Source organism: Stenella coeruleoalba (genome assembly GCF_951394435.1).
Source record: "Stenella coeruleoalba genome assembly, chromosome: 3".
In the NCBI taxonomy this organism is placed as follows: Eukaryota; Metazoa; Chordata; class Mammalia; order Artiodactyla; family Delphinidae; genus Stenella; species Stenella coeruleoalba.
Window position 1 is genome coordinate 109,398,428 of NC_137148.1, and position 115,450 is coordinate 109,513,877.

A 115,450-nucleotide genomic window follows, 5' to 3' on the forward strand; every position below is an offset into this window, starting at 1 on the left:
TGAGAAGCCTTCTAGGACCCTGCCCCCCCACCCCTCCAGGGAGGTTCAAATCCTTCTCATAGAATAAAATGCCCTTTGTAACATTTAGGATGGTATTCTATAATTGACTGATTATTTGGTCGTCTGACTACATCACTAAAGTGTGATTCCTGAAGGCAGAGACTGTGTCTATTTTCACTCATTATTGAATCCCCAGGATTAGCAGAGCGGCTGCATTTTGCAGTTGCCACAAAATACTTGTTGAATGAATGAAGTACCTAAAAGAGTTTTTTTATTTTTTTCCTTTTTATTTGAATCACACCAGGTGTTTTCTTTTCTAACCATTTCTTTCCATTTATACTGTTCTCTAGCTGTGTTGCCTGATCTCCTCCACCCCAGCCCCATCCCCACTCTCTGCCCATGATAAAGTTTTTGAGTGCTGGCCTTGGACTTGGATTTTCAGGTCTTCATTGATGAGCACTACAGGCCTGGATAAAGTGCTTGCTGCAGAACTTGCTATTGCATAAGATTGTATTCTAGATTTAGAAGGTCAGGGAGGGTAAGAAAGAAAAGAAAGTGAGTTGCCCTCAAAGAATTGGGATACAAAATCAAGTCAATCAGAGCAAAGATATGCTTCCATAAAGAGAAATAAGGACTCCAGGACTTACAAGGCCTAACAGTACTGTTATTCAGTAAGGCCTTATTTTATCTAAAAAAGAAATGTGTCCATCTGAGAAGGAGCAACCCATGTAGCATAATAAAAAAGATGTGAGTGTTGATCAGGCACCATCCCGAGGAGAAGGGCCAGCCAGGCCAGCAGGAATGAGAGCCCAGTCCCCCCAGCAGGTCATCTGACCTTTGCTGTGGAAGATGACGCAGCAGGCTACCCAAGCCTGAGATCATTAAACATTTAAGGCAGATAATTCACTCTTCCGATTCTATTTCAAGCTCGTCAAGCCACTTTCTGAAAATTAGGCTCCAAACTGCACAGTTCAAAATGCACAGAACAGAGTGCATTCATCAGGCAAACTCTAGAGTCCGGTGTTCTGGGCGGTTTTGCTTCTAACAGGAATAGTTAAGCTCCAGGTTTTGGAATCAGCCTTTATTTGAACCCTGACTCTACCACTTATATACATATTAACTGTGTGACCTTGGGGATTTCCTTCATTTTTTCCCCCAACTGAAAAAACATGGCAAGGCACTACAGGACTGTAGAGAGAATTAAATGAGACAATGTATGTAATGCACTTAACATAGAGTCTAGCAAATAGTTAATGAAATCAATAAGTTTGCATCCTGATTTTACACTTCGCTGATTTTTAGTCAATGCTGGAACACTGAAAGATGAAATGTTTGACCCCACAAGGTTGAAGACCAAATCTAGACCTTGGGAAATCACCAAGACTCCAGGCTAGCCATCACCTCCTGGCACCTCTCTGTTCCCATGTGTAACATCTATAAAAGGCAACCAGGATTTGGCTTTATCTTCTTGTGACTTTTATTTTCTCTTTTTCTGCCCCTCATCTCCCAGACATACTTTTTTTTTTTTTTTTGCGGTATGCTGACCTGTCACTGTTGTGGCCTCTCCCGTTGCAGAGCACAGGCTCTGGACGTGCAGGCTCAGCGGCCATGGCTCACGGGCCCAGCTGCTCCGCGGCATGTGGGATCTTCCCGGACCAGGGCATGAACCCGTGTCCCCTGCATCAGCAGGCGGACTCTCAACCACTGTGCCACCAGGGAAGCCCCCCAGACATACTTTTGATGTAACTTTAGCTCTACTTTGCTCTCACAGAGTCAAGAATTATTGTCCTATAACAAGGAAGAGGCTCCAAGGCTTGCCTTGATGATTTTTTTTTTTTTTTTCCTTTTTGCTTCATACCACAGACCAAAAGCATCATCTTCTGGAGGGGAAAACGTGTTTTTCTAAGGTCATCCTTTGGCCTGCCCCACTGCCCCACCTGCTCTTGAGGGAAACACTGCAAGGACACATGAAAAGCCACAACATCAGTCACAGATCAAGGCCTCCATCATGCAGGGAATGTGCCCAAATTACAAACAGGCAAACCAAAGTGACTGGCAGATTAAGCAGTTTGTTTTGTTTTTCTGTTCCAGTTATCACACTGCTCTATGACAAAAAATAACAAAGAAACACATGGCAAATTGTTTTTTGGGTACAGAGTCTTGACAGTGTTTTTCGGTTTCTACGGAAGTGCTTACAAAAGTATTTTTCAGCTGTCAGTGGCTGATGCTGGACAGAGCTGTAGAGACTTCTGTCAAACTTTGTTAGCAGTGGCATAATTATAGGGGTTAATTGTCAGGCTAAGTGTGAGGTGCCTTCCAAAAAGACTGCAGTGCCCTCCCCATCCCCCCCTCCAGTTCTTCTAAGTGAAGATAACACAGTTCGAACTTTGAAAACTATCCTTTTATCAACTGACTATTAGACAAGGTTTATCAAGCATCCAGAAAAACAATGATTTGGTCGCTGCCCTCAAAGAACCCACCTACAGCCAATAGAAAATACCAAATATTTTCTCCCTTATATCGTTTCATTTAATTCCCACAACCCTGAGGTAGGTATGGTTATTATCCTCATCCTACAGGAGAAGAAACTAAAGCTAAGGGAGTAAATATTTTGCTCCAAATCACACAGCCAACAAGTGCCAGAGTCAGGGCTTTAACCTGGAATCTCTAAATCCTCGGGTATTGATAGGCACCACTCAGACCAGGATTCCAAACCTTAAACTTGCTGTTCCAGTTCTTCTTATCAAACGAAGCGCCCCTCATTTCACCGACATCATTGACTTTTAGTTCCCCGCTGACCCAGGATGAAGAGCCTGGTACCTCGTGGTCAGGAACGCGCTGTCGGCGGTGCCTGTGCCCCCAGCGGGGCAGAGGGACCAGTGCGCATGCCTGGGCTGGGGAGCGCCGGACCCCCGGGGTCTGCGAACGAAACCTGCAGCAGTTCCCTCAGCACCTCCCACCGGGACCCCTCAGAGGCTTGCCCCCGAACGCCCAGGCCAGCACCCGCCTGCTCAGGCCAGAAACCCACGAAGCGCCGCCGGCAGTCAGATCCCGGGCCCGCCTCCAGCTGCGAGGCCCCGGCGGGCGCTAAATGACGGGCAGATGAGAAAGCAGCCCGGGGGGATTGAGGCGCCGTGGGCCGCGTAGCCGGGCGAGGGCGCAATGCGCGGCCGCGACGTGCGCAACGGGCTGACTAGCGGTGTCTCGGGTGGACGTGGCTCCAACCGAACGCCGCCCGGACGGCCGCGTGCAGACCCGAGGCCCGGGCCCCCGCCTCTGGCTGACGGCCCCGCGCTCCGCGTTCACCGCGCGCTCGGGCTCAAGCCCGCCTCTCGGCCGCTTTCACTTTTGCTTTCGCTTTCCTGCCGAGAGTGTTGAGGAAAATGAAAGTGGCGGTGTCCAACAGCCGGCGTATCAGCCGTCGGGGCGAGGGGCGCAGGGTACAGGCGGTGGGCCTGGGGCTAGCGAGCTGAGGCCACAGCCCGCGCCCGGCGAGGTAAGCGCAGCCCTTTCGTGGTCGCCTCGCGGGCTCCTCCTTGCGGACCGCGCGGGCGGGACGCCAGGCAGACGTTGGGCGAGGGCCGGCCTGGCCGGGGGTTCCTGCGGCGGGGCTGGGAGGGCCTGAGATGCGGTACCGCTGGGCTCTTGTGGCTCTGATCCTCCAGGCAGGGCTGGAAGCCCAGGGCGGGGTGGCGGGGGGCTTGGACAAACGCGCCAAGGATCTGGCTGCGTGGGGTCGAGGTGGGGCGGGGGCTAGCCAGGCCACCGCTCCCATCACACGTTTTCTTTTTGTAGAAGGCCGACACCCACCCCACCCCACGCCTCCACCGAGTTTCTGTAAAAATCAAAGTGGAAGGATGTATGTAAAATGCTGAGCAGAATGTCTCACCTGAGCCCAGCAGGGAGGAATTCATAATTTACGCCTTCTTATCTCTATCAAACTCCTCTGCTTGGGCACGCAGCCCCATACCTGGCTTGTTCGGCTACGTTTTTCAGATTTGGTGTACTTGGGCGCACCTGGGGTGCCTTTCAGGTGTTCCCTGAGCTGGCAAGCTTGCAGCTCATCTCCCTTGGTCGTAGGCATGGAGAGTAACTAGGCCAGGATGCCGCTCCCTCCCCAAGGCTCTGCCCAGGTGAAAACAGGGGCTGACTCTGCAGGGGCCCCAACCCCAGGGCTGGCAGAAATGGTCAGGGGTGGATGCACTCGGGGACTCAGTCCATCCCAAACAGGACACTTTCTGTCCACTCTGTCCACCAGCAGAAGGGTGAAAGATGAATGCCCAGGTCTTTGCCCTTGGTCATGCCAGCTCAAAATTGGGCTCCACCTCAAGGCTATGGAGACAGCCGCTGCCCTTGGGTGTCCCCCATTCCCTGGCAAGAGAAAATATATATGCAAGGTGCCCACAAGACCAGTTGTGTAGATGGGAGAAGACCCTAAGTGTTAGGAGTAAAGTGACTAAATCTGCAGGCACTTGACTTACTTTGGAGTGATGATGGTTTTTGTAGGCAATACTAAGAGCACCCGCCTTTTACTCAACTTTTGTCTCAGCCTAATCACATGGATCTGAGCATAAGGCCCATTACTGAAAGAACACTTGAATAACCTTAACTTTGAAAACAGCCTTGACAAAACATCAAGGTCCTAATTTTTAAAACATGGAGTTCCCCCTCTGTACACCCCTTCAGGGTGGTGGTGAGTATTTATTGCTTTTAGAAAATACCACCTTTATCATGAGCCAGAAAATCGGATTCTTTGATTTTGTGATGTACTTTCAATGAGCTATTCCTTTTCTTTGGAATTCGTTAATGTCTCTTCTCTCTCCTATTAACTAAATTTAAGCTGAAATGCATGGTTCTCTCCCTTTCCTCTCTTCTGTCTGTGGGTGGAGAGGGAGAGGTTTGTAGTCGACACCATCCACAGCATTTTCACCACCCCAGGTTCTTGCTTCCATGTTCCTGAAAACCGAATGAATCCGCTAAAGACCGTGCAAGCCTCCCTACTACCTTCTTTTCTCGTGGCTTTATTATTCATTGGTTTAGCCACCAGCATGTGATGTACTTTATTACATTTTTCACAAGAAAATGATGCATGGAATTTTATTTTCCTTAGGATCTCAGGCCTTCAAAATTGAATTGCTCATACTCTTCAGTCATGGCACACTATAACCCTTGGTCCATTTAGAGTCTGTCATTTTGTTTCATTTCGTTATTTCCTTTTATCCTCCATTTCTCAACACGCTCCTTCCCGTGCACGCACACTTAGGCAGCCATGGTGACATATTTGTTTGTTTTACAAACTACCTTTCCTTATATCTTCTCAGAAAATGTTTATCTTTGAAATGTATGTCATGTTTTGCTTTTGTTGTACTTATCTAAATAAATACTGCTGTGCTATAAATCTCATACTGTTTCTTTGATTCCCTCAGCATTATGTTTTTAAGTCGAACCATATTGATATATGTAAGTCTGATTCATTAATCCTGGCTGTTGCATAATTTTCTATCAAGAGTGTACACCGCAAGTACTTAACTAGTCCCCTGGAAATAGACATTAAGTGGCCTCCAACTCCTTGCTTCCACAAACAGTGCTGCACCAGATATCCTTTCCAGTGTCTCTGTGTGTTCTCTGGCAAGAATGTCTCTGAGATAGATAGATCCATAGATAGGTATGAGATTGCTAATTCTGGGATACTTGTAGGATGTCTTTTACTAAAAACTGCTACTTTGTGCTGCTGAATGGCTTCATCAGTTTCCTCCCACCAGGAGTCCATGAAGAGTCCCTTTTCCAATGTCTGTCAGCGCTTATTATTATCTAATTTACTAATTTTTTGTCAAACTAGTGGGTTAAGCAGTACTCCATTTCTGTTTTAATTGAGCATCTCATCATATTGTTTTGCCATTTGTGAATTGCCTATTTGTCTCATTACTCTTCTTCTAGGTTTCTGATATTTTCTATCTGGTTTTCATTTTGATCCTTATATATTGGTATGCTCACTAAAATGTTAATCCTTCGTGAAATGTCAATGTTGTAAATCTTCCCGTAGTCTGGTCTCCTATCTGTTAGCTTCATTTATGGTCTCCTTTTTATTATTATTAACAACTTTATTAAGATATAATTTACATACCATAAAATTCACCCATTAAAAGGATACAATTCAGTGGTTTGTGGTATATTTACAGAGGGTGTAACCATCACCATAATCTAATTTTAGAACATCTTTATTACTCCATTAGCAGTCATTCTCCAGTATCCCTTAATATTCCCCTCCCCAGCCCTAGGCAAGCACTAATCTACTTTCAGTCTCTATATACTTGCCTATTTCTGGACATTTCATATAAATGGGATTGTAACAATATGTGGTTTGTTGTGACTGGCTTCATACACTTAGCATAATGTTTTGGAGGTTTATCCACACTACAGCATGTGTCAGTAGTTTGTTCCTTTTTAAAAAAAATTTTTGGCTGCATTGGGTCTTCGTTGCTGCACGCGGGCTTTCTCTAGTTGTGGCGAGTGGGGGCTACTCTTCGTTGCGGTGCGCGGGCTTGTCATTGCGGTGGCTTCTCATTGCAGAGCACAGGCTCTAGGCATGCGGGCTTCAGTAGTTGTAGCACGCAGGCTCAGTAGTTGTGGCTCCCAGGCTCTAGAGCATAGGCTTAGTAGTTGTGGCACATGTGCTTAGTTGCTCCGTGGCATGTGGGATCTTCCTGGAGCAGGGCTCGAATCCATGTCCCCTGCATTGGCAGGCGGATTCTTAACCACTGCACCACCTGGAAAGCCCCAGTTTGTTCCTTTTTATTGCCCAGTATATTCCATCATGTGGATAAACATTTTGTTTATCCATTCATCAGTTTAGGGACACTTAGATTGTTTCTGCTTTTTGGCTGTTACTAATAATGCTTCTATGAACATTCATATACAAATTTTTGTGTAAACATATATTTTCACGTCTCTTGGGTATATACCTAGAAGTGGAATTGCTGGATCATATGGTATGTCTTTGTTTAAACTTCCAAAGTAGCTGCAACATTTTACAGTCCCACTAGCAATGCATGAGTGTTTCAATTTGTCTACATCCTCACCAACACTTGTCTATATTTTTGATTATAGCCATCCTAACAGGTGTAAATTTCGAGCTCATTGTGGTTTTAATTTGCACTTCCCAGATGGTTACTGATATTGAGCATCTTTTAATATGCTTATTAGCCATTTGTATATCTTCTTTGGAATAATGTCTATTCAGATCTACTTGGAAAATTTGATTGTCTTTTGTTATTGAGTTGTGTTATTTATATATTCCTTTTTTTTTCTTATGACCTCTTCTGGAATCATCAAGGTGTCTTTGTCCCCATTCCTTCCTTCCTGCATTTCATTTAGTGACTTGGAATTCTGTATCCTATTAGGAGCCCTCATTAAGTTCTAAGCATAGGTAAACATATTTTCCTATAAATGCTAAAAATTAATCAGAATGTCCAACTTCATTTCAAACATAAGAAACTTTTTAGCATGTTTTTAATCCTCCTCTCCCACAGGCACATACACACGTGTCTGCCTAAGAATTATTGAAATAATCTGGAAGCTTCCTATTGTTATTAACTCTTCATGCTTCAAAATACGCTTTTATTTTTCTATTTTAGAAGTCTTAACAGTTGCATTAATCTGTAACCTATTTGTGCAGTTGCTCATTACACCAAGATAGGAAGGCTTAAACACATGTTTATTTTAGAGTTTTCATTGACTTACTGAAAAGTTTTAGTGTTTTGTGTCTCAGGAGTAATGCCTCTCTGGGTCTCTTATTTCTCAAAAGTATTCTTTGGAATCCATGCTATTCTGATCCTCATTTGACCTTTGCCTGCACAAAAGCATTCTAAAATATTTGCAAATGCTAAAGTCACTTCCTCATGTTTTACTGAGTTTACTTTAGCTTGGTTAAACCAAGTGCAATATCAGTTTGTGTAAATTTACCACTAGCTGAGGTTCATATAATTGCCCTCCCCAGGGTCAGAAACTGGCTGGAGGAGTATGAAAATAGCTTTGAAAATTCAGCTGCTGAATATCTTACACTAAAAAGCTTAACATTTTTGTTTATAACAGTATCTGAGGGTGAAGTAAAGTGGGCACCCTCATAGTAAAACTATGGTAAAACTAACTTGGATGGAGTTTATCAAAACCTTTTTAAAGTGTCCATACATTTTATCCCCGTAATTCTGATTTCAACATGTATCCTAAAACATGTTTGCCTTTGGGCTTATTTCAGGTGGTGCAGGGTAATTCGAGGTGGGATACATTTGCAGCATCATCTAACACTGACTCCCATGGTAAGAAAGTTATTCCTCTGGTCAATTCCTTTCCAATCTTCTGACCAAGGGGAGGAGAAAAATCTCATCTTGGAGCTAATATGTCTTTAACACCTTGTTAAGCCTTCCTAATCTCCCACTTCATATAAAAGGATGAGCAAAGGGATAGCAATATCAACTGTATTTTCGTGACACTGTTGTGTTTTCCATTGTATTTATTTATTGTGACTGCCTTCATTTATGACATTTGATGCTGGTTTTCCATTGACAATAGTAAATAAGGTTTGCTTTTAAAACACTTTTATTTAAGGGCAAAAATGAGTTGATTTAAAGAGAAATGTTAAGTACGGTACAGATGGCATTTAATTATGGCAAAATAATAATATTGATGTATGGATGACTGAAAGGTGTGAAACACAACCCTAAGAAATAATCTGAGCTTCAGACACAGATTTTAAGTGGGGAGGTGTTCTTATATATGGGGCTGTTCTTCCCAGTGTGACTTCCGTTATCATAAAGTTAGAAACCACTCCGTTGTCTAACAATAAGGGATTAGTTAAGTGATTTTGATACCCTGGAAAATAGTGATAGAATAGTGCCAAATCTTAAAGTATATCTACTGACATGGAAAAATTATATACTGTTAGATAAAACAAAGCTGGTTGCAAAAGAAAAATATGCACACTATCCTAATGTTGTTAAAAAGAAAGTGTGTATGTGTGTATGCCTGTGTGTTTGTGTGTGAAAAATTGGAAGAAATATTTACAGATAAGTTATCTCTGGACTGTTGGGAGTACAGGAAATTTTTGGGGTTTCCACTAATAAACATATGTCACTTTTGTCAACAGAAAAACAATTTAAACATATAACTATTTTTAAATTAATGTGTCCTAACCTTAACAGGACTGCCTGGTATTTTGCCATCTGCAGGCACTCCTGGGTCCTTATATGCTCCTAGAATCTAGTTAGGTCCCTGTGGCCTCCTGCAAAGCCATGGGAGGATGACAAGACTTTCTTGCCACCCTTCAGTATCCTCCAGGGTATTTGTCTTGGTAGGTATATATTTATACTTTTGGAGTAAAATAGAATATATCTAAAATCCTAATATCTAAAATAGAATATATCTAAAATAAATCTAAATCCAATAAAATAATTTTTATTGCCTCTTCTTCTCAATAGCCCTTTTAGGCTGGACCAGATTAGGATCCCACTTTTTCAGTAGATCTGAATCATTAAATAGCAATGGAGGAAATGCTGGGAGAGGGTCTCCTAGTTTCTCCTTTATTCTCTTTCTTTAACTTCTGCATTATGCTACTGACCGTGAAATTTCTATATGTTAGATATAATCATGGTTCTGTTTCACCTGGGTTGAAGATAGGTATATTTAAATTTAGATGCCTCCTTTCCAGGATTACAAAATCTCTCTTAGGAAGAAAAAAAGGTTCACTGCAAGGCCTAATGCTTGGCAGAAACAATTGCTGCTTTTTTCCTAGTCGAAATTCCGAGTGTTAGTTCTTAGAGTGTTCCTGGAAATCCCTGGACTCCTTTGTGGGAAAGGGGTTGGCAGGTCCCTGTTAAGTGAGCAGATGGTGTCTCTATCTGGAGGTGGTCTTACAGCCCTGATGCAAGCTTCCGCCTTCTACAAAGGGTGGTAAGCGCTGCCCAGGGTGAGCCAGGCAGGTCCTGAGCCTAAAGAAGGCCTGCTGCTGCATTCCAATAATGTCTGGAACTTGACTGGCCGACTCCTCCCCTCCTGGGGTCCTTCAGCTCCTCTCCACCTCACTGCCACCGCTGTGGTTCAAGCTCTTACATCTCTTGTCTGGATGACACAGTGACCTCCAGCTGGTCCCTGCCTCCCCTTCCCATAACCTCTAGCCTGTGTTTTACAAAAACCAGGGTGTATTAGTCTCCTGTTTTTGCTGTAACAAATGAACGCAAAATTAGTAGCTTGAAACAATCCAAATTTATTATTTTACAGCTCTGAAGGTTTCAGAAGGGCCCTTTTCCTTCTGAAGACTCTGGAGGAGAATCATTTTGCTGACTTTTCCAGCTTCTGGAGGCTTCCTGCATTCCTTGGCTCATGGACCCTTCCTCCACCTTTAAAACTAACAAGTCTTTCTCACACTGCATCGCTCTGACACTCATCTGTAGTTGAATCTCTCTTTGTGTTCCTCTTATAAGGACACTTGTGATTACATTGGGCCCACCTGGATAATCTCCCCATTTCGAGATCCTTAACCTAATCACATCTGCAATGTCCTTTTTGTCATGTAAGGAGATATATTCATAGCTTCCGGGGATTCAGACATCATCATCTTTGGGGGGGCCATTATTCAGCCTACCACATAGTGTAATCTTTTAAAAACACAGGCATCCAACCATCTTACTCCTCTGCCTAAGGCCCTTGTGTGGTGCTCCAGTTCTCAGAGGATAAGGACATCTTGTGGCTGGGAGTGCTGTGCAAGAGCCCACATCCCTTCTCCACCTCCATCTGCCTCCTCTCTCCCCACTCTGCCTCTGGCTTGCTGTCTGTGATCCAGCCTTTGCACATTGTCTGCTTTTTACCAAGGATGCTTGTCCTCCTCCCACTCCATCCCAGGCTTCTGAGCGTCCTAGGATGCCCTCACTGGGACCTGTGCCATTCTGCTATCACAGCTACCATGAGTTAACATCTTTGCATTTATTTGGGTGATCATATGCTTCTCCTGTGTGAGTAAGTAGCCCTTACAGGCAGGGGCCATGTCTATTTTTGGCCCATCATTGCATCCCAGCATAGTGCCTACTTGTGGTAGATGGTTAATAAGCACTTGGAAACGAATGAATAAATAATGAATATTAGCAGCATTGTCATCACTCTCTATCCCCTTTACCCTGCTTTTTCTTCTGTACAACATTTATCACCTCTTCTGTTGTGGCCGCCCTCCACCAGAATGGAAGCTCTGTGAGAGCAGGGACTTTGTCTTTTGTGTCTGTGTCGCTATTCCCAGGTTCTAGAGCAGTGTCTGGTCCATAACAGGCACTTGATAAATATTCAGGGAATGACTGATCTGGAGGATGCTCAGAATCTCTCACAGAGTTTTCATAGTTGACCCTTCTTTGAAATCAGGTTTTATGAAGGTTTTCATTTTAATTATTCAGCCTAACTCAATAATCAGGCAAATTGGCAGAGACCTCCTAAAACATTCACTATTTTTTAAAAAAAAATTTATTTATTTATTTATTTATGGTTGCACTGGGTTTTAGTTGAGGCAGGCGGGCTCCTTAGTTGCAGCTTGCTGGGTCCTTAGTTGCGGCTCCAGGGCTCCTTAGTTGTGGCTCACCAACTCCTTATTTGTGGCATATGAACTCTTAGTTGTGGCATGCATATGGGATCTAGTTCCCTGACCAGGGATTGAACCCGGGCCCCCTGCACTGGGAGCGAGGAGTCATCCACTGTGCCACCAGGGAAGTCCCTCACCTATTTCTATGAGGATTAAATGAGTTAATAAATGTAAGTCATTCAGAGCAATGTCTGGCATATGTGTAAGGGTTTGCTGCTGTTGTTAAGAAATACTTGAGGACTTCCCTGGTGGCGCAGTGGTTGAGAATCCACCTGCCAATGCAGGGGACACGGGTTAGAGCCCTGGTCTGGGAAGATCCCACATGCTGCGGAGCAACTAAGCCCGTGTGCCGCAACTACTGACCCTGCACTCTAGAGCCCGTGCTCTGTAGCAAGAGAAGCTGCCATAATGAGAAGCCTGTACTCCGCAATGAAGAGTAGCCCCTCCTTACCGCAGCTAGAGAAAGCCAGCATGCAGCAACAGAGACCCAATGCAGCCAAAAATAAATAAATAAATTTATTTAAAAAAAAAAAAAAATACTTGAGCCCTTGATCATTTAGAACTTTTACTATGTCTGTCACAACTCTGTGGTGGGGTCCCAAACACAGAACTGAGTGAGTTCTGTTTCTTACACCTGGACAGGCCCCAGGTCTTCCAGCTGCCTGGGGACAGGCCCAGGTTGGGGGCTTCAGGTGGATGATTTGAGCCATAACTTGTGTTTTTTCTGTTTTGCCTGCAGATGGCAGCAGGCCCTGGACTTCCCTGCACTTCAGGCAGTCGTGAGGCCGCAGAGAAACAAGAAAATGGACTCCCTCCTCCTGAGGACAAGAATGCCAGCCACCAGCCATGGGTGAGCTTAGAGGTTGACCAGAGTTTTTCTCTTATTTGTTCTACATTATTTGGGGTTTTTTTTGTGTGTGTGTGTGTAAGAATTGGTGCAAATCACACATGTTTGATGTTGAGGTAGTTTGTTGATTTTCACAGTTTGTTTATAAAAACAAAAAAACAATAGCAGTGAAACCAGAAGTATTACTAGAATGTTGTAGAGGGGATGCAGGGCAAGGGGGCCATCCTCTGCAGTGTGAGTGTGGTGTCCCTTCCCTTCTGCTCCTTGGGCCTGTCCCCTTTTGTCATCCTAGGAGGTGGTACCCACCCAGACAGTCCCTTTAATTCAACAAGTGTGTGGTAAGCCAGAAATATGAGGTGTTCTTTGCGTGGACTTCGTTGGCCTTCTTCCAGTTGCTCATAGGGTGGACTGTTCGTGTACTGCTGGAGAGCCATCCCTGGCCCAGCAGGGCCCAGGGTTTCTGTCTGCTTGCCCTGACTTTGCAGCCCCCTTGGAGGGCTTCTGCATCTGATCTTCCCTCTCATCCCGCAGCTGGTAATTTCACAGCTCTAGTTTATCGATCCTAAGACTCCCCATTAGTGTTGTAATCTGAGCAGTTTGAGTGGAGATTGTTTATATTCTGTTTCCACCCTATTTGTTAGCTTTACCCTCAATAGACACTAATTCTAAGTTTTATATTTGGGAATAAGAGTACTTTCTGTCCTTAACGCTAAGGGCAACTACCCCGCTTATTGGCATTCTAATGAGGGGTCTGGCAAAAGCCTTCCTTGATTATCAGCATCTTGTAGGTTTGGTGGTGTCCTTCCCTTACCTGCAACCCTTTAGGGCCCTGCCTGACAAAGTTTCTCTGACATCTTCCCTCAGTGTCGCAAGTCTTTCTTTGCGAGGAACTTGATGATCCCCACCTGCACCCAGCCTGTGCCAGCTTTGCCACAAGCCTCTGTGCATTAGGCACCACGCTCCACAGTTTACATCTTATTCAATCTCCACAAAAACTTGGTCAAATAATTCTTTTGTTACAAATATGGAAACCAAGACTCAGAGATTAGATTACTCACAGAGCTAAAATGTAGCAAGCCAGAGGGGCAGCCCAAGGTCTCTGTAGCTCTTGCCTCTTATCAGAAAATTAGGCTGACCACCTATGGGTAGAAGATGAATTATATTTGTTCTTATAGACTGAAAAAGGAACAAAGTGAAATTCATGGGAAACCACATTATAATTCCCAAACAACCCCCATCTCTAAATTTACTATCCTAATTTTACACAGTATTCTTTTTCTTTCTTATTGTATTTAACCTGAATTGTTGGCACACACTGGTAAAATTTGCCTTGATTACTGTTTGCCTTATGTGCATCATTATGTGTACCAACTGACGCAAGGTAGTTTAATTGTTCATTTGAAGAACCTGTAACCTCCATAAATTGGAAAAGTTTGATTTCAAAAATTTGAAAATTCTTCCTCTGTACCCAGGAGGTTCAGTGACTTGTTTGAGGATGAAGACACTGACAAACCCTAAACTCCCTGAGCATAACTCTGTCTCAGCCTAGTTCTAGTAACTGAGGCAACCCAAGTCTAAATTGTCAAAATCAACTGTTTTATAAACCAGGTCACTCATAAGTACCTGCTGATACCTGAATGTTTTAAAATCTTACAGTTAAAGCTGCGGTCAGTGAAAGAAAAGCTGTCCTTTGTTCTGTGGGACCTTTCTGAGCACTGCTTTGGGGCTCTTATTCTCAGGCCACTCAGGACAAATAGCCTCAAGGACACATTAACTCTGGATGTTTCAAACTAATAGACTTATACAATAGTCAGTCTCACAAACAACAGTCACTAATTTGAGATTGTGGGGTATTTTTTCCCTGTGTCCTCTTTTTAAAAAAATTTTATTGAAGTATAGTTGATTTAAAATGTTGTGTTAATTTCTGCTATACAGCAAAGTACAGCAATGTATTCAGTTATACATATATATATTCTTTTCCATTATGGTTTATCACAGGATATTGAATATAGTTCCCTGTGCTATACAGTAGGACCTTGTTGTTAGTACACTTTATATATAATAGTTTGCATCTGCTAATCCCAAACTGCCAGTCGTTCCCTCTCCCATCCCCCCTTCACCTTGGCAACCACAAGTCTGTTTTCTATGACTGTGAATCTGTTTCTGTTTCGTAGATATGTTCATTGGTGTCGTACTTCATTTTATTTTTTTAAATAAGGTTTATTTTATTTTATTTTTAATCAATTTATTTATTTTTGGCTGCATTAGGTCTTCATTGCTGCGTGCAGGTTTTCTCTAGTTGTGGCAAGCAGGGCTACTCTTCATTGTGGTGTGTGGGTTTCTCATTGTGGTAGCTTCTCTTGTTGTGGAGCACGGGCTCTAGGCGTGCGGGCTTCAGTAGTTGTGGCACATGGGCTCAGTGGTTGTGGCTCACGGGTTCTAGAACGCAGGATCAGTAGTTGTGGCACACGGGCTTAGTTGCTCTGTGGCATGTTGGATCTTCCTGGACTAGGGCTCAAACCCATGTCCCCTGCATTGGCAGGTGGATTCCTAACCACTGTGCCACCAGGGAAGCCCTGTGTCGTATTTTAGATTCCACATGTGGGTGATATCATATGGTATTTGTCTTTCTCTTTCTGACTTACTTCTCTTAGTATGATAATCTCTAGGTCCATCCATGTTGCAAATGGCATTATTTTATTCTTTATGGCTGAGTAATACTCCATTGAATATACATACTACATGTTCTTTATCCATTCATCTGTTGATGGACATTTAGGTTGCTTCCATGTCTTGGCTATTGTGAATAGTGCTGCTATGAATATATGGGTGCATATATTTTTCGAATTATAGTTTTGTCTGGGTATATGCCGAGGAATGGGATTGCTGGATCATATGCCAACTCTGTTTTAGTTTTTTGAGGAATCTCCATACTGCTTTCCATAGTGGCTGCACCAATTTACATTCCCACCAACTGTGTAGGAGGGTTCCCTTTTCTATGCCCCCATCTTCAACATTTGTTATTTGTAGACTTTTTAATGATGGCCATTCTGACCAGTGTGAGGTGGTACCTCATGGTAGTTTTGATTTACATTTCTCTAATAATTAGCGATGATGAGCATCTTCTCATGTGCCTATTGGTCATGTGTATGTCTTCTTTGGAGAAATATCTATTTAGGTCTTCTGCCCAGTTTTCAATTGTGTTGTTAATTTTTCTTTGTTATTGAGTTGTATGAGCTGTTTATATATTTTGGATATTAAGCTCTTGTCGGTCGCATCATTTGCGAATATTTTCTCCCAGTCCATAGGTCATCTTTTTGTTTTGCTTATGGTTTCCTTGCTGTGCAAAAGCTTATGTTTGATTAGGTCCCATTTGTTTATTTGTGCTTTTATTTCTGTTGCCTTGGGAGACGTATGAAAACATCAGTTCGATCTATGTCAGAGAATCTTTTGCCTGTGTTCTCTTCTAGGAGTTTTATGGTGTCATGTCTTATATTTAGGTCATGTCCTCTTTTTTTAAAAACAGCTTTATTGAGATATATTTCTCACACCATGCAATTCCATTTAAAATGTACAATTCGCTGGTTTTTAGGCTGTTCACAGGATTGTGCATTCATCACCAGAGTCAATTCAGAACATTTTCATTACCCCAAAAAGAAACTGTACCCCTAAATTATCACCTCCCCAATCTCCCCATTTCCCCAGCCCCTGGCAACCACTGATTTACTTTGTGTCCCTATAGATTTGCCTATCCTGGATCATATCAATAGAACCATACAATATGTGGCCTTTTGTGTCTAGCTTCTTGCACTTAGCATGATGTTTTCAAGGTACATCTATGTTGTAGCATGTGTCAGTACTCTATTCCTATTCTTTGCCAAATAATATTCCATTATATGGAAATACCACATTTTGTTTATTCATTCATCATTTGATGGACATTTGGGTTATTTCACTGTTTTGGCTATTACGAAAAATGCTGCAATGAGCATTTTTGTGTACAGGTTTTGTGTGGACTGTGTTTTATGACTTTGTAAGCTTTAGTGACCAAGTCCTGTTTTTAAAAATCTGAGAAAGGAAGAGAACTAAGCTGGTGTTTGAAATTTAAAGGGACAGTTTCTATGTGTAGATGTAGAACTGCATTCAAAAAGATTATCTATCTAATATGAGGTTAAAATCAAACGGTAGTAGATCTAATTCTTCTCCATATCACTTGAGTTTTCTAAGCTCTGTCTTTTAATATTCTTGCTTAAAAAAACACAAGAGGGCTTCCCTGGTGGCGCAGTGGTTGAGAGTCCGCCTGCCGATGCAGGGGACACGGGTTCGTGCCCCGGTCCAGGAAGATCCCAGGTGCCACGGAGCGGCTGGGCCCGTGAGCCATGGCCGCCGAGCTGCGCATCCAGAGCCTGTGCTCCGCAACGGGAGAGGCCACAACAGTGAGAGGCCCGCGTACCGCCAAAAAAAAAAAAAAAACACAAGAAAGAAATATGTATTGGTCCTTAGGTCTCACTTGAAATAATGTAGAATTCGTTTGGGTGGAGGGTTGTGCAAGTACCTTTTTCCAGATGTCTTTAGCAAGTGGGTGGGGGAAGTGGAGGCATGGATCAGAGAGAGGAACAAGGCAGGAGGAGAGTCTGGGGTGATGTTGGTTCAGCTTCGCCAGGGCCTACGCTCATGGTCACAGGGCACTGGGCAGTCATACTTAGTGTGGCTATTGCTTGTTATGTGGGTGATGTGCTTTATAGCTGAGTGCTTCTGTGTCCAGTTTCACTCTGCTTCTGACTCACAAAGCTCTGGTGTTGGGCTGTTGGTTTTTAGTAAAAGCAGGTGTTGGGAAGGATATGTTGAAGGGTGAATCAGCCCCTAAGGGACTCTGAGAGACATGGTCCTAAAAACATTTCCTGGCTGTTTGTTGTGTTTTTTTTTTTTAAACACCAGTTAACAGTTTTCAGTTTAACTGTGTTTTCCTTCCTGAAGTCTTTAAGTGAGACTAGTACTTGTGATTTATTCTATGCATTGTTTTCAGGGAGTTCCTTTACTTGTCAAGTCTGGGCTGGAGGTAGAGGTGGGTTTTTTTTCCACACCAAGTATGCAGAAATAGAAATGATTTGAATTTGTCTCCAATTTATTTTTATATCTTTATTTTCCTTCCCTTGGGTAATAGAGGTCATATTTGGGAGCATTTTAACTGAATTCTAACTTCAGGTGAGTCAGTCAGCAGGAATTTTTATGTATTATTTCATGCCTCGTTGGGGGGGGCATCATAAGAGAAGAGACCCTCAAGGATCTCTTGATCCTTGTGCCCTCAAGGATCCCACATTCTGGTTGGAGAGTCAAAACTTTATTGCTATCTGTTAACATGCAATACTTACACCAGTGAGTGCCCAGAAAAGCCCATGTCAGGGGAGACTTGGTGAAGCTTGCCCCTGGGCTTTGGTAGGCTCAGGTAGGAGAGAAGAAGAAGAAGGCTACAGGTACACAGACGTGAGACAGAGCAGCGGTTTGACAGGGGGTCGGAGGGACCATACCCGGTACACTGGGTTGACTGGATTTTGATGGTGGTGGGATTTGACTGTCAAGCCAAGGAGTTTCACTTTAAATATCATAAAGAATAGGAAGGGAAGACTTTTGAACAGGAGGACAAGCTTACCGTATAAAGTAGGGACGTTTATTTCCATTTTACACCTGAGGAAAGCAGTGTTTTTCAAATACTGTCTTTTCAAAAGATTCTCCAAAATCACATGGCTGGTGGAGGTTGGATCTGCCAGACCCCAGAGTCCACACACACGCCTGCCCCTGCACTGGCCTGCGTTATCTGCAGAGCACAGGCTGGTCTCCGGATCACCAAGGCTTCCCACAACTCCGACCTCATGTGACCCTCTGAATCTATACATGACTGCATTTTTTTGTTAGTGTCACTCCCTGGGCTGAACTCATCTAGGGGAGAAAGGGGACTTTGGGTAAGTCACTTCCCAGCCTATCTGAGGCCCTGGGAAAGCAGGGGCAGGAACCCAGCCAGGCCTTCATGGTCTGCACAGCAACAGTCTGGACAAGTTCCAAGAGCTGCAGAGATTGTCAGGGGAGTTTTGGAGCTACAGGTCCCCAGGCATGTCTTCCCTCCAAAGTGGGAGCTGCAGGGCAGATCGAGATCCGGGCAGGGTGACAGCACAGCTGCAGCCACAACACAAATTGACTCTTGCTGCTACCCCAATCCTCCAGCTCGGGCAGGAGAACGTGAGGACTTGGTTTGTATTGAAGTTTTCCATTCATTCCTTTGTTTATTCCTTTGTAAAGTATTCAGCAAATAGTTAAGCACCTAAAAGTTATCAGTCTGTGGGCTTAGAGCAGCAAACAAAGCAGCCTGCCCTCATGGAGTTTGCAGTCTGATTCCGGAGACAGGCAATACTTTATAGAGTATCTGGGAGCAGTAGGTGCTATGAGTAAGAGTCAAGCAGGGAAAGGGGTTAAAGTGACAGGCTAGTCCAGGAAGACTTCTCGAAGGAGGGGGTCTTTGAGCAGAAATCTGGGTGAAGCCAGGGAGCAAGCAATGTGATTGTCTGTGTTCCAGGAAGAGGGAACACCAAGTTCATAGCCCTGAGTTGGGATTGCTGGCAGAGCAGGAAGGAGGCGGGTGCACCAGGGAGCTAGGAGAAGAGTGGGAGGAGGGGCTGCCCTTGCAGGGCACTGTAGGAAGGTAGGATTTTGTTCTTGGCCCAGCTCTAAGGTGTGGTTGAGGCATTGTTCCTGGCTGGTTGGCCTCTAAATCTGCAGGCCTCGCAGATCCTGCACATCTCAGTATCCTTCTGTATAGACCCTCTTCTGGCAGTATTAACCACCATTTGTTCTGTTGTCTGCAATTGTGAGCCTTATCTGATACAGAGCTTTGCCAGGAGAGAGAGGACCAACTCCATTCAGAACTCAATATTGACCAGCTTTGTAGTGAAATAAAATTTGTTTTTAAGGTTAGAAAAGGTGTATTTGAATATTATGTTAAAATGTTTAAATTCTGGTTGGAGGGGCTCCACCTTGACAAAAAATGGGTCTTTTATCATCACTGTCTCCTCTTCTAGGAGCCAGGAATCCTGGTTCTGTCTCCCTCCTAACCTGCCAGCTGAGGGCCTAAGTTGGTCACCCTCGCTTGACCTTTCTGGTGCCACCTGTAGAATTTGGCTAGTCATGACATTCTTGCTCAAAGGGAAGGAGGGAGAAAAACAAATGGCTAATTGAAGGTCTTTCCCATTTTGGAGGTCTCTGATTCTGTGGACAGATTCCACAGAATGGGCTTCAGGGGGTTAGGATTATACCTTAAGTGATGTCCAGGGGGTTGTGATTTATATTTGTATTTTGCATCCACCCCCCCTCCCCTTTTTTTTTTTTTTTTTTTTTTTGCTTTCAAACATTTTTACAACTGTCTTTGATCTTTATGAAGTAACTCTGTATGTCACAGTGGTGAAAAGCTTAGAAAAACAGACATGGTCCTGAGAGCCAGATCCACCTTTACTAACTGTGTGACTGTGGGCATGTCCCCTAACTTTCCTGTTCCTCCACAGTTTCCTGAAAATGGGAATGAAAATAGTACCTACCTCAAAGGATACTCTGAGGATGAATGTGATGATGCATCCAGCATAGGGCCTGGCTCAGAGGAATACCTCAGTGAGTGGCAGCTACAATGATGATTATATGTAATCATTCCCATTTGACAGGAAGGAAACTCTAGACCAGGGAGGTCAAGTGACTTGCTTAAGGTCATGTGGAGAGTTAGAGGCAAAGCTGGAAATAGGAACCATGGCTCATGGAGTCCCAGGCCAGTGTTCCCTCCCCAGGATTCACTTTGGTCTCCAGGACAAAATGTTAATATACAGAAACAGTTCTGAGTCTAATCCTTTGGCAGCTGGTTCTGGCTATTGTAGGGGATTGGGGGACAGGGCTTCCTCAACACATAGGACCATCATTCTTGGGCATTAAGAGCCCCTCAGGGAGGGTCATCCATGGTAGCAGAGGCAGGGAGCCTCCTTCTTTGTTTTCTAAGAGGCGGAGTGGGGCTGGGGCTGGTGTGCTCCCAGTGCTCCTCTTCCCCATTCCCCACCCTCGCCTGGTGTTGGCCAGACCCTGCACCACCCCCTGCCCCCTCCCCGGGGCAACAGAGACTGAACATGGAGTGGGGAGGGGACAGGTACAGACATGCAGATGGCAGGTGGGTACTCTAGAACTCTCTGTCCCTGAGCAAAGCTGGGCCCTTACTCCTGCAGCAAGCTGATGTGGGAGGAGTCTCCCTAAGACCCTTTAGAAAAAGAAGCCTGACTTTTGCCCTATGGGTCAGGAGTGGCAGATGCCCTTTCCATCTGCCCTAGTCACACTGTCACCTGAGGACTGCTCCCATTGGTCTTAGATACACAGTTGTGGCCCTTGCTCCTAGAAAAGTAGACTTAAGGACTACCCAAGTGGGTTTTCCCAGGGTATGGACAACTCTTAGAATTTTGCTTCAGATGGTATAGCACAGTGGAGAAGTCCACAGTCAATTAGGCCTGGGTTTGAATCCCAGTTCTGCTTCTTTGTGTGTGTACACAGGTGAGTGGGGGGGTGTACTTGGGAAATTATTCAGCTTCTTCACCTCTAAGTTTCTGCATCTGTAAAATGGGAACAAGAACAACCTACCTCACAGATTTGCAGTTTGAATTAAATAAAATAACCTGTGTGAACTGTGCGTGGCCCATGGTAGCTATCTTTTATCATCCTTGTCATTCTTATTAAGCATATCAGTAGGCTCCACTAGTCTGTGGGTGGAAACAGCTTTCACGTGTGGCTCAGCTTCACGTAGGCTGTGCATCTGCCATGACTCAGGAGCCTAGAATGACTGAGCCAGAAAGCTCAAACCTGTCTTTGCTGTACTATTATTTGCAGTCATTTCTGGTAGCTGGGGTGGGTAATCAAGTTTCTGCTGATGTGTAATGCCACGCCATTCATTTCCCTGTTTCTTTTCTGTTTAGTTCAGTGTTCTTGAAAGAAAAAATAGTTATATAGTGAAAATGTATTGAGAGTTTATACTAAAAGTTTTATGTATATTATCTTCTTTAGTTCACATAATGACCAAATGAAGAAACAGAGGTTAGATGAAGCCTAAGCTACACTGCTTTCATGCAGCAGACCTGGGCTTCACAGGTCCAGTTCCATAGTCCACACTCAGCCCTGTACTGCTTCCCTAAACAGGACAGTGGTTGACTTTGGTGGCCTTGAGAGATCAGGTAATCTGGTCTATCCCCCAACCCCCTTTCTGTGTGTCACAGAGGGGAGAATCTGTCCCACTTTAGAAACTTTCCTGAGAACACTGTGGCTCTTCCTTTGGTAGCCATCTCAGGGTCTGTGGGGACAGTGGCTTCTCTCTTAGTTCCCTTGTAGTGTCCTCTTGAGGCCAGCTGTCCATCCTCGAGGGTTGTTCTGTCGAGAGTGTGCTCTTGTCCTCAGGTGGATAAGCAGACAGTGAGGGTGACATTCCACTGGCACGCAGGTGGGGGGGGGTCCTCTGCCGCTCTCGCTGTGGTGCATGGCATCCAGTGCAACTGTGGCCAGACATCGTCCCTGTTCGCCCTCCAGCCGAGTTGCCTGACCACAGCAGACTCCTTCCTCAAAGGTGTGTATCCACCTGGTTCTGGGAGCAGAGGAAGTGGCCTGTGGGCCAACTGAGTCACTTGAGGAGATGAGTGGCCATGTTCAGGATGGCCTGCAGTCCCTGGGGTGACCCAGGTAAGGGTGGATCTGCTGCAGCCACAGCAGCCACTGAAGGCTTATCTAAGGAGCCTTGAAGCCTGAGAGCCAAGATACACCCTGGGGGATGCTTCATTCAACAAGCAGTTATTGAGCACCTATTGTGTGCCTCAAGAGGCCACCTGAAAGAGGCATCAGGCATGACTTGGTGTAGGGCTGTGTCCAGCTCAGAGGGCAGGACCGCCAGTGGCCACCAGGGAGCATCACCACGCTCAGCAGGACCCGAGGCTGGCAGAGAAGCCAGGTTGGCTATGTTGCTGTTTATCTGAGCTGCTTCCATGACAACCAGGAGATAAATACCTGAGGTCAAGCAAATCCTGGAGCAAGATTAGGGTGTCTGCACAGGGTGGGGCCTGTACTGTGATTTGGAGACCCTTAAGTGACCAGAATCTTCTGGGTGGCCTATTCAGTATGTTTAATTAGTTTGTTAATTAATTAATGTCCCACTCTATTCCAGCAAGGATTCAAAGTGGACTCCATTTAGCAGCTATCTTAGAGGGAAGAAAAGTATCCTGAGTTTGCTCTGAGTCAAATGTTGGGGTTTAGACCCCACGTGGGTCACTTACCAGCTCAGCTCCATGCTCCCAGGGCTGGCTCCTTGGGAAGCATGGCCTTTGCTGCCAAAGCTGGTTTGCAGCGTTTCTGTGATCACCTCCTGGTTCCTTTGCAACAAGTGGCCCCAACGTCTTCCTGCCTTGAAGCAAACCACGTGACTTAAGAGAAGCAAATCTGACCTCAATTACCAGGTGCAAATATCAGTCACTGGGAGTAACCAGGAGGCCAGTGTCCCTGGTCGTTTCAGCCTCTGGCGTTAAACATTAAGAGTGCACTGTTCAGTGTGATAAAGGCTGTCTCTCACAGTTTATGATTTCCAGTAAACCAAAGGACTTCAAGGAAGGGCCAGGGACAGGTGAGAGACTCCAGTCCGGGCCCTCCACTGAGCTGGCAGAGCAATTTCTGTAGGAGCAGAGGCCGCAGCTTCTCAAGGCTGTTCTAAAGCAGAGCCAGAGAACCACGCTGCCAAGCCACGTGAGGCAGGGCCAGCTTCTGCACCCAGCCAGGCAGCTACATGTACTCTCAAGGTGGCGATATGGAAAAGGAAGATTTCTGTTCTCAGTGTGCTGGCCACTACACTTGCTTCCTGATGGGTGCCAAGCCAGCTAGTAGCCCTGAGCACATTCCTCTGTCAGTCTGGGCAATGGGCATCTGGAGCTGCTCTCACAGAAAGCTGGAGGAGCATTTCCAGAATCTGGAGGCTGCAGATACGTGGGCCAAGATTCCTCAGCATCTGGTCACAAGGAAGCTGTGGGTAGGCAACATACCCCACCTTGGCCTAGGAAGGGAACTGAGGTCCCCCTCTCACCCTCCAATGCCATGAGGGAGACCCTTCTCAGTTTCTCTGGAGCACCTAATCCAAGAGCAAAGAGAGAAGGCAAACATCAAATTAAATCAGAATGCAATTAACAGTAGCATGCATTCATTTAACAAACATTTAATGAACACCCCACTCTATAGCACACACTTTGTCAGATGCTGGGCGTACAACTGTGGACAAGGTTCCTGCTCACATGGAGCTTACGGTCTAGTGCTGGAGATAGAAAATAATTAAACAAACACGTAAATAAAATAGCAACACAGTGAGTGCTGTGTAGCAAATCAAAATAACTGATGTGTAATCAAGCGACTGAATGACTACTTTGGATCAGGTGGTCAGAGATAGCCCCTGAGGAAGTGACATTTAAGAGGATTCCTGAAAAAGAAGAAGACCAAGGAAAGAGCAGGTGAGCAGTCATAAGGTTACCAGTCCTGACTGCTATTGGAGCAGGAGAGCCAGGGTGACAAGAGGAGAGGAAGAATGTTCTAGAACATATGTTCTTGATGAATATATGTTCATCAAGTTTGGTTAACTTGATGCTTTGGGACTTGTGACACTTCTTTTCTATTTTCTGAATTATTCCCTAAACATTCATTCAGTAAAACTTTATTGAGTGTCCTTTGTGTGCCAGGCACTCTGCTGAATTGTGGTGAAACCAACATGAATATGTCAACGTCCCTCAAGAGGTTTTCGGTCTGTTGGGAGAGTTAGGCCAGGAAACCAAGACTGTGGTACATGCTGTGGTGAGACAATCAAAGAGGGTTCGTGGGAGCATACAGAGGGCTTCCCAATCCCTTTGGGTGTTGAGGGGAGGAGACAAGTTCAGTAAGGTTCCCTGGAGGCAATGACACCTGAGGGGTCTTGGAGGATGAGGTGAAGTTAGCCAGGTGAAGAATACAGAGTGTATGTTCTAGGTGGAGAGAATGGCTTGTGCAAAGGCCTGGAGGAGAAGAGTCAGGGCATGTGAGAAGGATGCTGGAGCGGAACAGATAGCCAAGAATGCTCTGCTCTGGAACCTATACCAGACACTCAAGAATAGCTTGTAGGCTTCCCTGGTGGCGCAGTGGTTGAGGGTCCGCCTGCCAATGCGGGGGACACGGGTTCGTGCCCCGGTCCGGGAAGATCCCACATGCCGCGGAGTGGCTGGGCCCGTAAGCCATGGCCACTGAGCCTGCGCGTCTGGAGCCTGTGCTCCACAACGGGAGAGGCCACAACAATGAGAGGCCCGCGTACAGCAAAAAAAAAAAAAAAAATAGCTTGTAGAGTTAAGACAGATTCCTAAGGAGCCAAGTCAGCAACAGGCAAAGGCTCAAGGAAAGGATGCCGGGGTTCATGAGCTCAGACCACTCTCTGGGCCTCCCTACCCACCAGGAGTCATCCCATGGGAGGACCAACGCACTCCAGGCAGACATTACCTGAATCATAATACAAGATTCACCTGAAGCAGGCACACATATGGGAGCATGCAAGTATTTGAACATCCACACGAACAAATTTAACTACTTGGTTTTTGGAGGAAAGGGGGCACTGAGATAAAACCTATTAATGGATGTTTAGTGGCCGGTTTTCATGCTTGGTTTGTGACACTCCAAGCAAAGGAGCAGAGGTTCTTTTTAGTTCTGAAACTGCTGATTCAGTTTGCATGAGGATATTACTTTTTAAGGAACTTTCAAAAACACCTAAAATTTAATTGTAGCCATAGTTGAGTTAGAGAATCCCTGGGTGCAGAATTTTCTCCACCTTCCAGTGTTTATAGAATCTGACATCACTTGGGGTTGGAGGGAGACTCTGGGGAGAAAGGCTAGGAGCCACTCAGCAGGTGGAAGGGCCTTACCCTGGGACTCTATCTGTGGGCAGCTGTATGGAGGTTGTTATTAAGACTGTCAGTTTCTGAGTGTCCTCTTGATGGCTTGTCTGGCCAGCCCTTCAAGATCTTAGCAGGAGAAGCCTGTAAGAAGGCTGCTTTACATTTATTTATTAGTAAAGTTGACCCTTTAAAAAAGTTTTACATTTGTATTTCTTTTGAGAATTCTGTTCACATGTATGTTAGAAATTGCTAGTTGTTTCCAATATCCATTCCCCCCTCTTTCTTAGTAATAAACCCAATTTTTAGCTGAGCCCTTTGCCATCCAACTGAAAGGCTATATTTCCCAGGCTCCCTTGCAGCTAGTTATGGCCATGTGACTGATCTCTGGCCAATGAGATGTAATCGTCATGTGGGACTTCTAATAAGTCTCCTTAAAAAGAGAGGGGTGTGCCCTTCTATCCACCCTCCCTTTCTCCATCCTACTTCCTTAAATGAGGGCACGATGACTAGAGCTCTAGCAACCAACATGGACCATGAGAGCTGTGCCCTATGGATGGGGCAGAATGAGCTGGAAGAAACCTAAGTCTCTAACGATTCCTGGAGTTACTATACCAACCCTGAACTGACTGTGAACTTTTTTTTCTTTTTTTTAATGTGTGAGAGAGAAATAAAATTCCATCTTGTTTAAGCCACTGTTGTTTTCCATTATATGTAATTGAACCAAATTGTAATTAATACAAAATGCTCTGTTTTCTTCTGAACCATTTTTTTCGTTACTGATCTGTGTTTTGTTTTGTTTTGTTTTGAAGGATATTTCCTCTCTGTAAATATTGTGAATATTTTTCCAGTTTTTGCTTGCCTTTTGATTTTTTTTTTTTTTTTTTTGCAGTACGCGAGCCTCTCACTGCTGTGGCCTCTCCCGTCGCGGAGCACAGGCTCCGGACGCGCAGGCCCAGCGACCACGGCTCACGTGCCCAGCCGCTCTGCGGCATGTGGGATCCTCCCGGACCGGGGCACAAACCCGTGTCCCCTGCATTGGCAGGCGGACTCCCAACCACTATGCCACCGGGGAAACCCTTGCCTTTTGATTTTGTTTGTGAGTTCTGTTTTTAAAGAATAGGTGTTTATTTTTAATGTTGTAATATTGACAGACTTTTAAAATGCTATTTGCTTTTGTATTTAAAGTCCTTCTCCATTCAGATCAGGTAACATTCACCAGTGTTTTTTCTAGGTTTTTTTTTTGTTAACAGTTTCCCTGTTTATATTTAGCATTTTCATCCATTGGTGAGTGCTGTTGGTGAGTTTTGACTCTTTCTTAGGTTATAAGTTTCTAGCCCCAGCTACTCTCCTAGCTGTGGGACAGGAGCCAGCATCACTTCTCGTTTACACCACCTGGCCTGGCCTGAGCCTCCACACTCAGGCCAGCACACTCAGCACACACCCCGTCTCCGCCTCCTTCCCCCACTCACCCCTCCTGTATGGGTCATCTACCCACTACCCAGGACAGCACTCTGGGCTTCTTCTGGAACTTCTGTCTTTGCCACCCTGTGTTCAGCTCTATTCCAGATCATCTCTAATTCCTGTTTACTTAGACCAGGCCATTGACAGACATCCCAAATATCCTAGGAGCTTTTTGTTATATTTTTCTCTGAATAGGAAATATGAAGAATTTTTATATATTTTTTCCAGGTGAACATAGAGCTTTTTAAATTAAAATCTTGTTTTCTTTTAAGAGGAATGAACTATGTTTATCACCTTAAAAATTGGTAAGTACAGAAAAACACCAAACTAAATAAAAATAAAAGCCTGAATCTCTCTATTACTAGTACTTTGTAAAAACATAAAAAGTAAAAGCCCTCCACTCCGAGAAATAACCTTTATCAACAGTTGACGTTATCTCCTTCTAGACTTATTTATACAAGCACATGTAGAAGATATGTATATGCACAATTTTGTTTGTGAAAACTGGATCTTGCAGTATATTTGTTCAGCAACTAGCTTTTTACAAACAGCAATATAATGTGTACATCTTTCTAAGACAGTACAAAGAGACCTGCTACATTCTTTTTAAAGGCTGTATGGTATTATTCCATTGTGTGGATGTACCATTTTTTATCTTCCTTCCTACAGATGAATATGGAGTTTTCTGATGTCATCCTAATATATATGAGGCTACTATAAACATCCTCATCCTTATACTTTCATGCATTTGTGCTACCGGTTCTGTAAGATTTCTAAAATTGGGATTGTTGAGTTAAAGAGTATATACGTAGAAAATTATAGATGCTGCCAGTTTCTTCTTGTCAAAATCTTGTTCCAGTAAATGCACTGTCCTTTTAAATGGTCCTTTTGCCACCATTTTCCCTCCCACTGGTTCATTCCTTACTCTGTTGCTAGATAGTGTTTATAAAATTCAGATCTGATCATGGCTTCCCCTGTTTAAAAGATCTCAACGGTTCCTCCTTGCCAACAAGACAGAGCCCAGACACTGAGCATTCATCCAGGATCCTTCTCAGTCAGTTTGGGTCCTCTGGGAAGAGGACAGCAAGATGGAATTTGAAGTGCAGGAGATTTACTTGGGGGCTGGAGGGTAATACCTATGAAAGATAAAAGGAAGGGAGCAGGCGTAGATAGGGAGAAGGCAGCCTTCCGAGGGCAATCCAGCAATGGAGGTCTACCTCCTGGGAAAGGAGAGGGGGGAAGGAAGGAGGATTGGGTAGGAAGATCCTCTGACTGTGATACAGCTTTGAGAACATCTCAGTCAGCTCAATGGGAAGCTTCAGCATAAAGATTGCCCATTAGAGGAGTCCCACTTTGAGCAGAAATGGACAAGCCCTACCAACCCCTGCCATAATCTGCCACTGGTTGGGAGCTTCCTAGGAGGCAGTGGGGCCTTGACTTAAATGGTAAGTATAGAAGATGCTGAAGCTGCAGGCTGGTCCTCTGAATGGCTCTTATCCATGGCTATCATAAACCGCAGCCTGCCTTTTATTTCCTCTTTCCCTGATCCCAGACCCCATGCTCTGGTGCCATTGGCTTGACTACATGCCGTACCCCACATGACCAACTGTCCATACCACCCCTCCCAGCCGTAACCTTTGCTCACCCAGTTCTTTCTGCTTGGAATGCCATTCCTTCCCAGCTGTACCCATCAAAATGCTACTATATTTTTAAAGCCCAACTTAAATGTCACTTCTCTAGATCACCTTCCCTGATCCCACCATGCAGAATTAATTGTTTCTTGCACCTGTGGTGCTATGTGTAGATTAGTACTTCCCAGGTTGAATTATTCTTAGCTGCTCTTTTCTCAGATTCTTGTCCCTTCAAACTTTAAAACCTAGCACAATGTAGGTACACAGAAAATGTTGACTGAACTGTTTTCCTGCTCCTCTCAAAACACCTAGAGGTTGCAGAGCTCCAACTCCTGGAATGGTAGGAAGCACACATTCAGTGGTCAATAAATGTTTGTTCAATTGTCCAGGACCTCATGTTGGGCTAGACAAAGTGAGCTGAAGGGTGCTGGGGAGAGGTTGTTTACTGTTGTTAGGGGTCACCTAGTTTGGGACCAAGTCAGAGTTTTAAGACTAGAGCATGTCTTTCCCTGTTTATATTTTCCTCCATGATTTGGAAAGACCCCAAAGAATTTTTTTTTAAGTCATCATTTTATTGCCTCAACAGATGGGAACTTTTGGGGGGCTTCCCTTTTTCAAACACATTTTTATGTGTTGGAATTTTGCATTTCTTCATTCAGTCATTCTCCTTATGGGTGTAAGAAGAGCCATGAAGATACCTGGCATGAGATCTCCAGGTCAGATCCAGTCATTTTCTAACTGGGTGTTTATAGAGTGGAGAGAATTGGGAGGGATAGAAATATTTTTCCTCTTCCTCTTTCCCACGCCCACCAGTTAAAGAACTTCCCTGGGAGGGGACCTGTGGGAAGTGGCCGAGGGTTTCCAGGGTAGGCATAGTAGGGCTGACATCGGGGCTTGGTGGGGATAAGGGTGGGTGGAGAGAACAGAGAGGAAGGACTGCTGACCCAGACTCTTCACCCTCCTTCAGATGTCCCTTGGCCACTGTCCCTCAGCTGAAGGAGGTTAGGGCTGGGGTGGCCACACCCTCCCTTCTCTCCTCAACCTCTCCAAGCTGTTGGGCCCTCAGGAGAAACACTAGGGTTTTCTCATCAAGGCATGAGGGCCCTGTGCCTCTGCCTTCTCTCCCACGGTGTTCAGTGCAAGTGGAAGCAGGGACGTTCTAGGCTGAGGCCTTAACTGCTGGTGCTTGTTTGGCAGTGGTTAGGAATACTCAGAGGCTTTGTGTTATCAAGAAGCCCGCCCAAGGCCGAGGTTCTTATCTCTGTGTCCACAGCCTCATCTTCGTGGGTTGTGAACCCACCCTCTCCCCTCAGGTAGTATTAAATTGTGCATTTGGTGGAGGCATAGCTCTCATCAGATTCTTTTTTACCAGAAAAGTCTGTGATCCAAACCACTGCTTTAACCCAAAGAAGAATAGCTTTTCTAATTAAAAAAAAAAAAAAGAGGATGTTTTCCTACAAAAGCTGGATTCTAGTTGGATTGCCAGCACTGGGTAATGGAGATCCCAGGGTGATTCTAGAAAGAAACCCAGATCATTACCTTCACGCTGTGATTGTCCCCCAGGAACTTTGCATTTCCCCGTAATCAGAGTTTGTGGTTTAGGGACCATATGGATTTGGTTGGTACAGATCCAGAGAGCTGAACCCCTGAGAGTTGCACCAAGTGGTCTGACATCCACCTCCAAGGAGGACAACCCGGAGACAGAGCAGACCCTGCAGGTGTGTGGAGGCGGAGAAGGGGACCATGCTGACTCTGGTGGGCATGGTCTATGAGAATAGAATATTCCCAGGCTTTTAAATGAATTCCAGCATAGCCATGCTAAAACCCCCTAAAAACCTGAGTTCTGGGCAGATTCTGGTCTCCATTTCAGGGAGACAGTTCTGATGTTATGAAAGCACCAAACTTTAATGTGACGGCCTCTCCAATTTTGACAACCCCTCTACTTTTATTTTTTAAGTCCTGGCCACAGTTGTAAATAGGGAACCATATCTGCTGAGACTTCCCAAGAATTACATAAACAGTTTGGATGGTTATCTTTTTTTTAAACAACAGTTTCTGAAAACACTGAAGAAAATCCCACTTACTTAACAGTGTGATGCCTGAGCCAGCCCTGGGAGTCCCTGGGAGGCTTGCAGAATCACTTCCTCCTGACTGCCCTGGCTTGGTCATGAAGCTCACTGATGAAATGGAGGAGGAAGAGCCCGGTGCAGGGGGAGGGAGGACGAGGCCGCAGATTGTTCCTCCGCAGTGTGGCTGCTGAGAGTGGGGACCCAGGATGCAGCAGACATAGCTTTTCCTGGGGCTTGGCACTCTGGGGAGGGAGCATGTGCTTCAGACACACTCTTCCCATTTGAGGACTGGTATGATTGTAGAAACAGGGTTCCTGGGCCCCTATGTCACAGTGAGAATCTTCCCTTCTTTCTAAGGTCTTAGCAGCCTCAGTGGCCTTGAAGATTTCTTGAACCTGAGGGGCTGGGCTTCATCTGAGAAATGCCTGTGTCTCTTCTGACACATCCTAGTCACCAACTCCCGTCTCTACTCCAGTAGACTTCGAAAAACCATACAGACAGACAAACTGACCTTCTGCACCAGTGGGAGTGGCTGAAAGGATAGCAAGGAGGCCTCCTGCTTCAGTGTCATCCTCCCCACCTCAGGTTTCAGCTGTACTTCCATTTTGTCATTAGAGAGATGTTTTCAGTTAAGCATTCTCCTTCTCCAGGTGTTATTTTGGAAGTGCAGTTAGCTGAAGATGCATAAGTCATTAGTGTAAATTAACTTTATCTTTAAATAGAGGGTTTGGTCCAGTGGTTCTTAGCATTTTTGAGGTCACTCACCCCTTTCAGAATCTAAGGAAACAGATGGACTCTTTCCTCAGGAAAACGCACAAATATCCAGAATTTTGTATACCATTTGTGGATTTCAAGGGCCCCTTTGACCCTACCCTGGAGTTCTGAGTTCTCACGAGAGGATGGTAAATGGGAAAAGGTAGTGGTTAGGGGTAGGGAAGCAGGACAAACAAGGAACCTGGGTGCTGCTACAGACCACTTTGTGGTTTTCCCCAAGACCAGTCGTACAAACATATCAGAAACAAATATCTGTCACCTGGCTGTGGTCACTGCCCTGACCCAGAGAGAAGGTATGCTTCTATGGGTAGCGATGCTGGGGACCCTGTGCACTACGCCTCTGAGCTCCCAAGACCATGTGCGGCATATCTCCATGAAGCTGGATAAGGAGAAAACTGCCCCGGGGACGCTGGGGCTGCCTTTCTGCTGGAGGAGGCAGAAGGCAGCTTGTGTCTGTCTGGTGGGCCGGGGTCCCCTTGGCAAGGTGGCAGGGGCCACCAGCCGGCCACCACCCCCCAGCAGAAGAGGCGGGGGCTTGGTTACTCTAGACTGCATACTTACCACAACCTTGAGTCTGAGATTTCTTTTATTTCCTTTGGGGAAGTCAATTTTATGAGGCAGCTTGTGATTCCCTGGGTATTGTTCTGTTCAAACTGGGGGAAACATGGGGAAAGTTTTTGGACCTAGACTTTATCTGAAAGCCTCACAGGGGATTTTGGAAGTGATGCAGCATAGTGAAACAAGCGTAGCGATCATTTGTAGTCCCGTGCTTGTTCTGTGAAGCTCCTTCTGTTTGTGGTGACTCAAGGAGGGGAGAATTTCCCCATCTTGAGCCAGTTGGACAAGTGTGAACACTGCTGTCTTTGCAGGCTCTGGCACAGAGGAGGAGAAGCAGGGCCTGGACTAGGGGGAGCCCCCAGGGTTTGGGGAGCTAGACCCAGGTTAACACACATGAAATGGGGTGGTCCTTCTCTTGAGCCAGTCAGCCAGGGTCCCCCTGTCCCCTCACAGCCATCCTCAGACCGGGCACAGCACCCTATCCAAACTGCGCACCAACACCTGCTTGTTGAACCGATCGGAGGCTCACCTGTCACCCACATCACGTCATAGAGCAAAGCCCGGGCTTTGCACGTCACACTCAAGTGGGCACACCCTCATGGTGAGATGCAGTCTTTCTCCCACTTACTGCTTTTTATTTTTATTGCATTTTTTAAAGATTTTTTTGATTTTAAAGGCTTTATTGAATTTGTTACAATATTGCTTCTGTTTTTATGTTTTGGTTTTTTGGCCACGAGGCATGTAGGATCTTAGTTCCCCGACCAGGGATCAAACCCGCACCCCCTGCATTGAAAGGTGAAGTCTTAACCACTGGACCGCCAGGGAAGTCCCTGTATTTTTAAATATTAGTTGGGTTTTTTTTTTTTATTTCTATGTTCACTGTATTTCTTGACATTAAAATAAAGATTTCTTAAACAAGATACAAAAAGCGCTAGTCATAGATGAAAAGATAGAGAAATTGAACTTTCATGTTCATCAAAAGATACCATTAAAAGGATGAAAAGGTAAGCCACAGACTGATACTTTCAGTGACATACCCGAGAGAGGACTTGTATCCAGGGTATATGAGGAACTCCTATAGGTCAATAAGAAAAAGACAGGCAAAATCAGCAAAAGTCTTGAACAAGAACATCTTTAAAGTGGATATCTAAGTAGCCAATAAGCAAATTAAAACTTATAATACTATATATCCACCCCAAAGGACCAAGACCTAAAAGATTGAGAAACCAAATGTTGGCAAATCCTCATATATTGCTGGTAGGAGTGTAAATTTGAGTGTTTGGAAATTTGGAAAGCTGTTTAGCAGTATCTACTAAAGCTGAGATTATACCCATTCCATAAACTACCAATTCCACTCCTAAGTATATACTCAAGAGGACTGAGTGCATATGTCCACCAATGCTTGTAGTGTTCTTATTCGTCATAGACCCAACTGGAAACAGCCCAAATGCCCATCAACAACAGAATGGATAAATAAATTGTATCATATCCATACAATGGAATACACCACAGCAATTTAAAAAAGAACAAACTATGCTGACATATAGCAACACAGATGAATCTCAGACATGTTGAGTGAAAGAAGCTGGACACCAAAAAAGTACATATTATATGAACCTGTTCTCCTGGAGGATAGGACCACACCTTTTATCTCTGAAACTCCAGAGCCCTGCCACATATAGCAGGTGCTCAATAGATGTTTGTTGACAGAGTGAGTGAAGTAAGACGTGGCCTTAACTCCTGAAGGTGTTTTTCAGAGTAATGTTTATGTGTGCGTTAGGGTGAAATCAGTCTGGGAGGCAGTTAGCAAATGCTCACAGCTTGCTGTAAAATGAAGCAGAAAACACACGTAAAAAAAGAAGCAGAAATGAATCCCTTTTACCTTAATGGGGATGGGGATGGCAAAAGGGCTGTGGGATTCAGAAAGAGACATTCACAGGTGCTCAGGGGACAGGAGGGCTTCCTGAGAGGGATAATATTGAGCTGAACTTTGAAAAGTGGTTGAAATGACAACAAGCAGGAAAGGCCTGAGAAGGGCAACCCAGGCTTAGGGAATGGCATAACCAGTTGGTTCTCAGACTTTAGTGTGTGTCAGAATTATCTGGAGGACCTGTGAAAACACAAGCAGCAGCGCCCCACCCAGAGATTCTGGTTCAGTAGCTCTAGGGTGGGACCTGAGAATTTGCATTTCTAGCAAATGTCAGGTGATGCCGATGCTGATGCTGCTGGTCTGGGAACCACACTTTGGGACCCACTGGTTTAAGTCACAGCTGGCTGGTCCAGGCAATTGCATCTCACTTGAGCCACACTGTTAGGTAAGTGAAGTGCAAGATGGGAGGGGGGTGTGGGCAGGTGGAGTGGGCCATGGCCTGGAGGCCTTTGGCTGCTGAGAAGTTTAGACCTAATCCTATAGACTTAATTTAGGGCCACATGTTTAGACATGTGTAATATCTGGTTTCCAGGATGTCCCACTGTAGGGTCTAGGTACCCTCAGCCTGAGGCTTAAGGCTATACAGATGTGCAGGTGATAAACGCATACTGAGTCTGGCCTTATAGAGACAAGCCCTGCATACAGCACACCTGCAGAGGGCAAAACAGTTTACACTGATGGACAAACAAGGATTGAAGAAAGGCATTATTTTAAATATGCAACATCAGAATTATTTGTAGCCATGCAACACATACATGCTGTGGGGATGGCAGGTGGAAAAAGAACCCGCCCATCTGACCATTCAGACAGAAGCAGCACTTTTACTTTCAATAAAGATATAATTGCTCTGAATATTTCTTTCGCATGGCCCACAGCCCTCCAGATTCCCAAGGACAAGGATGTTACACCACACACCCAGTCTGTTTCTATCGCCAGGGAGACACAGAGAGCCAGGAGATTTTCCCCAAATGGTATTTCTTTGGCTAAGGAAGGGAGAATTAGTCACCTGGGTGGGATTTGAGGAGGGAGGCACATGCGGTGAATGGCCAGATAAAGAGTCCCTGCCCTTCCCTGGAGCCATTCTTGTCAGGACACCGGACTAGCAGGACTGCCCTTTCTGGGATGACCCAGGCACATAGAGCAGATGCCATCTGTCATCCTATGCACTGGCTTCCAGTTATACCTCCAATAAACTACACTTACTGAATACCATCTCTCTGCGAAGTAATCTACTGGGTGTGGTCGAGACGCAGATGAATCAGCCACAGACCTGCCCTCCATAAACGTATAATCTAATAAGGGGGAGGAGAGACAGAGGTCATTCTTGGTCATTAAAAACCCTCCTACCTGGTCCCTTGTTTACTCCCTCCACATGCCTGGTTTAGGTCTAGCTCCTTCCTCTCCCTTACACCCCATTGTTGGAGGCTGGGGGTCTCATTCAGTAGGATCCTGCGGTCACAGAGATGAGTAAATCAAGATGCTTGTGGTCTGATACGGAACTCTTCCTGCCCCATAGCTGAAGATAGGCCAGCCCTGAACAGGTGCCCTACAGCTCCCACCCCTGCTGCTGGGTGCATGACCATCAACTCTGGGCTAAGGAAACCTAAGTCCCCTTGCTGGCTGGGTTCCACATTGAAAGATGGTGCCTGGGGGCCCCACCTTTGCATCAGCCTGTCCCAGAGCAGCAAAACCATAGGCCCCTGGGGGTTGCAGCTGTTGCATGCATGATGATCCACAGGAAGATGAGAGGGGGCTCAGGTGACTGCTGGTGCCCTGACAACTCTCCAACTCCCCGAGGAACTTATTCCTCAGTCAGGCTGAGTTCTGCCTGACTTTTCCCTCAGGGACATGGTAACTGGCTTGCTTCCTCCTCACCCCCACTCCTATTTGCAAGAGAGTCACCTAAAAGAGGGCAGGGGCCCAGAAATCAGAAGCAGGTTTAGATCTTGCTCTGCCACTCCCTGTTTGTTTAGGGCAAGGCACCTAACCTTTCTCCAACCTCAGTTTCCTCATCTGTAGAATGGGAATAAGGACCTTGCTTACTTCGTAGTGTTTTTCAGAGACCAGAGGATACAGACAAAATTCTTGTCTTTAAACTGCCCTGAAGTCTAATGGGGTAGTTGGAAAACCACACACATAGTGTGATGTGTACCACACCAGAGGCATGTTTGGGGTGCAGTAGTGAGCAGAATAAAGGCAAACAATTCTAACAAGGGGAAACTGCAGAGCTTCATGTCAGTGCCAGGGTCAGGGCATGGTGGAAGCAACTCTCCAGGGCTTTGGCCTCTAGTGTTTCTTTGAATACCGGACACTGTCAAGTATTTTACCGGTGTTTTATTTTTTAATTCACAACAAGCCTGTGAGAAGGTATTATCATTCCCATTTTACAGATAAGCAAACAGAGGCTCAGAAAGGCTCATGCATTGACCTGGCATAGTATTTACTGAGCACCTACTATGTGCTAAATGTTGCAGATAAAACAGTAAACAAAAGATATGCAAGTCCCTCCCTCATGGAGCTTGCATTCCACAGGAAAAGTCACTTGCCCAAGGTGAGGCTGGAATGTGCCAGAGCTGGGATTCAAACCCAGGTCTAGTGACCTCCTGGGCTTGTGCTTTTCCCACTCACCCCAGAACTCACTGTCCCTGAGGACATTCTTCACATGGGGAGGCATAAAATGTTCCTGCCAGCCCCTCTGGGGAATTCAAGGATTCAGGAGCAAGGCTGGATCAGGGATAAGAGAGGAGCTGCTATTCTTGTAGAACCCTCTATTTCACAGTCACTCCCCAGTATCCCTGCCCCAAAGAAAGATTGACTGCCTAACCACTCAGATATTTACCCCAGGGAGGGATGGAGGGATGAGCTTCCCCAAGGGGATTTCAAGAGAGGATAGGGGTAGCTGTCTGTGCTCAGGTCAGACAGTGACACCCTCTTCCTGGCTCAGGTGGGGAATCCCTTTGAATTTCACTTGGCTTTTGGGAGGGTCTATTGTTTTCCTACTCCTCAGGCCCTCCAGGGAGCAAAACTCAGGACTGGGGTATGTCAGAGGATTAAATCAGACTCTGGCATCTGAGTGAACTCTGGGCCCCTTGGGTTCATGGGTCAGCTCTGCCCGCAGCCTCAGGCTGCCTCTAGATGCCGTGAGACCTGTGGCACTCCCACTGGGCAGTGACATTTTCTTTTAACCCAAGGAAACAATCAGAGATTTGCAAGCCTCCCCCACTAAAGAAAAAAGATACATATAGGATTATTCATTATAGTATTTACTCATAGTAGCAGCCACTTGGAAACAATCTAAATGGCCAATGTTTGGGAATTAAATAAAATATGGTAAAAGTATACCTTCAGTAAAAATACTATGTAGCCATTAAAAATCATCATGTAGAAGAAAATTATATGATGAATGCTTATAATAGATTTAGTCAGAATTCATGACTAAAACAATGTACACAAAACAGAATGTACAACATGATCCCATCTTTTAAACATTTGTCTATATGTGCATAGAAATATGTCTAGAAAGATGCACACCACATGTGAATAGTAGCTGTCTCTGGGTAGTGGAATTGTAAGTAACTTCTGTTTTCAATATTTTCCAAATCTTTCAGTGAAAAATTCATGTATTTTCGAATCATGGAGAAAATCCCCACAATATATATTAGAGAGAGAAGAGAATATCTCTTTTTGGGCCTATACTTAGCTGGCCCCAGGCCCTATCCTACCTTGAGAGATTTGCAAGCTCAAGAGCAGTGTGGGATGGGGGACAGCTTGAGGAGAATTAGCTGGGCACCATCCTCCAAGTCTCATCTGAAATGTCATCTCCCAGAGAGGCCATCTGAACACACACCCTGGCTGAAGGAGGCCCCTCCCATGTTCTCTCTCCCTCTTTCACCACATTTTATTGTCTTCATTGCACTTACCTACGTCTGCAGTGACCTGCCTGCTCATCTATTGCTAGGTGATTATTCCTCTTCTCCACCAGAAAGCAGACTCCATGAGAGCAGGAACCCAGCCTGTCTTGTTCCCTCTGACTTCCCATCAGGAGAAGAGACCCAAGTGAGATCTTGGTTTATATGAGGACTGTTCAGCAGCCCTCTGAAGTTGTGGGCATTGATCCTAAGGCTACTGGTGACCTTGAGAAAATGGGAATAACTTCTTGGGAGTCTAGAGACAAGCTGATTATTACCTCCTGGGGCCAGAACTGGTTGAAGCTCAGCAACGTAGGGAAGCTGGTCCAGCTTGGTAGCAACAGCTGCCAGATGGTTACATGTGTTGTGGAAGTGCCAACTTTGTGCTTCACAGTTTATAAATGAGAGAAGTGAAGCTAGAAGAAGTTTATCTGATCATCCCTTTCCCCTTTGCTTCCGGAGCTCCTACGGCTGCCAGCCCACTCTGTCCTCTAGCTCACGACTTGAGCTCCTCTCTTTTGAACCTGTTCCAGTCGGGTTCTCATCCCAGCCATTCTACTGAATCTGCCCTTGACCAAGATCACCTATGACTCCAAGACAGTAAATCCAGTTATTAGCTCTCTGTCCTCATATGACTTGACCTATCACAGTGAACTGCTCCATCTCCTTGAAACCCTTTCTCCTGGTTTCCTTCCTATTGTACTTGCTACTCCTTCTTGGTCTCCTTTGCTGAGCAATTGAATGGGGGCTCAGTCCTCATGGACTGAGGGCAGCTTCTCTATTGACAGTCCCCCCCTTGGGGATCTCCTCTAATATCATGGCTTTATAAGAGCTACATGCTGAGCGCTCGCAAATCTTCATTTCCAGCCTGGACCTCTCCCCTGAACTCCAGACTCATATATCCACCTGCCTCCAGGCCTCTCCACTTGAGTGTCTAAAAGTCATCTCATACTTAACATGTCCAAAACTGAGTTCCTTATCTCCCCGCCAAACATGCTCCATCATCCGGCTTCTGCGTTCAAATAATGGCTATTCCATCCTCCCATTTGCTCAGGCCAAAAATCTCAGAGTCCTCTTTGACTCCTTTGTTTCATATCTCACTTCCAAATCCATGAGCAAATCCTGCTGGCTCCACTTTCTAGAATCTGCCTAGATCTCAACAGCCCCCATGCAATCTCTCTAGTCCAAGCCACCATTGTCTCTTGCCAGGATTTCTGCAGTATCCTCCCAACTGGTTTGGCCTATGCTCCCCAGTTTACTCTCAACACAACATCCAGAGTGACCTTATTAAAGTGGGAGTCACGTCATGTCACTTCTCTGTGTACAACTTTCCAGTGGCTCCCATTTTGAGTCAAAGCTCCAGTTCAATCCGTGATGAAGTTTAATGCCCTGCACACTCCGGAGCCTCTCACTGCCTCTAGGATCCCCTCTCTTACTTCCCCTTCATTCATTCTACTCTGGTCACACTCCCCTCCTCTCTGATCTTTACCGTGTCAGGCAGGCTCTCACCTTCAGGCCTTTGCACATGCTGTTGACTCCACCTGGGAAGCTTCTTCCCCACTAATTCTCAGGGTGCATGTCCTCATTTCTTTCAGGCTTTGTTCATAAGTCATCTTCTCAGATGTCCGGGCTTCCCTGGCCACACTATTTACAGTTTCAGTACTCCTTCCCACCTTCTCCTCCAACATTTCCTTCTGCCATGTTTTGCTTTATTTTTCCTCCAGAGCAGTTAACTCTTCTGACTACTATTTAATTAATTTATTTATTTGGTTGATTGGTTGGTTGGTTGGTGGGTTGTTGGTCTCCCGCAATAGACATCAAGTTCCACAAGGGCAGGTTTTTTGTCTGTTTTGTCTACTACTGTATCCCCAGAGCCCAAGGACAGTGCCTGGCATGTGGTAGGTACTCAGTAAATATTTGATGGATGGACATATGAATAAAAATGTATGACAGGGACTTCCCTGGTGGTCCAGTGGTTAAGACTCTGTGCTTCCACTATAGGGGGCACGGGTTCGATCCCTGCTCGGGGAATTAAGATCCCACATGCTGCATGGTGCGGCCAAAAAAAAAAAATGTATGACAGAACCACTTACTGTTTATACAAGGCCTTGAGACAAGGGGAAAGAGCATTGGGTTTCTGCCAGCGTAGGAGCATTAACAAGCCAAGTGAGAAGGAACTGCCCCAAGCGGGAGAAGGCCCCTGTGTGGACGTCAGGGGCCTGTTTCTGCCTTGGCCAGCATGCAGCCAACTCACACTTCAGTGGCTTGTGAAGAACTTGCCCCTGGTGAGCACTCATCACTCAGCTTCCACTCAGGTTGGCTTTGCCCCAAGGCTCCCCCTCAGTGCTCTGCGCAATCGCAATCGCTTACTTTCCTTTTTCCCTCCAGATGCCAGAGTTAGCAGCCTATTGAAGGAAAACAACATCAAGGTAAAAGAACAATAAGACTGTGTCTAGTTTAGAACTTCCCAACCTAAGAGGCCTTGAAAGGTATTCAAGGAAGACCCAGAGTGCTGAATGTGTTGGCAACTGGCAGCGGGATAAAGTGAAGGTCCGGGAACTCGCATTAGAGGGTGAGTGCTAGGGACAGTGAGGTACAGCTCAGTATCGAGGAGTGGATCATCAGAGCTGGCTCTCAGGTCTTCAGACCCAGGAAGACAGTGCTTCCCTTGGGAAAACCTGGTGACCTCCCCCATGCCAGTCAGTCGTGGGCCCACAGCCTGGCCCTCCTCCTCTGCTTTCCTCCCTCCAGGCCTCTCCCCTTCCTTGCTCTTTCTGGAGGTTCTGCCCTGCCTGCTGAAATCAGAGCAGGCCTTGGCAGAGTGTTTGGGCTTTTTTTTTTTTTTAAGCAAGGTTGGTTTGGTTCTAAATCTAGAGGAATACACTAGGATGCTTCCAGCATAGGGGGGTCTCTGTTTCTGTGTTAAATCACAGTCCAAATTTTAAAAAGTGAAAATATTCAGTAAATAATGGATGTGGGGGAACATGCAATGATGTGTACTTGCTGATGTGACTGGAAAAGGAATTTATCCTATGAAAATAACCACATTTTTGCAGAGATGTATGAACAAAGATATTTATAACTGCATTGTTTATAATAGAAAAAAAAGGAAACATTAGAAAGCCCTGCAAAAGGAGTTGGTTATTTAAACTCTAGCATATCCACTCACAGGCACGTCATGCAGCAGGATGATCTACGTGTATATTTATTGACAAGAAAGATGTTTGCATGTATTGCTTAGAAAGAAAGAAGGAAGGAAGGGAGGGAGGAAGGGAGGAAAGAAAGAGAGAGAATGAAAAAGAAAGAAAGAGAGAGAGAGGGAGGGAAAGAGAGGGAGGGAGGGAGGGAGGGAGGGAGGAAGGAAGGAAGGAAGGAAGGAAGGAAGAGTATGGTCAGGCTACTCAGGATGGCTATTCTTTTGTTCTCTGTACATCCCCTGCTCAGTCAGTGCCTGCTTCACCTACACCTACCCTACTCACATGACTGACCTTCCTACATACTTGCCCCGGGCCTCAGCTGGAGATAGTTCTTATCAAAGAGGTGGTGAGGGGCGTGCCCCTCTGCTAGTTTCCCTGGTAACCTGATGTCAGTTCCCCCTATAACTGGCAATCTCCCCTTCCCTCTGGGAGCGAAGACTGCTGCCTTGTCCTGTCCACCGTCACACAGTGGGGTGTCGCTCCAGGACCTTGCTTCACACATGTAAGGTCACCCTATCCACTAAATCATTGATGTCCCTGTCGCTGACTCCAGGCTCTTTATTCGGTCTTGAAGCTGGGCAAGTGCAGGCCTTGTAGGCCTGTGAGGTGCAGCCCAACAGAAAGAAAAAGAGAAATGGAAAAATCTTAAACATGCAAGGAAAGTAGCTTTGTACTCAGCCTGGAGGGTTGAAATCCAAAACTGTCTCTTAACCAACATGAGGACACAGGCAAGTGATATGATCTCCCTAGCCTCTGCTTCCTGCCTGTAAAATGGGCATAATAATGCCTGCCTCACACAGTTGTGAGGATTTGGTGGGATTAACACCTCTAAAGGCCCAGCTCAGGGTCTGGCATGTGGTGAGTGCTCAGCAGTGGGTACCCAGATGAGATGTGGACCAGTAGTATTTTTACTGGGTACCTGTGAGGAAGCCTGGAAACATTCTGGAAATTCATAGACAAATATTGGTTTTATTGGGCTAACTGGAATTATGGGTGATTTTCAATATTTTACAGTTTTTCTACAAGGAATACATATTACTTATGTTGACTGAAAAAACATGCACAGCCTAAAAATTGAGAATTACGTTTTATTCAGTGGACCTTCTGAGAACTTCAAGCCCAGGAGGCAGCCTCTCAGATAGCTCTGAGGGACTGTTTCAAAGAGGGTAAGGTAAGGGAGGAGCCAGGATATAAAGGAAGGAGTTTTGCAACAAAGACCAGGTAGTCGGAACGTCAAAAGATTACTGTTAATTAAAGAAAAGCAGACATCTCGAGTTAATGAATTCAGTGCTTTTCTGTGTATGGGAAGATGCAAGAGTCTGTGCTCACTGAAATCATTCCCTTGATATGCACCTTAGCTATCTAAGGGCAGTATTCTTTCTTTCCCTTCCTGATTTCACTCGCACTCACTGTTGGGGGCCTTGTTAGTGGCTGATGGCTTGATGGCTGCAGCATCCTTTGCTTGCTGATATGGCAGGAGGCATTTTTCATCCACACTTAAATAATGATGATGTAGTTTTTAAAAAGGAAGTAACAATTGAAAAGGTTAAAAAAAAAAATTGCAGGCAAGCCAACAGAGCAGCCCCCAGGGCAAAGCTCCTGAGGACTGAGGTAGGGGTTGGGGGTGTGTGGAGAGGGAGAATAGGCAGTGGGTGAAGGAAAAGAAGGAAAAGGATGATTAGACCTGAGGGCTGGTGCCCAAGGAGATGCACCTCAGAGGTCAGGCTCAAGGCCTCCCAAGCATGTTCCCCACTTTGGCCCCTCCTGGGGGAGTTTCTGGTAGGAGATACGGTGACCCGTCAGATGACCATGAGGGTGTGCAGCCACTTTTGACTGGTGAGAGAGCCTGACTCCGGCATTTCCAGGGAGCGGCCCTGTAGCTCCAGCCCTGGGTTCAGCTCTTCACCCACTCTCAGAAACCCAGCATCTTGTCTGTGTCCAGAGGAGGAAAGGCAGGGAATCCTAGTGAATTCCCATCTTTGGCATCCTGGTAGGATCCATACTCAAGGGCAGGATCTCCCAAGCAAATACAACCTGCTGGGAAAGGGATCCTGTGACTACCAAAGGGCTGCTGTGCCATCTCGCATCCCCACCTGCACCCGCCAACTGCCTGCTGGCCAGTGACATCAGGAAACATTTTTCCACATTAATGAGGTGTATGCTGCTTATGCCAGTTTATTGAGCATTCTTGGGGCATGGCTTATCCATATAAGTGAATTTTCCAAATAATTTAATTCCATCACACTGCAATTTTTTTTATTGGACTCATTTTTAGTTAATTTTTATTTTACCAAATTTATCAAAATAATGCATGCATATGGTTTAAATAAAATAGAGAGGTTTATAATAAAAGTACCCTCTTGACCTTTCTCTGTCTCACTCTCTTCAGAGGGAGCCTCTTTCAACCCTTTTATTAGTTTCTATTTCTGTTTATGTTGTTATTTCTTGATTTACCAGTTTTAGACCTCTGTGGGCTTGCTGTGGTAGATAGAATTGAGCTCACCTACAAAACCACCTCTAGTTCTCCTCCCTCCATCCTTCCAGTAAGACTAACGCGATTTTTGTTAACTTAATACATAGTGAACGTAGACATTCTTCGCTGCTGTGCTAAGTAGTGTGTTATGTGTCCGTCCTTGAGTTCTGGAAAAAAATTATATTAATTCTTTGATAATTTTCTCCCCTCTGTTTTATCTGTTGAACATACTGGGTTAATCATCTAGTTTTCTTATGTTTTCTTTTTTATTTACCCTCCCTTTGCCTTTTGGGTCTACTTTCCTGGAAAAGTAGTCTTTATTCCTGCGCTTGCCACTAGGTTCATCAGTAACTTTTTTTTTTCTTTATTAGATTCCATATATATGCGTTAGCATATGGTATTTCTTTTTCTCTTTCTGACTTACTTCACTCTGTATGACATATTCTAGGTCCACCCTCCTCACTACAAATAACTCAATTTCATTTCTTTTATGGCTGACTAATACTCCATTGTATATATGTGCCACATCTTCTTTATCCATTCATCTGTCGATGGACATTTAGGTTGGTTCCATGGCCTGGCTATTGTAAATAGAGCTGCAGTGAACATTGGGGTACATGACTCTTTTTGAATTATAGTTTTCTCAGGGTATATGCCCAGTAGTGGGACTGCTGGGTCATATGGTACTTCTATTTTTAGTTTTTTAAGGAATCTCCATATTGTTCTCCATAGTAGTTGTATCAATTTACATTCCCACCAACAGTGCAGGAGGGTTCCCTTTTCACCACACGCTTTCCAGCATTTATTATTTGTAGATTTTTTGACGATGGACATTCTGACTGGTGTGAGGTGATACCTCATTGTAGTTTTGATTTGCATTTCTCTAATAGTTAGTGATGCTGAGCATCTTTTCATGTGCCTCTTGGCCATCTGTATGTCTTCTTTGGTGAAATGTCTATTTAGGTCTTCCGTCCATTTTTTTTTTTTTTTTTTTTTTTGCGGTACGCGGGCCTCTCACTGTTGTGGCCTCTCCCGTTGCGGAGCACAGGCTCCGGATGCGCCGGCTCAGTGGCCATGACTCACGGGCCTAGCTGCTCTGCAGCATGTGGGATCTTCCCGGACCAGGGCACGAACCCGTGTGCCCTGCATCGGCAGGTGGACTCTCAACCACTGCGCCACCAGGGAAGCCCCATCCACTTTTTAATTGGGTTGTTTGTTTTTTAGATATTGAGCTCCATGAGCTGTTCGTATATTTTGGAGATTAATCCTTTGTCCGTTGTTTCATTTGCAAATATTTTCTCCCATTCTGAGGGTTGTCTTTTCATCTTGTTTATGGTTTCCTTTGCTGTACAAAAGCTTTTAAGTTTCATTAGGTCCCATTTGTTTATTTTTGTTTTAATTTTCATTACTCTAGGAGGAGAGTCAAAAAAGATCTTGCTGTGGTTTATGTCAAAGAGTGTTTTTCCTATGTTTTTCTCTAAGAGTTTTATAGTGTCTAGTCTTACATTTAGGTCTTTAATCCATTTGGAGTTTATTTATTTGTTTATTTATTTTGCGGTACGTGGGCCTCTCACTGCTGTGACCTCTCCCGTTGCGGAGCACAGGCTCTGGACGCGCAGGCCCAGCGGCCATGGCTCACGGGCCCAGCCACTCCGCGGCATGTGGGATCTTCCCGGACCGGGGCACGAACCCGCGTCCCCTGCATCGGCAGGCGGACTCTCAACCACTGCCCCACCAGGGAAGCCCTGGAGCTTATTTTTGTGTATGGTGTTAGGTAGTGTTCTAATTTCATTCTTTTACATGTAGCTGTCCAGTTTTCCCAGCACCATTATTGAAGAGGCTGTTTTTTCTCCATTGTATGTTCTTGTCTCCTTTGTTGTAAATTAGGTGACCTTATGTGCGTGGGTTTATCTCTGGGCTTTCTATCCTATACCATTGATCTATAATTCTGTTTTTGTGCCAGTACAATACTGTCTTGATTACTGTAACTTTATAGTATAGTTTGAAGTTGGGCAGCCTGATTCCTCCAGCTGCTTTTTTCTTTCTCAAGATTGCTTTGGCTATTCAGGGTCTTTTGTGTTTCCATACGAATTGTAAAATTTTTTGTTCTAATTCTGTGAAGAATGCCATTGGTAGTTTGATAGGGATTGCATTGAATCTGTAGATTGCTTTGGGTAGTATAGTCATTTTCACAATATTGATTCTTCCAGTCCAAGAACATGGTATATTTCTCCATCTGTTTATGTCATCTTTGATTTCTTTCATCAGTATTTTACAGTTTTCTGAGTACAAGTCTTTCTCCTCCTTAGGTAGGTTTATTCCTAGGTATTTTATTCTTTTAGTTGCCATGGTAAATGGGATTGTTTCCTTAATTTCTCTTTCTGATTTTTCACTGTTAGTGTATAGGAATGCCAGAGATTTCTGTGCATTAATTTTGTATCCTGCAACCTTACCAAATTCATTGGTTAGTTCTAGTAGTTTTCTGGTGGCATGGCATCTTTAGGATTTTCTATGTATAGTATCATGTCATCTTCAAACAGTGACAGTTTTACTTTTTCTTTTCCAATTTGTATACCTTTTATTTCTTTTTCTTCTCTGATTGCCGTGGCTAGGACTTCTAAAACTATGTTGACTAAGAGTGGACATCCTTGTCTTGTTCCTGATATTAGTGGAAATACTTTCAGTGTTTCACAATGAAGTATGATGTTTGCTGTGGGTTTGACATATATGGCCTTTATTATGTTGAAGTGGATTCCCTCTATGCCCATTTTGTGGAGTATTTTTTATCATAAATGGGTGTTGAATTTTGTCAAAAGCTTTTTCTGCATCTGTTGAGATGATCATATGATTTTGACTCCTTAATTTGTTAATGTGGTATATTGTATTGATTTATTTGCATACATTGAAGAATCCTTGCACCCCGGGATAGATCCCACTTGATCGTGATGTATGGTCCTTTTAATATGTTGCTGGATTCTGTTGGCTAATATTTTGTTCAGGATTTTTGCATCTATGTTCATCAGTGATATTGGTCTATAATTTTCTTTTTTTGTGGTATCTTTTTCTGGTTTTGGTATCAGGGTGATGGTGGCTTTGTAGAATGAATTTGGGAGTGTTCCTCCCTCTGCAATTTTTTGGAAGAGTTTGAGAACGATTGGTGTTAGCTCTTCTCTAAATGTTTGATAGAATTCGCCTGTGAAGCCATCTGGTCCTGGACTTTTGTTTGTTGGAAGATTTTTAATTACAGTTTCAATTTCATTACTTGTGATAGGTCTGTTTCTATTTTCTAATTCTTCCTGGTTCAGTCTTGGAAAATTGTACCTTTCCAAGAATTTGTCCATTTCTTTGTGGCTGTCCATTTTATTGGCATATAGTTGTTTGTAGTAGTCTCTTAAAATCCTTTGTATTTCTGCGGTGTCAGTTGTGATTTCTCCTTTTTCATTTCTAATTTTTATTGATTTGCATCCTCCCCCTTTTCTTCTTATTTATTTATTTATTTATTTTTGGCTGCATTGGGTCTTCATTGCTGCGTGTGGGCTTTCTCTCGTTGCAGCGAGCAGGGGCTACTCTTCATTGTGGTGAGCGAGCTTCTCTTTGGGGTGTCTTCTCTTGTTGCAGAGCACGGGGTATGGGCACACGGGCTTCAGTAGTTGTGGCATTCGGGTTCAGTAGTTGTGGCTCGCAAGCTCTAGAGCAGAGGCTCAGTAGTTGTGGCGCACCAGCTAAGTTGCTCCACAGCATGTGGAATCTTCCCAGATCATGGCTCAAACCTGTGTCCACTGCATTGGCAGGTGGATTCTTAACCACTGCACCAGCAGGGAAGTCCCTCCCTTTTTTTCTTGATGAGGCTGGCTAAGGGTTTATCAATTTTGTTTATCTTTTGAAAGAACCAGCTTTTAGTTTTATTGATCTTTGCTATTGTTTTCTTTGTTTCTATTTCATTTATTTCTGCTCTGATCTTTATGATTTCTTTCCTTCTACTGACTTTGGGTTTCCTTTGTTCTTCTTTCTCTTGTTGCTTTAGGTGTAGGGCTAGATTGTTTATTTGAGATTTTTCTTGTTTCTTGAGGTGAGATTGAATTGCTATAAACTTCCCTCTTAGAAATGCTTTTGCTGCGTCCCATAGGTTTTGGGTCATTGTGTTTTCATTGTCATTTGTTTCTATGTATTTTTTTATTTCTTCTTTTTTGATTTCTTCAGTGACCTTTTGGTCATTTAGTAGCGTACTGTTTAGCCTCCATGTATTTGTGTTTTTTACAGTTTTTTTCCTGTAACTGATTTTCAATGTCATAGCATTGTGGTCAGAAAAGATGCTTGATACGATTTCAGTTTTCTTAAATTTTCTGAGGCTTGATTTGTGACCCAAGATGTGATCTATCCTGGAGAATGTTCCACGTGCACTTGAGAAGAAAGTGTATTCTGCCACTTTTGGGTGGAATGTTCTATAAATATCAATTAAATCTATCTGGTCTATTGTGTCATTTAAAGCTTGTGTTTCCTTATTTATTTTCTGTTTGGATGTTATGTCCATTGGTGTAAATGGGGTGTTAAAGTCCCCTACTATTATTGTGTTACAGTCGATTTCCCCTTTCATGGTTGTTAGCATTTATTTGCCTTATGTATTGAGGTACTCCTATGTTGGGTTCATAAACATTTATAATTTTTATATCTTCTTGGATTGATCCCTTGATCATTATGTAGTGTCCTTCCTTATCCCTTGTAACAGTCTTTATTTTAAAGTCTATTTTATCTGATATGAGTATTGCTACTCCAGCTTTCTTTTGATTTCCATTTGCATGGGATATCTTTTTCCATCCTTTCACTTTCAGCCTATATGTGTCCCTTGGTCTGAAGTGGTCCTCTTGTAGACAGCATATATATGGGTCTTGTTTTTGTATCCATTCAGCCAGTCTGTGTCTTTTGGTTGGGGCATTTAATCCATTTACATTCAAGGTTATTATCGATATGTGTGTTCCTATTACCATTTTTTTAATTGTTTTGAGTTTGTTTCTGTGGGTCTTTTTCTTCTCTTGTGTTTCCCGCCTAGAGAAGTTTCTTTAGCATTTGTTGTAAAGATGGTTTGGTGGTCCTGAATTCTCTTAGCTTTTGCTTGTCTGAAAAGCTTTTGATTTGTCCATTGAATCTGAATGAGATCTTTACCAGGTAGAGTCATCTTGGTTGTAGGTTTTCCTCTTTCATCACTTTAAGTATATCCTGCCACTCCCTTCTGGCCTGCAGAGTTTTTGCTGAAAAATCAGCTGATAACCTTATGGGGATTCCTTTTTATGTTATTTTTTGTTTTTTTCCTTGCTGCTTTTAATATTTTTTCTTTGAATTTAATTTTTGTTAGTTTGATTAATATGTATCTTAGTGTGTTTCTCCTAGGGTTTATCCTGTATGGGACTCTCTGTGCTTCCTGGACTCAGGTCTATTTCCTTTGCCATGTTAGGGAAGTTTTCCACTATAATCTCTTCAAATATTTTCTCAGATCCTTTCTTTTTCTCTTCTTCTGGGACCCCTATAATTTGAATATTCGTGCGTTTAGTGTCGTCCCAGAGGTCTCTGAGATTGTCTTCAATTCTTTTCATTCCTTATTCTGCTCCTTGGCAGTTATTTCCACCATTTTGTCTTCCAGCTCACTTATACATTATTCTGCCTCAGTCATTCTGTTATTGATTCCTTCTAGTGTATTTTTCATTTCGGTTATTGTGTTGTTCATCTCTGTTTGTTTCTTCTTTAGTTCTTCTAGATCTTTATTAAACATTTCTTGTATTTTCTCAATCTGTGCCTCCATTCTATTTCTGAGATTCTGGATCATCTTTACTATCATTACTCTGAATTCTTTTTCAGGTAGATTGCCTATTTCCTCTTCATTTATTTGGTCTTGTAGGTTTTTACCTTGCTCCTTCATCTGTGACATATTTTGTGTGTGTGTGTGTGTGTGTGTGTGTGTGTGTGTGACATATTTTTTTGCTTTCTCTTTTTTTTTTTGATGGGTGGGATTGTGTTCCTGTCTTACTGGTTGTTTGGCCTGAGGCTTCCAACACTGGAGTTTGTAGGCTGTTGGGCAGAGCTGGGCCTTGGTGCTGAGATGAGGACCTCCAGGAGACCTCACTCTGATGAATATTCCCTGGGGTCTGAGGTTCTCTGTTAGTCCAGTGGTTTGGACTGGAACTCCCACCACAGGAGCTTTGACCCAACCCCCGGCTTGACCCCCAGCACATGAACCAAGATCCCACAAGCCACGCGGGGTGGCAAAAAATAAAAGGAGAACAATAACAAAGAGTAAAAAATAAAATTAGACTAGGAAACAGATATGTTAGAAAGAATATAAAAGTATAGGTTAAGCAACAACTGGGAAGTAAATCAGAACCACAATAGTAAAAAAGAGTAGAAGCAAAAAAAAAAAAAGGTGGAAAAGGCCTTGGCTGTGGAGGATGGGGCCTAAGCAGAGGCAGGGTTTGGGTGGTAGGCAGGGTCTATGCTTAGGACCCACAGGCCTGGAAAAGGCTTGGGGTGGGGCTTAGGCTCAGTGGAACAGAAGGGGCCCAGGCAGTGCCTCTGGTCTCAGAGGGTGAGGTACCCCACCTTCCTTGACTTTATCTTGCAATCCTTCTACTGATTTTTTAAAATTTTGGCTTTTATATTTTTTGCTTATATATTTTTAATACAGAAGTACTCATTCTTGTTTCTGATTTTTCCTTTTTCATAATATTACAGTCATGTTTTATGGATATACTGTCTCCTACTTATCTCTGTGAAGGTATTACTTATTTTTCATGTGTCTGTTAGTTTTGTTTTAATATTCTTGTATTCTCTAAATTCTTTTTTTCCACCTGGCTTCTTTTGGTTTCTCTCTCTCCTTCCTGTTGGAAGCTTTCCTCAAATATCAAAAATATCTATTGTGGGGCTTCCCTGGTGGTGCAGTGGTTGAGAGTTCACCTGCTGATGCAGGGGACACGGGTTCGTGCCCCGGTCCGGGAAGATCCCACATGCCGCGGAGCGGCTGGGCCCGTGAGCCATGGCTGCTGAGCCTGCGCGTCCGGAGCCTGTGCTCCGCAACGGCAGAGGCCACAGTGGTGACAGACCACATACCGCAAAAAAAAAAACTATTGATATTTATGAATGAAGCAATGAAAAGCTGAATTAAACTGTATTTGGGGAAAACTTATCAACTGGGGCATCACTATAGGAAGCTAGCTAGTCTTTTCATTAACAAGCATCTGAATGTCAGACTCTTTTCTCTAGAGCTGGCTTTCTCAACTTTGGCATGTTGACATTTGGAGCCAAATAATTCTTTGTTGTCAGAAGCTCTTGTGCAGTGTAGAATGTTTAGCAGTATCACTGAACTCTGCCCACCAGGTGCCAATAGTAACCCCCTTCCCAGAGTTCAAAAAATGTCAATAAACGTTGCCATATGTCTCCTGGGGGGCAAAATCACCTTGTTGAGAACCATTGCTCTAGAGCCATGTGGCTTCTCAGGAGAAGCGTTCTAACTCCCTGTTCCGGTTACTGTTACTGCATAACAAACCACCCTAATACTTAGTACATAAACAACCACCATTTTGTTGTGCTTCAAGTCAGGAATTGGGAAAAAGCACGGCTCTTCTCTGCTCCACAGTGTCTGGGGCCTAGGCTGAGATGTCTGGAAGTTGGAACCAGCTGGGGCTGAAAGATCTGCTTCCAAGTTGGTTCTTCACTTGGCAGGGATAGTTGGAAGAGGGGGTGCAGCTGGGACTGGAGACCAGAGAGACTATACACGGCCTCTCTAGGACAACAGTCTGGTAGTTGGACCTCTTGTGTGGTAGCTCAGAACTCCAGTGTGAATATTCCAGCCAGCAATATGCAAGCTGCGTGGCCTTTTATGGCCTGGCTTTTGATGTCACATAGCATCACTTCCACTATAGTCACAAGCCCGCCCAGATTCGGGGAAGGAGACAGAGACCTACCTCTCAATGGAAGAAGTGTCAAAAAAAATTGCAGCCATGTTTTAAACTCACTGTACTCTGGTACAAGGTGATATGTGCCTGCGGCAGGGTGGGGTATGCAAAGGGGGGAACATTGAGTCCCACTGTTCAGTCTTCAGACTTTGCCCTCATCCCTCTGTTTTCATCCTTGTGGTCATTTGCCTTCTCTCTTGCCAGGGTCTCTCCTGTTTAGTGTCTTCAGTCTCCTGGTGTGTGGGACAGAGTATGGGGTGGGATCTGGGAGGATTCCAAACATTTGCCCTGGTTCCTTACCCCACCTACTCGGTACCTGACCCCCACCGTCATAATACCTGGTCTCCCCAAGGTCTTAGCTCCCCCAGGGTTCTGAGGGGGAAGTGGCTTGCCTCCTGTCAGTATACCCCTCTGCGGGCCAATCTCTTGTCCACCGATGTCTCTTTACCATTCTGTTTGCTCTTGAGGATTTATACCATTTTACTTTTTGACTGGCATTTTAGTGGCACTTCAGGAGAGAAAGGAGATTGAGATGTGTGAATAACCTGACATGTTTAACCCAAAGCTTGTTACACTTCTTTTGGATGGATTTATGGTGTCTCTAAATTGTGTCATAATCTTCTCCCCTGTTGAAGCTCTGTCAAGTAGTACAGTGACCACATTTAATGTTTTGCTGATAATTTAGAATCATCTTTATGAACATACATGTTTACCTTGGAATTATTACACTGAGTAGAGCTATCTGTCCCCCTTCATGCTGGGGACTCAGATCACTGTGCTAAACTTCCTTAAACCTTTTCTCATGGTCATCTCTGTCTCTGACTACCTCTTGTCCCATTTATTTGTGGCGAGGGTGCCACATTACAGCACATTAACTTCTAATTTACTCCTTTTAAATGGCTACTAAACTAGATGACCATGCCGGGTGTCCCCCCACCAGCCTGCCCCTACCCATTTTCTACCCTTTCCCACACTCCCATTGTTTGACCTTTGTGGATTGCATCAACCAGGCTCCATGCCCTCATGCTGCCAGTTGGGTTTGGCCAATTGAAGACCCTGCAGGAGATAAGAGAGTGATTTTGGGGTGCATTAGGATACTTTATCCGTAACCCCCTCACCAGCTCCCTCCCTCGCCAAGCCTCAGGTCAGGTCTGTGTTCTTCTCCCTAAAGCTACCACTCTTCCCAGTAGCTCTCTCCTGTAGCTCTCTCAGGGTCCTAGTAACACTCCCACCTCTTCCTCCCTCCAGGCGGTGGTAATTACTCCCCACTGTTGCTGACTCCAGGGTGCTTCTCCTTCCCTTATCGGTTTCCTTAATGCTGCTCACCCCCTTGGAAACAGTCCTTCCTTAAGTTCTCCTTGTTACCTGTGCAATGTGCATCTGTTTCTTACTGGGACTCTGCCCAGACAGAAACTTCTGATTTACATCTAAAACAAGAATGGTCCCTGCGTGAGCCCTGAGAGATCCTCCTCGGAATGCTGTGTGTGAGCTCTGTGACATCTCTGGGCTACTGGGGCTTTTGAAAATTCACTTCCTAGCTGTTAACTAGAATACATAGTAGAGGGTCCTGGATTAGTGACGTCCTCATACGGGGAAATGTGACTTACTGGAATGTTTTGAGAAGGACAATAGACATGTAAATAGAAGGAAACCTGGAGAGAGAATTTGTAATGACTTTCAGAAATTATATGACAGGCTGGAAAATATCAACAGTTTCAGAAAAGGATTAAATACCTTCCTGGATAACAGACCCTTGCTGGGTCTTATGGTAAAGTGGATGTTTGGGGGAGATCCAGGCCATGTGTGGATGGGATTCCCCAAATGTGACATTAGAAGTCCCTCAGTTAGGACCTGCTGGGCCTCTGTGCTTCCAGGTCAGTAGCTTTTCTGATGGTTTTGCTCTGGGGAGTGCCATGTGCTTGTCTGTCCACTGGCCTGAGGAAAAACTGGAGACCAGAGAGGCCCACGGCCTTGTAGCGGCATCACATCTCACGCCCCACAGCAGCCGAGCCGTCCGACGGCCACCTCTGAGATCAGCTTACACGACTCTCCTGCTGAAACACACTCTGGATTCTCTCACTTCCTCACCCTACTACCCTGTCAGCCCTCCGTTCTGTTGAATTGGTGCACCCGTTTGAAGCGCATGTACCTCTAGGGGAAAAGTAGAATCAAGATCTCTTTCTGGCCACCCATTTCCTGAAGCACAAAAAGGAAATGTATCATAAATGCTTCTTAAAGATGACAGGAAGGGGTAGTGCCACTCCGGGTGGCAAGGGCTGCCACTGTGGTATTTCACAGACCGGGAGGTGAGGTGGCACATGGGGGCTGAGGTCCCAGCCAGGGGCAGCCCTCAGGGTCCAGCCTTCCTGACCTACTCCAGCAGACTGTGGACCTTCAGCCCTCCTGGGCAGGAGGAAGAGGCCTGGGAGGCATTACCTCTATTTCACAGGGAGGAGCCCAAAGCCAGGGAAATCGAGAGCTGCAGCTTTGGTGAAGAGACACTCTCATACCCTGGCTTCCTTATTCATGATTCTTTTACCCTTAAGGATTTTTCTTTTTAATTTGAGGAGTGGGGACTGGGCAGTTGGAGATAGGTTTGTTTGTTTTTAGTGTGGCTACCCTCAAGTGATGTAGCCTTTTTCAGTTCAGCTTATTCTCTTTCAGCCCAGGCCACTCTGTGTCCTTTAGCCAAGTGAGCCCAACCGAGGCCCCTCAGCGTCCCGACCAGCAGAGGTGCAAGAGGCCCATCCTGTTCATTCTTGCTCTGTAAACGCAGTGCAGGAAGGCAGATATGCAGGAACATGGCCAGAGGAGCCAGCCCAGGGCTGGAAAGTGGAGGGCCCTGGAGGGCTGGGGGAGGCTTCTGAGGCCTCTCTGCACTGCTCCTCCCATAGCAGAATGTTCATGGTCCATGCACTTCTGGGAGGGTAGATGGGGCCCAAGTGGGCAGAACACCTGTTTAGTGTGTAAGTCCATGTCCTGTCTTGTCCTTTCCAAGAATTCAGCCATCGCTAGGTTGGCTGCCACTCACCACATGGAGTGGAAGGAAAATTCTCAAACCAGGCACTTGAGCCAAGCCTGACGTGGTCCTCAGCCAGATGTTGCAAGTTCCTAATCTTGACCCAGAGGCCAGGGAGTTGGGGCATCATCTGGAGCCCAGAGTTGGCTGTTACCCACAAACATAGACACCCTGATTGGGACCTACACACCCCGCCTTGCCTGAGGTGGGACCAGGGCCCACTTCGTTCCCATTACATACCATTACAAGATGATGCAACCAGGTTTCAACAGACACTGCCAGGGAAGAAACACATTACAACAGCATGCTTCAATACTTCCTCTGCCCATGCAGGAGGCTTCATCACATCAACAAAGTCGGACCTCTTCCCACCCCAGTGTCTCACCCCACCAAGCTGGAAGTACCTTTTGTCAGGACCATTTACGGCCTTTGAATGGGCCTGCTTTTCGCAAGAAATTAAACCAGTGGCTTTCCATCCTTGCTGCACATTACAGTCATCTAGAATATTAAAAAATACTGATGCCTGGGCCTCACTCTCACCCCAAAGATACTGACTGAATTGATCTGGGTTTTTTAAAAAAAAAAGATTTTATTTAAGTCTTTATTGAAAGATAATATACATGCAAAAAGAAGAAGAAAAGAAAAAAGCACAAACCACAAGTGTAAATCTTGGTGAATTTTGACAAAGTGAATTTACCCTGAGTAATTTGCTTCCAAATCAAGAAGCAACATCACCTGCGTCCCCTGGTGCCCCAAAGGGTAACCACCATTCTCATTTCTAATGGTATAAATTAGTTTTGCTTGTTTTCAAGCTTTATATTATATAAATGGAATCATACAGAATATATTCTGGCTTCTTCCGATCCGCATTGTGTTTGTAAGGTTCATCAGAGCTGTTGCTTGTAGTTGTTAGTTAGTTTAGTTAGTTAATATTGTAGTAGTTAGTTTATTCTCATTGCTATAGGGTATTCCACCATGTGGATATTCCTCCATTTATCTATATTTGGGTATCTGTGTTGTTGTTGGCAATTTAGGGTTCTTATGACTACTGCTGCTGTGAGCATTCATTGGTGGCTTAGAGCATGTTTGCTTGTATTTCTGTTAAGTCCATACTTTGACATGGAATTGTTGGGCAGGTATGAAAATCAGTATGTTCGGCTTTAGTACCTTATGCCAAATAATTTTCCAAAGTGACTGTACCAATTTATACTCCCTCAGGGATGTATGAGAGCTCTGGTTGCTTCACATCTTTGCCAACAATTGGTATTTTCTAACTTTTTCATGTTAGCCATTCTGGTGGGTGTGTGATGATATCACAGTGTGGTTTTAATTTGCATTTCCCTAATGACTAATACAGTTGAGCGCCTTTTCACATGTTTGTTAGCCATTAGTCTTCTCTTTGCACAGTGCCTGTTGAAGGGCTTGGACTTGAGTACTTTTAAGAAGTCCCTTAGGTGGCTCTAGTGTGCAGCCAAGGTTGAAAACCATCGAGCAATACCACAACTTAGCACCTGCTGTTCTGTTTCTCAGTGTCCTGTCTTTGAGCTTAGAGTATTTTGGATCTGAAGGGACCTAATGGACCTGGAGAAAGATAACTGTCACCCGCCACGCCAAGATGAGCCTACCAGAAAGAAGCAAGAGATTGGAGCTAGAGTTTAGGCAGTTGAGAATCTTTGGGAATGTGGTCTCCACTTCAGAAGAGTTCAGAGAGGGCCTGTGGTGTCCCCAGCTGCCACAGGCATTTCCTGACCACAAAAACGACCCCTTGCCGGTCACCCTGGAGCTCCAGGCAATCATGTGGAGGAAGTGGAGGGGCCCTATGCCAGGTACTTCCCGGTTTCCAGGCCAGCATGAGTGGGACCCAGCTCGTGTGGCATTGTGGTCAGGCTGAGGACAGGGGAGCATGTGTTCCAGGGACCTGGGTGGGGCTCAGGGAGGCCTGCTGTCTGTGGCCTGTCTCCTGGTTCAAAGAGCGGCCTGTGAGCCTGTCCCACATGAGTCCAGGCCTGGCTAGCCCTTGAGTTCTGTGGGTTTCCATAAAGGTTCCAGTTGTTGTCTCCCTCACCTGTAATGGTCTCCTCTTCCTCTGCTCCAGGACCTTCCTTGGTCACCCTACCCCTACTTGACCCCTTATTCCTCTGAACTCCTGCAGCACTTAAGAGTGAGAGCACACGATGTGGCTCCTGATTACACTTTGCCTTCTATTAAGTCCTCATTGCATCATCTGTGCTCATCGCATCCCCTCTTCTGGACTGCAGCCTCATCCCAGGGCTGCTGGGTGCTTCTCTGTGCTCCCCCCACAGTGGGTTAAGTGGCATTTGGTAACTCAGTGATAACATCCTCCAAATTGGAAAGGGAGGTGCAGTAAAAATACAAACCACACACAGAATCCTTCCCTCAGACTGGAGCTATGCAGGTGTCAAGCAGCGCTGCCCTGTGCGGGGTCCGTGTTGGCACATGTGCCACTCGTCTGGTAGGCAAGTTGGACTACCAGCAGGGGCTAGGATGCTGGTGCCTGACTGGGTGTGCATAGAGGCCTCTCAAGCAGAGGGGTTTTGCACACCCTGATGGAGTTCACCGGAGTGCCCAGGGCCCGCACCATGTGCTCCTTGAAAAGAGCAGAGTCCACCTTCTGCTGACTGAAGTCCTGCCAGCTGCCTGACGTGAGATGAGGCGCAAGGAGGCACGTGGGCACAGTTGACATTTTGGACCCTGGTGAGCACAGAGCCAACTCCGGGCTCTTGGTTGTTCCATGTCCCCTGCATTCAGGCCCATCTTGGAAATTGCTCTGGACACAGAGCGCTTCATGTCTGATAGTCCAAGTGCAGATGTTGGGGTTCCCTTGATTGGCCCAAATGGTAGCTTGAACCAACCAGCAACCAGAGTGCTGTCTGCAGCCTGGAAGAACACTCTCCTGGCCGTGTATGAGAGTTCTAGTTGCTTCAGTCCTTGTCAACGACTGGCATTTCCTGTCTTTTTCATATTGGCCATACGAGTCTCTTAAAAAGAGAGACCCCTCTTGTCCCACTGACCCTGCACCCCTGCCTCTCCCCTTTCACTCAGCCCCCTACCCAGCAGTCAAGCCCTTCAGTTCTCTCATACTTGGTCTTCAAACTCTCCTTCTCCCCTGGCTCCTGTAGTGCAGTGTTTGGCATGCACCCGTCTCCATCATCCCTGTAATGCTTCCCTCCACCCCCTTCCCCATGGAGTACAGCCATGCTGTCTGCCTCTCATGGCCAAGATTCTGGAAGGAGACATCTCCTCTCTCCTCTTCCTTCTCCTCACCCGCTCATTTATTCAGCAAGTATTCATTTTACCCCTGTCTGTGCTGGGCATAGCAGGGTTCAACAGTGAAAAAGACTAGCTGGCCGTGCTCTCATGAAGCTTATAATCGAGTAGGGAAGACAGACATAAATCATTAACAAGTGTTTATGTAGGGGCTGCCACAGCCCAACAGCACAGGCCAGTTCTCCTCTGCCCTCACGCACCTGCAAATGTCTGCTCGTCTTTTGGGGCTCAGCTCACATGCCACCTCATCTGTGCTGCCTTCCCCATGCTGCACCTGTAGACAGTGTGGCCCGCTGGGCCCACAGCAGCCTTGGGTATAACTATTTCCCACAGAGGTTGAAATCCGAGGGCAGAGACCAGACCACACTCACCTTGGAGCCCCCTGCCTGGCACAGAGCCCAGTGCATTGGAGGTGCTCAGTAGATGAATGCAGGTCCCTGCCAAGACTGAGCCAAAGTGTGTGAACATCTCCAGGGCCTGAGAATCCACATCTTTCTTCTTCCTCTGTTTTAATAGCCTTTTCTTTCTGCTTATCATTATAAAAGTAATTTGGGTTTGGTCACAACCGTGTGCATTTACTTAACAATACTGAACTTTACATTTATAAATGGTTATGAATGTAAATTTTATGTTATGTGTATTTTACAACAATTTTAAAAAAACATAGTGCAAAGATTAAGTACAAAAAAGGAGGAAAAGGTCCATATTATCAAGAAATAAAGGACAAAGGATTTGATTCAGGCAAAATTGTATTTAAAAAATAAGTAGTTTGGATTAGGGAAATGCAAATCAAAACCACTAGAGGGGCTTCCCTGGTGGCGCAGTGGTTAAGAATCCACCTGCCAAGGCAGGGGACACGGGTTCAAGCCCTGGTCTGGGAAGATGCCACATGCTGTAGAGCAACTAAGCCCGTGTGCCACAACTACTGAGCCTGTGCTCTAAAGCCCGTGAGCCACTACTACTGAGCCCGCGTGCCACAACTACTGAAGCCTGTGCGCCTAGAGCCTGAGCTCTGCAACAAGAGAAGCCACTGCAATGAAAAGCCCGCGCACCGCAATAAAGAGTAGCCTCGCTCACTGTAGCTAGAGAAAGCCCGCGCACAGCAACAGAGACCCAATGCAGCCAAAAATAAATTTAAAAAAAGAAAAAAACCCAAAAAAACCCCACAGTGAGATAACACTTCGCACCCTTTAGAATGGCGATTATTAAAAAAAAGAAAAGAAAAATAACAAGTGTTGGTGAAGATGTGGAGAAATTAGAACCCCTGTGCCCTGCTGGTAAGAGTGTAAAATGGTACAGCCACTGTGGAAAACAGCATGGCAGTTCCTCAAAAAATTAAAAATAAACTTACAATATAATCCAGCACTTCTACCTCTGGCTATATATCCAAAAGAACTGAAAGCAGTGTCTCAAAGAGATATTTGTATACCCATATTCATATCAGCATTATTCACAATAGCCAAAAGGTGGAAACAATCCAAGTGTCAAGTGTCCATTGACAGATGAATGGATAAGCAAAATGTGGTATACACACACAAAGGAATATTATTCAGCCTTTAAAAAGAATGAAATTCTGCCACATGCTACAACATGGATGAACCTTGAAAACCATTATGCTAAGAAGTGAAATAAGCCAGACACAAAAGGGCAAATATTGTACGATTCCAGTTATATGAGGTACCTAGAATAGTCAAATTCATAGAGACGGAAAGGAGAAGGGTGGTTGGCAACCACTGGCAGTAAGAGAGAATGACGAATTAGTTTACTGTGTTTGGAGTTTATGTTGAGGATGATGAAAAAATTCTGGGGCTGGATGGTAGTGATGGCTGCACCACAATGTATGTGTACTTAATACCATTGAATTGCACACTTAAAAATGATTAAAATGTTAAATTTTATGTATATTTTGCCATAAAAAAGTAATTTGTGTATATTACAGACATTTTAGAAACTATTGATAAACACAAAAGGGAAAAATTCGAATCATTTCATAATCTTACCAGCTAGAGAAAGCCCGCTGTTAAAATTTCAGTATGTGTCTTCCATTCCCTTCTTGTTCTCTCTCCCTTAAAACAAAAGTGTGTGTGTGTGTGTGTGTGTGTGTCTGTGTGTATCTATCTTTGGAGACCACACTGGACCTATAGAAAGTCTCCTCACGTCTATCTCTCGACTGTTCCCATTGATACTGCTTCCTTCCTTCCAGCCATTCAAAACAAGGCTATCCCTCTTCTGGACATCAATCCTTTGAACAATTTCTCACACCTAATTTCACTGCCCTGTACCTCTCTAGGGTCACACTGCTCTGAAAATGCCCATTCCTTCCATATGTCTGAAAATACGGTACAGAGCAGGCTCAGTAATATGTTGGAAGGGGTTGGAGAGAACAGTGAGTGCCCCTCCCACTTTCTCAGGTACTGCACATCTTAGATGCGTCCATCTGAGCATGTCATCTCCCTTGGATGATGCAGTTGTTGGGGTTCCTGCAAAGGTTACTGACAGTTAAAACCCTAAGCCTGTTGGTCAAGACTGCCCTTGGCCCAGGTCCCCATGCCCTGCCTTGGTGTCCTTACTTCTTGGACCTGGTGCTGGACCTCACATTATCCCTGTTGATTCTTACTCCTAGATTCAGCTTCTGCAGCCAGTCAAGAACCTGTGGCCTCATGCCCAGATGAGCAGATCTACCCTGTCCACTCTGAGGGAGCTTGGAGAAGAGTGAAGGCCCCATAGGCTCTACCCCTGCTGGGCTCTGGGAGGAGCAGCCTCTTCCTCTCTTCTTCCCTTGAGAAGTGGGCCTCCCTCTTTACCCCAGGCACCACTCTGCCCTGCACAGCAGTGAGTCAGCAGGAATGAGCCAAGCTATCAGAAATGAGGGTGCCCTCCACCACATGGGTTCTGTGGGCTGAGGAGGCTGCCATCAGGCCTGGCCCCAGGGCCATGCCACAGCTGTCACGCCTTGTAGAAGTGCCCCCAGGCCCCTACATTTGTTACCACACATTTGGGCAAACTCCTTCCCCAGCTTTGCCACCTGGTCCAGGAGCCAGGGCATAGCCAGCTTCATTGGCAGTGAGAGGTGAAGCAAGAGGCCACAGCCACTCAGGTGACTAAAGTTCATGTCTGTGCCCAGCCTTCATTTGTTTCCAAATCCAGCCACAGACGTGAGACCCTTCTCTCTTGGCTCTGAGGCCTCCACGGAAGGGTTTATTTAAGGTTTTAACCAGAACCTTTATAGCCCAGCCCTGAGAAGATTACCTTTTTACTGCAACTTTGATTAATGATTGATCAAAAAGTGATACTAGAAACACTGAAGAACAAATTTGCCCTAGAGATTACAAAGGTCTACATCTGCCAGGCTTGGGGACCTGACCACCTGCTCCAAGGTCAAACCAGGGTAAGGGTGCATCGGAAGACCCACCCCACACACAGTCAGTCTCTCTCTCACACACACACAGGGGAAAATACAGATGTAAATGTCCTTAAATCCTTTTTGGAATTAGCAGGGACAGAGCAAAAGGACATAAGGGCTCTTAATAGAATTTTTCTTTCTTTTGTTTCCATTAATGCGTATTACAAATTAGCATCTTAAAGGGAAATTTGGAGTGTGAGGAAGAGAGGGGGTTGTGTGAGGACCATGACCTGGGCTTCCTGCAGACCTCCAGCCCCAAAGAGCTGACATCTGAAATGTGTTCAACACCAGGCAAGGAAGGGGGAACAAAGTTTCACAAGCACTTGTGGGAAGAGCCTTGGGGAGTGATTGGGCTGTGCTCAGCTGTGCTCTGGCTGTTTTGATGGTCACTGAGGCTGTGAGTCCTAGTGGGGTCCACAGGCCACATCAGAATCAAAGGGCCCAAATCTACCACCTCAGAGACTGGGGAGCCAGGAATCTGCATTTTAACAACCTCCCCTACCTGGGGTTCAGCCGGTCCCCACCCTCTGTGAGCCCCAGGGAGCAGGGTACTGGCTGGAACACTTTTTTCTTACCCCTCAGCTCCTCTGGTGCCCTAGGGCATGATGAGTGGAGAGCTGGCAAAACAGCTTCTAAATGGAAACTGGAAAATGAAACTGGAAATCACAGCCTCACAACCCAAAGAGCTGGGGCTTCTTTTCCACAGGGAGAGTCCCTGAGGGAGAAAGAAGCAGAAGAGGGGAGAGAAGCATGTTTAGTGAAGGCAGCAAGGTGTTCCTTAAGGAGCCTAGCAGTGGGCACACTGATGCAGGGTTGCGACGGCAGCCTGCAAGGCGGGCAGTGCCAGCAAGGATGGCCACAGCGCTGCGCCCACTTCCCCAAGGCTGGCTGGCTGCCGTCAGCCCTGGAGGGCTTCCTCTCCAGCAAAAGCTAATTTCACGCTTTATGCTGAATAGCTATTTTCAGAGGTACTTTAGGAAGGGCTCTGGCTCTCGGTTAATCTGAAAATGTTTAATTCTGAAAACACTTCTCAGAATTGAACGTTTCATACCAGCGTTTCATACCAGCAGCTTCGTGCCCCGTTGGCTACCTTCACCCACCTTGCCCCTCTGGGGCTCTCCCACATGCACACGTAGGACTTTGATGAGGAATGGAGGTGCTTGAGTTTAGCTGAGGATCAAAGATCAAACACGCTAATCTGCCCTCCCCTCTGGTCTCCTACACCACACACACCTGAGTTTGTGCTCAGCCAGGCACAAACACTAAAAGCAGCTGCCGCAAAAGCACCGCAAAAGCACCGCTTGAGGCAACTTTGAAGATACTTAGCAGAGCAGCTTTCATGGAAGCAGATTTCCTGAACGGACAGGAATGCGGGGGAGAGGAGGGCAGTGGGATAGGGGCCAAGAACTGTCCCTACCTGCTAACTCCACACCATCCTGGCTTCCCCAGCCCCCAATCCCACACACTCCTTCTTTGGTTAGTACCCTGAAGGGGTATCCTCTCAAAGCACGCTGTGTTTTCCAGCTATTCGTGTAATTATTTGCCTCATGTCTGTGTCCCTCACTGGAACTAAACTCCTCAAGGCCTGAAACATGGTCTGTGTTATTTACTGCTGTATCTTTGATGCTTTGAATAGTGCCTGACTCTTGGTAGGGGCACAAAAAAATGTATGTTCCATGAGTGAGGGCAGCCTGAAATGCCCAGTAGAAAGACAGCACTCCAGCAAGGGATACGCACTGGCATATCTCAGTGTCCAGACCCCACCCCAGGCCCTCAGAGTGCCTTTAGCTGAGGATGCCGTGGACAGATAGACGCCCCAGCTCTGCTGCCTGCAGTCCCCAGACCCTTGCCCATGGAATGCTTTAACTGCTCCATGTGTACAGGCAAAGGCTTAGCAGGAGGAGGTGGGAGGTGTGGCGTTCTTCTGTCACTCACCCTCCATGGCCCTGGCTTTGCCCCCCTTACCTGACAGATGGGCTCACATAGCCTCTTCTCAGGAGGCCAGGACACCTGTCTCCCTGGGCTACCCAGAAAAGAAAGGCCACTTCATCATATTTTTTATTCTTATTTTTTTATTTTTGGCCACACAGCATGCAGGATCTTAGTTCCCCAACCAGGAATCGAACCTGCGCTCCCTGCAGTGGAAGCGCAGAGTCGTAACCACTGGACCGCCAGGAAAGTCCCAAGAAAGGCCACTTTTAGCCTGTGGGTCAGGAGGAGACAAGTTGGGGCTGGGTGCGGGGAAGAGGGGGAGGTGTGAGTGATTAAAAAAAAGAGGAGGGCAGAAGAAGGATGCCAGTGAATGGTCCTCCGGGAGGAGATGTGGACATGGGAAGCAGCCCTCATGTCAGGCCCCACACCTTTTATTCTTCTCAGCCTCACTTTCTCATCCATAAATAGGATTTGTTCTTGTGTATATGCCTTGAGGGGCAATATAACAGAAGATAAAAGGGCAGACTTTGGAATTGGGCTATCTGGGATAAAATCTCAGCTCTGCCTTTACAGACTAGTAATTGACCTTGAGTCAGTTACTGAATCTGTCTTTGCCTCATTTTTCTCTTCTGTCAAGTGGGAACAATTATAGTGGATTCTATGAGCTAATTCATGTTCCTGACACCTGGTGAGGGCTCAGTCATTGTTAAGCTATGATTACCTTAGCAAGGCTTGTGAGGATCCAACAAGATGGCAGCTATGAGCACAGTTCCCAGACTCGAAGGTGCTGTACAAATATGAGGAAAGAGGGGAGTATTATTTTGGAAATGTTGAAGGCACAGCTTCCCTCCCACATTTGTCTGGGGTGGGGCAACAGTTTTACTTATTTAATGTTAAGCTAGAAGATGCACCAAAGGAAGGTGAAAAACTGAAACCGCCAACCGTTTGAGCAGTAGGCTGCACTGAAACAGTGTGGCCAGTGCAAATGTTAAGGGCCTGGGCAAGGCCCACTTCCTCCCTACGTGCCATGGGTCTTCCTCATACCAGCAGCTTCCCAAGGCTACAGGAAGTGGGTCCAGGAACACTCGAGGGTGTGTGCAGGGAGGCTTGGGCCGGAGGGTGGCAGCTGCTGGGGAGAGAACAGAAGCCTTTCAGGTCCTTGGTGGGTCCTGCGGCCGCCTGTGCAGTAGCCCCTGCCCTCTCCCAGGGACGGGAGAGGCCTGCCCAGGACGGGCGTGTAGCCTACTCCCCGCCAAGCCTCTTCTCTCTTGAGGTTGCAAGCCACTGTACAAAAGGCATCCAGCCCGAGAGAGGCAGGCTGGAGAGGAGAGCCGAATCTTTTCTCAAAGGAAGTGCAGTTGTGGTTTTGAGACGTTCACTTCACATCTGTGGTTGGCGTTTCCCAGAGTTCTCAGAGGTGAATGCAGGGTCAGCCCGATGTCGCCAAATAAGGTTCACCAGTGACCTTAGCAACAGGCTTCGCTGCCCATTGGCTGCCACTGCTGCTGCCAGCCAATGCGGCCTCTGCGGGCCGGCGCTGAAGCTGGGCTGAAGCTTCCTCATGTGCAGGGATCCAGCTGCTCCCTGTCAGGAATCACTGCCCTTTGAGGCAGCCACAGATAGGTAGAGAGCTCTGGGCAAAGGTGCGAGGGTGGCAGGACTGCCTGGGTGCCCACGTCTCAGAGTCGACCAGGCCAGCACTCCAGTGAGTCTTCACACAGCACCGATCTGCACCGTCAGCTTGATGGCCTGCTCCCAGCTTGCCAAGATGAGTTGTTCCCTACCACTCCCACCTTGTCCTAGCTGTCAACCTTGGAACTCCATAGTTCCTATTTCATAGTTCTGTTCGTTCCTCCTTTGTGCCAGGCACTCTGCTAAGCTCCTTCTACACATTATCTCTTTTAACTGTCTCAATAACCCTGTAAGTGAATTAGCCGCATTTTACAGATGAGGAAACTGAAGCTAAAGAAGGTAACCGGCCCAGTGTTGCACCAGTAAGTAGGGAAGCCACAATTTAAACCCAATTTAAACAAATCCAGATCCTACACTATTAACTGTTGCACTATATTGCCAGTTGCTCCGTGTCTGTGTGTCTCAGTGTCTTCATGTGTGGCATGGGATGATAACACCTACCTCACGGGTTTGGGTTGTGGATTATGTGGAGTGACTTACGTGCAGGAACCTAGTGCAGAGCGGCGGCTTGTCCAGCGGCACAGCTTGGCACCTGTAGGCTTGGTGCCTGATAGGTGTGTTCCACAGGCACCCTGCACGTCCCTCTCGCATGGAGTGTGCTGCTGAAACATTGAGGTTTCTGAACTGGACTTCTCTGGGGCCCTCACATTTGCTTTCCACTTCCTCATTCTCAGCCTCCTCCCACTCTCACCCAACTACATCACCGAAGTAGGGAGGCTGGAGAGGAGCCTGCTGCTAGAGGCCCCGGCCTGTGAGTGCCAGAGGGGACAGGATGGCTGGGCTGGAGGGGACAAGTTTGGAGGACCGAATGTAGGCCAGTCAGACTGCAAGGGCAGGCATCCCTCATTTCCTCTATCCCAGATACAGCACTGCTTCCCTGAGAAACATTTTCAGAATTGAAAAATATGTAAGTGATCTGGTAAAGATGAAAATACATGTACCCTGTAACCCAGCAGCCCCACTCCTCAGAATCTGCTCTAACCAAAGTCTTACTCATGTGCACCACAATATTCACAAATAAATTGTGCAGTATTACTGCAGTGAAAATGAATGAACTACTGCGACCTGTAATACTGTAACATTGGATAATAATACTGTAATAGTACTGTGACTCTCATCAACATAACGTTAAATGAAACTGCAGAAGAATACACACAGTATAATTCCTTTCATGAAAAGTTTAACAACTGGCAAAACTGAACTGTATTGTTTAAGGATATATGCAGAGGAGGTAAAACTATAAAAAGCACAGAAATTATTATCACAAAAGGCAATTTAGGGGACTTCCCCGGTAGCGCAGTGGTTAAGAATCCACCTGCCAATGCAGGGGACACGGGTTCAAGCCCTTGTCCCCTGAGGAGCCTTGGAAGAAATGGAAGGTCTGGGAAGATCCCACATGCCACAGAGCAACTAAGCCCGTGTGCCACAACTACTGAGCCCGCGTGCTGCAATTACTGAAGCCCGTGCTCAGCAACAAGAGAAGCCACCACAGTGAGAAGCCCACACACCACTACGAAGCGTAACCCCCGCCCTCTGCGACTAGAGAAAGCCTGCGCGCAGCAGTGAAGACCCAACGCAGCCAAAAAAAAAAAAAAAAGTCAATTTAGTCATGAGCACAGGGGAGGGTTGGGGTTGTGATAAGGAGGGGCATAGGGGTCTTTGAGGGTGTTGGCATTGTTTTATCTCTTAACCTGGTGGTGGCTATACAGATATTTGCTTTCTATTTTATACTTATTAAACTGAACATATGCTTTGTGCATTTTTCTGCATAATTATTGTTTTGCAAAAAAAAGTGTACGTGTCATTTCCAGCACTGAACAGTGCAGTGAAGGGACAGGACGACAGAATGAGCTCTACCCCACTTGAGACTTTTGGAACAGCATTCAGGAGTTTCCACACTGTTTGCTGAACCACAACTTTTACTGCAGATGAGGAGCCTTGGAAGGAATGGAAGATAAAAGCCATTATGCAATTTAGGATTGAAGGATATCCTTTGACATATCACTGCAGCTGGGGATGAGGAACCAGTGCTTGTGGAAACAGGGACCGGATCACACCATGGTCAAGACCTGGCTGGACTTGAGGGGATCTGAAGGGGCAGAAGGACACATGCAAAGACCGTACCTGGGACCCAGCCTGCTTGGTCCCCATAGAGGGTTAATTCAGCTGGAGTTCCCATCCCAGGATCCCCTCTTCAGGGATGTGTGTATTTGTTGATTGTCTGCCGTATGACTGACCCCTTCAGAATACTGAAAGAAAATGGCCTTCAGCAGTGGCTGAGACAGGGCCTTTTCGGATGCACAATAAGGAGTCTAAGGCTACAGGATGAGGCCTTCCTGACTCTGCCTCCTAGGGTGCTGGCATTTCTAAGCTGGCAAGCTTGTTTTATTCATCCTTACTTCCCTAGCCTGGAGTAGGCCATGAATGACAGTTAATAAACGTTTGTGTTGTGAGCCAATGTGTAGAATATATGCTGTAGAGAGTAAGGCCTCATCAGGTCCCAGAGAGGCAGCCTCCCAGACACCCTGCTTCTCTGGTCCATCTCCAGACACCCTGTTTCTCTGGTCCATCTCCAGACATCCCAGCCAGCTACAGCAGACTTCCTCAGGAGGTGCCCAGGGCTCTGGCCCAATGGCAGCCTGTCAGGTGTTAAAGATAATCCTCCTTTTTCTTCTCCGAGCTAAACATCACCAGTTTCCACAACCATTTGTCTTATAGATCCAGTATTCTGGTTATCCAGTCTGGAGAGGCAATAAGAGGATCCAGACATGGTCTGAACAGGCAGAACCATGGATGCAGATGGCAAATTTGGGTTTGTGTGCTTTGACCGTCAGTGTATTCAAGCTGTGATGGTGACAGCTGCTGGCATGGCCTCTGACGTGGTAGGAAGGTTCAGGGTCACTGCTGAGCGCCTTTCTTTCTTTCTTTGGTGTTCTCATGGGCTTTATGTAGACACTTTTTTGATGTAAAACCCCAAGCTGTAGTCCTTGTCACAGTGTTGTATTTCTCCTCAACTCTCCTGGAGACTCCCTGAGAGCTGGCTAGAAGTAAACACTCCATAGGTATTAGCTCCTGTTATTTACTTTATTGTTTTCTTTATTTGAATGAACAATCATGAATTCAGTGTCATTTATTGAGCATATACTATATGTCAGGCACTGCTAGGTGCTGGAATATAGCAGTGAACAGAATAGGCTTGTCCCTTCACTCTGGGAAGACTTGTTGATTGAATGGTTGAACTCATTATGATCCACACCACCACCACCAGACATTCAGACATTCACTGGGTGCTCTCTGTGTGTTCAGTTCAGAATATATCCTCTCTGCCTTCCAGTGCTGGAATGTGGGAGTTGTTGAGAAAGATACCACTGTGGGAGTGAAAAAACACTGGACTTGAAATCTCTAGAGATCAAGTCCTAGCTCTGCCAGAAACCCACTGTGTGACCATGGGTGAGTTGGCTTGACCTCTCTGAGCCTCAGTTATCTTGTCAGTGAAATGAGAATAACAATACATCCCTCAGAGGCAAAAGAGGATCAAATAGGGTCACTATACTGCACAACTCCAGGGGGGTGCCATTCAAATTTTAGTCTCTGCAGCTGCTGGTGGCCTAGGATTAAATGAGACCACTTTTGCTGTGCGACCTGAAGTTAACAGTCAATAAACGATAGCTATTGTTATGTACAAGTTAGAGGGAAGCAGGGTTCACTGCAGGCCAGCAGGCTGCATAGGATTTGGCCAGGCTTTGTTCTTCAAGGAAGGGCAGGGCTCTGAGAAGTACAGACTGTGATGCAGGCAAGTGCCAGGAGCTAGCGACTCCCAGGGCAGGTCTGGGAGAAATGAGGCTGGTGAGGGAGGTGGTAAGGAGAAGCTACTGGAAGCTGAGCATGGAGTAGGGATGGATGAGACTAAGACGAATACTTTAATTATTGAGCTGCAGAGAATCCTAGAGAGCATCTTGTCCAGCATCCAGTCTCACCGGGCCAGCAGAGGCCAGGGAGGGAAAGTAGTTGAGTCTCCGAGATCCTGCAGCAAGGGCCAGGGTCAGGGCTCCTGCCTGTGCAGAACCCAGCTCAAATGACTCTTCTGGCCCAGTTTATGGTTCCACAAAAGGAAGTCCCTGGCATTTTTCACATATATATATATATATTTTTTTTCTAAATATAAAAGTACTTATAGGTCATTGTAGAGCATTTTTAAGTTATACAAATATAAAGAAGAAAATTTAATCACCTATAGTCCTACCAAAGCTACCACCATTAGTATTCTGATGCATTTCTTCCAGTAGGTATCCCACATATAAAATTATATATTATATATTCATTTGATTGGAATTGTATTGTGTATAGTTTCATGTTCCACCTTTTCCCTGTAAAATCGTGAGTATTTTATGAGAAGGAGGGACTGTTTTTTATGCAAAAGAAACTCTAGAAAATTTTTTTTCTTAGGGGAAAGAAAAGGTGCAAAGCCCCAGTCTGCGGGTGGTTGGGAGGACATCCTGCGGGCTGCAGGGTGGCTCTGTCTCACGTCCGGTCTGAGCTCTGAAGCAGTGGCTCAGAGAAAGACAAACCCTTCTCTCCTCTCCTGGCCAGGGTGCAGCCTCCTGCCTGTGGGCAAGGCAGAGTTGATGAGTCTGCACTCACCCTTCCTTCCCTGACACAGGATGTATGCTCATCCACTCCATACAGAAGTCTGTGGGGCCGTGATCGTTATTGCTCATTAATAACAACAGCTTCTCAGTCTGTGTAGCACAGCATTTTCTCATGCATTATCTGACCTGAGACTCACACACACTGTGAGGCAGGTAAGACAAAAGCTGTTAAACCTTTTCTGGATGAAGAAGCAGGCTCCAAGAGGTTTAGTGCCTTATTTGAGGCCACACAGCCAGTAAGTGGCAGAGCAGGGATTTTATGAAGATATGGCTGACATCCACTTTAGTGATTTTTTTTCCTCTAAACCTTTTTCTCTCTAGTCCTAGGTTTTCCTAAGCCAAACTGAATTCCCTTAGTGAGGCCAAAGACAGAGAGCTTTGAGCATTATGGGTGTGTGGAAAGGACACAGAATGCCACCCTGGGAGTCCTAAGGCAAGTCCTGCCAGCTCTGGCTGGATGTGCTGGGTAGCCTGACCTCAGGGCAGCTCTTCCTGGACAGCTCAGAGCCAGAACCTCTGGAGCTTTGGGGAATAGGTTCAAGGAGGCAGCTGTTTCCTGTAGGCACATCCAGCAGAGGCACTATTCTTCGGCATCCTTCTTGACCCACCCAAGTCACGGAGGCCCATTCCCTGCGCAGGGCTCCAGAGTCACAGTGTCTCCCAGGACAGAGTCGGCTCTTTCACAGAGCGACTGTGGGACTCTGTGAGACTGACTCTAACCAGGGGATTCTGAGCAGTTACATCCTTCAGGTGGTATCCCAGTATTGCTGCTATAACAAATTCCCATAAATTAAGTGGCTTAAAACAACACAAATTTATTATCTTACAGTTCTCTAGGTCAGAAGTCCAAAATGGGTCTTAACTGAATTAAACTCAAGGTGTCAGCAGGCTGCGTTCCCTTCTGGGGACTCAGTAGAGAATCTGCTTCTTCGCCCATGCTAGCTTCTAGAGATCACCTGCATTCCTTGCCTTGTAGCCTCTTCCTCCATCTTCAAAGCCAGCAATGGCTGGTCAAGTCTTTCACATAATGCTGCCTCCCTGATTCTGACTCTTCTGTCTCCTTCTTCATTTAAGGACCCTTGCGATTACACTGGACCCATCCAGATAATCCAGAATAATCTCTTTATTTTATTTTATTTTATTTTATTTTTTTGCGGTACGCGGGCCTCTCACTGTTTTGGCCTCTCCCGTATGCGGAGCACAGGCTCCGGACGCGCAGGCTCCACGGCATGTGGGATCTTCCCGGACCAGGGCACGAACCCGCGTCCCCTGCATCGGCAGGTGGACTCTCAACCACTGCGCCACCAGGGAAGCCCAATCTCTTTATTTTAAAGTGAGCTAATTAGCAACCTCACTCCCCATTGCCATGTCACAGATTCCATGCATTAGGATGTGGACATCTTTATGCCACCATGGACCATTATTCTGCCTACTCCTCTGGGTTCTCCAAGGGCTCCATTCTCAGGCATAGAAAGCAGGCCGGGCCAGACCACAGTCAGGATGTGCCCACCCTTATTAGGAGAGGTCCTTTATGCCTAGGTCCCCTCCCACCTTTTCTGCTCCTCACTCAGCTCAACCTGTCCTGGATTCCTCTTTTCCCATGCTCTGTGCCCAGTCTTGGGTGGAGATGGGCTAGGCAGGAAGTGCCAACACGTGTGGACATGGACGAGGGGGGATGCAAGGCTGGATGCAGCAGGGCTCTGGGAAGCCCTGGGGGCTGAGCACCTCCCACCCAAAGACCGTAGGGCTTCCAAGGACTGGGGCCTCTGAGAACTAAGGCACTGAATTCTAAGGGAAGCTCCAGGCCTGGAGGGGCAGGCAGCCAGACACTGAAGTCCCTCCACCTCAGCATCCCTGGCTGCCCTTGACAGCCAGAGGTCACCTGGCCCCTTTCCTCAGTATGACTGCCTGTCTGCCTTTACTCATTCCCTTTTCCCACTCCTTTCCTGGGCCTCAGGCTGGAACTTTGTGGGAGCCTGTGGAAGCAGTGGGCCCTGCAGAGCCTCTGTCCCTGAGCTGCCTGCTGAGGTCCCCAGGGATATAAGACCCAGTAGGAGGGCCAGTGGGCAGTGCAGAGAAGGAGGGGCTGGACAAGGCCTTTGGTCCTCCAAGTAGGGGGACCAACTCACCCCAGTTTGCCCAGGACTCTCTCAGTTCTAGCAATGAAAATTCCCACATCCCAGGAAACTCATCTGTCCTGAGCAAACTGGGATAGTTGGTATCCTGCCTCCAAGGCCCTTTGCCCCTCCTAATCTACTATAGATTACTTTGTCAGCCTGGATGGCTAGCCCTTTGGACTCTTGGATGCCAACCTCTGCACGGTATCTGGGAGCAGAGAGATCTGGGGGCTGGGGAAGGGCCCCAAGCGAGTGCCGGGGAAGTATAGATCTCTGCTTGCAGTGTTCCTGGACCCATGCCTGCATCTGCATGGGACAGAGCTCCTAAATATATGCACGGGGGGGGGGTGAAGAATTGTGTTTGTACCCGATTTCTAAACATTTAATAGCATGATTACTTTTGGGTGGTGTATTGCAGGTGGCTTTAATTAATGTTTCTATTTACTTATCTGTATTTCTTACTCTGTACAATTAAACCATGTTCCTTTTACTTGTGTACATTTTTAATAAAAGAAAGTAATTAATGACTCAGACTTCCATCCCCAGCAGTCCTGCTGAGGGACACAGATGGGTTGTGCTGCATGTCGTGGGATACAGTGGCTTTTGTTCTGGGCTGGTTGGTCATGGCCCATTCTGCCCAAGGCTCTACTGCAGGGTCAGAGCTAGTTACCACTCTGTGCCTTCCCTGTCTCTCAGCCTTCTCCCTGCACCCCAGAGTCCAGCCTGGATTGTCCCCCAAGGAAGGACTCAGAAAAGCCAGGTGGACAGTGGGTAGAGAAGGTGAGCAGATGCTAACTGCAGGGCTTTGCTGACCCAGCATTTTGCAAGAGATGTTCTCAAGTGCCAATCCTGCCTGAGCAGGATCTCCTTCTGTGAGAATATGGAGGAGATGAGCTGCTTGCCTCTGAGGAGCTTCCAGTCTGGTTGGAGAGGTTGGGCATGTGGGGAGTAGCAGACAGGAAGGGGACGGGCACTGGCTGGTGAGGTTTTGCCTGTGTGAGCTGTCAGATACAGGAGGGCCCCGGGACTGCATTGCATGTGTCTCAGTCTGGCCAGAGACCAAAACTGGGGTCCTCCCAAGTGTCCTGAGGCAGGCCCCCAAAGTGGGGGCAGATGGTCTCCTAGGAGGAGAACTCTGGCTGCTTGCCAGTGCATGACAGAAGGGTGGTGATGAACTGTTCTCAGACGCTGTTCTGAGTCTTAGAAGTTTGGACACCCTTCAGGCCCTCCTCTGCCACACCCCACCCCACACACCTAGGAGCTCAGCCCTCACCCTGGCAAGCCCAGAAGGAGCACCAGAAGGGGAGCCCTGAGTCCCCAGCAGAGGCAACCACCCTTCACCTCCCACAGGCAAGGGCAGCAGCCCTCACCCCAGTTCACCATCGCGGTCGTATGGGCAACGTGAAAGGACTTCTTGACTTTTTCTCAGTTTTAAGGAAAGTAATTGCTATTCTGCCCTAATGACTCCCTCCCTCCCTGTTCACCCCAGATCCCTAAACACCAGCTCCACACAACCGAACAACTTGCTCGTTCCATGAAGTCAGCTTTCTCAGAGAAACCTGGCACACGATTCCCCCTGCCCCCACCCCAGGGCTCATGTGGCCTGGGCTGCTTACTTTGCTCCTGAACTATGATCCCTAGCGTACCCCTTCACCTGTCTGAGCAAAGGTGTGGCTGAATATTTTTAACTGCTGTGGAAGAACTCACTGCACCTGCCCTAATCCCGGCGGATTCAGGATGGGCAGCGTGAGGGAGAAGTTGATAGTAGAGCCAGACACCCCGTATCCACCTGGATGGTAAGGAAAAAGGGATGGGAGAGACGTAGAAGGACCCAGGCCAATCCAAGGCATATGGCCGGGAATGAAAGTGAGAGCCACCCTTGCTTCCTCTCAGCAGAGTCTGGAGGGTGGGGGAGGCCTTCCCTGAAGGAAACCTGCCAGTGAGTCTGAGAGCCCACCTGATGTAAGGCAGCAACCAGCCAGCTGCCAGGGGCGCTGGGTTTTCTCAGGGACCAGGAAGCCAGGATTAGACTCAAAACAGGCAGAGGGTGGCTCCAGCCTTGTGGCTGTGAGTTAGGATGCACCCTTGATGGGCTTGGCTCATACAGTTACCCAGAGTCCAGATCTCTGAGGATCCCAGGACTCAACAAAGGGTCTGATTTAAAGCAGGAGAACGAGAGAGACCCCGTTGCCTTGCTCAGACAGAAACGCAGCTGAAAAAGTCCTTTTTGATCCCTAGAGCTGAGATAAAGCCTAGCAGGCCAGAGTCCCCTGGAGCTGGGAGCTGGTTCACAAACGGACATGCGTGGCTGAGGTGCCCTCTACATTGAAGCCAAGTTACCGGCCTGTCTGTTCCGCCCCCTGGGGGCCCCACCCAGTGAACTGCAGGTGGCCTCTAGGGCATTTGCATCGCCTCCCTTTAGGATCAAGTCAAAACTCACCTCACCAGGGCCCTGGGGCCTGTAGCCGCCGAGCCATGTTGCCTGGGGTGAGGGCAGGGAGCTGAAGGGAGGGGTCCCACACAGTGTCCAGAGCAGCTGCAGCTTTTGCTACCTTCCCTCTGTGTCCCCAAATGCTTTTTCGGCACGAGGTGCTAGCTGTCCCAGGCAAGCTCTTCCAAACTTCTTCCCCAGGCCTCAGTTTCCTCCTCTGTGGGCAGCCTGACATCGTGGAAACAGCCTGGGTTCCGGGCACAGACAGATGTGGGTTGGAATCCAGGCCCCATACTGATTAACTGAATCATCCTGGACAAGCACCTTGTGCTGGTTGAGCTCTGGTTTCCGTGTCTGTGAACAGGGGCTGTGGTGGGGTGCCAGTGCCATGGTGTATACAGGGTGCTTGGCACAGTGCCTGATGCAAAGTGAGCACTCAAGGCTGTGTTGTCATCATCCAGCTGGACTGTGAGGTCCTTTTCAGTTCTGCTCCTTTCTGAGCTCGTGAAGCTGGATGAGGGATGGTGTGGTGGGTGAATGTCTGTCTCTCCCCTTGTACTCAGCCCTCATGTCCTTGCCTCATTGCCTCCGGTATCTCCCCAATTGAAATTCAACCCAGCACAGACTCCGTAGGCCTGCCTCACCATTGAGCCTGCAGAAGTGGGGGGTTCTTTTACAACTCCCCACCCCTAGGAAGTCAGCAGAAATGGGTCTCTTGGGAGCTGCCTGGAGCTAGGAAAACCAGGTAGCCAACCAGCTATGCCCTTGTGCTGCCTTAGACTTGGACTCACAAGTGAGCCCTGGCTGACAAAGACAAGTCTTATTCTGCCCAGTACTTTGACTCCTGGAAAAGGAAGTACATGAGCTCCTCATTCACCCTCCAAGCCTCTGCCCCCGTGACTGCTGGCATAAGTGGGGAAAGGTTAGTGCAGAGTTCTGATGAATTTCAAACATTCTCATGATGGGAGGGTTAGCTGTGCCCAGATTAAGAAAGGGCGTTACGTCTGACAGACAAAAGCTTCCTGGGTGCTCCAACAGGGCTGCTGAGGAATCCTGTACCCCACTAATACAAGGATTTTTGGATGTGTGCAAATCATGTGAAAGAACACCCAGTGGTCCCAGAGAATGACAGCCTGGGTATGACCCGGCCCCACCAGCCTGGGGGCATCACTTGCAGAGGAAAGGACTTCACCTCCAACCAGGCCCAAGACTTTTTCCAAGACTTCAGTTCTGTCTTTGGCAGTCCCCACCCAAGGCTTGCAGAGAGATCTGAGGATGCGCTTATCTTGCACACAGTGCACTGAAAGATGCTGAATACTGATATATCAAGAAGGGATGGTTTGCATGTCTTCCCTAAAGGTCTTCTGCCACCATGAGCCTTTGTATGGGAAGCTAGCATATTAGCCTCTAGCTTCCTTCCTATTGCCAAGTAAGCTGAATGAGTAACAGCCCAATTAAAGTGACACCTTTGGAGTAAGGCAAGGGAACTCCTATTACTAACCAGAAATGCCCTTGAACATCTATAGACTTGGTAGGGCAGGAGTTCTAGCTGGTGTGCCTGAGCCCCACGTTGCCGGTTTACCCCATTGGAAAGTGGTCCTTCATGACAATGATGTTATCACAACCCCAGCGAAACAGGTCTTTCAATGAACTCCTAGTCCCTCAGCCAAGAGCTTCTACCATTAGCACTTAAACTGAAATTCTTGGGAGTGAGCCACAAAAGCATTGGCAGATTCTTCGAATGAATTTATTATGCCCAAATCTGACACCGATTATACTGATGTTGCTCCATTTCAGGCACTGTCTAATGAGTTAGTATCAGCTGCCATCCTTAGGTGAGCATTTGGACTTTACTGTTACTCTTGTCAGGCATGGGCTGAGGTCCATGGTGGGGTGTGGTGAGACAGCTCACCATCCTGGAAAATCTGGCTCCATCCCACACTACTCCTTCATGTCTGGTCCTTAGGATTCAGCTCCCTTGTGATGGGGAGGGGTAGGTTTTTGGGGTCCCTCCCTGGACATTCCAAGGAGTTGGTTCCAATTGTTTCGGATGCCTAGGGTAAGAAGAGTTAGAGACCAGGACTCCGTCTTGGCTCTAGAGATTAGGACATCACTGATGGAATTCCTCTCCCATTTTGGTAACTTACAAGTGATGAACTTTGCATATTAGAACTTGAGAGATTTCCACACCTGCCTGGGACTTCAACATATCCACTGCCTACTCTGTCAGGGAATACATCAAAGGACAAGAGGAGAGAAGTCAGAAGCAGTCCCCGCTGTTTGCTCTGGGTTGCCTCCCTTCCTCCCCACCCCTCCTGGGTCTACTCTACCTGGCTTCACACCACTCCCAACCATCCTTAGCTGGAAAAGCCACGCACTAGAAGACCTTACCAAGCCCCCAGTTAGAAGCCATAGGAGGCTAGCCTCCCCATCCTATTTTCCTCAGTAAGGGTGGGGCCCTGCAAGAGCTGGGAATAGTCATCTTATCCCTCCCCTTTGGCCCCCAGATGATGCTAACTCTTGAAAAATCCAGGTGGATCTTCTGATGGACAGTGCTTGAGGCTGGTCTATCCAGGCATCCAAACAGAATGTCTACCCAGCAGGAGGGCCACCTGCCGTTCAGGGAACAATACTTCCCAAGCTTTGCAGAGCAAGTCTGACTGAACTTCGCCCATTTTCCAGTTTTTTCATTATTTTCTCACTCAGCCTTCTCTCTCCCACACTCCTTCCAGGTGGCTAGGCCCTACAAGGGGGTGTCTGGGACCAAGAATATGGAAGATGTGTCCACATGGCTTGGTGTCCCTGAGTGACCCCTTCACTGCCATGGCCTCATTCCCTAGACGATGCTAGTGATGCCTGCTGGCTCCCCTTGGCCAGCCTGCCTACTGCTTTGGGTGCTGTTTAGCCCCAGGGCCAGACTGTGGAGGGAAATGAGAAAAGCCTACTTCCACATCTCTGCCTCTCAGACACTGTGACTTGGTTCTTATCTGAGACCCTTCATTGCCAATATATCAGTGATTCCCAACCTGTGGTTTTCAGAAACACTGTTCTGATCAAAGATATCCCTTCACAGAGATGCTGTGAATCTCTATTGGCCCAGCCAGAACCCTGAAAAGATGTGGAAGAAGGAAGCCTGCTTCACGTAAGGTCATCCACGGTTTTCCTAACACATTTGTACATGGAGCTGTTTCACAGCACACTGCAGGCTGGTATTCAGCACCAGTTATTATTGGCTGTCAAAATAGTAAAATACTTTTGAACAGTCAAGTAAATTAGCCTCAAGCCCCTGTCCCCAGTGTCCTCCAACCACCCCAGGCCCTCCCCCTCAAATCTGCTCCCAATCCAGTATCGACTTGTACTGTCCAATATGGTAGCCACTGGCCACATATGACTTTTAAAATTCTAATAAATAAAATTCCAGGGACTTCCCTGGTGGTCCAGTGGTTAGCACTCCACACTCCCACTGCAGGGGGGCACAGGTTCCATTCCTGATCAGGAGACTTAAGATCCCGCATGCCTCGTGGCGCAGACAAAAAAAAAAAAGAATTAAAAAATCCAGTTCCTCCACTGCACTGGCCACATTTCAAGTGTTCGGTTAGCACATGTAGGTGTGCCGCTGCCTACTGCAGTGAACACTGCAGAGACAGAACATTCCTGTCACTGCAGCAAATGGACAGCAAGTACTGCTTGGCGGCACAGCAGGTTGCGGGAACCTTTTGGGGGCTGGTGTCTGTTCTGATTGCCAGTGACCATGCTATGCCAACTGTTAACTTTTTGGAGTAGCACCTGAGTACACCTGCATTTGAATTTAGCAGGACATTCGAGTCTACGGCACATTCCTCAGAAGAACTCAAAACCTAACACTCCCCAGGCCCCAGGAGCCCAAGTTCAACTCATAGCTCTGGCTATAAAGCCATGGGCAAGTGACTATATTTACATGAGCATATGCCTGTGCCATGACTGTCCCTTCTCCTGCCACCTTCTCCATGAACATAATTGAAAGGATTTCACAATAGGTGCACATCACTGCTCACCCCAAAGGCAAGCTCAGGCAGGATGCCAACAATGAGTCCATCAGAATGTGTCTACAAAAAGTAAAATCATCTATAATTTATGTCTAAGTAAAAGGCCACACCACTTATAAACAATTAACATTTTATAAAAAGACAAATGTACATATTTACACACATGTACATGTGTGGTCACACATGACTTAGTGGTCAGATGATGTTTCCAATTTTAAAAGTCACACTCACACTTGCCTCCCTGGGCCTGCTGGGGGCTGCTGGGGCCTGCCTGAGGGGGCAGGTGGGTACAGAGCAAGGCACAGTATAAATAAACACAAAGGCCAAGAGCTTGGGGGAAGCGTTAGTGTACACCTCTGATCAGAAATGTGGCAAGGTCCACAAGAAAAAGTGCCAGGTTTTTTCACAATCCCCTCAGCCTAAGCAGGGAGCAGGGCAGAGCTCCTCTGAGGCAGAGGGGGCACTGTCCCCACAGGACCCCATTCTTCCTTCACATTTCACTGGCTTTGGAACAGTCCCCAGGGCTCAGCTAGGAAGGGAGGTGGTTCTTTGGGAACAGGATTCACTTAGTGCAATTGTCTCTTAGTGCAGAGCCAGCCCTGGAGTTGGTGCTGTGCTTTCTGAGGTCACTGGTCCGTTCCCTTGGGCCAGCTCAGTGACAGCAAGACCCTCTCCAGGCAGCTGGGCTCAGAGGGAAAAGCTGGAGGCTGACTCCCGTCTGAGACCTCCACCTGACACACCAGTCTCAGAACGCCATCTTCCCAGGAGGCAGGGCCAGCGTTACCCCACAAGACAAGCCCAGACCCTGGCCTGCCGGACCCCCAGAGGCCACTGTCCCAAGGAGGAAAGCCCCATCCCCGGTCAGCAGTGGGGTTACACTTTATCGTATCAAGGGGCCACAGGATTCCTGCTTCTCTGCACCACAGCCGCCATGATGCCAGGTCCTGCTTGCCTAGAGAAGTAAAAGGGGGCCAGGGGCCCACCTATGGTGCACAAGGAATGGCCTGGATGGAGGGCAGCCTGACTGGGGGCAGCAGGCTGTCCAGCCAGCTGGTGTCCATGTTCTTCAGATCTGAAGATATCAGCCCAATATACCCTAGAAGATGTGAAGAAGGTTGTGTGAGGATTGGGGGTGGGGAGGCAGGTGTGTTCTCCCCCCCACCCTCCAGCCCTATCCGTGAAGGCCACAGACACAGCAGCCTCTGCTGTCCGCCGCATGGCAACCTCAATCTTAGGCAAACCTGAGGGCCTGGAAGGAGCAGCTAATTTGCAAGCTGTCTGTACCCAGATGAATTTAACAAGGATGCTTTACCCCTGCTGCTCTCTGGCCCTGCCCCTAAGCCTTCCCCACCCACTACCTGGTTTTCCCTTCTTTGAGAAACCATATGGATCCAGGGTCTTCTTACCCCCAGGGCTGTCAACTTCTGGCTCCTCTTTGCAGCTGAAGTCTCCATAGACAGAGGTGGGCTGGGCCCCAGGTTCATTGAGCAGGTACCCCTTCCCATCCACGCTTGTCTGCTGCCACCCTGACTGCTCCAAGAGCTGGGGACAGATAAATAAGAAGCCATCGGCTCACTTCCAGTACAGACTCACCCTCTGGTCCTGCCTTCAATAAGCCAACACTTCCCAGCCAGGATCACATCCTTGGCCCTTTTCACATTCTCAAATGGATATAGACGTGGAGTGCAGTTAGGATAGGGGCCTGGGAGGTGAGAGTCTGCCCTGGGCTGACACTCCCACATCTACCTTCTGGCATAGAATCTCCAAGACTTCCCTCTCAACTGGGTAAGGACATACCAACCGGGAGTGTGGCTTAAAGCAATGGTTCACATATTAAGTCAAGAAAAGATGCCTAGAAATTTCAGGTAGAGATAAGGAACTATGCCCATGTCTCCATTTTCTGTGCTGATGGAACACAGCCTGGGTACAGCTACTTCAAAAACTTTTTTACATTTATTTTAAAAACTGAAGCAGAAAAAAACCTGGAGAATAATTTGCTTAAAAGAAGAAAAGCCATCATATTACAGATCCCAAAGGCTGATTACTGAAACCTGATGTGCATTTCCCAAACTAACAGGACTGGGGCATGTTAGGGCGGAGGACACGGGCCAGGGACCCGGCACTGATGGTGGCTGACTCAGAGCTATCCGAGGCCCTAGGACAGCATGTCAGAAACCCAGCCTCCCTCCTGCCCCCACTTCCACAGTGTCTTTCCCACCAGCCAAAGTGGTCAGTGGTCCCCAGCCACATGGATGTGACACTTGTAGGACCGTGCAAGCAGACAGGTCACAGCAGCAACTGCCTACCCTCCAACTTGGAAGCTCTCACTGGTTCTCTCCCCTCACTGAGAAGTAGCCACCTCAAAAGAGCACTGAAGAAGGAAGGAAGGGGCTTTACCTTCATGATGTCCTCAGTTAACTTCCCTTCCTCATCCTCATCTGTTGCAGCTGTGGATGGGGAACAGCAGAGAGGTTGGCTGAGGTCAGCCAGGCTCACCCTGCAGTGCCAGCCCCACCAAGTCCCCCTACCCCTTCACACATGCGCACACACACGCTGGCCTCCCAGTGGATATCTGCCTTCCATGAAGATTCCAGAACAGAACACTGTCCTTGTGACTCAGTCTCTTGAACCCTGAAGCCACACCTCTTCCCACCTCTTCCCTCTTCTCTCCAGCCCACCAGTCAGCTCAGTGCCGGGTGGAGTTCTGACCATCTTTTCTGCCTCAGGAAACCCCTCCTTGGATCCCAACAGTCAGGCAGGCAGGCCAGGCCCCGGAGGCACGAACCTTCAGAGGTGGAGGGCATGGGCGACACCTGAAAGTTGTACAGGTCACTGGTGCTGTCTGGCACAATTTCCACTGGAATGCGCCAGTCGGGGAGGGTGCTACTGACGGCACACGGTGACAGTGCTTCAGGACAACAGAAACGGAGGGTCAGAGCTGTGTGCTTTCTTAGTTTGCCAGGACACCCAGCATCCCCCCCAACTTGCAGGCTGCTCCAACAGGTCACCATCTACAAGCCCGGTGCCCCCTAGACCAAGAGAAAGAGCCATCCCACCAACCTATGTGGTCCCCTGCCAGACCCGGCCCACCTTACCTGGAGTAAGGGCCCGTTCAACGTCCAAGTCCTGCCCCATGTAGCCCTGAGTTGTGTAGCTGCTGTGGTCATCAGGCAGGGTGGAGCTGCTGAGTCCATCAGAGAAGGTATCGGGGCTGGATTCCCCACATGACTGTAGAAGGAGAAAGAAGCTTAGGCCCAGGCTTGCTGGGGCACTCCTTCTACTGCCCACCCTTGACTCTCAGGTGACCAAAGGCTAGCTGCTTAGGATCATACTCACCTTTTTCTTGGCCTTGCTCTTAGCATCTCGGCTGGACTTGGACTTTCTCTCTGTGGGGCAGATAGGCTGTCAACCTTGGTACAGGCAGGCATACCAGCCCCAGCTGACTTCCTTCCTCCTTCCCTCTCTCCCTGAGGGCTTTCCCAGGACCCAGAGCCCTTGGATACCTTTCCTCTGGTTCTTGGTGAGGGGTGGGAGCATCCGGTACACCCGCACAGCTGAACTGCCCTTGTTCCTGCTCTGGTCCTTCACCTCCTCGATATCTGGCAGGGAGTTCATGGCACAGCGAAAGTTGGCCTTCCATGTCTTGGGATCCGGCTCCTTTTCCCCTACTTTGTATCGGCCTAGTGGGCAGGAAAGTGAAGAGTATCATCAGGACTATAGGTGGGGATCCTCAGCTGTGCCCTGGCTTGGGAGGAGAAAGACAAGAGTACCCCTGAGCTCTCATGCTGCCAGAGATCCACAATGGTCAAACCAGCAGGTATTCCTGGGTGACACTTGTGCAGGCCCTGGGCTTCTCAAATGCCCAGACTTGGCTCAAATACATCCAGCAAGCCTCAGCAAAGGGCCTAGCCAGAAGCACTAGAGAGCCCAAGCCCCAAAGTGCTATCTTTGTCACAGATCGTGCCCAGTCTCCCTTTGGCTGTCAGCAGCCAGACGGCAGGGACTGGGGCTTATTTGATAGTTCCTAACATGGGAATGGACACAGAGCAGGCATCAAAGAATATTTACTGATAGGTGGGCTGACTGGTCCGAGATGGGCCAAGAGCCCCATCCCTGAAGGATAAAAAAGAGGCTGCCAACCAGAGGGGCCTTGGACCCAGGACTATTGGTCAACATCAAGAAAAAGGAAGGCCTGGATCTCTTTCAGTGTCCGTGCTCACAACTGCTTTTGCCAGGGAGAACTTTAATCTAGCCACAAACTCCATGAAGAAGCCACACTTTCTAAGATTTTGGCTTCATAAACTCCTTTGTGAACATGCTGAAATGATGAACCCTCTCCCCAAAAACACAGGTCTGCTCCCTGCCCACCCCCGAATTCTGTACAACATCTCAGGGAGCTCAGAGACCCCAGTGAAGAGCCTCTGTGTTAAGAGAAGTGCCTCCCCTTATCTCCTCCCTGCCCCTCTTAAAGCTGGAGTCCAGGGCACACACCTGTGTGAATGGCCCAGCTCCGAAACAGACAGGCATCCTTGTTGATGTCCCAGCCATGCTTGGCAGCGTGCTTCCATGGGATCTGGAAGATCATCTCCTCCTATACAGCACACAAGCACACATACATGTAAGACCGTGTCAGCTCAGAGACCACAGGCTTTTGGCCTGAATCTGCCCAGCCCCCCAGATCTGGGAAAAGGCTGACTTCCCCTTTTCACCCTGACATCTGGCTTGGGTTGACCCATCCTGAGAATGGCTTAAACAGGCTACTCCATCACTAGATCTTTCAGAAGGGGCTCTGGGTTCTGATGAGCTAGGGCATCATCAGCTCAGCAAAGACCTCCTTCTGCCTATTACAGATGTGCTAGGACCCATACAGAGTACCCTGGGATGCTTCTCTCAGACTTGTCAGCCCCAACATGGAAGTGAGAACTCAGTTCATTAGATGGGGCTGCTCAGGACAACTGCGACCACTGGCTCCTACACAGGGAGTCCTGGCCATATATACCTGTGGGAGCTCAGGGCCAGACTTGGATGATGACTACCTGTGTGACCCTGGCATTGTCACTATACCTCTTTGTCCCTCACTGTTTTCTCTTCCGTGAAATGAAAAAAACACAGTAACAAATATAAAAGCTAAGGTCTCACTGTTATCATTACTGGTGGTTAACAGTATGGATTTTTGAGTCAGACTGCTCAGGTTCACATCTTGACTTTATCCCTTTTTGTGTGATCTCATCATCTACTTCTCAGTGCCTCAGTTTCCTTATCTGAAAATGGAGATATTAATAGAATCTACCTCACAGGGCTATGCTGAGGATTAAATGACACAATGTAAGTAACATGGTGCCATGCTCGCTCATAGTAAGTGTACAGTAAGCATTAGTTGTTATTATAAATACTATTATTACTGCTAAGTCTGCAGGGTCTATGTTGTCCTTTGTGCACCACCAGCAAGAGGCCTCTTGGGTCTGGACAACTGGTGCAAGGTTAATTCTTGGGTCAACTGCTGAGCCAGTCACCTTCCTACCAGCAGTGCCCACTTTTCTGTCTCCTATCTGCCTGACTGGATCCCTCTAGAATGTTGTGTGTGCTTGTAGAGGTCTCCCTCAGGAGAGACCAGAACTTTGGCCCTGCAGATGCTGGGAGAATCTTGCTGCTGGAAAACTGTCAGTGCCTTCAGGTGGATGCCCAGGGAGGCAGGCAGAAGTCAGCCAGTGGGGCCCTGGCTGGGTCTTGTACACTCCCTGCAGGATCCACTAGGAAATACATCTGCCTGCTCCCTATCACTTCCCTTTTTGAGCTGCACCTGGAGCTTTGGTCCCCTAAAGAACATGGGTTAAAATAGTGGCAGAAAAACCCAAAGAGTAACACTCACTTTATTAATCCAGATCAGCCCTGGGATTTGGTTGGAATTAATCTGCATCTCTAGCCAGGGTCTCATGCGCATCCGAGTGATGGGCATGTTGGCTGTAAAGAGAAGACAGAAGGCTCCTGTTTGGAGTCTGTTGAGCAGCCCCTAGGCACTACCCTGCCCCACCCCAGGTCATTCAATTACCCTCCCCTCCCCTCGTCCAGATACCAAGTACTACAATCATGGGGAAGGGGGCTTTCTCTGGAATAAAACCACCCTCCAAATCTTTTCAGCATCTTGAGCAAAATGCTTCTTCCCTCACCCCCTCCTAGACAGTCTTGAGAGGAGACAGGCATGCATGTGTGTTTCAAGATTTATGTTCAGGAAAAGAGACAAAACAGAGAGATATCTAAATACCAGAACTTTTCTCCCAAAATTCAAATCCTTTGGGAAGCAAGGGGCTTCTTTTCTTGATGCCAAGAAATTTTCCTGCTTGAGTTGTTGCCACTAGATGTGCACCTTCCCTAATGGACAAGCAGTCACCCTACATCCTGGACACTCCCCCCCCCCCAAATCTATTCTACGCCTCCCTGACAGTCACAGTGTAGAGGCCCGGACGCCAACCCTTCCGGCCTGGTTCCCCTCCTCGGGCGAAGTGGCCCAAGGAACACCTGTGGCGCCTCTTCCCGCGGTCCCGGGAGGTCCTCCAACCATCCAGGGCAGCAAGCCCCAGGCCCCGCCACCTGCATAGACAACCTGAAACCTGGGGCCTGGGCGCGAGCTGCGACCGCCGAAAGCCGGCGCCGGGAGCAAAGGGCGCCCACGCGCCGACATACACTCGAGTCCCCCGCACTGCTCGTGGATGCGCGCAACCAACACACAGGGCCACCCAGAGGCCGCCAGCGGCTTCGCGCACACAGAGCTGCGGCAGCGGCCGGGGTCGGGCAACCTCGGCCGGGTGGGCGGTCCACGCCGCGGCCCGCCCTCCCCGCGCAGCTGCTTGCAGCTCCTTCAGCGCCTTCCCGAGTCCGCGCGGGGGCCCAGGCCACGCCGCGAGCCCGCCACTCTCCCGGCTGGGGTTTTCGTCCCCCACTTCCTGATGCCCCGCACGCTTTTGTTCGACGCCACCGGTGCCCCTTGCGTCGAAGGCGGGCTCACCTCGGCTTCAAGCGCTTTTCAGCGGCGGCGCCCGAGGGTCCCGGCGCGGTGAGGGCTGCTAAGCGGGCGCGGGGAGCGCGATTCTTGGTGGGAGCGGGGAGAAGGCAGAGGATGCCTGGGTCGCGGAGCCGCTGGGCACGGCTGGCCTCGGCTTGGCTCGGCTCCCGCTGGCCTCTGCTCCGCCCGGATCGGTCGCACGTCCTGCCTCGACGAAGGAGTGGCGCGCTCTGCCGGGGTAGCGGCGCCGGCGAGAAATCTAAACACTTAGCGGGATTCCCCCAGCCCAGGCCGGGCCCCGCCTCCTAAAGAGCCGCGAGGGCGCCCATTGGCCAGCGCCGCCTCATCATTTCGGGGAAATCAGGCTGTTGTAGAGCTAGCGGCGAAGGGGAAGTACAGGGCGGCTGCCCCTCCCCACCCCCTCCGGCCTGGCGCCGCCGCCCCGGGGCGAACGCGGGCCCGCCCCGCCGGCTCCCACTCCACCCCCATACCAGCTAGCCCAGGAGAAAGCTGTCCTGGAAAGTCAAACGCCCCTGGCCCATAGTTACTCACCTCACTCCGCACTCCCCCAGCCTGCTAGCTCCTCTGTCCATCTCCTTGCCCTCCTTTCCTGGGGATGGGGACACCTATCTCCCCAGCCCCGGTGAGGGGGTCACCCGCGCACCTGCGCTTTCTTCAGAGTGGACGCCAGGACTGAATCCCCGGAAAACTAACCTGCTTCCTCAAGCCCGTTAATGGGGTGTCTAGAATAGAGGGTTGGGCTTCCCTCGTGGCGCAGTGGTTGAGAGTCCGCCTGCCGATACAGGGGACACGGGTTCGTGCCCCGGTCCGGGAAGATCCCACATGCCGCGGAGCGGCTGGGCCCGTGAGCCATGGCCGCTGAGCCTGCGCGTCCGGAGCCTGTGCTCCGCAACGGGAGAGGCCACGACAGTGAGAGGCCCGCGTACCGCAAAAAAAAAAAAAAAAAAAAAAAGAAGAAGAAGGGAGGGTTTTGGCTCTCAAACTGCCCCCTTTTTGAGGGATGACCCACCTCCAGGTCATTCACCTTCCCTGGAGAAGTAAAGGAAAGCCTTCCCTGCTTGGGGCTGCCAGGACAAGAGGAAATCGCAGCTTGGCCGCTGCTAGCGCAGCCTGCCAATGGACTAGGGACCTGTTTCCTCAACTACAAAATAACGATAGCCCTACCTTGCTGGTTTACAGTGACAGAGAGATGATGTCTGTAAAGCATCATGCCCTACTTCGGCAGCAGATGATGCGTGGTTTGCGAGGTCCCTGCCCAGAGTCTAATAGTGACCGGGGGAGGCCTCTTCTGCTTCTCCTTCTACACCCTAGGGACTGCCCCACAAAGGGAGAAGGGTTTCAGAGAAGCCAGGACTGCTGAGTTGAGGTGGGTGTGGGCTAACCTTGGCTCCTCCTAGCACTTCTTGCCTTAGGCCACCTCCGCAGTCTCATGTGGCCCTTGCATGGGAGCCCCTCGGTGGCAGCATTAGTGTCATCTCTGGGCCCTCAGAGCTTGGCCCAGAGACATTCTGGGCAACATGGGGGAATTGCTTAGGTCTGACCAAGGTCTTGGGTCTAGCCAAAGGATTGGGGAGCCCAGGTCCCAGGCCCCTTGGGAATGGAAGCTATTTAACTCTTGGGCTTACAACTAGACCTTGACCTACTTGTACTTCTAGACGCTGGGCTGAGTGTTCATTTTTCTATCTAGAACTCTGGCACAGCAGGCTTCTTCCTTCAACCCCATCAAGCTGCTGATTCAGAGGTAAATCACTCTTCCAGGCCGGGTTGGTTGTGTCACTCCTGTCACCCCAGCCCTCCCTCCATAGTGGCCCCCAGTTGCAATGTTGCAGGCTATAAACAGGCACATTGATGTAGCATTCCACCTGTCAGTCACACTAGAGCTTCCTTCCCACAGAGGAAATGGATGGGTCAATCCAATAATGGTGCACCAGAATCTGATGCTGTGACTAAGACCAAGCTTGGTTCCCAGGAAACCAACAGGAATGGGTCAGAGCTGTCTCCCAGATACTGATGGGTGCAGGAGCCAGGAGAGGCAGAAAGGCAGGAAAACTGTGAGGAATGAGCCTAGCTGGGTGTTAAGCAAAATGGAAGGTGCTGAGGCCCTGGAAGGGGGCAGAAGGGTTGGAGTGCTTTAAGTGACAGAAGGGAGTGGGAATGCACTACAGAAACCAAGACCTTCTGAGCAAGAAGAGCAGAAAACAAGTGGCTCCTGAGTTGCGAAGTCTGTTCTCTGTGCAGCAACTGGGTGCTTGTCCTACCCCTAAGAACCTGACATAGCCACTGGAGAATTCAGAGTGAGATTAGGGAAATGAAGTTTGCATTTCATGTGGTCTGAGGAATTGACCCTGTGAAGGCAGCAGGAGAGTGTAAAAAGTGCTTTAAAACAAGAACTTTATTTTAGTTCATAACCATCTGTATATATATATCTACAATGTGCATCTTTCTGTGTCATGAAATGTACTTCTGCAATATCATTTGTAATGGGTACATATTATTCTATCATAAGGTTAAATAAAAATTTACCCAATTAATCCCCTATTGTAGGACATTTAGGTTATTTCCATTTTTTCACAATACAAACAGCACTGTGTAGCTAAATCTTTGCGCACATCATAATTTTTTGCTAAGGAGAAATTCCCCAGGGTTAGTATTTACCAGTGAAATTGTCATTTACATTTTTGAAGTGTTCTTTGCCTTTTTTTTTTTTTACTTTTAACTTTAGGGATTCTTATGTAATCTTGAAGTCTATAAGAATCTGCTTATGATGATTGGGGGTGCTATACTCCAAATCAGTGAAATAAAGCTAACCCCTGTTTAAGTATCTCAAATTTTTATTGTAACTGTTCTTGATGAATCCCATTCTAAGATGTATCACACATTCCTTGGGAAGCTGGACAGAATATATCTTGTTCTTTTCAGGTTTCTCTTAGTAATTCAGGGCTGGCCCTTTCCCCTCTCTGACTCAAAAGACTCATCTTCTGTAATTCCAGCCATCCCCTCTGGGCAGGTGACCTCCAAACCCAAACTCTGGCTGCCTTCTGGGTGTTCCCCTACAACCTTATCCACAGATTCACACACAAGCAAGCAGAACTTTTGACCTCCCCATTCCACACTGACCCAGCAGCTTTCTCTCTTCCTAATTCCAGCTCCCTCTCTGGTGAAGTCTTTGCCATCCTCCTCCCCTCTTTGCCTCTAGTGGTCTTCTGGTCTTCCTTGCCTGAATCAAGTCCTGCTTTCACATTTCAGGTTCAGGCTATTGTTGCCACAGCCTCCCCTTGAGACTCCCTCCCTGTCAGGCCTGCCCCTCCAGGCACCTCTGCACTAGGTTTATCTCCCTAACTTTGATGATTTCCCTAGCATTCAGGTCCACACAGGAGCCTTGTGGTTCCCTCAGACTCCTTAGCCCCACATTCAATTCACTGCTAACTCTGGTCCCAAGGGTCCCATCCCAACCTTCTTTCCCACAACTCCCCTACCCTTGGCAGTAACTACAGGGCGGTGGAAAGAGAGTCTAGGAGTCTCATGCGGTGGAAAGAGAACACGAGATTTGAGTCTGAAAACTGTGTTCTTGTGCTTTGCCATTTGCTGTGTGACCTTAGGCAGGTTACTGTCCCTCTCTGGGTCTCAGTTTTCTCTTCTGTAAAATAGAGGTACTCTCTGCACATCTGTCCTAATTGTTACAAAGATGAAATTAGATAGACTATCAAACTCCTTTCTAAACTGTAAAATGTTAGTCAAAGGACATGTGTTCACAGTAAAGCATGAACCTTTCACTGTATTTCCATTCTCTGAACACACTTTGTGTTTTTCCCCTGTCTTTGCTTCTTCCATTTGCTCCTCATCCCTGACTTCCTAGGATACTTAGCAACACTCACCTCACCTGCCATTCCCCCTTGCTCTCTCAGTCTTCCCCCTCTCATTCCCCCCGCTGCACTTCAATTTCAGTCTCTGTTTTAAGGCCCGGAGCAAATGCCTGGTCTTCTATGAAGCACCTCCAAAGCAGCCAACCAGAAATCCTTCCCCTCCTCAAAACCCCCTAGCCCTTAACTTTCACGTGTTCTTTTCTCCACTTATCACCTTCTGGGTGGTGACCTTCTGGGGAACAAAGTCTGCTGTTTTTTTTTTTTTTTGGCCATGCCACACAGCATGTGGGATCTTAGTTCCTTGACCAGGGATCGAACTGTGCCCTCTGCAGTGGAAGTGCAGAGTCTTAACCACTGGACCACCAGGGAAGTCCCAAAGTCTGCATTTTTCTTGAAGAGACCTGAGAGGGTCCCTCACACTGCAGCTGGAGTTAGCTGGGGGTTAGGTCTGGAGCAGGGTCTCACTCAAAGGATACCTCACATCTATACTACCACTCAATGAGGGTAAATTTATTGCAGTTTCTCTGTATTAGGCTCTGGGGTTTTCTGGGCTGGCAGAATCAGGCTGCTGGGGGCAAGATCACCTTTATGGAAACCTTCCTCGGTGGACCAAATCATGTCCCTAGCCCCCTCTCTCAGGGTCTCAGAACACAGTGTTCACCCCCTGGGTGGGTTCCAGTTAGTCCTGAAGTACAGCACCCAGCAAGGTTTTAACTAGGGCTTTGAGACTAGGGCAGCCCTGGGCCCCTGTGGCTCCTGCTACCCAGAGAAGAGGCCACAGTCCCCAAGGCAGATGAACGCCAGCAGGCTTTCCACCTCCCAGGTCCAGAGGGAGGGCTCTCTTAGATGCTAAAAGTCCCTCCCAGCCATCCTCTATTTTCACAGCAACCTGGGAGGCAGGCAGTCCTAAACTATCAAGTGCAGCACACAAAGTCAGGCATAAAATAATCTGAAAGCAAAAAAAGCTTGAAGATAGAATCTAGGCGTCATCACCCTGGCTGAAAGGAGCCTAATTATAGATAAAGAAAGTCGTTTCTTAATTCATTCAACAAATATGAATGGCATTCCTGCTCTGGGTCAACTACAGGTTTGGCCCTGGGGATGTGCTGGGGCACGAGACTAGCCCCTCCCCTTTCGCAGCTCCGGCAAAAATGGTGTATGACACAGCAGAATAAACATTGTGCTGTTATAAGAATCCTAAACGCAGAGTGGGAGGCTGCAGCTGGCTGGGAAAGCACTAAGGGTCCTGCGATGTAAGAGTGGGCCGAGAATTGCTCCAGCGCTCTGGGCTGTTCGGAACCCCGGTGGGGGAGCGTGGTGTCAGTGTGGGCTGCCGCTGATGCCCTCTGCAGTTTCATTTCTTATAAACACTGCGTTGGAAGGAAAGAGGCCTCGGCCCTCCATCCGCCCCAAGGGGCCCCGAGGCGGGGGTGAGGCTCTGTGGCCAGGCCCGGCGGCCGCGACCCGGAGTGGGGCTGGATGGGAGCAGCACCCTCCTCCCCCTCGCAAATGGGTCTTGCACCACGGCCAGCGTCCCTGGCAGGCTTCTTGGCCTTTATGGGGGCAGCAGCACCCCTACTTCAACCTGGGTAATCGAGTCCCGATCACGAGTCCCCTTCACCGCCAGGTGACCCACGCTCGCGCTGACCGGGCTTGAGATGGGTGTGTGTTTGGAGGGGAGGGGGCCCAAGCCCTTCCGGCCAACTTCCACATTCCTGCTCGGCCCCGGTTGGGGGTGAATTGGGGTGAGCAGCCGGCTCCGCGCTGGCCGGCTTCCTGGAAAGGGAGGGAGGGAGGGAGAAAGCAAAGCCTCCAGTCCTGCGGCCCGGGTGGCTGCCTGGGACCGCCCCTCCCCCTCCCCAGCTGGCTGCCCCGCCCGTGCCAGGCGGCTCACCTGCCGGCAGCCTGCCGGAGCACTTCCTCCTCCTTCTCTGCCCAGCCTCTGGCTGCGGGCCACAGGTTTGCAGCCAGCTCTACAGCTACAGACTTTGTGACCTCGGGCAAGTTGCTAAACTTCTCTGTACCCGCCCTCACAAGATGAAGCTAGCCACACTCGGGGTGCAGAGCTCTTTGTAAATGCCCCTCCGCCCCTTCCCTGGTTTGGCGGACACACAGTAGGCGCACAGAAATGGCGCCCACCTCTACATTGCTGCAGGGGAGGCCGCACTGCGTCCCCTCCCTCGTTGGGCACTCCGCCATCCGATGCAGCCAGAGCGATCGGGTTAGACTTGTGGGAGGCGCGGGTGGTGCTGGGCCGCTGGGGACGATGCCCGCGGGGGGTGGGCGCCGAGCCGAGCCCAGGCACTCAGAGGGCTCCCCACCTCCGCCTCGGCCCTGCCGGTGGGGGAAGGGCCGCTCCGGCCGCCCAGTTCGGATCCGGCCCCTCACGCAGGCCCCAGACCCCAGTCCCCCAGGCCCCAGCTGGCGCGGGGGGCGGGGCCTGGGTTTCGGTTTCTTGCAAACGCCGAGGCGACAGGGAAATCGAGGAGTTTCCGGGAACCAAGCCGGGAGCGCAGAGGTTCGCAGGCTGCGGATGGGGGAGGAGGAGGGGGACGGGCGGGCGTCCAGTGTCGCGGGTCCGTGGCCCTCTGGAAGTTCCAGCGGGAGCGGGGGAAAACCGGTCTCGGAAAAGCCCCACCTGAATGCACCTGCCCCCAGCCCCCTCCCGGGTGGCGTTCCTTCAGAAGGGGGCGTGGTGGGGTGCGGATGAGGGAGCTATACTTGCATGGGAGGAGGGCACTGTGGGCAGGAAGAAGTGTCTGAGGAATGTGGAGGCCCCCCTCCAATGGCTGAGGTCCCCAGTTGTACCACTCGCTGTCGCGGTCACATCCTGATTTATTGTCTTCATAGCTCTTACCATTGCTGAACTTATCCTTTTTGTGTGTTTTATTTGTTGGAGGATTCCTCCTACCTGTCTTGGAGCCCCTTGAGATGCGGGCCTGCCTGCCTAGTCCAGCCTGCTGGGTCCTTCGGGCCTCGAATGGGGCTAACACAAGGAGGGTCTCAGTGAGTGCTTATTGAATGAATGAAGAAATGGAGTGAGTTAGAGGTATTTAGGGTGGGTCTTGTGGCCTTCTGACCTGCTCCCAGGGGACCTCTGGGCCCATCTCTTCTTGGCCCCTAGCCCAGTCAGGTCATGCTGATGCCCCCAGCCAAAGGAGGCCCCCCTCTGTAAGAGAGGCCTTAGCCTCTTTGGGAGGGAGTCCCCTGTGGCTCCCTGAGAACTGCCCTCCAGATGGGGTGGTTGGGCAGTGAGCAGACTGGCGTCATCACAGAGGAATGCTGGCTGTGGGGTCGGCCACTTCCTTCCCTCCCCAGGGCTTGCAGCTCAGGCCAGGGATGATTGTGGGTTGGGCCTGGATCTGAGCCAGGGAGGCTGGGAGTTTGGGATGGTGAGGCAGAGTCCAGCACCCTACCTTCCCTGACCTCTTCATACCAAAATAATAGCTGCCGTTAAGGTGGGCAGGGCTGCCTGCAAGCCCGTATTTCCCAAATTCCTGCTTTTGAGCTCCTACGTAGGGATCTCCTTACTTACAGCCTGAAGAACTTGGCTCTTGGAAAGACACATCGAACAAGTAGAGCTCCCTCAGTCCAGAGGAGCTGAGGGTGGGGCAGCTAGCAGTGGTGGTCACTCTGGAGACAGCCAGTTAGCCAGTGGAGGGGCAGACAGACCCTAAAGCATTCCTTGTCCAGTCCAGCGTTGATTTCCTCTGGTCCAGGCTCAGGATCTGGGTGGTTGGCCTGGGAGAGGGCCAGGGAAACTCCAAATGCTGCAAGAGTGGAGCATGTGCTATGAGCACAGCCCCTGGTGACCCTGGTGACTCAGCCTGGGAATCCCGACTCCAGGGGCTGCCCTGGAAATAAGGCTTAAGACAGTGAGGGGGCGCCCCTAAGGGGTCCAGGGACCATGGCAGCAGTTTAGTGAGGTCCCAGACCAAATAGGGTCTTGTCCTCTCCTTCTCCTGGGCTCAAGTCTGGACCCACTGATGCTGTTCCTCTGCCTAGTCCAAATAGTATCTTTGAGGCAGAGGACCCAACCCTGATCCTAGCCCATAAATTGGACTTGGTGGAGGACCTGATCTTCAGAGTGTCTGTGTTGGGCTCCATTTGAGGTCACATTTTAGAAACAGTAGATGTAGCTTAAGCTAGAAAATATCAACAGGAATATGTTTTTGTAGCTTGGACTCAGCAAGTGCTGAGTTATAGGAACATTCACAGAAGGAGAGCAGGGCAAGAGGCAAGAGAAGAAGGGGGTGGTCCAGTGGGTGTTCTGTCCTGTTCACTGCTGTAGCCTCCAGATCCAGCCTTGGCTGAGCACGGCAGGTGCCCTATGAGCCAGTGTGGCATGGATGGGGATGCATAGATGGACGATGGTTTCAGATTGTCTCAGCAGCAGGCACGTTTTCCCTGAGATGGTCTTGGCAACAGACAGTTTTCACAGAAACTCATGGATGCCCCCAAAGGGAGGGAGGAAGGGAGGGACCTGGCTTCCCTGAGTAGCACTGTGGTCATTTCTGTCTGGTTCTTTCCTTCCAAGGGGATCTTTGCTCTCTTTCCCATCACCCTGTTCACATGTGTGTCCTCTCCTGGTCCTGCAGGGAGACTGGGAGTCTAGTGACAAGGGCCAGCCAACCACTTAACAAGGGGAAGGAGCTGTTAACATCAGGTAGGGTCTCTCTTCCTCTCCTGGAAGGTAGGTCCACAAAGGGCCTCAATTTAGATAGAACCTCAGCCAGGTGTGAGAGGTTCCTGTCCTTTCTCTGCATGAGTAAGTCTTCAGGAAGTATCTGTTGGCTGACTGACTGACTGGGAGGAGGGGTGAAACGTCAGCAGAGACCCACCTGCCTGGCTAGTCCAGAGAGAGCATGACTGTCTGCCCTCCAGCTTGGCAAGTGAGAGACTATAATGAGCATGCCACCATGTCAGATAGCCAATGTGAAATGCTGCTCTGGGAGTATTTCAGTGGACTGGGTCCATACTGGGGGGCAAAATGGACCAGGGTTTGCTGGGAGAAGGAGCTCTGAGCCAGGAGGCTTCAGGTGACTGGCCACCCCCAGGAAACAAAAGCTAGTCTCCCTTCCTCGAGAACCCTCAAGAACATTGGAGAAGGCTTCCCACAGCCTCATGGGCTGGAGCATACATGTATTACTTTGTTTTTAGTGGAGTGGTAACTCCAGAAGGCTGAAGACTTAGGGGCGTCTGATGGTCACAGAATGTTGCTCAGGCCTGTGCCTTTGCCAGCCATGCAGGGGGACTTAGAAGTGAGTAGGCACGGTCCCCACTACTAAGCTGGATGTGAACTCTCCAAGGACAAGAGATGTGGTTATTACACTCAGAGCCATTTCCCTGGCACCCAGCACAACCCGTGCAAACAGTAGGCACTTAGTAAGTGTACTCGATTACAGGATGACAGGTGTATGTCCTACCTGGAGTGTGAGGCGAAGGAGCAGCAATGCTGGGGTGTGGGGACAGGAGCAATTTATCTCAGCCGGTGTCACAGATAGCCACTCTGAGGAGCTGGCATTCAGCAGGGCCTTGAAGGATGATGAGTCAGTAGTGGGAGAGGGTGTTTAGGATGTAGGAGCAGCCCAAGCAAAAGCCTGGAGGCTCAGAAGTACAGGACAGATCCTACACTGTGGTGTGGCCTTGTATGGCTGCTTTAGGGACTAAGGCTGGACCAGCCAACAGGGGCCACACTGTGAAGAAGCTTGAATGCTCCTCAGGAGTATGGACTTGATCCTGGCAGACAGGGCTCTGTGGGGTGAGAGCCATGGTTTCTCTCCTTCTGGAGAACCAAGGTCTGTCATCAGATGTTTGTTGAAGTAAACTCTAGGCCAGGCCCTGTGAGGGTAACAGGGAGTCTGACCTGTGCTTTAGAAAACTTTCTGTGGAGGAGGCACTCATGCACCTCTGTTCTTGCATGACCATGAGAGTGAGTGCCTCCTTAAATGTTGTACCATAGGCCCCTGCTTGCATCGCCCTCGTCTGGTACCCTGCTGCGCACTGGATAGGAGGCAGCTCAGGTAGCTCCATGTGGCTTAGGGCTCTGGCCATAGGGGATAGGGAGAAGTGGGCCTGGTTGAGAGCAGGATCCGTGGATGGTCAGGATGTGAGATGGGTTAGAGCAAGACCCTTCTCAGTCCTTCCCTAGGTTCCCCATTCTGGGATAAGTGTAGGGAAACCCCCACTCTGCCTAAGGGGCCTTTGCTTCGCTCTTAGGTTGTGAGTCTGGGGAACTGAGGGCATTGAGCTAAAGAGTAGGGCAGGAGGTCAAAACTCACAGTTTGCCCCAGGAATGCCCAGGTCGCTGGTGATCACAGCCAGAACCAGAAACAACATACCAGCAGAAACAACATACCAGCTCGGCCCTGCCCTTTGGACACTGCGTGTGGGTACAGCAGGTAAGGAAGGCCGGATGAGGACGCCTCACTGCTGGATGGGGTGTGTCTATCAATTCATCATCCCTCTGCTATCCAGCAGGACCAGAGTCCACCCCCACGTCCACCTGCTAGAGGATTAGCAGTTCTGCTCCCAAGCCCCAGCCCTCTGGAAGCTCTGACCCTGTGGCAGCAGTGCCCCCTGCTGGATAGCACCCTCCTCAGGGTCTAGGGAAGAGAAAAGCGTGCATGGACAATACTGGCTCAAAGGGTGGGAGCAGGAATTGAGGATGGACTTTGGCTAAGGTAGATAGGCGGGTGCCACCTGGTAAACAAAGCACCTGCTTCCTGGTCTGTAACCTTTAGCAGACTCCAAGAAAAGGGAGAGTTGGGGTTTACTAAGGTGACTGCTGGGGGAGGTGAGAGAAAGAGGACCCTGTCCTCTCCCCTGGTGTCATGGCCCAGGAAGGCCTGCATCCTAGACAGAGCACACATCTCCTCAGGTGGGCTCAGGAGCCCCATCAGGTTCTCCCAGAGCAACCCCCCTGGTCCCTAGAGGGATTTGTCCTGGGACTGAGGGCCAAGGGATAGGCTTGTGAGGGGACAGTGCCTTAGGCATTCTAAAAAGAAGAGTCATCCCCAGACAGAATTCCTACCCCAACTGTCCAATCCAGGCTGAGATTGGAGACAGGGACATGTCAGAGAACAAGAATCAGAGAGCCCATGAGCAGCTGCCTGGCCTCTCAGATTCAAACCTTATCTGGCTCATTCCCCTCCTGAGCCCCAGGCCAGTGCCTCGGACACGGGGGCCAATTTGGCGTGCAGTGAGATGCCCAGTGGACAGAGGAGTGAGAGAACCCCACATGTGCCACCTCAGTCCCCCTATCTCTGAGCCAGAAAGTCCACAAACAGGGCCACACCCTGGGCAGCCACTTCCCAGAAGTCTCTGCCACTAAAAAAGAAGGTGGCTTTCCCCGACAAGTCGTGCTCTCCCATAGCCCTGGCACCTGGAGTCCCCACCTCAGATAAGAGGCTTCTGGGAGTTTGTTTACACCGTGACTCTTGGTTACCGTGAGGCCTCACCTGTCTCCTCGGAGCCCAGGCAGCAGTCTTGACCCCCAGGAAACTTGTTTCCCAGGCCAAAACAGTGTGGGTGTCTGCTGTTCTCTTGGAGACATGCCCTAGAGAGGGCCTAGTGCTCAGGACAGCAGTTCCTCACCGTGGCCCAGGTGTGACCTTAGCAGCCATCCTGATGCAGCAGGACAATGTAAGCTCCTCACAGAGACTGCTCAGAGCACTCAACTACCAGGCTCTCAGGGAGAGATGAGGCCTATAGGAGGATCTTTGAAGAGAAGAAACGGATGCTGTGTGCTAAATCTGCGTACGCACCCTAGGTGCCAGCTCGGCCAGCAGGCCTGGTGCCACATGGCCCGAGAGGGGGTGAGGGCCCTGGGAGCAGTGAGCTATCACCCGTTCGTGGGAGGGCTGGCCCACCGTGCTGAGGATTGTGGGATGGGAAAATCAACGTGCAGCCCCCCGGAAGCACAGGAGCAGAGTGAACAGTGGATTAGGTCAAAAGGGTCTAATTTCCTTTGACAAGCAAGCCTTGGGAAGACCTTCTGGGCTGTGCCTATGAAGTACACCATTACCTCGTGTGCATTCTGTGTGGGCCTAACAGCCCTAGCAACCAAAGTAGGACTGTCCCTTGGGTGGGAGCCCACACCAGAGCCAGGGACATGACAACTCTGTCACAAAGCTCCCAAAACACTTCTAGAGGAATTGATCTTCTCTCAAGCTTCTCTGCAATTTTTCTCTTGTCCTTTTCCTGCACATGTGTCTTTTCTCTCCCTCTTCTAGCCCAGGGATACTTTTGATCATTGGTGCCATGGGGATGGATTACTTGACAAATTCAGACAACAAACATTTACTCTCTAGCCAGGTGACAGGCACAGAGGTAGGTGCTATGGGCACAGACATTCAACAAGAGTTTATTGAGCCTGTACTATGTGCCAGGCATGGCTCTAGACACTAGGGATATAGAAATGAATAAGATGAAGTCCCTGCTGTCATGAAACTCATATTCTAGTGAAGGCAGGCAACAAACAACAAGGAGAGTGTCATACTGTGATAACTATTCTGCAGAGAAATAAAATAGCATGATGTCGTAGACAGTATGGAAGCAGCAACTTTAGATTTTGTGTTCAAAGAATATCTGTCTAAAAAAAAAAAAGAATATCTGTCTAAAGGGATGATATTTTAACTTTCTAAATGACAGAAGGGGCAGCAGTGTGCAAAACAGTGAAGAGCACTCCAGGCAGAGGGAATAGCTAGTGCAAAGGTCTTAGGAAGAGAACAAACTCAGTGTGTTTAAGGAAAAAGATTCTTCTGACTGCAGCATGGCAGCCAAGGGGGGGAGAATGATAGAAGGTGCAGCCAGTAAGATAGGCATTGGTCAGATAATGTGGGGCATTTGGGGCTTGAGCGTATGTCAAGGGAATGGAGAGCCTTTGTATGATGTTATGTATGGAGGTGAAATGATTCAGTGTGCATTTTTAAATGCTCACTAGCTGCTGTTTGCTGATTGGACTGTGGTCTAGTCCAAGTCTTTCTGCAAGTGTGGAAGCAAGAAGACCATGGGGAGGCCAGAGTAGGAGGATGATCCAGGAGAGATGAACCAGGGTGGTGGTGGTATCAATGGAAATAACGGAGTGGATCCAGGTAGAGTATGGAGGGGAAGCCAAACAGAGCTGAAGAATGGGAGAAAATATTTGCAAATCATATGTCTGATAAATGACTTGTATATAGAATATATAAAGAAGGCTTAAAGCTCAATTATAAGAAGACAACACATTTTTTAATGGTCAGAAGTTTGTTTCTTTGTTTTTTTGTGTGTGTGTGGTACGCAGGCCTCTCACTGTTGTGGCCTCTCCCGTTGCGCTCCGGATGCGCAGGCTCAGCGGCCATGGCTCACGGGCCCAGCCGCTCCGCGGCATGTGGGATCATCCCGGACCAGGGCACGAACCTGTGTCCCCTGCATCGACAGGCGGACTCTCAACCACTGCGCCACCAGGGAAGCCCTGGCCAGAAGATTTGAATGGGTATTTCACCAAAGAAGATATGCATATGGCAGATAAGCACATGAAAAGATGCTCAACATCAGTAGTCATTAAGGACATGCAAACTGAAACCACAATGAAATACCACTACACATTCACTAAGAAGGCTAAATGAAAAAGACTACACCAAGTATTGGCAATGATATGGAGCAGCTGGAATGCTCCTAAGCTGCTGACAGAATGTAAAATGATACAACTACTTTGGAAAACATTTTGGCATTTTCCTAGAAAGTTAAAGATACACCTACCATATAACCTAGGCTTTCCATTCCTAGGTATGTATGCAAAATAAATGAAAGTATGTGTTCACGCAAAGACTTGTACATGAATGTTTATTGCTGCTTAATTTGTAAAAGACAGAAACTGGAAACAACAAAAATTACCATTAATAAGAGAATGGATAAATAGATTGTAGCATATTTATACAGTGGAATACCACTTGGCAGTAGAAAGGAATGAACTAGGTAACATAGAGTAAATATCCTCCTCCCTGTCTCTCCCAGTGAGTGCAACATTAAAACCTAGACAAAATGCATGGAAGACTTTCAAGAGTAAATAATAGCAGGTGAATTGGGGAAGAAAAGCAGAATTTGGAGTACCATTGGACTAGGGGTGAGTTTTCCATTTTCCCTCCAGTATTCCCTGGGCCAGACTCAAAGCACCCTGAAACCTGAAAGTGGGTAACTGGACCACAGACAGTGAAAACTCTAGGAGAACCCTTCTAGTTCTGGTTTGAAGAATGGGAAAGGAACTCCTAATGCTCAGAGAGAGTGAGGAAATACCCCTTTAAATTTTTTTCTCCATTCTCTCATGCCCCAGCCCCCTAACATTCCTGCTGCAGTCTGAGGCTTTCAGGCGCCTAAAACTCTGAGGGAGAGAAACCTTTGTTCTGATTGGAGGTGTATCAAGAGATTGGGACAAATCTAACTGCTCTCCTCTTTCATTTGCTCTCTTTCTGTTTCTCCATCCTTTTACCACTTAGCCCTGGATGCAGGAAGTACACAACAAAGCAAAGTAACTGAAACTCCAGGTTTTTGGCTAGACAACCAAAAAGAGGAGCCCCAGAGAACCTAAAAGTACCAAAGAGATTGTGGAGAAGGCAGCACTCAAGAAACTGACTCCATAAAGTTGTTTATGAACTCCTGGGCTCACCCCCAAGATGAGCATGCATGGATTTGATCCTAAGCAGCACACCAAAGACTTCAGAACTAAACTAAAGAATAAACCACCGTCTGTTCTCACACTGACCACTGGAGGGTGCACATACAGGACAGATCTAAACAGCACTGAAAAGGCTTTGAAAATGGAACTAACATTGAAACCACAATCCACAGTAGGCTGGTCAGAATTTGTGGCCTGAGTGCAGTAGAGTCAATTGCCTGCTAAAATATAAATGTCAACATTCTCCATAGTATTCAAACAGGATCCAGAGTCTCATAAAATTCAAATGTCCAGTATTCAAAACAAAATTATTTGGCATACAAAGATCCAGGAAAATCTCAACTTGCATGGTAAAATATGATCAAAAAAGGCCAACAGTGAGATACTGAAATTAAATGACAAAGATTTTAAAGTGCTATAATGAAAATGCTCTAAAAGGTAAAGGCTAACACTCTTGAAATAAATGGAAAGATAGAAAGTCTTAACAAATAAATAAAAGATAGAGAAACTAAAATTTTAGAACTTAAAAATATAAGAGCCAAAATCAAATACTCACTAGATAAGCTCAAGAGCAGAACAGATATGACAGAGGAGTCAGTAAGTAAGTAAACTTGAAGATAGGCCAGTACAAATTATCCAATCTGAGTAACAGTAAGAAAAAGATTTTTTTAAAAAATGAATAGAACCTCAAAGACAATACCAGAAAGTTTAACATTCATGTCATTGGAGTTCCATAAAGAGAGGAGAAAGAGTGCAGTGAAGACAAAAAATTTGAAGACATAATGACTGAAAACTTCCCAAATTTGGCAAAGGACATAAACCTACAGATTCAAAATCTCAGCAAGCCCCAAACAGGATAAACCAAAGAAATTCATGCCCATATGTATCATAATGAAACTGTTGAAAACTGAAGATACATACACACACACACATACACACCTGTGTGTGTGTATTTCACTATATATTTCATTATATATTACATGTATTTATGTTATGTGAATATATTAAAAGATGTATATATTTTGATATATATAAGTGCATATTTCACTTTATTTATATCTGCCAGAAAAAAAAATTTCATTGTGGAAACCAGAAGGAAGTGGATCACATCTTTAAAGTACAAGAGGAAAAGAACTATCAACCCAGAATTGGATACAATTCTGTATCCAGTAAAAATACCCTTCAGGAGTAAAGGTGAAATAAAAACATTTTCAGATGAAGGAAATCTAAGAGAATTCCTTGACAGAAGACCTGTTCTAAAATAATTTCCAAAAAAATTTCTTCAGACAGAAGGGAAATGATACCAGAAGTTAACTTGGAGTATCAGGAATGAAGGAAGAACAACAGAATGGTAAAATCTGGGTTAATTTAACATTCTACTCTTTTGCTCTTGAGTTCTTTAAAAAATGTTTTATGTTTAAAACAAAAATTATAACATTTTCTGATGGTGTTTTCAATGTATGTATATGTAATATATTAAAACTACAACAGAAGGAGGGGAGAGTAAAGGAACCTACATGATGGTAAGTTTTTACATTCTGTTTAAAATGGTAAAATGTCTATTCTAAGCACACCTGAAAAGGAAATATGTATATTGTATTGTAATCCCTAAAGCAATCACTAAAAAAAAGAGGTAATTACAAACACAAGACATGCATTTAAATGGAATGCTAAAAAAAATGTTCAAACAATCCAAATATACTCAGGATAAAGGGAAGAGAAAACAGAAAACAAATAATAAAATCCCTAGACATAAATCCAACCATATCAGTAATTACATTAAGTGTAAATGGTCTAGGAGTAATGTCAGCAAAAATGGAGGAGTAGGGAATTCCAAAAGCCTATCTCTACACAAAAGCAGCAGAGAAACTGGCAAAAACTGTCAGAATCAACGTTATTGGAACTCTGGATACTTATCAAAATATTACAGCAACCAGAGGAATGCTTAATCAAGAAAAACAAAACAAAATGCCGAATCTTGGTAGGAGAATTTTGTGGTGTTTTAACTTACCCATTCCCCTCTCCCCAGCTTGGTGAGAGCCTTGAAGATAACAGCCTGAATTCCCAGTTTAGGTTCTCAGTACCAGAGGGAGCAGAATGGGCCCTGTTCTCAAGGAATTGTGGTTGTTTGTTTTGACCTATCTTTTCAAGTACACATGGAACATTCTCAAGGAAAGATCATATGGTAGGACATAAAACAAGTCTTAGCAAATTTAAGAAGATTGACATCATACCAAGTATCTTTTTGATCACAGTGGTATGAAACTAGAAATCAGCAACATGAGGAAAGCTGGAGACTCTACAAATTGTGGAAACTAAACAGCTCATTCCTGAACAACCAATGGGTCAGAGAAGAAATCAAAAGAGAAATCAAAGAATATCTCAGAACAAATGAAAATAGAAACACAACTTACCAAAACCTATGGAACACTGCAAAAGCAGTTCTGAGAGGGAAGTTTATAGTGATAAATGCTTACATTAAGAAATTAGAAAGATTGCAAATAAAAACCTAGCTTTTTACCTCAAGGAACTAGAAAAAGAAAAACAAATTAAGCCCAAAGTTAGCAGAAGGAAGGAAATAATGAAGATCAGAGTAGAAAAAATTGAAATATAGACCAGAAAAACAATAGTAAAGATCAATGAAACTAAGAGCTGCTTTTTAAAAAAGATAAACAATTGACAAATCTTTATTGAGACTAGTAGAAAAAAAGAGTAAAGACTCAAAAACTGAAAGAGGAGAGATAATAACTGACACTACAGAAACACATAAGATCATAAGAGACTACTATGAACAGTTATACACCAATAAATTAGATAACCTAGAAGAAAGGAATAATTTCTTAGAATCATACGACCTAGCAAGACTGACCAGGAAGAAATAGCAAGTCTGAACAGGCCAATAATAAATAAGGAAGTTGAACCAGTAATCAAAAACCTCCCAATACAGAAAACTTGAGGGCAAGATGGCTTCACAGGAGAATTCTACCAGACATCTAAAGAAGAATTAATGCCAATCCTTCCCCAACTCTTCTCAAAAATGGAAGGGGAGGGAACACTCCCAAACTCATTCTATGAGGCCAGAATTACCCTGATACCAAAGCCAGGTAAGCATACTACAAGAAAAGAAAATTATAAACGAATATCCCTGGTGACCATAGATGCAAAAATTCTCAACAAAACATTAGCAAACTGAGTTGAAGAACTTATTAGAAAGATTATATACCATGGCCAAGTAGGATTTATCCCTGGGATACAAGGATGGTTCAACAAATGTAAATCAATAAATGTGATATACCACATTAATAGAATGAAAGAAAGAATCATATGATCATCTCAATAGATGCAGAAAAGGCATTTGACAAACTGCAACATCCCTTCAGGATAAAAACCCTCAATAGACTGGGAATAGAAGGGACATACCTCAATGTAATAAAGGCCATATACAACAAACCCACAGCTAACATTATAATTAATGGAGAAAAATGGAAAGCTTTTCCTTTAAGATAAGGAACAAGATAAGCGGGCCCACTCTCACCACTCTTATTCAACATAGTACTCTAAGTACTAACTAGAGCAGTCAGGCAAAACAAAGAAATAAAAGGCATCCAAACTGGAAAGGAAGAAGTAAGATTATTGTATTTGCTGATTATATGATCTTATATATTGAAAATCCCCAAGACTCAACTTAAAAAATTATTGGATCTAATCAATGAATTTAGTAAAGTTGCGGGAAATAAAATCAATACAAAAGTTGCTTTTCTGGGACTTCCCTAGTGGTCCAGTGGGTAAGACTCTGTGCTCCCAATGCAGGGGGCCTGGGTTTGATCCCTGGTCGGGGAACTAGATCCACATGCATGCAACTAAGAGTTTGCATGCCCCAACTAAGTAGTCCGCGTGCTGCAACTAAGAAGTCCGCATGCTGCAACTAAAGATCCCGCATGCCACAACGAAGATTGTGGGTGCCACAACTAAGACCTGGCACAGCCAAAATAAATAAATTTTTTTTAATTAAAAAAAAATCAGTTGCTTTTTACACACTAACAATGAGACCATCTGAGAAAGAAAGAAAACTATCTTATTCACAATAGCATCAAAACAATAACTGCTCCTCTGACAATTATATTGCAATATAAATGTATCAAACCAATATATTGCACACCTTAAACTGACACAATCTTGTGTTTCAAATATAACTCAATGAAAAATTTAAAAACTTACTGTAATGCTACTGTAATCAAAATAGTGTGGTATTGACAAAAGATAAGTATATATGTATATCCAAATTTATACATATATATATTTGGAACAGAATTGAGAGTACTAAAACAAACCCTTACACTTATAGTCAATTCATTTTTAATAAAGGTGCCAGGACAATTCAATTGTATTTTCAACAAATGGTGCTAGGACAATTGAATATCTATGTGCATGAAGAAGAAGTTACATAATAACCTCATATAACACTCAAAAATTAACTCAAAATGGATCACAGACATAATTGTAAGAACTAAAGTTATAAAATGTTTAGAAGTAAATGTAGGAGAATATCTTTGTGACCTTGGATTAAGCAAAGATTTCTGAGCTACAATACCAAAAGCACAACCCATAAATGAAAAATTGACAAGTTAGACTTCAAAATGTAAAACTTTTGATTTTCAAAAGACATCATCAAGAAAATGAAAAGTTAAACCATAGATTTGAAAATATTTGAAATCCTATATTGGATAAGACATATCTAAAATATATAAAGAACTCAAAAGGCAGAGACAAGAAAATAAAGAAATGAGACATGAGAGAACAAACAGAAAATGAATAAAAAAATGAAGTGGCAGACTTAAGCAATAATATATCAATAACATCAAATGAAACTGTTTCAGCGTCGTTAATAGGTAAATGCAAATTAAAACTATGATGAGCTATCACTACACATCTATTAGAATGGTTAAAATAAAAAATATTGGCAAGACCAAGTGTTGGTGAGGAGGTGGAGCAACTGGCATTTTCATACGTTGCAGATGGAAATACAAAATGATGTAGCCACTTTAGAAAACAATTTGGCAGTTTCTTATGACGTTAATCATTCATTTATTATATCATGCAGCGATCCTACTTTTAGGTGTTTATCCTAGATAAATGAAGATGTATGCACACAAATACCTGTACACAAATGTTTATAGCAGCTCTATTTATAATTGTGAAATACTGGAAGCAACTCAAATATGCAGCAAGTGAATGGATAAACTCATGCATCCATTCAATGAAATACTACTCTTCAAAAAAAAAGGAAGGGAGGGAGGAAGGAAGGAAGGAAGGGAAGGAAGAGGGAGGGAAGAAGGGAGAAAGAAGAGAGAGAAATGAACACACGATTTGGGTGAATTTCTTAGTCATCATGCTGAGTAAAAGAAGCTGATCTCAAAAAGCTATGTGCTGCCTGATTCCATTAATATGACATTCTCGAAAAGACAAAACTGTGTTGATGGAGATCAGATCATTAGTTCCCAGAGGTTAGGGGCAGAAGAGTTGGAGATAGCGTCAAGGATTTTTTTGTTCTGTATTCTGATTCTGTGGTGTTGGTTACTCAAATATACCCATGTTAAAATTCATAAAAAAAAAAAAATTCATAGAACTGTTCACACAAAAAAGTTTTTTTTAAAAACTGTATGTTAATTTAAAAATAAATCAAACAAGGAATAAACTACAGTTGACCCTTAAACAACGCAAGGGTTAGGGATGCCGATTCCCCTATACAGTCAAAATCCGAATATAACTTTTGACTGCCCCAAAACTTGACTACTAATATCCTACTGTTGACTGGAAGCCTTAACAGGTTACATAAACAGTCGATTAACACACACACACACACACACACACACACACACACACACACACACACACTTTTTTTTTGGTTTGGCCGCGCCACGTGGCTTGCAGAATCCTAGTTCCCCGACCGGGGATTGAACCCGTGCCCCCTGAAGTGGAAGCACAGTGTCTTAACATAGGACTGCCAGAGAAGTCCCCAACACATATTTTCTATATGTATTATATACTGTATTCTTAGAAATAAGTAAGCTAGAGAAAAGAAAATGTTATTAAGAAAACAATAAGGAAAATAAAATACATTTACAGCACATATACGTATTTATTTTTAAAAATCTTCATTTAACTGGACATTTAACTGGACATTGCAGTTCATACCCATGTTGTTCAAGGGTCAGCTGTATTGATATATACTACAATATGGATAAATCCCAAAATAATTCTGCTGAGTCAAAGAAGTCAGGCTGAGGATGATCCTATTTTTATAAAATTCTAGAAGATGCAAACTATAGTGACAGAAAACAGATCCATGATTGCCTAGGGGAGGGGAGGCACAAAAAGAGTAGAGGAAGGGATTGGTAAGTGGTACAATGAAACTTTTGGGGTTGATTGATCCGTTTGCTATCTTGATTGTGGTGATGGTTTCACAGGTGCATACAGATTCCAAACATTAAATTGTACACTTTAACTAAGTTCAGTTTCTCCTATGGATCTGGTGACAAGGAAATTGAGTTTTGTAACCCAGAGTTACAGGAACAGAAAGTGTGGGAGCCCAAAGCTGGAGCACACCCCCACCCACCCCAATCCCCACCCAACTTAGAAATCCTCCTGTAGCTGACTACTGCTAACACTGTTTAACCTTTGCATCCACAGCCTGAGTGACAGAAAACACACGGCCAGCTGATGGTAAAGCTGAGCACTTGAGAAAACTTTCTCTTTTCAGAATGCTCTCCCAGCACTTATCTTTTGTCCTCATTCTGTATCCCAACCTACCATTCACAAGCTGTGTGACTTTGAGCAAGTTACTTGGCCTCTCTAATCCTCACTTTCCCCATGTATGAAAGATGGATAATTAAAGTGCCCTCCTGGCAAAGTGAAAGACACCGAGGCTATAAAGTAACAACATATCCCCAACTAATGGAGGGTACTTCTGGGAGGCTTTTGTCTTGTACATTTGTGAATGTATGTATATTTTTACATCATGCCTGCAACACTTTTGTTGCTGAAAGAGAGAACGGCAGCTCTGGGTTAGGACATCACAGTCCTAAGTAAGGTTGGGTACCTTCTCATTCCACTTACTTCCTAGGGCTGGGAGTGCCCCATTTTGGTTATGGATGGGGCAATGAGAACCTCCAGGAGCTCATTGATGGCAGAGCTGGGATTCCTGACACACCTAGCCCAGTGTTCTGACAACAAGCGCGGATCTTGGAGACCAAGGCCAGAGGGGAACCAGAAAAATTGTCACTTGAGAGCTGGAGGTGGGAAAGTAGGGGAGGTAGTTAAGTGAAAAGCTATTAAGAGCCACAGCGCACTGCATTCTAGAGGCAGGATGAGAAGGCAGGAGGGGGCAAATGAGCCACATTCATTACATGCATTCATCCGTGCATCCGTTCACTCTGCCGTCTGAAATTTGTGGATTGCCAGCACTGTGCTAGCATCTGAGGGTTGAGTAAGGCAGGCCCCTTCCTCTGATGGAGCTAACACTGATATGAGCCTGAGGGATGAGGAGAGAAAAAGTGATGCTTGGACACAATTTTAATTGTCAGTGCATATGGTTCTAACCATTGGCCAGAGTCACCCTTGTCCCCTGGATTTGTTCTTGCTGCCCATTGGGGCAGTGTTTAGGGTTGAGATCAAAAAGCTGTGAGATGTGAAGTGGTCAAGAGAAGGACTTGAGACCAAGGATGGGTGGTGATCTCTAGATCCCTTAGGCCATTCAAGCTCAGGGTCCCACCTGACCTCTTTCCTAGACTGGATTCAGACCACTGCTGAGACTCAACTGGGTAGGCCCCCAGAAATCTAATGGCTCCTTTGCAGAAGACAGAACTCGGTCCAAGGACGTGGCTCTGTCTACACCTGGGGAATAAGCCATTGGGCATCAAGGTGGGGAAGGCTGGTGCTTGGTCTCAGAGGTGGAACAGTGGGTTTTAGAATTAACATCTGTCAGCCACCAGAGGGCGGTGTTGGGGCATGTGAACGCCCCTGAAAACTGTGTAAACAGAGCTTGGCTTCCTTCAGCCTAGGCTTCTGTGTCAGACAGGTTTCATTTGTTTTCTGATATGTCTTAAGCACCTTAAACTCTTAGGACCACTATATGTGCCGGAGCTTCAATGGCAGCCTTGCAGCCAGTCACAGTATCCAGTGTTAGCAGGAATTCTTGGGGAAATACCTGGGTCAGACAGTTGAGGGAGCTGGGAAGCTGAGATCGTGGGTCCCTGGAAAATAGGAGCTGAGATCCCAAAAGGGCTAGGAAATTGCTCTGTATTAGAAATGAACTGGAATTGGATGACAAGGGATGGGGAGCTGGCAAGATGGCACAAAGTTGGAGATGAGGGGCATGCAAAAGGGGATGAAGAAGAGGAAAATCCACCACACAACTTCAAAGACCAGGAACACTAGTGTTCAGTTTGAGATTGCTTCTGTCATAGAGATCTGGGTGGCTGGTCAGCTTTGCTGTGTGAACAGGATACAGTGGAAAGGGCTGCGTTCTAGGAGCAGCACTCGTAGAGTATCTGGATAAACAGCAGGAGGAGGAACCCAGTGATGGTCATGCGAACACAAGCCCCTGGGACGTGCGACCAACTTGGCAAATGCTGCATGTGGGCAGATGGGAGTTGGAGCCTGCTCATCCAGGTTTCAGGGGCTGGGTGAGCCTAGCATTCATCTGAGTTACACAAGAGGGATCCAGGGCTATGAGGCAGCAGGTGGGGAGAAAGGAGGCAGGGACCCTAGGTCCAGGGAGGCCTACTACCTACAGAGAGGGTGGAATTCAAAGAGGGAGAGAGCTTTTCCAACAGAAAGCGGAGTTCAGATATGGATCCCAAGGACAGGGAAGAAGCTGCAGGGAGTGGTCCCACTACAAGCCCTGCATGATGGGATTCTGCCTCCTCCAGCCCATCCCACACTGTTCATCCTGTATCCCACGCAGACCCAAGTTCAAGCCACCAACACTAGAGCAATAGCCTCCTAACTTGTTTTCTTTATTAAACCTTAGTACACTCATCTGTTTCCACACAGATGCAAAAGATCTTTAAGAACATGTCAGGTAATGTCCCTCCTCTGCTTTAAACATTCAGTGAGTTCCCATAGTAGAAGAAATGCCAAGTCTTCTCATGGCCTGCATGGGCCCTCCCTTCCCTCCCTAGCCTTGTCTCCTGACCCTGAACTAATGTGCTCCAGCCGCCTCTGTCTTCCTGCTGCTCCTCAACCGCACCAAGTTCACACCACTTCAGGACTTTCACACTTGGTAGTCCTTCTGTTTGGCAGTCTCTTCCCCCAGACTTCCCCAGAGCTGGCTCCTTTTCACCATTAGCACAGAGGCCTTCCCTGACATGTAAGGTGGCCCTTGCTCCCCAGCACCTCCCTGATCTCCCTCTGTCATATCGGTACCTAGCCCTTATCACCACCTGAAGTGGCCTTTGCTTATCCAGTGACTTCCTCCACTACATTGTAAGCACCTTGTGGGCAAGGCCTTGCTGTCATCTTCACTACTAATCCTTTGTGCCTGGCACATAGAGGTGCTCAGCAAATATTTTTTGAAAGAATAAATGTTCAGTCAACTCTATACAGTAACTTTGTTTATCACTTCCAATTTATAGAAAGGGAAACTGAGGCCTAGAAAGGTTAGTTAACTTACCCAGAGAATAGGCAGTAGAATTTGAACTTGGGTACCCTGACTTTCATACTTATACCTTGGCATGGGGTTATTTTCCTCCACCTTTGTCTGTTCTTCCTGGATAGCACTTACCACAGTTTATAGTTGTTTCATTTGCCTATTGTCTGATCTGTCTGCTGGTGTAATGCTGTAATGCTGCTAGAGCAGGCCTGTGTCCTGCACCTTGCCATGTCACCAGTACTGAGAACAGTGGCACATCACAGGTGCTCGGTGAGTGTTTTCTGGGTGATGGATAAACAACCACGTGCCCAGACAAGGGAGGGATGGATGTGGAGGAATTGAGGGCACAGGTGGTGGCAGACATCCCCAGGCCCCAGCTGGAGTCCAAGCCCAGAGCCCAGCAGTGCCTTCACTGTGGTGCAAGGCTTCTTTGAGGGCAGATGACGTGGCCTTGCTCACCCGTACAGCGAGAGTCACCTGCTCCATGAATCTTCAAACTTGGGGTCATTCCCCAACTAGGGGCCTGAGTTTGGCCTTTGCATCTGACCACAGCTGAGAGTCCAGCCTGTCCACTGGGGTGATACCCAGGGTTCTGGGTGGATCTGTATAAACAGCCTTGCTTCCACTCATTACATTATGTCAGCACCTTTTTCAGCTTCTGAGAAACAGGAAGCACCATGATGTGTGGTGGGATTTGAAAGGATGATAAGAGACATAATCACATTTCTTTGGTTTGGGCATAGAGGGCTGGGGTTTCTGTTTCCTCTGACACTAACGCATCACCTTTTCCCTTAAGCCAGAATTCTGGAGGATGAGGACTGTGTGGAAGATATGCTTTAGGGGGAAAAAAAAGAGCAAGGGGGTAAGAGCTTTAGAATTATTATTATGAAATGTATCATACATACAAAATAAAATAAAATGTACATGGACAGTTTAAAGCTTAACAAAATAAAAACCCATGTGCCCACCACCCTATCCCCATGAAGATGTCTCTTCCATAGCTTCCAACTCCATCCCCACCAGAGGTAACCACTGTCTTGATTTTTTGGTTAATTATTTCTTTGCTGTTCTTTATAGTTTTATCACATATGTAAATATCCTCAAATTATATATGATTGTATTTTGCTGACTTTTGACCTTTTCATAAATGGGATCACGTTGGATATATTTAAAACTGACTTTTATTGCTCAACAAAATGTTTTCAGATTCATCCATGTTGACCCATGTAGCTATACGTTCATTTACTGTATTTACTGTAACCTGGTGAATGAATAAACCACAATTTATTTATCTACTGATGGACATTTATGTTTTTCCCCCAATTTTAGCAATTAAAAACAATTCGAAAAGGACATTAGACAAATAATAAGGAAATCTGAATAAGGTATAGACTTTAATTAATAATAACATATCAGTATTAGTTCATCAATGTGACAAATGTACATTTCTTATATAAGATGTTAATAAGAGGGGAAATAGGGTGTGGAGTACTCTGTACTCTCCTCACAATTTTTCTATAAATCTAAAATTATTCTAAAATAAAAAGATTTATTTAAAAATACCCAGTGCTGTTATGAACATACTTGCTTATAGTTCCTGATGTACACATGCAAGAATTTCTTTAGAATACACAGTAGATTGAAATTCTGGGTCAAACAGTACATGCATCTTCCATTTTACTAGGTATTACATTTCAGAAGTACCAGTTTACTGTCCTGCTTACACTTATACTTTACAACATGTAAGAATTCCTTTTACTTCACATCCTGGGCAAGACTTGTAATATCTGACTTTTTCATTTTTGTCAGTCTGGTGGGTGTGAAATGTTATCTCATTGTGGTTTAATTTTGCATTTCCCTGACTACTAACAAGGTTGAACATCTCTTTATATGTTTATTGGCCATCTGTGTTTCCTGTTCTGAGAAATGCTTATTCATGTCATTTACCTATTTTTTCCTAGTGGGTTATTTATCTTTTTCTTATTGATTATGAGGACTTTGTTACATGTTCTGGAAACTAATCCTTTGTCTTTTATACACGATACAAATATTTGTCCTAGATTGTGGCTTGTCTTTTCACTCTGCTTATGGTAAATTTGAGGAATGTTGACTATCCATCTTCTCCTTAATAATCTGTACTTTGGGGGGTTATTTACGAAATCCTGTTGGCGCTGGAGAGCTTCTGTTTGCTCCTTCAGACCCTCTTCCACCCCTTCTTTAACCTTTCCCAAATCTTGGGAGGCAGAGACCTGTGTGGACTACATTAATGACTTCTTTGCTCACGGGCTCCCCATTGGGTTTGGCTGGGAGCTCAGTCAAGTCAGGATACGTGTCCTCCCAGCTCTCTCCTTGCAAGGTTGCTGCATGCTGGCTGTGTCCCTTGACTGAGTGTCCCAGCTCCTACCAGTGGCCCTCTCCACACAGCCCTCTGGAGCTCAGAGTTTCAGTAACTATTCCCTCTTCTGTTACAGCTCCTGTGATTAGCCCCAGGAGACTGCATTTTCCCTCATGGTTTTCCTACACCATGTTCTCACTTTTATAATGGTCCCTTTATTAAGTAAACTCTCCTCAAGTTGCCTAACATGCGTGTTCCAGCTGTTTCCTGCTGGATATGCCCACCCCAAGGTCGTATTTTTTGTTAGTTATTTGTTGGTCTACCTCTCTCCCCAGGATTTCACAACCTTGGCACTATTGGTGTTTGAATGTGATAATTCTTTGTGGTGGGAGCTGACCTGTGTAGTGTAGGATGTTTAGTAGCATCCTGGCCTTTACCCACTAGATGATGGTAGCATCCCCTCCGTCCTCTCCAGCTGTAAGAACCAAAAGTTGCCCAATGTTCCCTGGGGGAAAAAATCGCCCTTTGTTGAGAACCACTGCTCTACCCCATGTCAGTATCAGACTGACCTAGCTATTAAAGCCTGGTATCTAGTGGGGCAAGTTCTCTCTCTGTGATATCCCTCTTTAGGATTGCAGTGGCTGTTCTTAGACTCTCATTCTTTCATGGACATTTTAGAATCAACTAAGTAAGTACCAAGGAAAAAACTGTTGGGATTTTGATAGAAGTTGCATTGAATTTTTAGATCAGGTTCCAAATTATGGTATTGAGTTTTCATAAACATAGTAGGTCTCTTCATTTGTTAAGGTCCTTTTAAAATGTCTTTCAGTAAAGTTTTAAATTTTCTCTCATATTTTGTTAGATTTATTCTTTGGCACCTTATATTTTTGTAAGTATTATAGGTGATATCTTCTTTAAACTTGCATTTCTATTTGTTGGTGATGTGTAATAATATAATTGACTTTGTATATTGATCCAGCAATTTGTTGAAGTCTTGTTCCTTATAATCATTGGACTGACTTTATCTTCTTTTGGGTTTTATTTTTGTCATATTGTATCTTTTGCATATATACATACATATATATGTATATATGTACATATGTGTATGTATGTATGAGTTTTGTGTCTTCTGTTACAATCCTCGTATTTATTAGTACTACTTATAAAATCTTATTGCAAAGTCCAGGACCATCAGTTACAGTGTTTAACAGAAATGGAGTTAACGTTATCCAGGGCCACCACTTGCCTTTGTGCAAACTGGAAGAAAAAGCCTCTTCCTCAAGATACTTTACTCCTGTCTGGTAGGAAATCCTCATGATACATATTCAAATCTGCAATGGTTATGATGTAAATGGTGCTCCCTGGGATTGTGCAGGGCACATACAGTGGTCCTGCAGAAATTCTTGCATTGTCCTTGCTTTCAGAGGAAGGCTTTTACATATCACTATCGAGCACAGTATTTGCTGTAAGCTTATCAGCTTAAAGAAGTTCCTTTCTATTTCAGCTTTGCTAAAAGTAGTTATAATAAATGGATTTTAAATGTCAGTAATTTTTTTTTGCATTGATATAATGTGATTTATCTCTTTAATTGGTTAATGTAGTACATTATATTAATAGATTTTCTAATATTGAATCTTGAATTCCTGGAATAAACTCAAGTTAGTTTATTATGTAATATCTTTTTATACATGCTGGATTTGAATTAATAACATTTGTTTACAGGTTTTGCATCCATGTTCATGAGTGAGTATGGGATCATAATTTTCTACTCTTATACAATCCCCTTCTGATTTTATTATAATATATATTAGCTTCATAACATGAATTGTAAAATATTCCATTTTATTCTCTGGAAATGTTTATATATGTTTGGAATTACATATGACTTGAAAGTTTGTGGAGACTTACCTATAGAACTATCTGGCCTTTGTGGGAAGATTTTAAATGATTGATTGAATTTCTTTAACGGTTATAGAACCCTTTCGATTTTCTTTGCCTTCTTACGTCAGTTTTGGGAATTCCTGTTCGTACTGGACACATGTTTGTGTGCCTTCTCAGAGCTTCTCCCCTTCACTTGCAGACGTAGATGAAATGCCACACTGTGTGGAATGAGGTCTGGCTTCTTATGTGGCTGCTGATGACTGGGTGATGTGGTTTGGAAGTTCAGGGAAGTAAGCTCCTGTGGAGTAAACCTTGAAAAATGGGGTATGGGAGAGAAAAGGGAGTCTGGCATATTAATTCCTCTCTCCTTTGCCCTTTCTCTTCACTGTTCTAAGGTATACTTTCTCCTTTCAGCACCTCTGCAGCAATTCCATGAGACAAGCAAACATACCTGCTGAGACTTGCTATGCTTCTTCCTGCCTCGGTGTGATGTTGTGGCCAGTGTAGCACATCACATTGCTTCATTTCTTCTCCCCTCACTTCCCCCTTTTCCTCAGCCTCACCAACCTGGGCTTATACAGTAAGTCCCTTACATACGAATGAGTTCCATTCCGAGAGCACGTGTGTAAGTCCAATTTGATCATAAGTCCAATAAATTTAGCTTAGGTACCCAACTAACACAATCGACTATATAGTACTGTACTGTAACAGGTTTATAATACTTTTCACACAAATAATACATAACAAACAAACAAACACAAAAAATAAAACATTTTTAATCTTACAGTACAGTACCTTGAAAAGTACAGCAGTACAGTACAACAGCATACAGGGGCACAGTTGCCTCTTTGAAAGTTCACAACTTGAAGGTTCGTATGTAGGGGACTTACTGTAACTCCCAAATAAAGTGTCAATGTTTCAGTCCTTGCCTCACGCTCTGCTTTATGAGGAGACCTGGGCTATGACAATCAGTATCAGGTGTAATGAACCCTTGGAATGAAATTTTGGAGTTGGATCGCTCACCTCTCTAAAATAAGAGGAACCTACTGCTGAGAATACGTAGGTTGGCATTTATTTATTTATTTATTTATTTATGGTGGCTCTGCGCGGCTTGCAGGATCTTAGTTCCCAATCAGGGATCAAACCCGTGCCCCATGCAGTGGAAGCGCAGAGTCCTAACCACTGGACCACCAGGGAAGTCCTGGCAATAACTTCTGCCATGCAGTGGCTTTCAGATGTCTTAAGCTTTAAACTTTGGTTAATTTGGGTAAAGGGCAGATGGAGAGCAAGGCAATGGCAGTTACAGTGGCTGGGATTTATGGGAACCATGTTAGTTATTATATATGGATTGCAGAATACACTGACTCTTCTGACAGCACTGGAGACCTTACCAAACGAGAATGATAGGCTCAGGGCACTCTAATTCCGCTTTAAGATACGCTCCAAGTACTAGGATATGTCTATGGTAACTTTATAGCAGACCCTTATCTCCTACAGCCATAAGGCAGACTGAGCTGAGAATTAGGCTCAGAGTCTGGTTATTTGCAGATCTTTGGAGCACTTCAAGGGAGAATAGTTGTGTACCTTTGACATTCTTCTTTATCAGAGTTGGGGCTCTTATAGGGAAAGAGTAAGACCATGAGACCTGCGATAGGAAATTTTGGGTGGGAAAACCTGAGACTCTTGAAAGCCCCAGTTTTTCTGAGGCTTCCTTAACTGGCATAAGCAGCCCTTTCCCCATTACCAGAGTAGAGTAGCTTCTCCTTGCTTGGAGACAGAATAATTATTTCTCCTGAAACATATGCTTCACATGATGACATTTGTCCTCCTTGTGACCCTCCCTCAACATCCCTCACTGCCTCCAAGCTAATAATCAGAGTCAGATCTCAGATAGCCTGTTTCAATTAGGGCCCAGTCAGGAGACAGAAACTATACCAGTTACTTTAATAGAGGGAATTGAATATAAATAACTGTTAAGCAGGCATTTGAAAACGAGAAAAGCAAAAAGGGAACAATATATGTACCACGTCTTCTTTATCCATTCATCTGTTGATGGGCATTTAGGTTGCTTCCATGTCCTGGCTATTGTAAATAGTGCTGCAGTGAACATTGGGTACATGTATCTTTTGGAATTATGGTTTT

The 115,450-nt window shown here is 46.5% G+C and overlaps 1 protein-coding gene and 1 long non-coding RNA gene across 2 annotated transcripts; one reads left to right on the plus strand and one right to left on the minus strand.

Moving 5' to 3' along the window:
- Positions 1-2,792: 2,792 nt before the first annotated feature.
- Positions 2,793-61,512, plus strand: LOC307184255. Its single transcript, XR_013827687.1, has 3 exons — positions 2,793-3,496; positions 12,354-12,464; positions 60,277-61,512. It is a non-coding gene; the product is annotated as an uncharacterized lncRNA (long non-coding RNA).
- Positions 61,513-77,258: 15,746 nt separating this feature from the next.
- Positions 77,259-85,210, minus strand: IRF1 (interferon regulatory factor 1). The gene is made up of 10 exons (XM_079917209.1): positions 84,906-85,210; positions 83,772-83,863; positions 82,394-82,493; positions 81,406-81,582; positions 81,239-81,288; positions 80,998-81,130; positions 80,688-80,810; positions 80,300-80,349; positions 79,309-79,444; positions 77,259-78,998 (listed from the first exon to the last, which is right to left on the minus strand). Exons 2-10 carry the CDS (start codon positions 83,856-83,858, stop codon positions 78,886-78,888), a joined length of 969 nt encoding a protein of 322 aa, XP_079773335.1. The 5' UTR covers positions 83,859-83,863; positions 84,906-85,210; the 3' UTR covers positions 77,259-78,885.
- Positions 85,211-115,450: the final 30,240 nt, after the last annotated feature.

Coding starts and splice junctions, on each gene's coding strand:
- IRF1 (XM_079917209.1), bottom strand. CDS start 83,858: ATGCCCATCACTCGGATGCGCATGAGACCCTGGCTAGAGATGCAGATT. Junction 82,494..83,771: donor GGCTGATCTGGATTAATAAA/GTGAGTGTTACT, acceptor TGTGCTGTATAG/GAGGAGATGATCTTCCAGAT. Junction 78,999..79,308: donor AGAAGTTGACAGCCCTGGGG/GTAAGAAGACCC, acceptor CACATCTTCTAG/GGTATATTGGGCTGATATCT.